The following is a 144,179-nucleotide window of genomic DNA, read 5'->3' on the forward strand; positions in this document are numbered from 1 at the left end:
TTTAGTTAACAAATCAACATCTGAAAAAAGATTGATTACCAACATAAGTGGATATCTTAATGTGAATCGTAAGACTTTAGAAAGAGAAGGGTTAACTTTGAATGTGATCCACCAAATATTTTATGGACTTCTAGTGGTAGACTCTCAAGATGTGATATGAAACTTACTAGTGAAATCAAAAGTATGATTAAAATTTTTTGGCATGATAATACAAGAGTATCACCTAATTCAAGAGATGTTCTTAAATTGAGAATTGGGTCAAAAATATGTGATCCACATCCTAAACACCTTTTGGACATGACTCAAACTAAATTGTTTAAAAAAATTGTAGATGGTAAGGTATTAAATATTACCATTAGTCAAAGATCTTTTGAAAAGTGTAAACCATGGTATGTAAGGATTAACAAGGAAAGAATCACATGTTGTTGTAAAACTCATATTCAATTTCATTACCATTATGATGTATTTCAATCTATACGTGGTACCGTGCATAGTAAAGAAATGTTGTAAGAATGTGGTATAAAAATACCACCTCAAACTATAAAAGATTTCATATCAGGTTTGTTTTGTAAGCCACCTAATGATCAATACTTTCTTTTCAATGCATTTCTTTCTAGTACATGTGATATGTCTGGCAATCTTTCTTTGTTAGATGAATGTTTGCATGAAAATTCTTTGACTACTTTTGGACAACAATTAGTTGAGGTAAAAAGATTCAAAACTATTGAATATCAATTAAAGGATGAGAATTTTGGAAGAAGGTGTGATCTAGTTACAGATAAAGTTAGTTGTCATGCATTTATGGATGAGTTTAAGAGTTTGATCATACCAAAATATGTTAAACACTCTCAATATTCTAGATGGCTTGATGGACAATTTCGCATATGTAAGAATACATTTCCAATTGGTACTATACTTTTAGTTGTTGACTTTGCAAAGAACTACATGCTTGCACTGTAATAAGAGGTACAACCTCAATATTACAATTTAGTGCAAGTAACAATTTATGTTCATATAGTTTATAGGCATGCACCTGATAGTACAAAGGAGGATCAAAAAATATTGAGAGAGTACCATTTTTATTTAAGTGATAATAAACTCCATTCATCTGAGTTTGTCCAATATTGTTTCAAGGTCTTTTATGATAATTTAAAAGAGAGACAAATTCAAATGCCACAACATTGGATATGGTCAGATAATTGTACAGGACAATTCAAGAATGCTAGAATGTTCTATTGGTTGAGTAAGACACATAAGCAAACTAGCATCCAACATGTGTGGAGTTTTTTTGAGGCTGGACATGGTAAAGGAGAACATGATGGTGCTGGTGCATGTGTGAAAAGAGCCCTTAGTAAAGAACAATTAAAATTTGAGGAAAGAGCTAAATTCAAAAATGCACATGAGATTGTCGAATGGTGTAACAAATATTTATACACAAGATCAAGTCAAAACTCTACAATAAAACATTTCTTCTACCTAGTTGAAGAAAAAAATATCCCTTCAAGATATGATTGTGATACAATTAGTGGTTTAGCTAAATGGCATTCATTTAGGAGTTCAGATTCTAACAGTTGGACTATATGGATTAGGGAGCTTGCTTGTTTTTGTCAATTTTCTCTTGTAGGTGAATGGGAAGAATGTGAGAATACAGAATAGGTTGAAGATTGGCAATAAAGATCATTAGCACCTACTGACACGCATTTTGAAGATGATATAGTAAATGAAGGCTAGAATGTTACTTTTGCATCAGAAGACTATGATCGTATTTCAAACCTCATAGAACCTGGTATGCACAATTTAATTAGATTTTTTTGTGATCTCATGCTTCAATTTATATAATTTGCATATGTACATGAGTGATTAAAGTGTTTCTATACTTTATCTTATCTTGTAGGACATGTTTATGTTTTTATTGCACCTAGTGATAATGATGAATAGACTGAGTATTGGCTAGCTAGATGTGTGGAACCTAAGAAAAAAATGACATGTCATCAAGTAGACGATGATGGTTTTGAGTATCCAATCGGATCTGTTGTTGTAGCTGGCACCTGGCTACATAGATACCTAACAAGAAGAAATGGTTTGCCTACATTTGAAGACTACCAAACTGAAAAGAAGATTTTGCACTATTCTCATTTGGTTGTGGCAACAAATATCAAATTAGAAAGATATAGAGGGAGACTTGCCAATAAGGTATTATGGAAAATTTCAATGGACGAGCATGAGACAATCATAGATGAATTGCAAAAGAGAGAGGATGTAGATGGTACAGTGGGATGACTACATTTAAATCAAAAACATGTAAGTTTTTTCATTATTGTATTATTTTTATATATGTACTTATATAATTTAATTACATGTATGTTTGTGTTATCAATACCAATTTAGAGAACTTATTTACCTCTTGTTTAGGTCTCAATTACAATTTATGCAAATTTAAATGTTAAAGTGGATCGAACATCAACATCTTGTGCAATTTCACATAGTAAGTACATACAAATTACACATATATATTTACATAGTTCAGATGCCTTGAATATTAATTTATGTGTTTATTAACATGCGTGTTTTTGTTTTACATTTTTATTTTGCAGGACCTCATTTGAAGAGATGTGTTCAACCAATTTTATGTTTCAAATGAGTTCAATGAACTATAAATATATCATTGACATTGTCTTACATATATTGTGAAATATGTTGTACAAACTAATTCAAAAATGAGAGTTTACTTGTATTTGAAAGTTAAAGGTATGTGCACTTGATAAATTATTATAAATTAATTTTCAATTTAAGTAATGACCTCCTATTTTGTTCTATTACGTTTACATTCAAGCATGTTTAAATTAATGTTTTTTTGAAATTTCAAATTACTATTGATTGTAATATTAAAAACAAGTCACTTGCACATGATAATTTAAAGATCATTACTCATTTTATTGATTATATGTTAGATCATTACTCATTGTATTCATTGTATTGATTATATCTTTCATTACCAAACAACACATTAAGATCACTTATGATGTACATTGTTAGGTACGTTATCCATACATGTGTGTCTTAAGGGGACATGGGAGTCCTAATAAGTCATTATGTTTGTTATATGTTATGATAGGTATTCATATGTTTACTACCACATAATAGGTTTTATTAGGTGATAATGAGTCTTACATTACGAAACAACACATTAAGATCACTTATGATACATTGTTAGGTACGTTATCAATACATTTTTTAATCGAGTAGGTCAATTTTATTTGTATGAATTATCTCAATGCATAAATTTGATGTGATATTTATCCAATAATGCTCTATAGATAGTTAAAATTATTGTTCATCTTTCATATATACTTACAAAATGTGTCATATGTTCATGAATAAAATATGTCAGAATAAAGAAAATGGTTTGAATATACTTAAAACATGGTGAAACATAGTAATACATGTACTACATATGCAAGCATGATAAAAAATTGTTAAAAAATAGTACATGGTCTAACATACATCATAACATGATCTATGAAGTGAAAAAATACATGGTCTAACATACAGTTTTAACTATCCTAACACAAAGTGTACATACATCATAAATAATATATATATACATCATAAAAACACAATCTATAGGTGCCAACAAGACCTAATCTATCTGATCAAATGTCCTCTTTTCTCCACATGAAGAGGACTCAGATGGATCATCATGTGTAATATGAGTCGTCTTGTCATGTCGGACACCCTGTGAGGTAGATGTATCACCCTGTGTAACAGGAGGCACGTCTCTTCATATACTTGCTTAATTGAAATGGATCTCAAAATCTAGCTTGCAAATAAATTAAATATTCACTACATAATAAAATAAATTATACCACATGAAATGGGTGTCCCTCAGTAACGGGAGGAGGCGCACTATCAAAACTACCAAATGCAGCAGTAGTGAGGTCCTGTAATTTTCAATACATACATTTTTTTAATTTGATTTTAGAGCATAATGAACTATACATTATGTACATAAATCACAATACTAACCTCAAATGATGATGTAGGTACCTCCATCTGGCTAAGTCCTGTGCTCTCAGCAACACTCGTGGTGACGTAGTCCTAAAATTATGGATACATAAATGTTTAGTCAAAATTAAATATACATGAATATAATTACAAAGTACATAATTTGTACACTACATTTTTTATACACTATAAATTAAACATTTATATATAATGCATATATCATACCTGAGTGGTAGCCAATGTCACAGATGTGTCTACAGGTATGCTAGCACGATAATCATAAGATGGAGTCAAAAATAGACTATACTGAGGCCTGTATGGATGAGTATGATATCCATGCTCCTGTTCGTAAAATCAAAACACATAAAATATATATACATGTGAGTCAAAATTGTTCAGATTATAAGTTAATAATAATGTACATACATAAAAATAATACAAATTATTTGTCTTCAGTCAAAAGTTCATACCGCACGTATTTGAGGCTGTGCCTCAGTGGTAACTAGAGTAGGACTTGTAATGAACTAATTTACATGTGAACCCCATCCCTAACCATATAATAATCCTAATTCTAGTCATAATCCATAATTCATTACCTTATGAAGCTTTGGCTATCCATTTTATTGCCAAAGTAATCCCTTGGCTATCCACAAAATGCTCCTAATAGATTTATATAGAAGACCAAATTGATTTAAATAAAATGAGCAGGAAGAAGAAAAACTTACACCTAATATTATAGGAGAGAATATTTTAACATACTTGAATTCTACCAACCAAAGTGAGATAATTAGAGTTCCAGTTGTTGAGTTTTCCAAAGATTTTCTTGTTGATATAAAGACACATTTCATTTATATGTTAGGGTTTACTATAGATGGAATCCCTAGGTACCTAACCACTTAATTATGAAATCTCCATCCAATACCATATTTACTACACAAGGTAGGGGACTCAATATTTAGCCCCAATAAGATAGATGTAGAGACATAAATCTTACTACCCAATACAAAGAAAAGAGGTCTAATTTGATCATTAAATGACTCGTGTTGCACTCTTCTAGCTTAAAAAGAATACAAATATATTATCAAAAAACTATGTACATTAGATACTTATTAATTATTTGGAGAGTAGATCCTCTAACTTTTAGAGACAACTTGTTATCTCTAAGGAGATAATGTAATTAGTCAATGTTCAACAATAAAAAATAAAGAGGATGCAAGAGGACACCCTTTCATAATTGATCTAGAGAGTCCTAAAAATTATGATCTAACCCCATTAATTTCTTTACTAAAACCTTGACACCAATCATAAGAGAGGACGCCATTTGACATTTAATATTGGATGGAGGGCTTGCAACATCATCATAGTGAAACTCCATTCCACGCTTTTGTAGACATTTTCATAATCAATTACTTGAGCATGCCTACAATCTATCCTAGAAATGTTTCTCAATCCAAAGTCTTCCAATAGGTTATCAAGTTCTCCAATATGCATAAATATCCTTAACAAAACACTTTTGTGTAGGGTTAATGATCTTGGGTAGGATATCTTCTAGTCTAGAGGCTAAGACCTTGGCAATAATTATTTTGTATGATACGCATTTAGGAGTGTCCCGTCTCTAATTTTTAATGAGATTCGTATCTCCCCTTGGGGATCAATTGATTAATTGACCTAGGGATTTTATGAGCCCTCTGTTGATCACTTGATCAATTTTATGAGCCCTCCATTTATTACTTGACGTAGGGATTTCTCATTACTAATTTTTTGGATGGAGGAGTTGATTTATGATAGAAATGGGCTTATCACTTGGAATAATGCATCTTCATTCTAGGAATGATGGTTCTCATTTTATCCCTATCTTCTAAATCATTTTGAACTATCATCGTCTTCTAACCAAAAAAATTGATAGTAAAATTAGGAAAAAGATCTTACTATATATATCAGTAGGGGGTGGGTATTTCTTTATATAGAATAAGGCAATATTTTGTTATGTGGCATTCCATTCTGCAAAGGTAATAAACATTTAGGCTACCCATCCAAGGGTCTAGTCCAGGCTCCTACTCGCACTAATGTGGAAACCTCCACCTCTTGATGGTCAGGGAGGGTTACTTAATTAGATGCCTGATTTGTTCAAGTCTCTTCTAATTTTTTTATGATGTATCATTTTGAGACCTTGATATCAATGTTTAATTAGTTTTAGGATTAGGGTTCAATTTGGTTTGTACTGTCTAATTAGGTTTACATGCTTAGGTTTCAATTAGGACAAGAGTTAATAAATTGAATTAAGTTTTAAAGTGCTAAATTTGGTTTTAGATTAAAAACCAACATTAATTCAAAAAAGTTAGGTTTGAATTTTGTTTTAAAGTGTTCAATATATTATTGAGTTCTAGTTTAGGGTGATTTGGTTTAGTCTTAAGGTCAACGTTTAACTTGGTTCAATCTTCTAGGGTAATGGTTCAATTTGGTTAATGGTTGGGGAAAGGATTTTTAAGGTTAAATTCAAGGTTTCTACTCTTAAGTTGAGATATATAATTAGGTTTATGATCATGGTTTAATTCAATTTGGTTTATAAGTATAATATTAATTAGTTAAGGGCCAGGGTTACCTTTCAATCTTAGGGTTTGACATTTATAAAATTAGTACTCAAGGTAAGATTGGAAAGTTATTTAATTATTTATATATTACCTGGTGTAGGTTTTAGAAAATTAAGATTACTTAGGTTAAGATGATAGTAAGGGTTATGATTAGAATTAAATTCAATACAAATTGACATTATAGAACTAATCCTAAATGACGCCCAGCCAAGGGATCCAAAGAACTAATCAAAAGTTTTACTAAGAAAGCAATAACATACATACAATAATTTACATTTATAAAAAACATAAGAGATTGCATTCCTTAATGAGCACATTTACATTTCATTTTTAAATAATTATAAACTACTAGAAGTAAAATAAATAACACATCCACATGAAAGTTCATATTAACTACTTCAATTCAATCCATTTAAATAATTTATATACATTTGTTCTGAATGCCACTTGGCAAATTAATTTGGAATGCATAATCATCCACTGTACATGTCACAGGCTATGAAAGGCTGAAAGAATATACATTTATAAAATAGTTTACATCATCCATTTTCGATCCATGAAACAAAGTACAATACAATTTAAGTAAAATCATTTTAAATACTATAAGTTTTTTGTTTGGATCCCTTGGCCGGCTGTTATGTGATTAAGTATTTTATATATGTTTAGGGTTTTATGTATATGATTAGGTTGAGATTATAGTTTAAACAATGAATTTAGGTCGAGGTTATATGGTTTTAGGTCGAGGTTATAGTTAAAACAAGGTCAAGGTTATATGGTTTTAGGTCAAGGTTATATTTATTTGTAAAATTACATGTTTAAACAATAAATTTACATCTAATCTAATCATTCAACATTGTAATAAATACATAAATTAAATACATTTCAAAACATCTAAAATAATAATTTTTTAAATAAACATTTACGAAATTATATTTTAATTAACAAATACAAAAATTTAAACATTTAAGTTCATTAACAATGTAAATTTACAATTTTACGTACATATTAAAAGTGAAAAAATAATAAATTAACATACATATTAAATTGAAAATTGAAAAAATAAAGTAAAATAGTATAAAACATATTAAAATACCTCAAAAATGCCAAAAAAGCGCTTATATAAACTTTTACAAATCGGGTACCCGATTTGTAAAACATCGAGTACCCGACTTTTAAGCAATTGGGTACCCGATTTTTTAAAACTCGGGTACCCGATTCTTAAAAAGGTGGGCACCCGATAGTTAAGTGGCTTGGGCACCTGATCCGTTTTAAATATCAGGTACCCAATTTTTAAAATTTGGCTAAGGTGCTCGAAGTGTAATTTTAGAAATGGGTACCCGATTTTTAAAAAATTGAGTACCCGTTTCTGAGAAGTACAATTTCGCGGATCTGACTTCCACGAAATTGCAACCCAACTTCTTGCGGTCACCCGGATATGGGTCTACTAAGCATTGAAAAAATTTATGTGTACATCTAGACCTTCGATAACTGATTCACTCCCCTTCCCCTAGTTATTCTAAAGAATTCTAACAATTTCTAGAGAAAAGAAAAGGGAAAAATGAAAACTAGAAATGCAGGCTCAAGATTTTAGGTTTTAGATAGAAAAAAAATTAAGAAAGCTACATCTAGAGTATGATATTGCTTTGAATTCTATTACTCCATTGCAACTATAAATCTACTTTAACAAACCAAACCAATGGAGAGATTATCTAATTCACAATCTGGAATTATTTTGCAAATTCTTTTTTATCAAGCATCACTTTATGTGGACTTTCTTAATATATACAAAAGGTAAACAAGCAAACGTAATTTCTAAGGCATATGTTCATTTCACAATAGAAATTTTTAGAATACTACAAGAGGTAGGACAATGATATTTCAAAACAACTCTCATTAACAATAATTACATGTGATAAAAATAGAGCTTTCAAAACAAATTTATTGTCAATCAAGTAATAAAGATTGTAACAATACATTACTAAATAAGATAATGCTCTAATAAAAATCTCTCACAATTCAACTCTTTAATGATATGTAAATTCAAATGAGTAGAGTCCAAGAGGCACATGTTCAAACCAAAAATAATTAATCCCCATATCTACTCTTTGAAGACTGATAGTATTTTTAGGGCAGTGGTCCAAATAATAGGTAAATATTGCATCGTTGATCTATTAAAAAGCACTTAATATTTGAAGGGAAATTGTTTCTTGAGGTGAAATAGCTTACTAATTCATACTTTCAAATGAATAATTATGCTTAAGCCTTATAGACTAACCTTGGCCCACCAGGAATTCACACATAAGTTGTCATGAATTTTATTGTGGAAACATATTTCAAGATTTTAAAATTTATGTCTTAATTGAATAGTGAAATACAAGACCCATCTACTAATAAGAGATTTTTGTTGCTAGCCACAGAGTTTCAACTCATTTAATCTACCAATAGATTAGTTGTATTTATTAATGTTAAAAGATATTAATATTTGGGTGCTCAAATTTAAAGTGATGACTAGCTTCCCTACCCATTTACTTTCCCTTCACACCATGGATACAATTAAAGAAGGGGCTAGTTTTAATTGTTTTGCATCCTTAATGAGTCTTGTCACATAGTAATCGATAGGAAGAGAAGGATTTCACAGATCACCTGTCAACTCTACCCCACATTTGTTGGGTAAAAGTACAAAGTCGTGTCACCTTTTAGGCTGACTTTTCAAAACGACTGAATTTGAGTGTTTCTATCTAAAAATCAATTTTGTTCAAACATATAATCTAGATAAATTTATTCTAGCTAAGTTGTATATGGGCTCACACTTTTCCAATTGGAAATGTATATTAAATGCATATTTTATACTAGTTTGTATCCAATTACTAAAGAAATGAAATTATTTCAAAAAAGTGGCATTTCAATAACTCTAAGTATTTTTTATGATATTTTTTTAGTAACATATAAACATCATTTTATAGAGCTCGGAGTCAAGAATATTCTCATATAAAGTTTATAGTGTTTTAATTAGATATAGTATATTGTAATTAAAAAAATCTACATGTTGGAATATTCAAAATGGGAAGAGTACTTCTGAGAGGGGGGGGTGAATTAGAAGTACCACATCTTTTTAACCTTTTTCAATCCTTTAAACATATAACTAAAAAATAATTTGCATGCATGTAAACATATAAACAAACATGAAATGAAAACATGCATCAACACATAACACCAGAATTGATAACCCAGAAACCCTCCAAGAATAAGAAAGTAAAACCGGGGTGGGGATGACACCCACAAAAATCACTACAGCAATCAATGTTCAACCACTTATGATGTCTGCCCTATTAAAGGCTTTACACTGTATCAATAGTAACCTAGTTAGATGATTTTACAAACAGTTACATGAAGAGTCACCCTATTAAAGGATTTACAATAGGTTGTTAAACCCACCTAATACATAGAATTTTCAATCACCTTCTCCAAAGGTTCCCCTACCTAGCTGTTAAGATAACCTGTCAACATAGGATTTCAATCTCTAATAGAATTGTGACATAGTATTAGAAAATTTGACCTGATTGAATGCAATCTCAAATTTTTGGATTCAAGTACTAGATCTACTCTTCTCATTTTGATCCTTTCTTGATCTGATCTTTGTATGTCCTCCTTGTCCCTTGTACTATTTTGATCAACTTGATATGAAATTGTTGCTCTATTCCTCTAAGTCTTTCTTTCTTCTCACTAAAATTTTTCTATAATCTCCCTTACACTATTCTCTTCCACATTTGCAATGGTGCATTTGACCTCCTTATAAAGAATGTGAAGACTTAGGGTTAGGTATGGATCTACGACCCACATTGAATCTCAAATTCCCACTCAAATCCTTGGATTTTCTTCATTGGTTGCATGCCTTCTCCATTTTTTTGATTGGTTGCATGCAGATTGCATAGGGAATGTAAATGATTCATCCTTTTTTCTTTCTTTCGAAATCTCTCTAAGTCAACTCCAAAAATGGTTTACATTTTAGTTTGTGAAAGCACAAACTCTTATGTTGATCCTGAGTTACTCAGCACTTATTACATTACTGATGCTCAGCATGAACTAATTCCTAGATTGCTCGGCATCTATTACTTTCCTTGTTTGCTCGGCACCTATTAAACATGGTATTGCTTGACACATGTATGTTTTGTATTACTCAACATCTAAACATTTCTAGATTACTCAGCACATGAACATTTCTTGGATCACTCGGCACATAAGACATCCTGACTTGCTTGGTACCAAATATAGATCGGTACCTATTGAAATTATGGCTTGACATACATTGTGTACTCAACATATATAGTGAAAATGGTTAAGTGCGTTGACACTCAATTGTCAAGACTATTCTTTTTTACCAACAATCTCCCCCTTTGACATAAGTGTCAAAAACACTTAACTAAACATTTATGAACTTAACCTTATTGAGTACATTCTTTATTTGCTTGGTATTCATGCAAATTTTCAAAAAATATTGTGAGTAACAATATACCTTATGACTCCCCTTGAGTTGATTATGCCTTGTCCAATCTTGAGACTGAAATTATGTGCTAATGTGCCTAATCCTCTCTATCATTTATCTTGTTTTTGCATTATGAGCCTGTATGTTGTATCTAATCTATGTAAAGTTCAAAATTTTGCATCTCCCCCTTTCTCCTTATTACTTGACTTCCCCTTTTTGGCTATTTACAAACTTTCCACTCAATTTTCAAAATGAAATAATGTAATAAAAAATGATTCAAAATTTGGTATTCTCTTCAAAATTTTCATATATACATATCTCCCCTTATTTCTTTCCTTATACATATATCTCCTCCTTACTTTATCTCCCCCTTTTTGACACTGATGCCAAAGGGTTCTATGGATTAATACCATGCTTAGCCAAAAATGTGCTATTTACCTCTAGGAGTATCTTCAGAGTTGCATCCCAATTTGCTAGTGCAATGTCTAATGACTTATGTTAGATGGCAACCTCTGTTGCAAGATGTACAAGTCCATCTGAGGTAGAAAGATTTGAATCTTTCTTGAGGACTTTTTCTACATACATTTTATCCTAATGGAGTACCTCCAAGTGCAGGGTTATAGAGGATTGGATTTGCATCAACTTAGCTTTTGTATTAGCCTCCTCTGTTGTTAATACAGCTAATTCTATTTGAGTGTGAAGCGTTTGAGAAAAATGCTTCTCACTCTAAGTTGGATTAGTTGGGAGTTACATGCTATAAATATTTAGATTTCTTTCTAAGCTCATTATTATTTGGCTAGTCTCCTCTATGAAGTTGGAAAAATAACACAACTTGTTGTACAGGGAGAATATATTTCCTGGTACAATTTTTACTCTATCCAGTTTCTTAGCTAGGTCAACTTGAGATAGTGTTATATCACCAGATATTTTCTCATTTACCTTTTCTTGGAACTTCCTTTCTACCCATTCCATTAATTTGGCATTTGTATCATGGTCTTTATTTGTCACCTAGTCAACTATGTTAGATAGTTGCTCTACTAATGACCTTGACTCATTTGGGGTCTACAAGCTAAAGGCATCCATAAAGATATATTTTATCTCATTCAGTGCTTGTCTATATTTATATTCTTTTCTCAATACCTCTTGTCTTCTTCTTCTATCCAATGCACTTTGTATTTCATTAATCTTCTCTTCAGTGAGAGTGTTGGATTCATAGTAAGGTATTATGATTTCCTCATCAAGCTCAAGAATTCCATACAGAAGTTTCCTGGCTACTTTTGTTGAGCTCGAGCTTGGTGTTCTAATTTCCAATGCTAGCATTTTAGTGCTCATCTTCTGAAGAGTTTGATTAGTAGTAACTATTTTTGGTAATTCAACCAAAGTTTGTATTGTAGATTCCTCCTCATCTCTTGTCTCTTCCTTCTCTTCAGCTTGTTTCTCCTTTTCACTAACAATGTCTAGGGGTGTGCTTGCTGGCTATTCTATTTTTCTTGTTTCTACCTCTGTTGTTGCACTCAGCACTTGAAGTGCATTTGCTATTCCTTTTGGTGGAGATGGTGGAGGAAGGAATAGGATTCTAGTAGTTTGAGTGGTTGAAGTGGTTCTTGTGTTTTCACCTTCACTTCCTTTGATTTTACTATTGCCTTTTGCAATTCATCAACATTGACCAATATTGGGCTTGAACATAATCTAGTTGCTTGTGTTGATTGGTCAAGGATCTTTGCTAGATCCTTTGCATGTTTTGACTAGAAGTGTCAATAACATCCTTAATCTTGATAATCTCTACAGGTGGTAGTGGCATGAGGAGAGCTAGGAGGTGATAGTTGTGTGTCTTGCACACTTTGTACTTGTTGCTCATCTGTACCCTTTTCTTCCTCTTTCTCCTCTTTATTCTCCTCTTCATCTTTCTTTTCTTCTTCCACTTTCTTCTCTTCCTCAACCTTTTTCTCTATCATTTTTATTTCCTTTATTTTGGCACTTTCTTCTTCCTTGTATTCCTCATCAAAAACATCATCAATTTTCTTATAAGTTATTTTCCACAACTGTGTGGATTTTCTCACAACATGTTCAATTTTATTCTACAAAATACTAGATGCCCTATGCTTTGGAGTAAATTTACTAGTGTGCCTCTTGAATGCATTAGTTATTTGACCCTTAGTCAAATTAGGCAACAAACTAGCTAAAATGGATTGCCTTATTTCCTTTTCCATTTGCAAGAAAAAATGTCATTTGTCTTCTACTAGTTTATACAACTCCTTGGGCATTGAGCCATCTAGCTCTAGAGGTGTGTGCTTGTACTCAACCATCATAGCATACAAAAATTCCTCTATTTTATTTTTCTCTTCGTTAGTGAGCTTATTAAAATCTAAATTATTTAAATCTTTCAAGTCATCATTTCTATTCTTTGTACACAATTTATCAATTGAAGACTTAGGTGGATGATTTACCACTTTGAACTGACTGTTATCATCTGTCTCTGTCTTTTCTTCATCTAAGTCAAGTTGAGCTACATATTTTCTTCTCTTTCTTGGCTCCTCATCAGTCTTCTTGGTAGTTTTCTTCTTCTTTTCTACCTCTTCTTTGGCCTTTTATGTTGTAGCTCTAGTGGTGGCTCTACTAGTAGGCTTCTTTGGTGCAGGTTTTTCCACTTTCTTTGCTTTGGGTTGAGGAGAAGGTGGAGTTTTAGCATACCTCTTGGTGACTTTAGTTCTAATAGGTGTTTCCTCAACTTCTTCTTCCTCTGCACCTTCTTCTTTATCCTCACCTAGACCTTTTGTTAGTTGTAGAGGCTCATCTTCTTCATTTTGATTGTCATCCTCTTCTTCATCTACTTCCTCTTCCTCTGTTGTACCTACTTCTTCAACACCAAATCTCTTCTTGATCTTCTTGATCAATTTATCCTTCCTTTTCACTAGTATGGTTGTCTTAAGGTCTGTCACCACCGTTGATTTGACAATGTCATAAGTTTCAAAATGTTTTGCAACCTTGTCAATGTCTTCTACAAGTAGAGCTATTATTTTTGTTGAGGCTTGATCAACATCAATTTCATAACCTAGTGGCCTAATCCATCTCACTCTAGGTATGATAGCTTGTATATACATGTAATCAATATCCACAAGAAAGAAAATTTCCTCTTCATGCTGCTCAACTATTGAGACTAGTATCCTCATCCTCTATTTCATGAACTTCTTGAAGTCCTCAAAATAGCTAGTTATTTGGGCATCAAAATTTTCACCCATCTGCTTAATGAATCCATTTATTTTCTCAACAATGGTCTTATTCTGATCCCATTTCACCTTGCCTAATGAAGGGAATTCTTTCATAATATTCATAATTGCTAACAAGTTGAATTTCAAGGCCTTCCTTTCCTTTGGTAAATTTTGACCCAGATGCCATTGTTTACTGAACTAGGGTTTAAAATTAAATAACATTCCCAACTTTTTGTAGCTTGGTACTTGAATGAAATACTTGTGAATTGATGAAATTGAGTTGAATCATTGTTGGAATTTCTGCAAATCATTGTTTGATCACTATAGAATCGCCTCTTCACTCTGCTCAACTTTGATTTGTGTTCAAATGATTCAAAAATGAATGATTTTCAGCTTTATTAGGTTCAAAAACCTAGCATTTATTGCATTTGTGATTACAACTGTACACTCAGTTTCCAAAGATTTTATCAACTCAGCTTCCACTAAAGTTCATCTACTTGACAGCTAGTATCTTATTTCACTCATCATCAACTAAAATTTTCAATCACGTGGTAGTCACTAACATGTCTTACTTGGCATCCACTAGTTTGTTCAACTTGGCATATACTAGAGTTTCACTCGGCAACCAAAGGTAGCTCCGCATCATCTTCTAACTTTTAACTTGACATCTTTTTTCATGCATATTTCTTCTTTGCAGTGCTTCTATGTTTTCTTTGGCTGATGTATGATACATCTTTTATAAATATTAGCCTCATGTATCTGTCTTGTGCTTAATTGGATAAGGTGTGATCACTTGACCTCTTGGGTGAAGTGATCTCTCCATTTGATGTGCTACATTCACCTTTCTTCTTCCATCTCTTGTTTATTTTTTCTCTTATTTGTTCAAAATCAATCTTCTTGTTTCCTTTGTTGACTTCAATTTTTAGTGCTTTTGACTTTGTAGGACAATTTTTGCTGATATGACCAATCTTCAAGCAACTAAAACATGTAGTTTGGTTTAGCCATCTACTCCAACTTTCCTTGAAATGTGTCCTTATGCAATTTTTAGGGATGTGTCCATACTCTTGACAATAGTGACAACTATACCTAGTATTATAATCCCAATTGTAGTGATGTGCATGATTGATTCCTTTTGTAGGCTAATTAGGTGTCTACATAGGCTTTGATCTACATTCAAATGCTCTATGTCCATACCTTTTGCAATTTTAGTAGTGACCTTCAAATCTTGGTGTCCTCATGGTCTTGGCTCTGCAGTTTTGTGTTGAATGTCCTTGCTTCTTGCACTTGTGACAAAATTTTGCATTTGTAGGCTTATCATGTTGATGACTATTCTTTCTTTTGCACACATTAGAGGTATGTCCCTTTTTACCACAGAAATGACAAGTAGGTTTAGTGTTCTTACCTTTACATTTATTCTTTCTTCTACAGCCTTGGATGATTCTCCTTGTTTAGTGCTGATGTAGCCAAGTACTGAAGTATCATTACTAGCCCTTGGTGATTTCTGCAATTACTCAAAGTACTTGATGGCCTCATTGGGTTTTTTGTAACTTTCGTCTATTTCCTTTTCTCTCTTCAATTCATTCTACAATTTTTCATTTTGTATCTTCAAGGTGGAGATCTCAATGTCCTTCATGTTTAGCTCATGATGAACATTCATCATTTGCCTTAAGGTATTCAACTGCATGTTTGAGATCTTTTCAAATTCAATTTTCTTCTCTTTCAGCCTATTGATGAGATTTCTATTGTCATCTTCTATCATGGCCTTGTCTTCAATAGCTCTTTTCTTTTGTTCAGTCACTTCACAAAGCATTATGGCTTGTGATTCTTGTTCAAGCTTGAGTAATCTGATTTTTTCAGATTGTGCTCTATTTTTCTCCATTAATTCTATTATTGTTGCATCAAATTCCTTAGAATCTCCATTGGAAAACACATGTGTGATGTCAATCTCCTTGTAGTATATGTCATTTTCAGCTATGGCTATCTCCTTTCTTCTTTTCAAGGATTTTCTCAGTTCCTCCTTGGCTTCCTCTACTTTGTGTAGAGCTAGTTGCACATCAATCACCTGATTGTCAATGATCTTCCCAAGTTTGAAAACTTCCATATTCTGACCTTTTTCTCCAAGCTATTAGGCTTCCCCTTGTGAGAACTAGAGCTCTTATACCAATTTTTGGAATATTCAAAATGGGAAGAGTACTTCTGAGTGGGGGGGGGTTGAATTAGAAGTACCACATCTTTTTAACCTTTTTCAATCTGTAAAACATATAACTAAAAAATAATTTGTATGCATGTAAACATATAAACAAACATGAAATGAAAACATGCATCAACACATAACACCAGAATTGATAACCTAGAAACCCTCCAAGAATAAGAAGGTAAAACTAGGGTGGGGATGACACCCACAAAAATCACTGCAGTAATCAATGTTCAACCATTTCCAATGGTCTGCCCTATGAAAGGCCTATCTTGTTAAAGGATTTACACTGTATCAATAGTGAACTGGTTAGAGGATTTACAAACACTTACATGAAGTGTCACCCTATTAAAGGATTTACAATAGGTTGTTAAACCCACCTAATACATAGGATTTCCAATCACCTTCTCCAAAGGTTCTCCTATCTAGCTATTAAGCTAACCTATGAACATAGGATTTCAACCTCTAATACAATTGTGAGAGAGTATTAGAGCATTTGACCTGATTGAATGCAATCTCAAATTGTTGGATTCAGGTACTAATCTACTCTTCTCATTCTAATCCTTGCTTGCTCTGATCTCTGTATGTCCTCCTTGTCCCTTGTACTATTCGGATCAACTTGATATGAAATTGTTGCTCTATTCCTCTAAGTCTTTCTTTATTCTCACTAAAATTTTGCTATAATTTCCCTTACACTATTTCCTTCCACATTTGCAATGGTGCATTCAACCTCCTTATAAAGAATGTGAAGACTTAGGGTTAGGTATGGATCTACGATCCACATTGAATCTCAAATTCCTACTCAAATTATTGGATTTTCTTCATTGGTTGCATGCATATTTAATAAGGAATGTAAATAATTCATCCTTTTTATTTTTTTTTCTTTTGAAATCTCTCTAAGTTGGCTCCAAAAATGGTTTACATCTTAGTTTGTGAAAGCAAAAACTCTTATGTTGATCCTAAGTTACTCAGCACTTATTACATTACTATTGCTTGGAATGAATTGATTCCTAGATTGCTCAACATCTATTACTTTCCTAGTTTGGTTGGCACTTGTTAAACACTGTATTGGTTGGCATCTAAACATTTCTGGATTACTCAGCTCATGAACATTTCCTAGATCACTCAACACATACTACATTCTGACTTGCTTGGCACCAACTATGGCTCAGCACCTATTGAAATTTTGGCTCGGCATACATTGTGTATTTGGCATATATAGTGAAAATAGTTGTGTGTTGACACTCAATTGTCAAGACTATTCTTTTTTACCAACACTACAATCATACATTTTAACACTTGAAAAGATGTCAATTTTGAGAAAGAAAAAATATTAAATCATTTCAAAAAAATTAAAAATTATATGACATTGTAGAGACGAGAATAATCTTCAAGAATGAATAATTTTTCTCCTAGATAGAATATATTTATTTTGAAAAATGTGGTGGGAGATTAAAACTATCAATTTCAGGTGAGCTAAAATTTGAATTATTATAAAAGAGAAAATATAGGTGTAAAGCCAATTTTTATTTTTGATTGTTCTAGCTATATATGTTATCTATAACATAGTCTGAGATCAAATGAAAAGAAGTTTATTTTCATATAGTTTTCTAGTGGGAACTAGACCCCTAATTTTCAGCATTTTTCATTAGCTAAAAATTATCTTTAAAATTTATGAAAATATATCAATTCTTATTTCAAATAATTATTAAAAATTATAATCTTAGATTTCATCCATTTTTACACATTTCATTAGTTTACTTCATTTTCAAATTCCAAATAATAATACCAATTTTATGTCATTGAAGGTGAACAATTACACTTTTGTTAGCCTTTGCCTTTACAAAATGGTGACATAGGTTTGTGCTTTTACCTTGAACTATATTAATTATTTGACATGCTAGCACTTATTGTATGTCATGGATGATCTCAAGCTCACTCAACTTCCATACCATAATATTGTTAAACAATTGCTCGTCATTAACAATGTGCACACGAGGACTAACTCCTATCATTCAAGGTTTTGAATCCATAAGTGGACCTACTAATAATGTGATGAGACAATTATCATGGTGAAAATTTGATTTGGATGTAAAATTGAACCCAAATATTTAAATATGATTCATGGGTGGCATCAATGGAAACTTTAATTCAGTCTCATGTTATTAATGTTGTTCTTAGGTAGAACTTGACATTGTAAGCATGAATCTATAGAAGAGGGTCAACTACTAAATATAAAAAACACAAATAAATTAACCAAAACTAACCAAACTCATTTTTGTCCACTTTTCTTAACTCCTTTTAGTTGATACCAATACATGAAATACATTAGAATTAGTTAGTGATGCAGATTGATGTGATAACTTTTGAGCATTGAGGAGAATGGAGCTTTGAACCTAGAGAAGAGATAACAATGGAGATGTCAACTCCTACCACTAACTAAAATTTGACAAGGACTCACCCTCCTGAGTAGATAATTGGAAATAAAGACAAAGGTGTAATGACAAGGAACAGAGTAAATGAGGAGATATGTTTGATATCTCAAGTTGAAACCAAGTGCACAGATGAAGCAATCAAAGATAATCATTAGATCCAATAAATGAAGGAAGAGTTGGATCAAATAGTAAAGAATGATACATTGGAGTTAGTTCCTAGACCAAAAGACAAGAATGTGATAGGAACAAAATGGGTTTTCAAGAATAAGATGAATGAGCAAGGAGAAGTTGTGAGAAACAAGGCTAGACTTGTTTGTAAAGGTTATACACAGCAAGAAGGCATTGATTATGAGGAAATATATGCACTTGTAGCAATAATGGAAGTAGTAAAGATGTTCATGGCTTATGCAGCAAATAAGAAATTTAAGGTTTATCAAATGGATGTTAAATTTATCTATCTAAATGGAGAACTAAAAGAAGAGGTTTATATTGAGAAACCTAAAGGTTTTCCTTCATTAGAAGATAAAGACATGGTATAAATATTAAAAAATTCCCTTTGTGGTCTAAAACAAGCACCAAGAACCTAGTATGCAAGGTTGGATAGTTATTTGAAAAAGCTTGGATTTTCTAAAGGTACAATAGATAGTAACTTGTATCTGAAAGAAATTGAAGATGGATTCTTGATTATTGATGTTAATGACATCATTTTTGGAAGTAATGATGAAGCCAGTGATTAATTTTCTAAGGAGATGAAGAATGAATTTGAAATGAGCATGATAGGAGAAATGAAGTTTTTCTTAGGTTTGAAAATTGTGCAAAATAATAATGATATGTTCATTTGCAAGCTAAGTACATAAAATATTTGTTGAAAATTTTTGGTTTGGAAAGTTGTAAACCTATTGGCACACCTATGATAATTGATCACAAGCTATCTAGTAAAGATGAGACACCTACAGTGGAGCAAAAGAAGTATAGATCAATGATTAAAGGTTTGTAGTATTTGACTCACACCAAACCAAATATAGAAAATGAAATTGGAAATTTAGCTACATTTCATGTTGATCCTAAGGAATATCATTTTGTAGTAGTGAAAAGAAGATTCAAATATCTGAAAGGGACATCTAATTGTGAAATTTGGTATGAAAAATCAAGCTATTTCACACTTTGTGCATATATTGATGTTGATTTGGTAGGTACTATGGATGATAGAAAGAGAACTAGTGGTGGAGCATTCTTTATTGGAGGAAGATTGGTTTCTTGATTAAGTAAGAAGAAAGATTTTATTTCACAAAATACTTTTGAGGCAAAGTATGTTGTAGTAGCAAATAACTATAATCAAGTCATGTGGATGAAGCAGATGCTAAAGGAGATTAGAATTGAGATTAAGGAACTTGCTATCATTTACTGTGATAATAAAATTATAATGAGTATGTCTAAGAATCATGTATTACATTCTAAGGCAAAGCATATATCTATTAAGTATCATGTGTAGAGAGAGAAGGTAGTAGAAAAGGAGATCAGATTGTAGAATGTAAGTACTAAGGATTAGACTGCAAATATCTTTATGAAGCCTTTACCTAAATATACAATTGAGTTCTTGAGAGGTATGCTTGCGGTTATGCCCTTGCCTACTTCTAAATAGTTGATGCACAGAGTGCATTAGTCTAGTGGTACATAGCACTATTATTTTATTGGGTTGAATGATGATGTTCATGTATGGAGGAGTATCTAGTATGTATTGAGTGATTGAGGACTCTTGGTATTTGCTATTTGGTATTGAATAGTGTCTTTGGAAACTCAACCTGGTTGATGACTTGGAGCAGTTGACTAACAATTGGTATTTAAATATTGGTACATTGAGTTTAAGGACTTTAACATTAATGTCAATGGGGGAGAATATGCATGAAAAATATTTCCTAAAAGCATGGGGGAGAGTATGCATGATATCAAAAGAAGCAATAGCAGAGTACTACTTGGTATTCTTGGAACCTAGATGTTTTTCATGTATGTAGCAATTAATGCTAATGAGGGAGATTGTTAGCATGAATGTTGATGATACTACATTGGGAGCGTATCCTGAGCATTGGAGAGTATTGATATGTTGCATCCATGACTATGTTTGTCATTGATTTCAACATGGCATTGTTTTAGTAAAGACCGATAGAGTAGCAGATAGAGATCTTGATGGTATGAATAATGGTTTGATTGTATGGTCATGCACAGTTATGGACATGCTCAACTTAGTGTTGTGATGATGTGCTTAAGTGCCCAGAGTCTAAGCTGATGATGTATGGAAGTTGTACTTGATTTATAGAGAGTAATTTAGAGATAGAGTATTGGGAAAGGAGTTTCTGATGATTTTTGGCTATCTTACATCTAGGATGTAATGAAGAGATGTGCAGTCAAACAATGATAAAGGACAACCAGATGATGACATTAGTGAGTGCACAAGCCTTAGTATTGCACATGTGAAGTTTTTCATAGACTATGAGCTGACAGTGCTATTGTAATTATAATTAATTAATTATCTTATTTTAATTAATTGGGAAAGCCTCAAGGTTGACTCAAGGCATTATTATGAAAACATGGTATAAAGAAAAGATTTTTTCCTTGATTGTAAAATGTATGATAATATTGAGATTTTTATTTAAGTGCAAAGTGTGAAAAGAAGAAGAATGCTTACTGAATATGTGTAACTGATCCAAGGGATTATTAGATGTGAGAATTGAGATCTAGTTACAAGATTTGAAAGAGCAGAGGTCTAATTGATAGGATAGAATAGAGAAAGGAAGTACATTTTAGTTCTATTATTCTACAAGGAATAATTCAGAGACTATTTGGATAGTGGGTTCGTTTATCTTGCCCTTAAAGTTGTTTAGGCAATGGGTCCAGCTATCTTCCACAACTCCTACCAAAGTTGGCACAACTCCTAACAAGGTTGGAATCTCTTAACAAGGATTCAAAGTCTCCTATTAGGTACTCATATGTATCAAGTGTTGTAACAGACTCCTAACAAGGTTTATCCCCTAAAAAGGAATATTTATATTAGTACATCATCTTATGGGTACCATCCCCACTGGAGTTTTCCCTATGATCAAAGGTTTACCTAGTTAACATATCTAGTGTTATTGTGTATTAGTATCTTGTTGTAGTTTTAGTTTATATTAATCATATGGTTAAGATTGTTTAAGATTGTTGATTGTGATATTAGTTGGATAACTGATTCAACCCCCCCCCCCCCCCCCTCTCTCTCAATTATATCAGTGGACTATATTCTAACATAACATGTATTAACATATAAGTTTCATTAGAACATTCACATTAACATTAAAACATAAGATTCATTAGAACATTCACATGAACATTCAATAGAACATAAATAAAACATCTAGACATAAACATCAATTATTATCAAATAAGTTATAATTTCACATGAATCATTTCTTTTCTTCTTCTTTTGTTTTTAGGTCCTCCCTATACTATTGCAAAGGTATATACATGTTGTCACTGATATTTCTTCTCACTATCTCATTGTCTTTTGCAAAGGTGGCTCATCGGCAATAACAAATAAAAAGGTTAGATTTTAAAAAATTGTGACTTTAAAGATTTTAAAGAAAATTGTAGTGCTCTTCACCTTGTCCACCCACATCATCTTCCTCATTGGCTTGGACCTCAATATGCTCATCAAGAACAACCTCTACATCCCCTACAACAATAATACAAGATGTGTTCTTAATTGCAACACATATTATAGTTAATTTTTTATTACTACACCAAATTCAATTTAAAATGTTTACTTGTATTAATAATTCAAAAATAAAATATTGAATAGAAAATATATACCTTTAGTACTATGATCCGCATTCAAATCAAAACCTCCATGGTGCCCAGCTATTGTATCAAGATTGGTAGGCTACAATCCAATGTAAATAATTAGTGCATTTATCAATAATATATACATATAAATACAAGATAAATACTAAGAAATATCAATCATTCATTTTAACACATAAATATATTCACCTTAAAATTTTAAACAAATATATAATCATTGTTTCCTTACTTCAAATAAATATAACTTATATTTTTGGAATTTAATATCAAATACAGTAATTGCTAAAGTATTCAATTTGAAATAAAAATCAATTGACTTATTTACCTCATAGATCCAGTAGAAGAGCCATGCACACTAATTGCTTAGAGTCATTCAACCATGGTTGTATAGCCTCATCTGTAGGCTAATTTCTTGTCCTCTTTAGAATTTATTTTTTTAAACTCCATGGCCTACATTTTTGTTTGGTACCATGAATTTTTTTTTAATAAATTTCATAAAGACCAAATTGTTTACAATTTATAAATATTTGTATATAATTTTTCATTAACTTATACTTACAATTCATGCAACAAGTTTTGAATATCCACTCGAGTCGAGTTTGTGTTGCATGTGCTTCTCTTTTCTTACTTCAGTTGCCTTTGATGTGTTAGGCAACCTATGTGAAGTTTGAAATATGTTAGAGCATGTAAGTATTAAGATTAGTTATTACATAGTTTCATTCTTAATATTATGACATACCTTCTTTCCTCAGGTGGTACCATTTCTCCATCATCTCTTGATTTTTTCTCAATGACATCCCTTTTAAAATTCTCCCACTCAATAATAGGAATATGGGAGGCCACTCATAACAAGGGTTGTTTTTCATTTGGATCTTGTATTTCTACCTAATATACTTCAAATCTTGGCCCACTTTCTCAAGGAGTCTAAATCTTTGAAAGATGTTGGGTCCAAAAAGTGTTGTCATGGCATCAATGAGTTTATCCTTTAAAACTTTTTAGCTTGAAAATTCCACCTTTTTAAGAACGGGAAAAAAATGTTAGATTCATAAATGAATTGAAGATACCCTTTAATTTACTTGAAGAAATTGATCAAAGGAAACATGAACTAGAAATGATATCAAAATATGATATCCTATGTGTATGGTCGGCCCAAATATATGCAAACATTCATCATTAAGTTTTTCATAAAAGAAATTATTCCTTGCAAAATAATAATGGGATTAGTAGTTGTTACAAAGGATTGCATGGGAGGTTAGTGTGTTTTATTATGAGTATAAGATTGTATATTAAAAGAAATGATCAATCTTTAAAGTACCTAAAGTTGGACTACTCTCAAGGGAAGACCATCATCATTTCTCATGAGCACTTGATCACAATTATTTAATGTTCCCATATATCTAGCACAGGTACACCCAAGAATGTCCTCATCACCTCCTACATAAAATGAATCCAATATTACAAAATGCCCTCTAAGAAATTATAGTTCAAGTAAAATAAACACATGAAAAATGGGAGAGAAAAAAAGGAATCTACTTACCAATAGAAGCTACCACCACATCTATAGCTATGCTACATGGGTAAAAGCATAGATCTGTGTCACCGTTTGTGATACAAAAACCTGTTTTGGTCAAATCTCATTTCTCTATCAAAACTCAATTTTAAAAAAAAACTAAAAATACCCTTTTATAGATTTTAGATTCAATATCATCATTATATAAATTTTTGAGTGTTTTGATTAGTTATAATATGTTATAATCTAAAAATATTATAAGTTGATATTTCAACATTTCAGAAGATGCTCTCTCAAAAAATGAAAAAAAATAGTAAATCATATCAAAAAAATAAAAAATATATATTTATCACTAGAGGAGAGAATCCTCTTCATGAATATGTAATTTTTTTTCAAGAAGGTATAGATTTGATAAGGAAGTTTTGACAGGAGGAAAAAACTGTTGGATTCTGACAAGGTCAAACTTGAGTACTTATAACAAAGAGAATATACATCAAAAATAATTATTTCTTTTTTTGTGCACTAGCTATACATGTCATCTATAAAATATTTTCAAATCATAACAAAAAAAGATGATTTGCACATACTTGTTTGACGGGAACTACATCCTATATTTTTTACAGTTAAAAAAGGGACTTCAAAATAAAATAAAATGAATAAATTCTTAGTCAAAAAAATAATAAAAATTATAGGCATAAAATTCATACAATTCTACACATTTCATCAGTTTACATCATTTTCATATTTTAAATGCAAATACCATTTTTTTGGTCATTAATGTTGAACTGTCACATTATGATATCACTTTTCTTTATAAAAGGTGACACTGGTTTGTGCTTTTACCCACATGTTGCCGAATTTGCAGTCAGCATTACCTCTTTGGTTTCACTCCTTGTAGTAGGTGATGTAGTGAATATAGGATCAATTTTAGGAGCTGGAAAATGAGATTGTTAGAGCACGATAAAACAAGATTGTTAGAGCTATTAAAAAATATATTATTTGAGAAAAACTCAAGTGCAGGATAGAACATGTGATGTACTTGAACCACCTGAAGTATCCTCCTCTGGGGCATCACCCTTGTACCTCATCAGCATTCTCTATAAAAATAACACATATGAATTTTATTTAATGACATAAATAAAAGACTATACTATAAATATCCTTATTGAACTTTTGTTATAATTAAAAATTACATTAATACTCACTGTATATGTCTGAACTAGGTGCATCAACTTATCCTCTATCTATTGTATTTCAAGAGTCTGAGGTCAAGTTGATGTCAATTTATTTTGTTGGAAATATGGTTAGTTATATATATAGAGTGTTTTCATTTATGGAAACATGTATTCAGTATTTTATTTATGTATTTAGAGTTAGAAAATTGTCTAAGCATTAGACAGTTTGCAGCAATACATAGATAGATGTAATGTGTGTAGACTACACAATCAAGTTAGCTCATGCGCAGTTGATGATATCTATATAAAAATTTCATGATGATGTAGGTTATTGCATAGATGTGTATGGATAGTATAGTCCAAGTTATAGTTGATTTACTAGTTCAGGTATTTAATAGAACAGGATAGAACATGTCAAAAATATGAGTTGTACGACTTAAGAAATTATTTTGGTGACAAAAAAATTTATAAGTCATGATGGGCCAACATTATAGATATTAATCCATAAGTAATTTTATATCAAGTCAACCATGTGAAGGCATGAAGTACGACTGAGCAAAGATTTGTTAATTTGCAAGATATAAGTAAAGATCTTATCTTGCACAAATAATGTGTAAGTTGTATGACATGCAAACTATTATGAAGATAGATTGAAAGATATGTAAGCCTCATGCAATATGAAATTTGATGTATGATCAAATCTAGTGTGAGTTTTAACAGTGAGAAAGTATTGTATGTATACCTATACTTGTGAAGAACTTTATTTCTTATTGCATGTTATGGCAGTGGACTCTTCTTGCATACATTTTATTTGATCTACCAACTCTTAATAGAGTTGAGGATTTTAACAAGGAATTGAGACACTATATGTACTTCATAGACTCCTAAAAGGGTCAATATCCTTAACAAGAGTCTTTTGTTTAGTCAATCATCTAGTGGGTATCATCTCAACTAGGGGTTTCCCTTGGCCAGGGTTTCCCTAGTTAACAAATAATGGTGTTATGAGTTCTCTTTGTGTATGGTTATATTTATTGTTCAACATTGTAGGTTTACTTTCATATGTAAGCTATAAATTATGTCATGCCCAAAATTTACTGTAAAAACACAACAAATTTTTTTTTTTGAATAGCTATGTGTTACCTTAATGCATCTACTCAAGATACTTGCTTAAAATTTATGTCCACTTGATCTTTGCATGTTTTTAATCATTTGATAGATTATGATCCTTATTTTCATTGATAGGAAATTACAATCCTAGCCAGTGTCGTGTTCAAATGATTTAGGTTAAACAATACCTCATGCTTCCACAACATCGTTGCATTGTCAACACAAGTTGTCTAATAGTTTCATGATCCTAGTATAAATGTTCATGACATTAACATGATATAAGTGATTCTTTAGTGAATTTCTTCCCCAAAATACTTGTACATACATACTACGTTTTATTTTATCTTATTATTGATTATTGCAATTACCATTATGCTCCAAAAAGGTGGATGATATTGAGCAAACTCAATCCTAGGTCAAGTTTATGGACAACCATGTATAATGATGAGGCTAAAATAATGACACCTATATCAACCTCGCCTTCATACTTGAGGCATGCTGATATTAAAATTCTAGTAGTGTCCACATCTTTTTAATTATGCGATATAAGGATTGCTTAGATTTCACTTAGTGTCAAATGTCTACCCTAAATAAATGCCATGACGATCGAGTACTAATCCACACTTATCTCCACTTCCATTATATACTAGTTCAAGAGTACATCTATGTGCACACATTTGGGATGTTCCTCCACCCATAGTAATTTATATTCCACTGTAACACTAGGTATTTATTTTTTTATACATTTTGTTAGTGTTCGTTAATAGCTAAGAAAATTTATGTGTAGTACTATTCTATTACACCTTAATTATATGATTATATTAATCTTGTTCAAATGTATTATTGTAAACAACTAGTTTCTTTTATCCTTACGAGTTCATTATGCATCCTATTAACACAAGGAAAAAGAATTTACTCTAATTGAATTAGTCATATCTATAATATAAATCTACTATTATTAATTATTACCACTTTCTTTATTTATTATTTATTTATTTATTAAATTAGTAAATGAAACCTATTAATAAATGGTTTATCACTAATACTAGAGTACCCCACTAACTTAATCCTATCTACTTGCTAATACCCAACCACAATTAACCTCCCACTAATTTCCCACTAACACCATTATCAAGACCCCATTACAACCCCTAACATGGCTTTAAACTTTATCACCCTCACCCTAGACGTCTACCTATCATGTCCCATCCAAGGACCCTTGTTTCAAATGCCTAATTTACACAAAACAAATTTGTTCCATGCCTAAATTGCTAATTCCTAAGCAAGGACACATGATGCGTCTGTTACTCCAAGAAAAAAAAAAGTGGGGAACAAGGTACTTAGGAAATCTGACATATGTCAGCCTTGCCCCAATTCCCATGCCATCTTAAATGCCTATGAAGGTGGGGCGGTCTATTTTCAAGTTGATGTATTAAAAAAAAACTAAACTTTTGGACTTGACTTGAAGTCCTTCCCATTTTGGCGCCCAGTGAAGACACACTGCCCAAGTCTGCCTGTGACATGTGCTCACGTGATCCAAGGGAGGGAAAGGCTTATCTCGTGGGTCCCACGGATTTACTCTTGCAAGTCCCCTTGGGCTGATCTAACCATACTGAGGGTGACGCCTTGGTAGGATTGGCCACCAATAGGATTTGTCATGATTTTTATTTATTTATTATTTTGTTTGCATTCTATGTTTAATGATTATTTAATTGTTTTATTTTCTATCATTTTTGAAAGTGTTATGAGTGGGTTTAGTACAACTCTTAGCATGTTGTAAGGGAGTCACATGTTTTTTTTTAATCCATATGGTAATCCCCTTAACTCATAGGTTCCTACTAGGGATACTAAAGCTTATTCCTATATTATTATATTGGCCTGTATTAGCTAAGAGTCACACTTCTTAATTCCCATACAAATTCCAGAAACTAAGAATGCATGTACAGGCATGCTTTCTTATGGAGACTCATCTATTGTTCCTTCCTTTAGATTAATGAGTTTATTGGTTTGGAAATGGGTGATTTATTATTATTATTATTTCTCTTCTTCAAAATTGCAATGTAGATGTATAATAAGCAATTCCATTCAAAATCACCTTTGACATGAATATTAATCCATGAAATGTATCTAGAAAAAGATAAAACACAAACTAGTTAATTAATTCTACTCTTCCATTGATAAAATTGACTGACATTCCATATTTCCCAAAGAATAACTATGAGAAATCTATTTTAAATACCATCTCTTAAATCAATTGATAAATTCCAAAAAGCAAGATACCAACAATGCATGGTTAATTTCTTGAGTATAAGTTATCCTTAAAGAGAGAGAAAGCTTCCTTTACATCCTTCCTAAAAATGTTATGATTCATAAAATTATTTCCAATGAAATCCAATCATATGCTTGTTATTGAAACTACAATACAATTATATATGTAAAACTTCTCATATTATTCCCTCTACATATCAGATGGTAACAATGGCACAATATCTTTACATTACATTGAGACAACACAATAGACTTTCAAAATGATATCCACTTAAGAAGACATGAACATTGAACTATCTTTACACACTTAGATCTTCTCCACTTGAACAAGTGAGAAACCCCAATACTTCATGGCATGCCCCTTCACATAACCTGCAAAACAACACAAAACTTGGAACCATGGAGGCTCACCTCCCAACCTAGGCTTCTATGAAGCCACCCACCGTGCAGGGGAAACAAGAACCAAACAGGTTACACACATACTTCACCAACCTCTACATAAAGACACATCACAAACACAATCAAAACCCTCCCATGGCTTGTACAATGATTCACCATTGGAATCATAAAACTTTGGGTGAAGGTGGGCTCTTCAAGGAGGGGAAATTATAACAACATATATATCATATTGCAAACGCATTTTGCCTCTCAAGGCCACCACAACATAAAGAACATATTGCCACTGCATTGCCTCTCAAGGCCTTCAAACCACCATCTTCTCCTCATCCACAAAACCTCCTTATACCTCCCAAACAGCAAGATTCATGGCCATGATGGAGCCCATGCTCCATGATAATAACAAACCTCATCATGAGGTAAAAGAAAAAGATTTCTTTTCTCACCTGCAATGTCAAGCCCAACTTGTGCCCTTCACCCAAGGCTTCTTTGCCCTCCCAAGGGTGAGTGAAGCCTTCACACCCATAATCACAATCAACACCCACATTCAACAAGAATGACAACAAAAAAAATGAAGAACAACAAAACAAAACCAAGAAATGATCTCCAAAAGCACAAAACACATTCACTTTCCATTCCAACAAAGACAAAACCAAGAAGGTGAACCAAGAATTTTACAAGAACATCACACATTCTCACATTGTCACAATACATAATCAATTCTCATAATGCAACAAGAACACCACACTTTCACACAATACCCAAAAAGCCATATCACAAGATTTACAATTGATGCAAATGCACACTCTATTAATGAACTCTCACACTTGCAGATTTGTTTAACCATGCTAAAAGCAAGAAATGAGAAAGAAACAAGTTTTGAGACACCAACCTTGGTCCAAGCTATGGTAAGGATAGTTTTAGTAGAGCTCCCTTAATCTCCCTCCAAAACCTAACAGTCTCTAAAATTAGAGAGTGGGTAGACACCCCACTAGTTTGGCCAAGACCCTCTAATAAAGCCTTCTCACTAACTTGTTTTAGCAAAAACACTAATCCACTACTTCTTACAAACTTGTCTCCTCTAACTTTTCTAGTTTTGACTAAGTGGGAACATGGGGAAAACACATATGACAACTCCAAATTCGAATTGATGGAAGAATACATGGGTAAAGGGGCCTCCTAGGATATCTAGGCACTCACATGATCAAAATTAGGTCCCTAACATGATGTACTATCACATGGATAACTTATTTTCACCTAAAAGACACTTTGGGATCACCTAATGACCCCTCAAAACCCTAGTCAAGTCCAAATTCGAATTTATTATGATTGAGACCCATCCTCCCCTTGTCAAGTGGGTTTAAATTACTTATTAATAGGGTAATTAGTTTTAGGGTAAATTGCCACCATGGTCCAACCCAAAATGACACATCAATCACATATAAAATTCACAAGTTTCAAGTGACACATAAAGCACATTCAACTTACCATGACACACTCCTAATTCACCTAACTTATGATTAAACATTTCCTCATGCAAACAAAGTTACATTAAAAACAACACATTTTCACAATGAGGCTTTTTTTTGAATCTTCCAAAGATTCGCCTTGGTTAAACTGTGTTCACAAAGGTTTGGAACTTGTTTCCCCCCAAAGTATCCATGGTTCCACTTCTTGCACATTCAACTCGAGCATCAGTAGTCCAAGAAGGTTACATGAATAAATATCATAAATATCTATAATTTCAATCGTTACATAATCTTATTAACATAATTCAAATAAATTTCCTTTCCTAATCATTTTAAGTAAATCATTCAAAATGTTAAAATATCAGGATCTACATATCAAAATCAAGTCAACATATGTCTATGTATCATAACTCATCATAATCGAATTAACATTTATCTGCATACCACATTAAATCTTAAATCATCATTATCAAATTACATTTATCTGCACTTACATCATAAGCCATTGTAGTAAAATTATCATTTATCTATGTATCATAGATCATCGTAATCATCATATTATAATCTAATTTTATCATGTCATTAAGTTGCATCCATATGTGTTCGATCATTCCATTCACAATATAAGTTTTGTTGTGCATATCGTAGAAGTAGAACACTACTGTAAGTGTCAAAATCAAGTGATAAAGTAAGCCATTGTCCTACTAGATCTTGAATAATGTCAAATATCCAAATACAAAATATAAATAATGAATTACAAGCATTTCTACAATTTAGCCTCTATCAAAGCAATAGAAAAGGTCTAGTTCATGAACAGAATCATTAATTATATAATTTAGGCCTTAATGTGCAAACATAAATGTGGATCATCAAAATGTAGATATTAAAATACCAAACTAAAAGTACCACAACGCAATTATGTCATCTATACTAGGGCGGATTGGGTGAGGTCTCACAAATTAATTAACAATATTTAGTTGTGGGAAAAATTTTATAGAATACTAATCACCACCACCCCCCCCCCCTCTAACTATTATATATTTCTAGCAATTGGTATCAAAGCATAGTTACTCTAAAGAGGCTTAATAGTTTGAGTAAGATCCCTATAGATATGGAATATTTTAAGAGAAATATTGAAGAAGCTCTTGAGTAGATTGATCTTACAAAAGAAAGAGATAACTTGAAACATAAATATGAAGATGCAAAAGTTTACATTGTCAAACTGAAAGATGATTGATGATCTAAATTTTGGTAAAGAATCAAATGTGTAGACTAGTGACAATGATGAAGTTAGAAATGTCAAGAATAAAATGTGATCTTGAAGCATAAATTGAAAATTATTGAACTTAAATTGAGCCTTAAGAAAAATGATAGTAAGAATGAACCTGATCTAAAATCTGAGAATGCAGACCTTAGATCCCAATTGAGTCAAGAAACATGTGAATTAGATTATATCAAGATAGAACATGCTAAGTTAGAAAAATACAACACTATTCTGAAAGGTGAATTGACATAGGATAAACAATAGTTAGAGAAACTTTATACTAGTAAGAAAATTGATGACCAAATTTTTTCAAAGACTCTTTTATGACAAAATAGGTCCTGAATATCTTATTGGAGAAAAGTCAACCAAGAAAGTCAAAATTAGGAAGGAATTCGATCAATGTGTAGAAACATCTAAAGAAGCTAATTTGAATAAGATCAAGTCATCTAAAGGACTTCAACTAGTTGATTTGTCTGAGAAATCTAATGAACCCAAGATAAAAGAGCAAGTTGAATCACCCAAGGAAGTTAGACATGAATTTAGAGGTAAATGTTTCATATGCAGTGAAGGTTGTCATATGAAAAGAGATTGCACAGGTAAGTCTTGTTGGAATTACAAGGGGAAAGAGTAAACTTCTAGGGGCGGGGTGGGTGAATTAGGAGTTTAAACTTGGACCCATAAAACTTTCACCATTCATTCAGCATATGCATTTAATATGTAAACTAAAGTAACATTTAAAGCATATGCATCTAAATCATGTAAACATGTAAGCAATCCCACACATAACATCATATATGATTACCCAAAAACCCTCCAAGTGAGAAGATAAAACTAGGGTGAGGATGACACCCAAAAATATTCAATACTATAGTAATAAAGTGTATCTAATGAAGGTTACAATGATTTGACCATGAATAATGGTCTACCCTGTGAAAGGTCTACCCTGGTAAAGGCCTACAAATACTATTAGGTCGCACCTTGTTAGAGGATTTCAACACCCTATCAGAAGTGTGCCTTGTTAGAGGACTTCAACTTACAATTAAGTAAGCACCTTGTTAAAGGATTTCAAATAGCCTATTAGGAATACCCTGTTAAGAGATTTAACTAAAATCACTTGTTAAAATGTCTCAGCATAGATCCTACGATTGGCACTTGCTTGCCAAATGATAGATCACCTCTACACAATGTCTAATTGATCCTTCACAATCAAATGTCTCAATGATATATCATTTTTTCTATGCTATGTTCTTCTCTAACTGATTCTACAATTCACTCTTTATTCTAAGTCACCTTGAATGCTCTACAAACTATCTTGTTCACTCCTTCAATTCCTTCCACAATCACTCTCCTCTATCATAAAGAGTTTAGGGTTTTGTCCCCCTTAAGAAGACTTAGGTGGCTTAGGGTTAGGTATGAATCTATGATTGAGATTCATCCATTTTTCTTCTTAAACCTTCCCATTTTCTTATTGGTTTCATGTAATTGCATAGGGAATCCAAATATATATTTTTCCTTATCTCCCAAAGATTGTAATGTATCACTAAGTCAGCTCAAAAATGGTTTACATAGTTGTTTGTGCCATTAAAAAAAAATAAGTCAAAATTATGTCACTCGACATATGAAGTCTCTGATGCTCAGTGTGCACTATTATGTATGCTATGACTCAACACCTGCATTACTTGACATCCACTATTTACTTGGCTCCTTATTCACTCAGCATGGTCTATCTTCTCGACACTTGAGTGAATCAACACTCATTGCAACTTAGCATGGTCTATCTTCTTGGCACCTGAGTGACTTAGCACATGAGTAACTTGACACTCATTGCAACTTGGCATGGTCTAATATTTATATGTTATGCTCAACATGTATTAATAGTTTGGCATGAACTAAGTAAATGGCTTAAGTGTGTTGATACTCACTTGTTAAAACCTATATTAGATCAAAAATCTCCCCCTTTGACATGAGTGTCAAAAACACTTGAATATTCATGATCAACCTTAATCCCTCAAGCATAACATATCCATGACTTGGCATATATACAAAACTTCAAAATTTCAAAATTTTGCACTAACTTGTATAACTCAAAATTGATAACTCCTCCTGAGTTAATGTGTCACCCTTGTATCTAGAATCTTTCATCCTCTCAAAGTAAATGTGTCTCTATTGATGCACTTTCACTTCAATGCATTATATCTAACACTCTTTCATCTGATATGCTCTGTCTTAGCTGATATCTGTATTTGTTTGCTACTTTCTCTCAAAAATGTATATTACCTCAATGATATAAATTTTTTACTATGCTCCCCCTTTTTTATTTCTCTCCCTTTTTTTCATGCTCCCCCAAATATTTTCAAAATATTACATCTCCCCCTTATATCTTTAAAATCCCCCCCTTGATTATATCTCCCCTTTTTTGACACTTATGTCAAATGGGTTATACACCTATAGTATATTTGTCCAAAAATGATTTGTGGACATCCATTATTATCCTTAGAGTTGCATCCTAGTTATCACATGTGACATCCAATGACTTAATTTGGATTGCAAGCTAGGTAGCAAGGTGCACTAGACTATCTAGAGTAGAAAGATTGGGGTCTTTCTTCAATAAAGTTGCAACATAGCCTAGCTCCTTGTGCATTATCTCCATATGAGGGGTAAGGGCAGCCTAAATACTTATTAGTTTGGCTCTAATATTAGCCTCATCTACTATTAAGAGAGCTAACTAAATTTGCATTTGAAGAAATGTTATGAAATGCTTCTCACTTTGAGTTGGATTTGATGGTAGTCTTGCACCTAATGTAGATATTTGACTTTCCAAACTCAAAATGTGACTTCGGGTCTCTTGGGTGAAGAGTGTAGGATTGAATAGTTTTGTGTACAATGAGAATATATTCTCAAGTATCTTCTTCACTTCCTCAACCTTTGTTGCCAATGCAACTTGTTGTAGTGCTATCTCACTAGATATTTTCTCATTTACCTTTCCTTGAAACTTCTTCTCAAACCATTGTAAAAGTTTTGCATTTGTATCAAGGTCTTCATTTCTAACCTTTTCCATTATATCAATTAGCTTTTCTATCAATGGTTTGGTCTCTTTAAGATTTGATAGGAAAAATAAATCTAAAAAGATGTCCTTTATATCTTGAAGTGCTTGCTTCTACTTGTGTTCTCCCATAAGCATGTCTTGATGCTTTTTCCTCTTTAAGGCTTGTTGTAAAATGCCTATTTACTCCAATACCATGGTATCATAGTCAAACTTTGGAATAACAATGCCTTCATCAAGGCTTATGTCTCCATAATGGATTACCTTTTCTACCATTGATGAGCTTAGGCTTGGCACTAAAATTTGTAATGGAATGACTTATGTGCCCGACCTCTGAAGAGTTTGTGTAGAAGGAGTGGCAGATGCTAGTAAGGCTACCAATGTTTGGATGGCCACTTGTTCCTTCCTTTTTGGTGTGACTTTACTCTCTTTAAGCTTTCCCTATTCTATCACTATGACCTGGCTAGCACCTTGTTCTTGTTCTATAGGCATTGACAAATTTATCTATCCTATTTCTTTCTTTTAACCTATAGTATCTTTCTCTTCTACTTGCTTCTTTGCAATAGTGTCTACTTTAACATTTGTATCAACCTTAGTGCATGTATCTACTATTGTTTGAACCAAAGTTTGTACATTAGTAACTAAAGATATGATAGAAGGTGGTTCTTGTGGGTTCACATTTTCCCTTGTGACTTCAGTCACTGCCTTTTGTAATTCTTCTACACTAACCGAAACTAGATTTTCATAGAGTTTAGCTTGGAATATAGATTGGTCTAGTAGTTTCTTCAAATCTTCTATAGTAAGTGGATTGATATTCTAAGTTGATGCATTAGGAACATCCTTTACAGTTATAGTCTTAGTACTTGTGTAGTGGGGAGGGTTGACACTCAGCACTTGTGTGTCCTACACACTATGTTCATTTTGCTACTGCTTAGCTATTGCCTTATCATCCTTTTGGTTTTCTGTCTCTTCCCCAATTGTATTATCTTTATCATTAGCTTCCTTATCATCATCTTCCTTGTCATTATCTTTATCATCATCCTTATCATCATGTTTACCTTCTAAAGGGTCAGCTTCTCGTTCCTTCATAATAGTCAACCCATAGATAAGTTTCCATATTTGAGTTGATTTCTTAACAACATCTTCAATATTATTTTGGAGAATGCTAAAGTCTCTATATTTAGCTGTTAACCTAAGTACATATTTCTTAATAGCCTTAGCATTTTTTCCCTTTGACAACTCTGGTATAACTTGGGCTAATGTTGTTTCCCTAATTTGTCTTTCCACATTCAGACAATGATGCCATTTTTGCTCAACAATATCATATAGGCCTCTTGGTACTGAGTTGGAAAATTCAAGTGAAGTGTTTTTAAACTTTGACATCATGGCATATAATGCCTCTTTCACTTGGTTTTTCTCTTCTTTTCCCAATTTATTAAAATCAATATGTTTCAAACCAGATAAATCAGCATTACTCTTGACATTTTTGCACAAGTTCTCAAGATCAGGGAGAGGATTGTGACTTACCACTTTAAATTGATTATTTTCATCTGATTATGTCCTTTCTTCATTAGAATCTAGTTAAACCACATATTTTCTTCTTTATCTTTTCTTCTCTTGGCCTCCTTGCTTAGGCTACTCAGTCTTTTATTTGTTCTTTTTAGTGGTTGCACATGTACTAGCTCTGGTGGTAGGTGTGGTGGACTTGGCTTGGCTAGGTTTGACAATCTTATTTTCCTTTGTTATAGGTTGTACCTTAGCCTTTCTCTTCTTTGACTTGGTAGTAGTTGGTGCTTCTTTAGCTTCTTCTCCCTCGACACCTATAATCTCATCTTCTTCCTTATCTTTTCCCATGCCTTGAGTTAGAGCTAGAGGTTCTTGTGCTTGTGTTTCTTCTTCCTCTTCATCATCTTCATCTTCTTCCTCTTCCTCGTCTACACCATATCTAAACTTTGCTTTTAGCTTCTTAATTAGCTTATCTTTCTTCTTGATTATGGAGGTAGTCTTTAATATTATGGAAATCTTTGATTTCACCATCTCATAGTTTCCAAAGACTTTAATAGTCTTATCTACTTCCTCTGCAAGTAAGGTAATGATGGTTATTGAGGCTTCATCAACATTAATTTCATACCCAAGTGGTTTTAGCCATCTTACCCTTGGTATGGCAGCTTGCACAAAAGTGTAATCAGCATCAACAAGAAAGCATATATCATTATAGTGTTGTTCAACCAAGGAAAGTGGTACCCTTATTTTTTCTTCATTTATTTTTTGAAATCTTTAAAGTAACTTGTCATTATAGATTCAAAAATTTTCTCCTAGGTGTTTAATGTATTCATTATTCTGCACTACAATTGATCTATTTGTCTTTCATCCTACTGTACCAAAAGAGGGAAATGTATTCTATACATAAAAGAATATACAAACCAATATGGAACCAAACTTGCACTGTGCACTCTTGGTCTTCATGATAGCTCCAAGATTCCCCATTAGTGTTGTAATTGTAGCTCTGCTAGATCATATGTATGATCTTTCTTTACAATCTTGTAACCAACATTCATAGCTATGTAGGGTACACTATTCAATCTACTAGATTGATAGAATTTTTGTAAGATTACCCTTATAGAAAAGTTTAACAATGAATCAGAAATATTATATATTGTCATGCCTCTCTTATTCCATTTTGCTCTAGTATTCTTCTTAATTTCTTCCTTGGAATCACTCCTGAGTGTCTTTGGCCGATCTAGGGTTGGGTAACTAGTAACCCTATGAATTATTCTCTTATTAATCTTGATTGGTCCTCCCTCTAGCCCTAAAGAACCATTGTGAATTTGGTTCAACACAATTCTCATCTACTTAGTCTTAAAAACATTAGGAAAATCTAGGGCTTGTCTTAAACTTTTTTTCTCAATTATTTTGTATTCTTCCTTCAAGACACTATTTTCACACAGTCTATTGTATGGATCCCTTATTTCTGTGTCTCCAATGCTACCAATTTTATATTTATAGCATTTCCTCACATCTTGCATCATAATTACATTTGGAAAGATCATGGATAATGCACCAGATGGGTCTTTTTTATAGGCTATGTCAGGAATGGCTTTAAATATGGGTTGCTTAACTTCATTACTAATAGGATGAATATTTAAAACCTCCTTCCCTTCAACATTTTTTGAACTAGAGGTTGTCTTGTCAAGCTAGAGTTTATGAAAATTGAATTTGCATAGCTTGGCTTGTGATAAATACCTTATGAAATATATCGAGTTGGCATGAAATCACTACTACAATCTCTAAAAATTCTTTGAACATGTTTCTAAATCACCTTCTTCTTTGCTCGCTCTTTCTCAAATTTGAAATGATGAAGAAATGGGAAAAAATTGATCATATACCCTTCAAAAACCTTACATTTAATGCTAAGTGCTTACACATCTGTAAGCTTGGCAATAAATATTTTTGAGTTCACTCAACATCTATTGATATTTCTATCGCTTAGTAGCTACTACAAGTTTAGCATCCACTAAATAATCTGGTAGCTTGGCATCAACTAACATTTCGCTTGACACATACAAGAAACTTTTCATACTTGACAACAACATGAAAAATTAAAAGATTTAACTTGAATTTTCAACATCTTGCATCTATATTCATGCTAATGTAGTCTTTTCAGCATTGTCTTCTTTGGAATTGATCTATGATATAATATTTGAATATTAGTCCCACATACCTCTTGATTGCCTAGTTTGATGAGTTGTGATCACTTGACCCATTAAGTAAAGTGATCCCTTCTCCATTTGATGTGCTGCAATCATCCTTCTTTTTCCATGTCTTGTTCATCTCATCTCTGATGTGTTCAACATTTTCCTTGCCTTTGCCTTTATCAAATTCACAACTTGGTGCCTTTGACCTAGTTTGACAATGCTTACTGATGTGACCAGTCTTCGAATAGCTAAAACATGTAGTTTGACTTAACCACATTTTTTAGTTACCATTGAAGTGTGTCCTAATATAATTCTCAAGAACATGCCCATATTCTTGACAATAATGATAGCTATATCTTTTATTATAATCCCAATGGTAGGAGTTCCCATTGCTTCTTACCTCTGTTGGCTTGTTTGATGACCACATCAATTTGGATCTACATTCAAAAGCTCTATGTCCATACTTCTGACAGTTGTAGCAATATCCTTCAAATCTTTGTTTATGCATGGTCCTAGTTTTGTATTCATGTGCTTGATGTCCTTGCTTGTTGCACTTATGACAATGAGTCAAGTTCTTAGGCTTGGCATTTTGATCTATATTCTTGCTTCTATACACATTAGCAGTATGTCCTTTCTTACCACAATTATGACAAGTAGGTTTGGGGTTCTTACCTTTAATGTTCCTTTCTTCAACAACTTTGGATGATTCTCCTTCTTTAGTGCTTGTGTAGCCCAGTCTTGATGTATCATTATTAGGTCTAGAAGATCTCAATAATTGCTCAAAGTATTTGATAGCTTCAATTGGCTTGTTGAAACTTTCATCAAATTTATTTTCTCTTTTAGGTCACTCTACAATTGTTTGTTGTGCAACTTCAATGTAGTTATCTCAATGTCCAAACATTCAATTCATAGTTGGCATTCATCATTTGACTTAGAGTATCCAATTACATGTTTAAAATCTTGATTAGCTCTGTTGACTTCTCTTCTAGTATGTTTGATAGAATTTTTTTGTCTTCTTCAACCATGGATTTGTCTTGTATAGATTTCTTCTTTTGTTCAGTCACCTCACATAGTAGTATAGCTTGTGATTCATGCTATAGCTTGAGATTTCTAATTTCCTCAGCTTGGACTCTATTCTTTTTTATTAGATCCACAACTATTGCATCAAATTTGTTGGAGTCACCATCTGTAAATAGCTTAGTAGTGTTTATCTCTTTGAATAGTGTGTCATTCTCTGCAATAGCTTTCTCTTTCCTTCTCTTCAAGGATTTCTTTAGTTCCTCTTTTTCCTCATTCAGTTGATGTAATATGAGATGTATTTCAATCTCTTCATTTTCAATAGTATTTTCCAACTTGTAGACTTCCATTTCAAGATCTTTCATCAAATTTTCAAAGCTTCTTTTTTAGAGAACAAGGCTCTGATACCAATTGTTGGAATTACAAGGGGAAAGAGTAAACTTCTAGGGGGTGGGAGGTGACTCAAGAGTTTAAACTTAGACCCATAAAACTTTCACCATTCATTCATCATATGCATTTAATATGTAAACTGAAGTAACATGTAAAGCATATGCATCTAAATCATGTAAACATGTAAGCAATCACACACATAACATTAGATATGGTTACCCAAAAACCCTCCAAGTGAGAAGGTACAATTAGGTTGGGGATAACACCCACAAATGTTTACTACTATAGTAATAAAGTGTATCCAATAAAATTTACAATGATTTGACCATGAATCATGGTCTACCCTATGAAAGGTCTACCCTGTTAAAGGCTTACAAAGACTGTTAGGTCTCACCTTGGTAGAGAATTTCAACACCCTGTTAGAAATGTGCCTTGTTAGAGGACTTCAACTTACAATTAAGTAAGCACCGTGTTAAAGGATTTCAAACAACCTTTTAGGACTACTCTGTTAAGAGATTAACTGAAATCACCTATTAAAATTTATCAGCACAGATCCTGCAACTAGCACTTGATTGCCTAATGACATGTCACCTCTACACAATTTCTAATTGATCCTTCACAATTAGATGTCTCAATGATGCATCCTTTTCTCTATCCTTTGTTCTTCTCTAACTAATTCTACAATTCACTCTTTATTCTAAGTCATCTTGAATTCTCTACAAACTATCTTGTTGGCTCCTTCAATTCCTTCCACAATCACTCTACTCTATCATAAAAAATTTATGGCTTCATCCCCCTTAAGAAGACTTAGGTGGTTAGGGTTAGGTGTGAATCTATGGCTGAGATTCATCTATTTTTCTACTTAAACCTTCCCATTTTCTGATTGGTTGCATGTAACTACATAGAGAATCCAAATATACATTCATCTTTATCTCCAAAAGATCGTAATCTATCATTAAGTCAGCTCAAAAATGGTTTACATAGTTGTTTATGCCATTACAAATAAATATGTCAAAACTGTGTCACTCAGCATATGAAGTTTCTAATGCTTAGTATTTGCATCAGTTGGCATCCACTATTTACTCAACTCTTGATTCACTCAACATGGTCTGTTTGCTCAGCACATGAGTGAATCAACACTCATTGCAACTTGGCATGGTCTATCTACTTGGTACCTAAGTGACTCGGCACTCATTACAACTTGGCATGGTCTAATATTTACATGTTGTGCTCAGCATGTATTACTAGTTTGGCATGAACTGAGTAAATGGCTTAAGTGTGTTGACACTCACTTGTCAAAACCAATCTAAGATCAACAAGTCTTTCAAACCTATTACTAATTTATATTGTTAAAATTGTCATGGTTATGGACATAAAGTGGTAGATTGTGAGAAACCTAAGTTTGATAATAATAATAATGCAAATAGTAGAATGTTTAGGAATACTACCCCTATAGATAATAAAAGAGTAATATCACATAGCAGATCAAATGGTGGTGAAAATATAATGGTGGAAGAAAAATACTATATGTTATAAATTTAATAATCCTAAATACATTGCAAGGAATTGCAAAGCACTTGATAGTTAGAATGGAACCAATCAAAGAAGGAATGCACTTGTATGTCAATTATGCAATAACTTTGGACATAGGGAAAGATTTTACAAAATGGACATAAGGAACTTCAATAAGAATCCTAATCATAGAAGGAACAATAACATAAATGATAGAAGAAATGATAATGGCAGTAACAATAGTTAGAAGGAAGCAATCCAAGAACATGTTGATGAATTCAAAGAAGCATATGTAAAAACCTGTAATCTAGAGAGTTTTGATGCACCTGAAGGGAAATTGAAGTCAGAAGTTGTTTATGACTTATCATATCTGAATTAAGAAGTTGTAGGAGAGATAGAGCATGAATTAATTAGAAATAATGTTGAAGATTGAATTAGAAGTTGCACAGTTAATAGCAAGTAGAAGACATAGAGAGGAAGCTATGGTCAAGTGCACAAGCTTAGATATAATCACATCAAGTCATAAGATAGAAAACAAGTTTACTAGTGATCAATAATAGTTTTTAAATTTCTAGTAGATGTGTATTTGATGTGGAGTCTGGTTTGAAATGATTTAAATATTGCAAACAAATATTGTGAGTATCAATTGATCATGCGAATAGTTTAGAGCAATTTAAGAGTGATTTGAGAGCAATTTCAAGTGCAAAGAAAGGTGTTTGAAGTGTGAAGTTACAAAATCCCTAAATGTGATATTTCAAGGTATTTTACAAAGCTTTAATTAAATTTCTAGTGAATAAAGCTAAGAATCATGGCAAGTTGGACAGTATATGATGTAAGTGATAGGGTCGAGGTGTAAGTTCAAGAAACACCCATTTGTTTCTTTAGTGGATGATCCATTAGGAGCATTTTCACAAATCCTGTTGAATGTGCTTCATGTAGAGGATTTTTAAAGTTAGATTCATTTCAAGTTTGAAAGCATTGGAGATGATGATATACATAAATATTTAGTAGTCATGTATAATAATGATCTAACCCTTAAATTTGAGTGCGCGCACCTAAGTGAGTTGAATTTGATCAAGTATATAATCTACATGGAGTTTAACAATCATGAGTGGACCAGAATAATTTTAAGTAGAGTCCATAATGAGATTTTTTGGATAGGTGATGTACCAACCACAATTGATAATGACCTAATTCGAAAGGTCACATGTCTAAAAAATGAAGGATGCAACCTAGTGAATGATAAAAATGTGAGAAATATAGTTGAGACAAACTGATACACTAGATTTGATGGAAGAAACATGAAATTTGACATGATTTAGGATAAAGGAGTTAAATTATTGAGAAAAAATCTTGGCTATAAATTGAATCATGGTTCTAGAGTGAGCTCAATGCTAGCAGGATTTATGTATATAGCATATGTGATGGTTATAGAGAAAAGAAAGGTAAACATGTGTGAGATTGTCAAAACACAATTGTTGGATAGCATTGAAAAGATAAAGAAGACCAAGAATACATTCTTTAGATTTGGGTATTTTTTGACACATCTATTTTTCTATCCAATCAAGTGATTCCCTGGAATGACAGATTGGGATAATGATGAATGTACTATCAAGATGGTAACATAATGTTGCAGAGCAAGATTGGAAAATGTCAAAGAAAGGTATATTGATAGAATATGAAGAAATTTCAATCTAAGATGAAACAAAAATATAAAATCCCTCCCTCCATGGTGGAAAAGTATAAAGATTAGATGTTCTTCACAGTGGAGACTGCTAATACTTGTACGGAAGCAATAGAACCAGTGGTAAAATTCATTGAACCTATGGGATATGAGATGAGTGAATAACTCATAGAAGGATATGTGCAAATCATACTATAGTCAAAGAAGGACACTGAATGCCCTAGATGGGGTACTTGTGAGGAGAAGGTAAGGGAAGTTCACTCTAAACTTCACAACAAAGAAATTAAGAAGAAGTGGAGAAGAAGATAGATTCCATCCTCAAGGAATTTGGTATCACTCAAGAGGAGTTTAATGAGATCAAATTTATTGTGATGGAAACAAAGACCAGTAGATAGAATGAGGTGATAGCAGAAACACCAATTGATATTGTAGCACCATCTGAAGTGAAAACAATTGTAAAATCCAATACCCAGACACTTGCACCCTATGCAGTAGTTGTACAAGTGAAACCAGTCAGAGTTCAATGTGATCAACCAAGGAGAAAATCAAAGGATGACACACCTATTATTCAGAGAAAATATAAGAGATTGGTGAAGAGAGAGAAGGAATCTACATTGTCCTCCAAGAAAAGGGTCAAGAAAACCACAAGTGGACATAGGAAAGAAGAAAGACACTGCAAATTAGTGATTTTAAAGAATCTAATGATAAAATTGAGGAGAAACCAATTAAGCAAGTAGTAGAGGAAGGAAGAACTCTAGAAAGAAAGAAGGCATGGAAACCAAAGGTAGAAAATTTGAACATGCAGATTATTAATGATGATAATTTTGTACAGTTAAATAACTATTATAGCTCATATAATAATATGGATAGAAGGAAATTAGAGAATTCCATAGTAAGGAGTATGATCTTGAGGAACAAAATATTTGATAGTATAGAAGGAAAGATTCCAAAATATCTCTATCAAAGGTTGCTAAATTAAAAAGGGGAGTAGTAGAAGAAGACACAAAGCTAAGAGAGAGTATGGTTAATAAATTGTGTGAAATTCACCAATGAAGACTTGGAAAGAATCTTGAAATGCATTAAACCCCTACTAAGGAATAAAATAAGAGTTGTTCTTCTTATGGGAGGAAAGTATGAGGAAGTAATGAAAGAAACATAGGAATCCATTATGAAACACATAACTTCAATACCTCCAATCATGAAGGAGAGTGTGCAGCCACGATCAAATAGTCTAGTCTATGTGGAATCTAGTACTCCCACTAATAGTGAAGAAGATGTTGAAGAGACAAGGCAAGCACCATCACCTCCTCACATGGTTATGGGTATTGAATCCATGCAAGTGGATAGTATGTACAAAACAATAGATGTAAAATAAAACACTTTTGTAGGCTATAGAACATCAATTGTTGGAAATATTATTGCCTATACTAGTTTCAATGAAGAAGATGAAGAAGAATAAAGAAAGAGGAATACAAAGAGAAAAATATTAGAAGAACAAGAAAGAAAGAAAATTGTAGAGAAGAAAACTATGAAAGGCATACAAGATTGTTAGGTCTTACCTTGTTAAAGGATTTCAACACCCTATTAGAAGTGTGTTTGATTAAAGGACTTTAACTTAAAATGAAGTAAGCACCATGTTAAAGGATTTACAAAAACCTATTAGGACTACTCTATTAAGAGATTTAATTGATTCACCTGATAGAATGTCTCAGAAATGATCCTTTGGTTAGCGCTCTACTGCTAGATAACAAATCACCTCTTTCTTAATGTGTACTTGATCCTCTCTAATTAGATGTATCACTTGTGTCCTCTAACTCCTTTCCTTTGTTCTCCTCTAACTAATTCTGCAATATATCTCAATTCAAAACTCCTTAGCCACCATGAATTCTCTATTTGTGCATGCAAACTTCTCTCTTCCCACATTCCACTCTTACATCTTTTAGGGTTTTCCCTCCTTAAGAAGACTTAGGTGACTTAGGCTTAGGTATGAATCAATGATAGGGATTCACCCACTCTACTACTTAAAACATCCCTTCAACTGATTGGTTGCATGTACTGCATAGGGATCCTCAATAAATATTTGTCCTTATCATTGTAGAATCAAAAAAAATCCTTAAGTTGGCTCAAAAATGATTTATATAGAAGTTTGTGTCGTTACAAACAACTATCTCAAAAACTTTTTACTCGGCACTTGAAGTGTCTGATGCCAAGCATCTACTATATTTTTAATGATGTAACTTAGCCTCTAAATGACCCAACATCCATTGATCACTCAGCATCTACTATCCTCTTGGAACTTGAGTGACTCAACACATACTATATATCTGATAACTTATGCTCGGCATACACTACTTGTTCGGCATGAACTAAGAAAATGACTTAAGTGTGTTGTCACTCATATGTTAAAACCAATCTGAGATTAACAATCTCCCCCTTTGAAATGAGTGGAAAAACACTTGGTCATGCATGAATAAAATTAGCCCTTGAGCATAACTTAAATAATATACCTATAGTACTTAGATTTCATACAAAATTTCAAAATGTTTCAAAACACTTATGACTTAATAGTCATACCTCAAAATTCTATAACTCCCTTTGAGTTGATTGTTCTATTCTGATTTTGAAACTAAATAATCCTTATGAGTAGATCATTATGTTTCTAGTTTTGTATTATAGTCTCCATGTCATGTCTGATCTCCCCAAAACTTATTATTTTCATGCATTCTCCCCCTTTCTTCATTCTCATTCTCGCCCTTTTGACACTTATGTCATGGGCTATACATGAATTGTGTGTTTGTCCAAGAAATATTTACAGACCTCCATCATTACTTTAGTTATGCATGCCAGTTGCCACATGATACCTCTAGAGATTTTATCTATATGTCTAACTTGGTAGCAAGGGTGACTAAGCCTTCATGTGTAGAAAGATGGGGATCTTTCTTCAACAATGTCTCTAGTTAGTTCCTTGTATAAAACTTCCATATGAGGGGTTAATATGGATTGGATGTTGATCAATGTAGCCCTAATATTTGCATCTTGAGCATGTAAAGCTGCTAACTAACCCTATGCTAATAATAAATTCCTGAAATGAGACTGAATTTGACCAAGAGATTGTTGTATAATGTTACATATTTTCTTCAAATCTCCCTCTAGATGGTCAATATGTCTCTGCACTTCTTGTGTGAATAGGGGAACATCACATAGCTTGATGTAAAGAGAGAAAATATTCTCCAACATGTTCTTTACACCCTCAACCTTGGTTGCTAACTCAACCTAGTGTAGTGTAATGGCACTAGATGTTTGTTCACTCACCTTGGTTTGAAATTTCTTCTTAGACCATTCCAGTAATTTGACATTGGAATCTAGGTCTTCATCATTAATCTTTTCCAAAATATTTTCCAACTATTCAATGATTAGCTTGACTTCATTGGGTGTAGGGAGGCTAAATGCATCAAGAAATATGTCCTTGATGTCATGAAGTGTTTGTTTCATCCTATGCTCCCTTCTAAGAAGTTCTTGGTGTTTCTTCATTGCCAGAGCATCCTACAATATTCTCATTTTCTCTATTATGATTTTTGTAAGATCATACTTTGGCAACTCAATCACCTCATCTAAGTTGATGTCACCATAGGAGGTAACCTCATCAACCTTAGATGTGTTAGGACTTTTCCTTGATGCTTGTAATGGGATAGCTTAAGTACTTGGCTTGTGAAGTGCTTGACTAGGAGTAGGAGTAGAAATGTTTGGTAAGGTAGCTAGTGTTTGTATTGCTATCACTTCCTCTAGCTTCATAGTAAAGATTGAATCTTCAGTCCTATCCTTGTCCTCTTCTTTGATTCCTCCTTCACATTATTTTTGTGGTGTAGGTGTAGGACTGGCTTCCTGACCTATTTGGACTAATGTCCTTTCTTTCTCATTTATTGTAACTATTGGTACTAAAATACTTTGTACCTTAGCATTGACATGTGAGGATATTGTGTCCTTTCTTTGATATACTACAATAGACATTGTTGCTTGCACCTCTATAGATTGAGAGGGTAAAATGGATAATGATTTTTTTTTTTTTCCCTACATATTCCAATTCTTCCTTCTCAATCTCATCCACACTCACCAACATAGGATGACTACATAGTTGTGCCTTGATAGTGGGATCAGTTAGTATCTTTTGCATGTCCTCCTCTATTAGTGGATTTATGTTCTAAACATTATTTTCAGATACATCCTTAATCTTTATTGTATATAATTGTGGATTGGCACTCAACATGTGTACTTTTGGTATACTATGGTGTTGATGTTTCTCATCCTTAGCTATTGTCCTTATAGTACCTTCCCCATGTACTTCTATTATAGATTCTTCATTTGTTACTTCAACTACCTTTTCATCATCTTTTTCTTCACCTACTTCCTTAGGTGCTTGCTTAATAGCCTTTTGTGTTGTCAACCCATAGATCACCTTCCATATTTATGTATTTTTTTGAACAATAGCTTCAATCACATTCTGTAAAATGTTAAAAGCTTGGCACTTTGGAGCAAATCTTCCCTTATACTTGTTAATTTCCTTTGTCATTTCAGATTTGTCCAAATATGGCATCACTCTTGCAAGTGTAGTCTCTATAATGTTTGTCTTTGTTGTGAGACTATATTTCCACCTTTGCTCAACTCTATCATATAGGCTCTTTGGTAAAGAGTTGTAAATCTCAATTGGAATCTTCTTAAAATTTGTCAACATGGCATGTATAGACTCTTCTACTTTATCCATATCTAACTTCCCAAGTTTATCAAATCAACATGTTTAAATCCACTTAAATCAGCATTATTCTTGATATTTTTACACAAGTTGTCTAGATAAGAAGAGGGACTATGACTTACCACTTTTAATTAGTTGTAATAATCTTACTCAGTCCTAGCCTCATCTAATTCAACTAAGGAAACATACTTCCTTCTTTGCTTCTGCTTAGGTTCATCTTCTTTTGTAGCTGTGCTAGCTCTTTTTCCTTTAGGCTTTTGAACTTCCTGAGTCTTTTTGGCAGTAGCTCTTGTGCTAGCCCTAGTAATAGGAATTGTAGGCTTTTATTGTGAAAGTTGCACAACCTTTTTAGGTTTTCTTGTTGCTAGCTCCTTTTCTTTCTTCTTCTTCTCTTTTGTGGTAATAGGTACTTCATTGGCTTCTTCTCCCTCGGCACCTTCATCAATTTTTTCTTCTTCTTCTCCTTGGTCCTCATCTTGACCCTGTGTGAGAGAAAGTGGTGCTTAGGCAGGTGCATCTTTATCATCTTTGTTATCTTCTTCCTCTTCATCTCCTTCTGCCCCTTCACCAAATTGTTCCTTGAGTGTCTTCACAAGCTGATTCTTCTTCCTCATCACAAAAGTTGTCTAAATCCACTATTATCTTTGACTTTGATATAGCATAGTTTTCAAAGGTAGTAACATCCATATCTACTTCCTCTACTAGTAAAGTAGTGATGGTTTTAGATGCCTCATCAACATTAATCTCATAAGGCAATGGTCTGAGCAATCTCACCCTTGGATCAATAACTTGTACATATGTGAAATCAACATCAACTAGGAAACAAACATCATTGAAATGCTTCCCTACTAGTGATACTCAAATTCTTTTTCTTTGTTTCATTTATTTCTTAAATTATTCAAAGTAGCTAATCATTACAGAATCAAAATTATCTCCCAGATGCTCTACAAATTCACCAATCTTTACTACAATTGACCCATTAGTCTTCCAAGCTATTTTCCCAAATGTGGGAAACATTTTCTGTACATAGAAAAATATGCAAACAAATATTGAACCGAATTTGCATTGTGCACTTTTTATTTTCCTTATGGCTCCCAAGTTTTTAGATAACTATTGGATTTGTAACTCGGCAAGGTCATAAGAATGGTCTTTCTTCACTATCTTGTAACCCAAATCCACAACCATATATGGTACATTTTTTAACCTACTAGATTGAAAGAACTTATGTGCAATAATTATCACTATAAATGCAATTAGGGGATCAGTAATTGTATCTGTGGTCATCCCTCTCTTATTCCATAGTGCCTCTATATTATTTTCAATTGCCTCTTTTGTGTCACTCCTCATTGTCTTAGGTCCATCTAGTGTTGGATACTCAATCACTCTATGAATGATCATCTTTGTGATTTTAATAGGACCATCCTCCAACCATATAGAATTTTTATGAATTCTACTAAGAACAATCTTAATCCATTCTATCTTGAACATGTTTGGAAAATCTAGAGCACGGGTTAACCCTTTTCTCTCTATAACCTTGTATTCTTCTTTCAATAATTTGTTCTCACATAATTTTCCACATAATTCTCTTATTTCCATGTCTTGAATGCTTCCAACCTTACAAGTGTAGTGGCACCTTACATATGGTATCATTAAAACTTGTGGAGGTATCATAAATAATGCACTAGATGGGTTTTGTTTATATGTAATGTCAGGAATCACCCAAAAATGTGGTTGTTTGATTTCATTACTTATCAATTGAACATTCAAAATTTTCTTTCTTTCATTATCTGCAATAGTCAAAGAGCTAGATGCCATAACAACTAACTAGAGTTTGCATAAATTCAAATAGCATAGCTCAACAAATGATAAATGCCTTTGAAAAATCTAATTTCTGGTGTCAAGTAGTAGTTCAATTCAATTTTCAAATGTTTGAATCAATTTCTCCAATTCACCTTCAGCTCTTTGTGTTCTCTTCAATCTCGAATAATGGAAAATGCATCAAAAATTGACCATATAGCCCTTAAAATTTTACAATTAATGCTTAGTGCTTACACAACATAAGCTCAGCTCCAATAGCAATTTTGACTCACTTGGCTTCCATATAATTCGTATTACACTCAACAACCATAGAGAGCTCAACCAACACTATCACCTTTGATATCTCATCAACAACTAACTTTCACTTGGCAACCACATTGAAAATTTTCATGCTTGGTAGCAACATGAAAACTTGTAGATTTCTTCTAATTTCTAACCAATACTTTGCATCTTACATCATGCATATATGATCTTTTTAGAACTCAATCCTTGGAACTAATGTACAATTGACGTTTGAAATATCAATCACACACATACCTCTTAATTGCCTAGTTGGGGATGGTGTGATCACTTGATCTATTAGATGAAGTGATCTCATATGAACTTGATGTACTACAATCTTTCTTTTTCTCCCATGTCTTTTTCATCTACACTTTGACTTCTTCAACATAAACCTTTCCTTTACCTTTATTGAATTCACTGCTATGTGCTTTTGACCTTGTGGGACAATCTATGCTAATGTGACTAGTCTTCAAATAGCTAAAACATGTAGTTTGACTCAACCATCTCTTGTAGTCACTTCTAAAATATGTTTTAATGCAATTTTCAACAACATTTACGTACTCTTGACAATAGTGACAACTATACCTTATATTGTAATCCCAATTGTAGGATCTTCTAGTATGGTTTACCTTGGCTTGCTTGTTTAATGACCAATTAGGTTTTGATCTGCACTCATATGCTCTATGTCCATACTTCTTATAGTTGTAGCAATAACCTTCAAATATTTGTGTGTTTGATGTCTTTCTCTTTCACTCATGTGCTAGATGTCCTTAATTGTTGCATTTATGACAGTTACCTATGAATTTCTTCTTAGGGTTCTAATTTTCATTATTTCTCCTACAAACATTTGTTGTATGACCTATCTTACCATAGTTATGACAAGTAGGTTTGTAGTTCTTACCATTGTTTCTCATTTATTCACAACTTTTAGATGATTATCATTCTTCAATACTGGTATAACCTGATCTAGAAGTATCATTGTTGGATCTAGTAGATCTCAACAATTGCTCAAAATATTTGATGGCTTCACTAGGTCTATTGAAAATTTTAGCAAATTATTTTTCTCTTTTCAAATCATTTCTTAGTTATTCATTATAAAACTTTATTTTTGTGATTTCAATATCTTTTCCATTCAATTCATGATTGGAAATCATCATTTGATTCAATGTCTCTAGTTGTATGTGAGTAATCCTATTCACCTCCGGTTTCTTCTCTTCCAATCTATTGGTCAATATCCTTTTGTGATCTTCAATCATGACTTTTTCCTCTTCAACTTTCTTTTTCTGTTTAGTCACCTCACATAGAAATATCGATTGGACTTCTTGTTCTATCTTAAGATTTATAACCTCTTTAGTTAGGACATCATTTGTTTCCATCAGATATGCACTTGTTGCATCAAATTCACTTATGTTTCCATATGTAAACAATTCAGTAGTGTCAATCTCTTGATAATGTGTGTTATTCTCTTCAATAGCTATCTCTTTCCTTGTCTTCAATGAACACTTCAACTCATATATTGCTTCATTCAACTGATATAGAGAAAGCTGGTTTTCAATCTTTTGATTATCAATAACCTTTCCCAACTTATAGAATTCCATCTTCAAGATCTTTCCTCAAAGCTACAAAGCTTTCCTTTCTAGAGAACAAATTCTCTTATACCAATTTTTGGAAATATAATAGGGAAAGTAAACTCTAAGATGGAGGGTGAATCAATCCTTCCAAACTTTAACCACAAATTCATTCACCACACATCCATCTCACAATTTGCATATAAACTGAATAGCTAGCTAAACATATTCATCCATAGTATGAAAGAAAATAACATTAACACATGTATGACACCAGATACTTGGTTACCCAGAAACCCTCCAATGACAAGGTAAAAATAGGGTGGGGATGATAACCACAAATATCTACTACTACAATAATAAAGTGTATCTAATAAAGGCTACAATGCTTGATCATAAACTATGATCTACCCTATGAAAGGCCTACCTTGTTAAAGGCTTACAAGATTGTTAGATCTTACCTTGTTAAAGGATTTTAACACCCTATTAGAAGTGTTCCTAATTAAAGGACTTCAACTTACAATAAAGTAAGTACCTAGTTAAAGGATTTACAATAGCCTGCTAGGACTACTTTGTTAAGAGATTTAACTGAGTCACCTACTAGAATATCTTAGCAATGATCCTTCAGTTAGCACTCTGCTGCTAGATAATAGATCACAGATCACCTCTTTCCTAATGTGTACTTGATCCTCTCTAGTTAGATGTATCACTTATGTCCTCTAACTCCTTTCCTCTATTCTCCTCTAACTAATTCTATAATATATCTTAATTCACAACTCCTTAGCCACCATGAATGCTATGTTTGTACATGGAAACTTCTCTCTTCTCATATTCCACTCTTACATCTTTTAGGGTTTGTCCTCCTTAAGAAGACTTGGGTGACTTAGGGTTAGGTATGAATCAACAATTTTGATTCAACCATTTTGCCACTTAAAACATCCCTTCAACTAATTGGTTTCATGTACTACATAGGTATCCTCAATAAATATTTGTCCTTATCATCTTAGAATTGCAAAACAATCATTTAAGTCAGCTCAAAAATGGTTTACATAGAAGTTTGTACCATTACAAACAACTATGTCCGAAACCATTTACTTAGAACTTGAAGTGTTTGATGCTCAACATCCATTGTATCTTCAATGTTGTAACTCATCCTCTAAATTACTCAGCATCCATTGATCACTTGATATCTAAATGACTCGACATCTACTATATACTCGGCACTTGAGTGACTTAGCATATACTATATATCAAACAATACACTACTTGTTTGACATTCACTAAGAAAATGACTTAAGTGCATCATCACTCATATGTAAAAACAAATCTAATATTAACATATATGTGTATGGACATTATGACACCTGTTACAATTGATTTACTAGTTTGGGTATTTAATAGGATAGAATAGAGCATATCAAAAATATGAGTTGTACAATTTAAGGAATTATTTTGGTGACAAAATAATTAGTAAGTCATGATGGGTTGACATTATAGATATTAATCCCTAAGTAATCTTATATCAAGTCAAGTGTGTGAAGATATGAAAGTCGACCGAGTAGAGATTTGTTAATTTGCAAGATATAAGTAAAGATATTATCTAGTAAAAATAATGTGTAAGATGTATGATGTATGATGTATAATGTACAAACTATTGTGAAGATATCTTGAAAGATATGTGAGTCTTATGTGATATGAAATATGATGTATGATCAAATCAAGTGCGTGTTTTAGCAGTGAGAAAGTATTTTATGTATACCTATACTTGTGAAGAACTTTATTTCTTATTGCATGTTAGGGCAATGGTCTTTTCTTGCATATATTATATTTGATGTACCAACTCCTAACAAGGTTGAAGAAACTCCTAACATAGTTGAGGATTTTAATAGGTCCTAGTCCTCTAACAAGGACTTGAGACACTATATGTACTTCACAAACTCCTAATAGGGTCAATATCCTTAACATGATTCTTTTTTTTAGTGAATCATCTAGCAGGTATCATCTCCATCAGGGTTTTCCCTTGGCTAGGGTTTCCCTAATTAACAAATAATGGTGTTATGAGTTCTATTTGTGTATGGTTATATTTATTGTTCAGCATTGTTAGTTTACTTTCATATGTAGGTTATAAAGTAATTAATATATTCAATTCTGGGAAAATGTTTTAAAAATACTGATTCACCCTCGCCCCCATCTTATTATTATCTATTTCTAACAACTTTAACCTTCTTGCTAAATCATGAAGCGCCTTATGCACTACAGCCATAAGATCAGTGGCTGACACAAAATCAATGATGAATTCATCCTACTCATCATGCAGCTCCTCATGGACTACTTTTTCCTTTCCCTTTTCCTGATCAACACTCATTTGCGAGAACAATATTATTAGTGCTATATTCAAAATCAATCTAAAATAGTATTGAAGAATAAAACTAAATAAAAAACATACATTAACATATTTCTTGTATCTAATTTATACAACAATAATGAGTTTTACCTATTGGGAATAAGAAGTCCCATGAGAATAATCATCATCATGTGTATCATGTGGTTGTTGATCCATACTATAGCCCTATATTTCAAAAAAAAATTATTGAGGCATGTTAAAACACTTGTGTCACTATTCTAAGTTAGTAAAAAAAAAAAATGTAATGGTGTGTTGGATTCATTGATTGGAGTTGATTTTAAATATGCATAGTAAATACCACCTTGCCCATGATAGTGGTTTTGTTTGTATCTATTTGATTCAAATTGTAATTAATAATAAGCTCTTCACCTCCATGTATTGATTTCATCACACATACAAATACGTAATTTCTCGCGTGAGTTGCAAATATGCAATTGGGTTGCTTCTTAGCTGACATAGGTCATACACTATTTATAAAACATGCAATATTCCTTGATTCTTTTGGCCTTCTATATATGAATATATATCTATTATTTTACTTTTTTCACTAACTTTTTGTTGTATATAATTTTTCATGAGTGCACACCTACACATACTTATTTTTTGTATCTAACAATCTACATCCAACTACTGCAACCATAGCAAGGTTTGACATGCTCCATCAATTCAACAACCTTGTTGTAAGACACATTAGTAAAATCCACAAAAAATAGGCCCTAACCATGTAATGAGGATGGTGATATGTGATGTATTCTCTCTCCAACATAAAAATTAGTGTTTATTGGAGGAATTTCATCGGGGACCCATTGTTTCTATAGATGTTTGTACCTAAATGGCACACTAGAGTCACTTTCACTCTCATCATCATAAGAACATGACCCCCTTGAGAAATGAAAAAATTCATGTGCTTATTGAATTTCATTCTGATATCTTAGCCTCGAGTCAATCTCCTTGATTTAGACATACTAAATGTCTCACTTTCTTCTTCCATTCCTACATTTTCCTCACTCAAAGAAGAAAAATCTAACAAATAGATATTCACTAGTACCTACACTCTATGAAATAAGAGAGATAGGTGGTAATGAGAGAGATATTTTACAAATGATAAAATATATTAATCTCTATGGGGTGTACTAACTTATATCCAACGATCCATGAGACTTTGTGGGATGCTTGTGAAAGGGCTTCAAGTTTCTATGTATGTAAATCAATTGTCTTATGTTTTTAGAGGATGATCAAGAAGATAAATAAATACATTGAATCAAGTTGGATCTGATCATAAACCCTAAGATCTATGGTGGATATAGAAAATGTTAAAGCATGATTTACCTATTTAAAGACATATAGAAATGATCATTTGGTGTGATGTCCAGCAATATCTAGTCAAGCCAAGTCAAGACCAACTTGTGTGTGTATGAATGAGTTTGTATGTGAAGAGAGACATACAGAGAAAGGTTGACTAGAAACACATAAGTGTGTGAATGTGAAGCTAAAGGAGAGATCTTGTAGATATGATGATTTTGTTGATAAGAATATTAGAGAAGAAGGCTTAAGTGTTGATGAGAAGAGTGGACTAGTTTCTTGAAGGGTGACCAAGTAGATCAAGATCAAAGATGGCAATGAAAGGCTTGCCAGTGAAACACCATAAGGACCAAAAAGATATCTAAATTAGAAAAAGTGAGTTTTAATCTCACAAATCAAACCTATTTTTTTCTTTCTCATCATTGTAAATAGTTTGTATTAAAATCCTTGAAACAAAAGTTGACCTAACAGTCATTTGAAGACTTCAGATTCTATGTAAATCCTTTAACTAGGTGACATTATAAATGGAATAATCAAAGTCCTCTTACAAGGCCACTCCTAATAGGGTTATTAGATCCTCTAACTAGTTCACATTTAATAGCATGTACTGTAACCTTTAACAGGGTTGGCTCTTAACAGATGTCACTTCAAAAGAGTGAAAAAGAGTGACATGCTACTGGTGGTTTTTCCCAAATTGGGTTTCCATATAAAATCCTAGTGTCAAATTGTGATGAATGTTTTATGAATTTTAACATTCAATAATGTTTTCATTATGCAATGCAAGTTATGTTTATGATAGTTTTATACTAGTGACCAAGTAATAGTAGGATAAGTAGAACAATGAAGTGATTAATGTTTAATTATTTAAGTGGTACATATAGACCTTGAGTAATTGATTCACACCCCCCCCCCCCCAAAGTTATTGTAAACATTTATAACAATTGGTATCAAATATTAGTGCTTGCAAAGAAAATTTTGAAGGTACTTAAATCCAAAGGTCATGGCAAACAAGAGAGATGTACCCAAGTTGAACAAGGAGAAATTTCATGTGTAGTAGAACCTAATGAAGTTGCACATATCTAGTATTAGTGATGTTGCTATAAAGTTTCTAGAAAATGAATATGTGGACATAATAACTACTCCTCTGACTACTGATGAACTAAGATAGAAGTTAGATCACAACCAAGAAATGTTGCAGATGTTTTCATCCCTAAGCTATGTTGATTTGATGACCTAAAAGATTGCAATATTGTAAAGAATATGTGGAACATATTGAAGACCATATATGAAGGTGATGACAATGTTTTAAGAGCCAAATCAAAAATTCTGACAGTAAAATTTGACAACATGAGAATGTTGGAAGGTGAAAACATAGTACAATACTACACAAGATTTAAAAAGGTTGTTAATGTTATTCGAGGTGCAAATGGAGAAATAAAAAATGAAATAGTGATAATTAAGGTATTGAGGACTCTACTCCATATCTATGCCATTAGAGTCTCTTCAATGCAATAATTCAAATGTACACCAAATAACAACTTGACCTTAGAAGGTGTAATTCGTATACTTACTACTTTTGGGATGTCTAATTTTGATAACTATACACTTGCTACCATTGAATCTACTTTCAAGTCACAACTTGTTCTTAGCAAGAAGAAAGGAAAACATGTGAAGAGTGAAAGCGATAGTTCTAATGATGATGTTAATGAACTTGAAGCCCTCATTGTAAAAAGGTTTGGAAGAGGAAAAGATACAAGTTCCCATCAAATGGGAAATGATGGAATGCAAATGCAAATTGCCGATCAGTAGATAGTGGGTGTCAAGCAATAGGATGAAGATGTTGAGTCATAGACAAGAATTTTTGACTATCAAATAGTGCATGTCAAGCATTTAGAACCTGAACTTGAACAAGGAAGAGGAAATGAGCCTAACATTAATTTTCTAGATGAACCTAAAGAAGAACCAAAAAGGAAACTACCCCTTTTAGCAAAATATGTGAGAAGACATCATAAACCTAATCAAATCATTGGAGATGTTGAATCAAGTACACAATAACAAGAAGAAGACTCAAATGTGATACATGTGTATTATGTGATTTTGAGCCCAAGTCAATAAAGGATGCTTTAGAAAATGAATATTGGATACAAGCAATGAACAAAAAAATTGACCAAATTGAGAAGAACAATACTTGGAATTTTGTTCCAAGACCTAATGACAAAAATCTCATTGGGAAAAAGTGATTTTTTAGGAACAAGCTCAATGAAAATGGTGAAGTAACAAGGAACAAGGAAAGATGGGTATGCAAGGGTTATGTGCAAGAAGAAGGAGTTGATTATGGAAAAACATTTTCTCCTTTGGCTAGACTTAAAGGAGTTAGAACTCTTCTTACATACTCAACTTACAATAATTTCAAGTTATATCAAATGGATGTCAAATCTATAATTTTTAATCATATACTAGAGGAAGAAGTATACATTGAATAACCTAAAGGATTTGTAGACCCAAACAAAAGGAATATGGTATGTAAACTAAAAAAAGCTCTTTATGTATTGAAGCAAGCCCCAAGAGCATGGTAAGAAAGACTACATAACTACTTAGTGAAAATTGGTTTTGAAAGGACAAAAGATAACAACAACTTATATTTAAAGAATGGTAAGAACAATGAAGTACTATTATCAAAGATTTTTTTTGATGATATCATATTTGGAGGAAGGGAAGCATTATGTAAATCATTTACTGATGAAATGAAAAAGGAATTTGAAATATATGTATTTGGTGAAATCAAATTCTTTGTTGGATTACAATGTGTCAAATGAAGTTTAGTATTTTCACTTCACAATCCAAATACATAAAAGAAATATTAAAGACTTTTGGTTGGAAGTGTATGCACCCTAAAATGGTCACCTAGACTATGGGCCCCCATTATTCAATTTATAAATTTATCAGTTTCCTGAATCAATGGTTTGCAATATTTTATCAAATCAATTCAAATCAATTTCCTTGATCAAATTCAATTATTTAAATATTTTTTAAGGTTGATCATTATCCTAAATCTTATTTAATTAAAAGAAAATCTCCCTTTTAATTAAATAAAATAAGTCCCCATTTATTTGAAATAAAGTCTCTCTTTTAATTAAATAATTCATCCACATTTAATTAATCAAGAGAAAAATCTCTCTTTTAATTTAATTAAATATTTCATATTTAATTAAAAGAAGTTGCTCTATTTTAATTAAATAAATCCCCACTTAAAGAGGAAATAAAATAATTAAAAATTAAAAATTCCTCTACACTTAAATGCACATATTTCTAAGTGTGATTCCATTTAATTCTTTTCATATTTTCTCATTGGTGGATATTTACTTCACACAAATTATTCTTTCTCCACCCTTGATTAAATAATTTTGCCTCTTAATCTTGATCATCCAATCTTCTTTATAAGGGACAGCCCTCTCCTCATTTTATAGACACACACTCTATGTTATTGTTATGTTGTAGGTTTGGAGAGCAATTTTTGAAGGAGTTTGAATACTAAAACTTTTTGTGGAGAATTTTTATCTTTTAGTCTTCTTCTCTCATGCATCCATGGCTTTCATTATCATATCCCATTGATGCATTTTCATATGATCTTAGATCTTTCATAGATTAGATCTTGCACTGATGGATTAGATCTTGCATTATTTTTCATTATTATCATATAGATTAGCTTTCATCTCCATTTGCATGCATATTGGATCTTTGAATCTCTCATTTTATGGTGTACTTGCATGGGCATAAACTAGGTCAAAATTGAGGGCCTTCATTACAAACCCTTGCACTCCATGAATAGAGAGCTATAAGTCATCATTCGAGACCTCATTCTTGAGCAATTTTTGATATAATGACTCATAGAAGTGTGCTCACATTTTAGCACACATTTTTGGTGCCCACCATGGGGTAACCCACCTTTACTTGTTTGTTTGGAGATGAAAAACCCTATATCTTAAAGATTTGATCATATCTCCCAAACGGCTTGTTGTTTTGGTCTAAATTGTATTTTGCCAATTGGTGACACATCAGAGAAGCATTAATATAAAAAAATAGATTTTTTTGAGATATTTTTTATTTTGTATAATTTTTTCTTTATTTTTCATGAAAATTTATTTTTTGGTGCAAATTAGCATATTTTTTGAAAAAAAAAAATTATTTTTGGAAATGTCTCTAAATTCTAAATAGAGTTGGTTCTTTGTGTTTTGATTTTAGAGATCATATTAAGGCTCAATAATTTGATTTGTAAAAAATGGTCTATTTTGACAAAATGGTTCCCTAGGGAACAAATGAAAAGATATTTTTAAAATTCTAACATTTTTAGAAAGATCTCTAATTTTTGAGGAGGGTCTCTTTTCTGTATTTAGGGTTTTGGATATGAATTCATATCATATAGGTCCAATCTTGATGACTAGGTCAAAAATCAATATTTAAAAAGAGCATTTAATGAATAGCTTGTATTTAATTTTCACAATGGTTCAATGCATGATGTGAGCTTTCATTTAGGTTATTTGCTAATTATTGTCACTCTTAAAAATTATATTTTCAGATCTAACCCTAGTTTTGCATAAGTTGGATATATATTGCATATCTTGTGTTTGCTTGTTTTTCTTGTTGCTTTGTTTGTTGTGAGTGACAGTTCAATCATAAAAAAAAGGTAAAATAGAGAAATGATGTGTTGCAAGGATTATTAGTATTTTGTTAGATCTCTATCATATTTGGATTTTGAACTAAAATGAATATCTCATGTGTTTGGCTTGAGTACTTTTACATGCTTTCATAGATTCACACTTCATTTAGTGTTCTAAAATTGGATCTAGATTTTCTTTCATGCATCTGTGTTTCACATAGTAATTAGGCCCTATGAACACTATTTGGAAGATCTTGAGAAACTGGGTTTCATTCACTTTCTTTACGTGCGAAGCTCCTCTTGATGACAGACCCCCTAGTAGGTAGAGAAGGATATTTGTTATTATCTCACTATTCCACTTGGATTTGCCCTCAACATCTATTAGTACTTTCTCTTTTGAGATTGGTGGTGTTTGTTGTTAGATTTTTCAAAAATTTGTTGAGGTGATTTCAAATTAGCATGTCAAAGAATCTTATTTTCTATGTTTGGGTAAGGTGAAGAGGCTAGAGCAGTATGCTTTGTTCCCTTTTGGGCACATCAAAAACTTAGAACCCTTGAATCCAAAACAAGTCCCCATGTGGTACAACTTTCTAAGTCTTCCTTGATTAGAGAGGGTTAACCACAGTGGATATTCCTTTTATTGGGTCAACCATGTGGATGGAACCTCAAGTGGTAATAGTCATTTTTGACATGATAGTAGCAACCACTATATAAATGTCCTTGTGGAGAAATCCTCATGGGTGTAATCTTTTTTTAGGCTATTAGATCTCCTTAGTATCTCTGATTGATTAAATTTTCAAAATTTGTCAAAATCTTGGCACGCCAAGATTGGATTTTGCCCACTCTAAATTACAAAAGTTGTAGAGTTGAACATTACTAAGAACAATATTACTTCCAAATTTTCTTTTCTAGGACTATGTGCGTGATTGGAAAATATTTTGAGAATATATACAGTAGTGGTTCTAGGGATGAGATTGATACTATGACACTATCCTTATTCATGTGCAAGGTTGCTTTGTCCCTTGCTCATTATTTGAAGACATTTGCTTGAAATCTCTGATTGTTGTCTTGCATGCCTAATTCATGGTTAAAAATATATTGATACACCTCATTGGACATTTAAAATGAACAAAATCTAAGTTCTTGATTCAAGACTTTACAATCAAACTATTTTGTTGTCCTATTATTTTCAGTCTCCCTACGTTGATACAGTTCAGATTAGGCTACTTACCCCATTTTTAAAAGCTTGTTTGCACCTTGGGTTATTATTCTTTGACCTCTTGAATTAGTAATCATTGATTTCACAAGTGTCCTCATTTGGAGTTGGTAAGTTAGAGACCGTCTTTGTTGAGAAAAATATGCCTTAGATTCTTTGATATTATTCTTAGAGAGTCTTAGTAATCTCTTATCCATCCACTTTTATCAAAATTCAATTTCAATTAATTAAAATTGGGGTAAATCATCCTCCTAGTCCATATGTGCTAAGGTATTCACCCTAAGTTGTGGGAACCTCTTTGGTAGTGTTGGTTTATGCCTATTGCAAAATTTTATCTTATCACCTCTTTCTTGGACAAGTGAGTTCTTTTACTATCCTAATTTGGTATCAATGTTTCTTAGGATTATCCTATAAACTAATACCTTTTCTTTCATGTTGGTTACAAGTGCTATTACATGTTGCTCAACATTCAAATAAACTCAAATGATATCAAATTTCACAAAATGACTCTTGATCTTCTTTCTTCTTCATCTTACATGTCCTTCTAGTCTCCCATTTCCATTCTTCCTCTTCTTCATGTCTTCTTGATTCTTTTTCTTCTATTATCATATAGTCTACCTTCTTCTATTCATCTTTTCTCTTCTTCCATGTTTGATTCTTCTTCTAGTACCATGAATCTTGAATATCTTATTAGGGACCCTCGTTTGAGCACAGGTGAACTCAACCTCCTTATTGAATTTGAAAAGTGTTTTTACTCTAATAGATATATGGATGCTAACCTTGTGACAAAAATGATAGAAAAAGAGAAGAAATTAGACCTTCTTGCTAGGATCATATGCAAGATTATATCACGATATCCTTCTTCCAAATATTTCTTATCTTCCATGTCTCATCATGATTCTTCTAGATATCATTCACATTTCTCATCTTCTAATTCTTATCATGATTCTTCTAAATATCATTCACATTCTTCATCTTCCAAGTCTTATCACAATTCATCTAAATATCATTCACATTCTTCATATTCCAAGTCTTACCATGATTATTCTAAATATCATTCATGTAGGTCTTCACCTAACTCTTCCTCATGATATCATTATTCTTCTACTTCTACCAAGAGCCTTATTCCTCATATTGAGACATACCATAATGAACAACATGAAAAGTCTTGTGATATGCCTATCTATAATGCCTATAGTGACAATGATTATGATGAAGATGACTATTATATTCCTACAAGTCCTAAAATTCCTCCTAGTCCTATGTTTGTGCTTAAAGGGGATGAGTCATGGATAGATATTGATGGTAATCCATATGACTCAAATTTTGAACAAAACATTGATAAATTTTGTCAACAATACCTAAATGACAAATTTGCATTTTTTGAGGAAGAGAAAGCATTTTTTTCATTGAAATAAAACATCAATGCCATAAGAGTTCGTCTTCTAAGAACCCTCATGCTGAAAATAAATATTACACTCTTGAGAAAGATCATGTTAATGTTGAACCTTTGTCTTCTGATGTTCCCCTTACATCTTCTACTTCCTCCACTATCCATACATCCCTTAAAGATTCTAAGTTTCTCAAATCTTCTATCAATCCTTCATCCAACAAAGATCCTAATGTTTTTCATGTGGTTCCCTATAGTTATCCTCAAAGACTACCTCTTAAAGAAATTAAAGCTAACCTTCACTTGGTTGCAAATGCTTTTGATAATGCTAAACCTAAAGAGCCTAAGCCTTCATGCGCTATAATGCATACTTTAACTAGTCCTTCATCATTTATTCCAAATTCTTTCATACAATTCTAACATGCTTCCTTATCCTTAGGAGTGGCTTCATGTCAAGAGGACTCTAAAAATGATAAAAAAAAGAATATAAAGAAAGATCAAGATCAAGAACCCTCCATGTCATCCAATTATTTTCACGATGTCTCTAATCCATTTCATGGTCCTTTTGATCCTTTGTTCCCTTTCTCATTCATTCCACCATGTCTTAAGTCTTCTCCTAAGCAAGATCAAGCTACTACTTACACCACTAAGCTTATTGACAGTCAAAATGACCTTAATACAATTGCACCTTCCAAAGATGATACTTCCATTAAGGTTATTAAAAATAGTGTTGTTACTTCCAATGTTGAGCCTATTGAAAATCAAGTGAAAAATTGTACACTTATGCTATCCAAAGATCCTTGTCAAGATCAAAGTCTTCCATCTTCTTGTTCTAGCACTCCATGTTCCCTTCCACTTTCTACTCTTCCTAAGTCTTCTCAAGCTTCGAATACTCCTATCAAAAAAATTTCTCCTATTCAAGATGTTCATGATCCTATTGAAAATCCTAATACTCACTCTAAAGATGCTGATGTCCTTGATTGTTATATAGATGTTGATGAACTTATTGATTATCCTTTTGCATCTTCCACATCCATCCTTGGACCTCCCCCACCAATACTAAATGTTTCATGTCTTCCTTCCATCTTGGTTCCTTATGTCCCTTCACTTTTCCCTTCCAACTCTTCTAATTCATCATCCATCTTGGGTCTTTATGTCCCTCCCTCTCCTATCTTTCCTCAAGATCAACATAGATGCATATCCTTGAATCCTTTTCATTCACCCACTCGCCTAAACCAATCATATCATCCTTCTTCTTCCACAATTTCCAAGTCTTTTGGAAGTAACATGAATGTTCAATACAATAAAAAGAAGCAATTCAAGAATCCATATTAAAAATAAGACCACCATGTCTCCTCTAATTGACATAGTGGCATAATGTCAAAATAGATATCTAAAAAAAAATTATAAGAGAAGTATGGGTTCCAAAATCCATCATTGAAGATATTATCTCTAAATCATCAAAAAGAAATGAAAAGATACCTATGGCTATATGGATTCCAAAGTCTCTCTTGAGAGAGTCTAATGTTGAACAATAATTAAAGTTGACATTCAAACTTCCAAAGAATTCCACTTCATCTTCTTCCAAAAGCATTCTTCCATTCCATGTGCCAAAACCACAAACTCTTCTATCCACTCACCATATTCCTTCACGTATTCCTTCATTCACATTTTTTCCATCCTCTCACCACCCTTCAAGGTGTGTGTTGACATTGATCTTGTCTTCATTTCCATCTTCCAATCTCACTTGCTTTGCATAAAGCCATATCCTCCATTTTTGTCTTCCATCTTCCTTTCCCTATCAGCATCTTTGAGCATATTATTTTAAATCATTTGCATGTCATGGTTTAAACTTTTAAGGAGTGTTATCTAAAAAGCTTTAAAAAAATTCAAAAATTTTGAAAAAGTCCCTTTTTGAAAACCTGGTAATTAGGCACCTTGGTAGCAAAAGTAAAAAGAAATAAATTCATCCTATGGTAAAAACCACTCTCTTGTGGCACCTTGGATAAGTACTATGATAAAAAAAACTTGATAGTCAGGCATCATGCATACTTCTTCTACATCTTTCATCCATTCTATCTTCTCTCTTTGATCTTGACAATGTTGACCTATTCACAAACATTTGGCTATCTTGTGAGCTATCTTATGATGATCATGTTTTCATTCTTTTCATTTTTAGCCTTCATATTTATTTTCCTCCATTCATTCTAGTCTTTCACTATCCTTTTCCCATTTATCCCTTTGGCCTTGATCTAATAAAAAAGAGTAAAATGTGATGCTATGAATCCTCTTCACATGTCTACTCCTTTGGATTGTATCTTTCCCACTTTTACATTATACTTTTGTGAATTATGTTATGTTGGCCTTTCATTTCTAGTCCAAATTAGATTTTCATGAAAATTTTTCCCTAGCTTGGGTACTATTGAGGACTTTTCCCTTGAGGATTTCTTCCCTTTATTCTCCTTCATTCTCTTGCCTTTCATTTCTTCCACCAGCTTGCTAATCACTCTTGTCCTCCACCTTGCTAGACAGTGGGACTTCACAATGTGATCTTGTTTGAGAGTTTGGTCCTTGTTTTTGTTTGAGGGCATTGTATATCTTGGTACATATTTATTAATCTTAAAAAATATTTTAAAAATCATATATTTCAAAAACCCAAAAAAAGGATATATTGTGAAAATTCTAAAAATTGGAAAATGTCCTTAAAAAATGATCATTTTACTGAAAACTTAGCAATAGGCACTTTGATGTATCTCCAAAAAATATATATATTCCAAAAATACAAAAAAAAAAATCAAAAAATTCAAAAATTCAAAAAAAATAGAAAAAGTGCCTTGGTGAAAACCTGGAAACAGGCGCCTTGGTAGCAAAAATACAAAAAAAAATTATAAAGCATCCTAAAAATAAATAAAAAATCCAAGTGGTGAAAACCTAGAAACAAGCATTGCTTGAGGCCTTTGCACCCCTGTTTCTTAGCATGCATCCTTGACATTTAGCCTTTCTCCATTATGCTTTGTCCTTGTTGTCTTGGTTTGGAATCGATATTTGTCCAGGGGGCATAACTCTGTTAGCTTCGGTCTCTTGGATGTGTTAGTCTTTAGGAAACCTTGCAAATAGTTTTTTTCAACACCACCCCAATTGTATTTTTCAATACAACCCTTGACATCGAGTGTTTTTTAACACTTATTGGTTTGGTCTTACCCAGTTTTGTCATGTAATCTTACTTGTTTGCAAGCATTTGGTCCTTATCCTCAAAACTCAATATCAGTTTACACACTTAAATTTTTAAAAATAAACACTTAATGTTTGAAATATTTCATGATCTTTTGTTTGTGTGCTGACTTTTATTGATTTTCGTTGAGTGTCATTGTTCCTAAGTCTCTTCAGGATGCATAGCTAGAGGACTTGGGGCATGAAGCATATATTTTATTTGATACATTAAATTGAGTAAGATAACATTGAATTCATCTTGACCTTTATTTCTTTGATGCTTATGTTAGAATATTTCCACATTCCAATCCGATATAAATTGCATTCATATCTTTATAGTTGTGCTTGTGACTAGTGATGATTGTGTGATTTTTTGATGTCTATTAATAATGGCCCAATGATGAAAATAAGTTCCTTCACATTCTCTAATGAATGATGAACACAAAATCCTATGTTACAATTGTTCTATTGCAAGTACACCTTTGTATTTTCATGTTGCTTGCATTGTTAAGCTTCATATTGGTTTGCATTTTGTAGTGCCTGCCCCTAGTTTACATTTTCGAGCTACATTTCCGATATCATTGCCAAACTCTTTTAGGCCAATTTATGTTTGATGATTAGTATTATTATTTTAGAGATTATCAGATGATGTTTACACTCAGTTTATTATATGATGAGATTACTTGGTACTCTATATTTCATGCATGTATGATGATTATTCAATGGTTTCAGATATCGATGATGATTAGTTAGATGGTTTATTATTCCATGTGCTTCTTATGGATACTTACCCCATACTGCATGTGTATGGTGTGCCTGTTGTTTTATTTATGTATGGTGTTTCTAATATGGTTAAGGAAGGGAGTCGTACTCACCTGCTAGTCGGGATCTACACGATGCACCACTTCCTGCCATTGTTTGTTTAGCTTAGAATATTGTGTTTGTACATGCGTGAATTTTATGTAGGTTGCAGGTACCAGGTATCGACTTCCCTGAATTGTCAGGATGAGCATACCCTATCGCATTATCTCAATGGTAAGAGAGGGGAGATAAACTCTTAAGTCCAAATCCTAAACCCTTTAGCCAATTGTCCTAATTGATAATTAGGACAAGTATCTGAGTTAAGTACCCTCCGAATGCATCAAATGATGTAATTTCGTGATTATAACCCTTTTGTTTGTTTTGGTATGTATTTTTCTATGATGGGTTTTCATATGTTGCTTTATGAGTCCTTGGTGTATTTTCTATTAATTAAGTCTAATTACAAAGATTAATTAATGATTTAATTTAATAGAGAATTATTATGATATCTTTATATTTAATTAATTAATTAATTAATTAAAAGAATTAAATTTGGATATTGAAGTTCAAAGATAAATTTAGAACAGGATAATATTTATTTAATTTAATAATAATATATTTGGAGTTCATTTTTAAATAAATGCTAAATATTATTGTTATTTAAATTAATTAAATATGTTATCAATTAAGTTCTAAAATAAATTAAAAGTTGAAAGATATTAAATTATTAAGAATTTTAGATCGCATGATCTAAACATGAGTTTAAATATGAGAATTAAATTAAAAGATTAAATTATAGAAATTAATAATGTTATTTTAATTTCTTAAAAGTGCACATAAGATTAAAGTAATAAATTAATTAAGAATAGAAGTCAAGTGGAATATTAAATAAAGTTATTTAATAATTCAACTTAATGTGCATGAAAGTTGAATGCAAAAAGATAAGAAAAGACAATAAAGGTTAATTTGGAGTTAACTGAGTTGTGCAAAGAGTCTTCTCGGGTAAACGCACAATTAGTGCCCCGATTTGAGGAAAAATTTGCTTATCACAACTTTGGGGGTTCATTTTTGAGATATACGAAGTTGGACGGGAATTTTTGGGGGAGACAATTTTTGGAAGCGAATTTCAGAAAGCTGAAACCAAGAAAGTTTTCCAGAGGAAGGTTATTGAGAGGAGCGGATTCTTTTACAGTTCCTGGAGATTGCATAATAGCATCAGGATCAGGTAGGGTCTTGTGTTTTCGATTATCGATTTATTATGCAATTATCCTTTCCTATCTTCTTCGTGTCTGGGGTTTGTAAATCTGAAATTCTCTGTGAAGAATACTTAAACATTACGATATTGGTATTTATCAAATGCTTGTTTATAAACTTCTGTATACATGAGATTTAAATGGGAAGGGTTGAATCTAATACCGAGATTCTAGATTAAACGTTTGGATGATTGACTATATTTTTCTATATCAAGATAGAGAAGGAAACAATCTTTCAATGCATATATTTATATATATATTAAAAGAAATTATTTTAATATATATATAGTTAAAAAAATGTATATATATATTATATCCAAACAAATTCAAATTTTATTTTAAAATATATATATATTGATAAACACAAATTGTACTCCATTTATAAAAATAAAAAAAAATTATATAAAGTTTGTGGGGGGGGAGGAAATTACCCCATGCCCACCCCCCCACGGTCGACATAGCCGACAGACCTGCGTCGCAGGTACTATGTCGTAGGTACTGCGATCGCAGGTACAATGTACCTGCTGCCGCAGGCCCTGCATCCGCAGGACTGCGGTAGGCCGTCGGCTTATATAAGCCGACGGTTATATTAAATATGTTTTATTTTATTTTTATATTTTTTTTAATAAAAAAAAACGTAGTTTGTTAATTCGTTTTTCTTTTAATATATTATTTACAAAACGATTTTATTATTAATTAAAATTTTTAATTAATAAAATTATAATATATTTTATTTAATAAAAGTTTTATTTTTATTAATACTTAATAAATAAATATTAAATGTATTTCACATAATTGGTAAATATTAATTTATTGATAATTTTGGTTAAATATTAATACATTAACAATTAATGGATAGATTAAAATAAGTAATTAGATCAAATGATTATTGATTAATTTAATTAAAATTAGTTTAATTAAAGTTAATTAATAATGAATATTATCTGATTAAATAGTAGATTTGGAAGATTGACTTAATGGAAGTTATTATAGAAATGGGTTAATCGTAAAGGGGGTAGATATGAAAACTTTGTTACTTGAAATTCGACATTAAACTGAAACATAAACTTTACCTTAACTCAAATAATATACTTTCAGATCCAATCTCTGAGACTTTGATGTTGTCTTTGTACTTTGAATGTTTTGGGGTTGGTTTAGCGTTGACCAGTTTAGGTTGTTACTAGAGGCTCGGGGGTTGTGAATGTGATGTCATGATGAATTGGTCTCGATCTTTCTTAACCCGACCATGGTAATGTGATGAAGTGCTCTATGACATGATTGTGTTTACTGTTTGTTATTGCTTTCCAGTTTCCTTGTGTGAAGCTGAGGTGTATGTATTTGAGAATACCTAACTTAACCATTTTTGAGTCTCGATCAGTTATATTTGATAACCATTTTTGAGTCTCGATCAGTTATACTTGTATTACTTTCTAGTTGCTCATTGGAGAACCATTGGATTTTGTGACTTATCATTGATGCCTTCAATTGCTGATAGAGAACTATCGTGATTACATGATTACTATTTGATATTATCTGTTGCTCATGAAGAACTGATGTGATTTTGTGGATTATCCTTTTATGATGTTTTTCAGTTGCTTGTATAGGACTGAGGTGGTTTTATTATGATTCTTTGATTTATGAGTTCATGAGCTAGGGTAGGTTATCTATGTGTAGAGTCAAGAAGTGGCTTGCAATGGGGGTCGGAGCCCTAAGAGGCTGCCTTGAGAAACCCATTGTAAGTCATTTTTAATAAGTGAAAACATTTACACTAAATGAGAGAAAATGAACCTAACAAGATAATTGTATGTTCTCTCCCATGCCTTGAGTGCTAGTACAGGCTAGGATGGGGTAGAAAGGATGCTTGGTTATGACCTTGCATTCCATAGTAGGCCTCGTCAGTACGAGAGGATACTAGTGGCCGCAGGATCAGTAGGGACCCGAGATTCCTAAGGGATTGCTCGGGTAACTTCTACATGACTTTTGTGATGACACTTTCCCGCTTGCATATTAGGTTTTCTACGTGTCTTGTGGTACCTCTAGGAGTTAGATGTTGATCTTTTTAGGAACCCTTGAGTTAGCATACTTATAGGATTTCCTGGACTTAGAGAGTATTTATGATTATAGGTTTTGTTATCCTATTTGGGACTTGAGACTATCTCCTCAACACGGTGGGAGTGGACCATTTAGGTTCCACGCGATCGAGTGGCAGTGCTTTTACTCTTAACATTGAGATTTGTTCCGTGGTCATCGTGGCTGGAGTTTTCGTGATTGGCATTTACCTTCACTATGTTCTTGGATTATTATGATGGATGGTTAGATTTTATGATAGATGTTTTATCATTATGGATGTATGGATGTATCATGTATGGGAATAGTTTCATATATTTTTACTGTACTTTGTATCTTGGATTTGAGGATGTTGTATCTTGATCTTTACATATGTATATTCTTTTAAGCCTTTCATACCCTGTGACTTGTACAGTGGATGATTGAGCATTTCGAATTAATTTGCCAAGGAGCATTCGGAACAAATGTATATTATGGACATTGGAGTTTCTGATTATTCTTTCATATGTATGTGATAGTTGTTAGACTTAGAATTAATTAAATTTAAATGTGACTCAACGTCTTGGGATCTTTAAGAAATGTAACTTACAATGTATGTTTGTCGATGATTACATGTTATTGCTTCCGCTACTATGTGTTTGATGTGTATGTCATACTTTCTTACTTTTAAAAAAAAAAAAAAAAATGTTTAGCAAACTTAGTGAAACTTTAGGTTAATTCTTTTGGATCTCTTGGCGGGGCGTTACACATTTTTAGGCTACATTATGAGTTTGAGAGGGTTTTCATTTCATCTTCCTTGTGGACTTTTAATCAATTGTGGTCACATTTTGATCTTCATTTCCTTATCTTCTTTTGTGATATTAATCAAAATTTTCTATCTTAAATAGTTGATTGATTTTGGAGCATTCTCTTTCTTAGGAAAATTCTCTTTCTTCTTTTCATTTCTTTCCATCTCTTCCAAATTTCTATATTCCATTTACTTTCACCCCACATCTTTTCTTCTGATTCAACTTTAGCAAATAATATTTCATGCTTGATGATCTACCTTCATTTCGTGATCCTTATATATTTCATCTTACATCGAGAACCTTATCTTTAGTTTGATTTAATCAATTTTATCAATTTGTTGTTTCTCCTCTATCTCATTTTGATTTCAATCATGAGGGGGCAGTACTTATCAAACTTCAATCCTTGATTCAATTTTATCAATTTTATCCTCAAATTTTTCAAGTCAAAATTTATTTGTATTCTTGGTCCTGATGTGTTCTCGAATCGACCACACATCTGGGTTGTTGTGTAATCCTAAATCAACCTCACACTTCAATTTCTTTCTTTGACTACATGTGTTCTTGAGTTGACCACACATTAGTCAGAGAGAGGCAAATGTATGCACCCTAAAATGGTCACCTAGACTATGGGCCCCATTATTCAATTTATCAATTTCCTGAATCAATAGTTTGCAATATTTTATTAAATCAATTCAAATCAATTTCCTTGATCAAATTTGATTATTTCAATATTTTCTAAGGTTGATCATTTTATCCTAAGTCTTATTTAATTAAAAATATATATCTCTTTTAATTAAATAAATTAAGTCCCCATTTAATTAAAAGAAAACCTCTCTTTTAATTAAATAATTCATCCACATTTAATTAATTAAGAGAAAAAACCCTCTTTTAATTTAATTAAATATTTTATATTTAATTAAAAGAACTTGCTCACTTTTAATTAAATAAATCCACACTTAAAGAGGAAATAAAATAATTAAAAATTAAAAATTTCTCTACACTTCAATGCACATATTTCTAAGTGGGATTCTATTTAATTTTTTTCCTATTTTCTCATTGGTGGATCTTTATTGCACACGGATCATTCTTTCTCCACCCTTGATTAAATATTTTTTCCTCTTAATCTTGGTCATCCAATCTTCTTAAAAAGGGAGAGCCCTCTCCTCATTTTATAGACACACACTCTATGTTATTGTTATGCTAAAGGTTTGGAGAGTGATTTTTGAAGGAGTTTGAATACTAAAGCTTTTTGTGGATAAATTTTATCTTCTAGTCTTATTCTCTTATGCATCCATGGATTCCATTATCATATCTCATCCATGCATTTTTATATTAGCTTAGATCTTGCTTTCATAGATTAGATCTTGCATTGATGGATTAGATCTTGCATTATTTTGCATTGTTATCATATAGATTAGCTTTCATCTCCATTTGCATACATATTGGATCTTTGAATATCTCATGTTATGGTGTACTTGCATGGGCACAAACTAAATCGAAATAGAGGGTGTTCATTACAAATCCTTGCATTCCATGAATAGAGAGCTATGGGCTGTCATTTGAGACCTCATTTTTGAGCAATCTTGGATATAATGACTCATAGCAATGTGTTCACATTTTAGCACATAGGAAGATTCAAGGCTAGTGAGTAAACCTATGTATTTAGGACATAATCTATCTAAGAGTGATGATTTTACTAATGTGAACCAGACCGTATATAGATCCATTACAGGAAAATTGCAATATGTTGTTCACAATAGACTAGATATTGCTTTGGAAATTGGGATAGTTACTATATTTTCAATAAGTCCTAAAGAGAATCATATGATGGTTGTGAAAAGGATATTGAGATATCTGAAAGATATAGAAGATGATGAAATATATTATATGAAAAGTGATTTATTTGAGCTAAAGATTTTCACTGACTTGGATTATGCTAGAAATATTGATGACAGAAAAAGCACTAGTGGAAGTGCATTTTTTCTAGGAAAAAAATTGGTGTCATGGACAAGCAAGAAGCAGAATTGTATTTCCCAATCAATAGTTGAAGTTGATTATATGGAAACTACAATAAATTGTTCAAATATAATGTGGATTAAGCAAGTATTGAAAGGTGTGAAAGAAGAGATTAAAAATTTAGTAGTTATCTATTATGATAACACAAGTGCTATCAACATTTCAAAGAATCAAATGATGCACACTAAGATAAAGCACATTGCTAAGAGAATTAGTTCAAGAGAGAGGAATAAAATGCTGAAATTTTCATAAAACCATTACACAAAGATGCTCATGAATACCTTAGAGGTGGATTGGGGGTGATTCCCCTAACCAAAGCTACTTATGCAGACAAGGTGCATTGTATCACATGTGTTAATCAGAATATTCTACACAGTGGTACAATACAACTCTACTTTGGTACATGTCTAAGATAGAATACTTTAGTAGAAAATAAATAGATTAGTCATAGATAGATGACAAGTATCAACCAGACATGCAAAATCTATATAATTAAGATGTATGAAGAGTTTTGAAGCTAAGAGAGTTACACATCTTTGGCATTTTTGTCAAAGAGGGAGAGATTACTAAAAGATTATTGAAAGAGGGAGATATTTCTAAGAGAAGTCAAATGGAGAGATTACTAAGAAAGGAGGTAAGACCTCAGAGGGAGAAAATCATGTAAGAGCAATTGGATAAGAATTGTAATGAAACTAAGGATATTGGTCACCCATGGCAGATAAGTCCTTTGGATTGTATGGTAACCTAGTTACTACTTGTATTTAGATGTTTGAGATGTTTCCATCAATGCCAAAGAGGGAGATTGTTGGAAACTTACAATTGGGACAATTTTTGTTTTGTCATTGATGTCAAATCTATGGATGAGACATATTGCTACCTAATCTAAATGTCATATCTATTTGATTGATGAAGGGCATTTGTGAAAGAAAGGTTAAAGTTATGAAAAGGAACTTGCAATGGACATTTGATTAGATAGACTTTGATAAAGCAAAGTAATTGTTTATGTTAAGAAAGCTAGGCTAAGTCAAGAAAAAGAGAAAAATAATAAGGAGTGTCGAGTAATGCTTGTGTCAACTGAGCTACACTTAGTACTAAGAAAATCTATTGTTGATTGAGCATTAGCATCGATAGAAATTTAGTTGATCCCAAACAAGAATATTTATAAAGATCAAGTATTTCAATGTTGACCGAGTATTAGAGTTTAGAGATTACCAAGTGATAGTAAGAGAACAAAATTCAAAAAAATTGTATGTTGAAGATAAGATTGATGAGTTGGATCATTAAATTTAACGAGGTGATTAAGTAAAGACCTAATAGAAAGATTCTAGAGGACAATCAAGAAGATGAATAGATACATTGAATCGAGTTGAATCTGATCATAAACCCTAAAATCTATGGTGGATGTAGAAAATGGTAAATATTGAATTGCCTATTTAAAGACATACAAAAATGATCATTTGGTGTGATTTCTAGTTGTATCTATTTAAGCCAAGCCAAGCCCAACCAATGTGTGTATGAGCAAGTTCTTATGTAAAGAGACATGTACAGAGAAAGCTTAATCAGAAGCACACAAGTTTGTGAATGTGAAGCTAAAGGAGAAAGAATTTAGATATGATGTTGTTGCTGATAAGAAAATTAGAGCGGAAGGCTTAAGTTTTGATGAGAAGAGTCAACTGATTACTCAAAGGTTGACCAAGGAAATCAAGATCAAAGATGACAGTGAAAGGCTTATCAGTGAACCATCATAAGGACTGAATAGAGATCTAAATCAAGAAAAATTGAGTTGTAATGACACATTTTAAACCTACTATTTTCTTTATTATCATTGTAAATAGTTTGTATTGAAATCCTTTTAATAGAGGTTGACCTAATAGTCATTTGAAGACTTAATAATCTGTATAAATCCTTTGACTGGGTGACATTTTAAATGGAATAATCAAATCCCTCTTATAAGGCCACTTCTAATAGGGTGATTAAATCCTCTAACCAAGTCACATTTAATAGTATTTATTATAACCTTTAATAGGGTTGGCTCTTAACAGAGCTCACTTCGAAAGAGTGAAAAAGAGTAACATATTGCTGGTAGTTTTTCCCAAATTGGGTTTTCATGTAAAATCCTAGTATCAAACTATGATGAATTTTTTATGAATTTTTTCATTATGCAATGCAAGTTATTTTTATGTCAGTTTTACATTAGTGACCAAGCAACAACAAGATAAGCAAAACAGTGAAGTGATTAATGTTTAATTGTTCAAGTGGTACATATAGACCTTGAGTAATTGATTCACACCCCCCCTAGTTATTCTAAACATTTCTAACAAGTTTCTTTCAAATAAATTCTCCCTCTTACATTTATCATCACTTTTTTTTGTACTTTTTTCATTATTCTCCCTCTTTGTTGTAAATTCCATCATCTATATACTTTCCTTCTAAGATACTAAAACTCTCCCTCCTTTACATCAAATGCCAAAGGATACATAATTACATCAAATGCCAAAGGATACATACTTTGAAGTTACTATGTACCTTTTGTATTAAGTCATATGTAATATGTTATGTATTTCACACCTAAAATGTGACAATCTATATCAACTTGATATATCTTCAATGAAATTGGGTTGATGCATCACTATCTTGTGCTTTAGTGAGCATCAGATAGGAAAATAACTCCTAGTTTACCTCTTAGATACATAAATGCATCCTTAGGTAATGCTTTAGTAAATATTTCTATTATCTTCTCCTTGGTGTTCACATATTCCAATCTCACCTCTTTTTCTTGAACCAATTCCCTTAGGTAATGATAATTGATTGCAATGTGTTTTGTATGTGTGTGCATCACAAGGTTTTTGGATATATTGATTGCGCTTTTGTTATCACAATAGATGATCATTGGTTCCTTGATTTCCTCCTTCATTCTTGAAAATAATTGCTTGATCTATATTATATTAGAATAATTAACTACTACAACAACATACTCTGCCTTTTTTGTTGATTGAGAAATACAATTTTGCTTCTTGCTTGTCCATGATACTAATCTCATTCCAAGAAAGAATTATCCTCCATTGTTTTTTTTTTCTCTCATCAATGGTTCCCACTGAATCTAAATTAGTAAAGGTTCTTAACTCAAGATTTCCTCCTTTCTTATACCATAGACCATATTCTTTAGTTCCTTTTAGGTACCTAAAAATTATTTTTACTTCTATCATGTGAAATTCTTTAGCATTAGCAGAAAACCTTGCAATTATACCAACTTCTAAAGCAATATTAGGTCTAGTGTGTACCACATACTAAAGTTTCCTAATCATTGATCTATAAGTAGTGTAATATACATCCCTTGAGTCATCACTCTTTGAAAGTTTATGTCTAGTAGACATAAGTGTTCTAACTAGTTTGGAATCTTCCATTCCAAATGCTTTCAATGTTTCCTTGATGTACTTTGGTTGAGTGATGTATATTCCATCCTTCATTTGATTAATTAGTAGGCCAAAAAAGAAATTTATCTTTCCAAACATAGACATTTTAAATTCCTTCATCATTTCTTCAGCAAATGGTATGTATAACATCTCATGTCTTCCAAATATGATATCATCCACAAATATTTTTGCAATGAATATCTTGTCCTATGGTCCTTCCTTTATATACAAATTATTATTATCATTTATCTTTTCAAAACCAATTCTTACCAGATATCCATGTAGTCTTTCATATGATGCTCCATGACCTTGCTTTAGTCCATATAGAGCCTTGTGTAGTTTGCATAACATGTCTCTTTTGTTTGGATCAGTGAAACCTTTGAGTTGTTCAATGTAGACTTCTTCTTCTTCTAGGATTCCATTTAAGAAATTTGATTCTACATCCATCTAATATACTTTGAATCCCTTTTGTGCAACATATGCTAATAGTATTCTAACTCCTTCAAGTCTTGCAATAGGGGAAAATGTTTCTCCATAGTCTATACCTTCTTCTTGTCCATAACCTTTGCATACTAGGCCTTGTTTCGTTTTACTTCTCCTTTCTCATTTAACTTATTTCTAAAATATTCATTTTGTACCAATCATATTCTTATGCTTAGGTCTAGTACAAGAGACTGGGTATTATTCTTTTTTCTATTTTCTCAATTTCTTAATTCATTGTCTCTATCCAACCTTCATTTTCTAAAGCATATTTTATACGTCTAGGTTCAAATTCACTAAGAATTTTCTAAAGCATATTTTATACATCTAGGTTCAAATGCACTAACAAAGGATTACCTTTTAATTTTTTCCTTGTTAGTATGCCACCTGTCTCTCCTTCATGATGTCTTCTGACGTATTTTGTAAGTTTTGGTTATTTTCCTTCTTAATTTTGAACTTGGTTCTCCATGTTTGTGATCTTCTATATATTGTTTGGGATCCTTTTTTTTTGACTTGAGTTCCTTAGTTTTCTCTAACTATAACTTGAGATGTACTTCTTGTGACTCATTTTTCTCTTCCTATCACTTAGGTTGCACTATCTAAACTGACTACAACTTTGGTTGTATTGCCTATGACTCAAGTTGCATTGTCTATGACTTGCTAGGTTCACTTTTTTTTTTTCTTGGCTTCAACTATTTGTGGTAAAGTCTCGAGTTCCTCCTCATAATAAACAAACTTTATGTAGCCTTCACGTTCCTTGTTGCTCTATTCTTCACTTCTTTTTGCAAACTCATCAATCTTCACATGTGCACTTTCTATAACTTTGTGAGTAGCAAGACTCAAACTTTTGTATACCTTACTTTTATTGGAGTAACCTAGGAATATACCTTCATCAATTTTTGCATCAAGTTTTCCTTTATTTTTATCTTTCAAGATATAGCATTTTCTTCTAAATAATTTGAGATAACAAACATTAGGCTTATACCCATGCCATAATTCATAAGGTGTTTTGTTTTTAGCTTTCTTCAGTTGAACTCAGTTTAGTGTATAAACTATTTTTTTTATTGGTTCTCTCCATTATTTTGGTGCAACATTTTTCTCAATTATTATTTTTCTTGCACACTAGTTCTTGATGGATCTATTCCTTCTTTATGCTATAACATTTTTCTATAGTGTTCTAGGTGTTGATACCTATCTTTTAATTCCTCTTTCATTGAAGAATTCATTGAATTCATTTGATATGAATTCACCTCCTCTATCTGATCTCAAGCATTTTAGATTCTTTCTTGTTTCCTTCTCAACTCTAGCCAAGTACCATTTAAACCTTTGAAAAGCATCTCATCTATCTTTTAAGAACATTATAGTCATCATCCTAGAATAGTCATCAACAAATAGAATGAATTATATGTCTCCACAATAGCTTTATATACCTATTGGGCCAAAAATATATATATGAACTAGTTCCAAAACTTCTTCAGAATTGAAAGATTTACTTCTAAAATTTCTTTTACTCATCTTTCCAATTTGACATTGTTTACACATGACCATCACGGATTTCTTAAGTTTTGGTATGTCTCTTGCTCCTTTGATATTTCTTATGGTAATCAAGTTATCAAAGTTAACATGACACATAATTTTATTCCATAGCCAACTTTCCCCTATTTGTGCCAATAAACATGTATTTTTAGTGGGGTCTAGGTAAAACAAGTTACCTTTTGTCTAATTGAAAATTCCAAATAGGTTTCCTTTACCATCCTATAGTTTAGCTTTACCATTCATGAATTCTACCTTATATCTTATATTGTTTAGTTGTTCCACACTAAGTAGATTTTGTATTAATCCTTCAACCCAGTAGGCATTGTCACATTTGATTCCTTCAATTAATGTTATGAATCCTTTTCCTCTTACATAACATGGTTCAATGTTTCCAAACCTAACACTTCCACCATTATAGTGTCCTAAATGTTCAAACTTAGTTTTTTCACCAATTATGTGATGAGAACAACCATTATCTATGATCCATGTATCATTTTTACTAACATGAGAAATAAGTGCCATCTGTTCACTTTCATCATTATCAAATTCATCCTTAATAGCAATATAGATTACTTCTTAATTATCATCACTATCATAATATTTAGCAATGTAATAATATTTCTTACCATTGTCTTTGCAATCCTTGTAGTTCTTGAAGTATTTCTTTCCTTGGAACCTATTATTTATCCTCTCTTCTTTGTTTTTTTTTTCGAATATCTTACAGCAATATGACCAACCTATTTGCATGAGAAACAAATCAATGGAACTTTGCCTTTGAATTTTTCTTTCCCTTTTGATACTCTTTTTGTAAGCAGGGCTCCAATGACTTCAAGATCTTCATTTGTATCATCTACTTCCTCACCATCAATATATTTTTCTTTGATTTTACTCCTTTTCAACCAAGAGTTAGATTGGTTTTGAATGTAGATTAAAGTTTGCTAGGATTATGAGAATAGTTATCAAAGTTATTGAATTCAAAAGTAGTCAATCTTCCCACAACTGCATCCAAGGTTATATCATTTTTTTGGATTGAATCTCATCTCTTGAATTACTAACTCTAATTGCATAAATAGGAAGAAAAGTTCTTAATACCTTGTTGACCACTATTTCATAAGTTATTTTTCCTCCTACAGCTCTAATTGCACTCACACTTTCTTTGATTCTTTCATTGTATTGGACTATGCTTTCACCTTCTTTCATTTCCATTTGATCAAACTTGTCTCTTGAAATTTCTAACTTGGCTCTTTGCACATTTTTATCACCTTTGTAGAATTTTTGCATTTATTACCACATTTCAAATGTAGTAGGACAAACTTTAACCTCATCAAATTTGGAATAGTTGAGAGAGGAAGCTATATCAATTGTCATTATATTGTGATCTTTTTTCTTCTTTCATTTGTTCCATAGTCATAGGTTTATATGGTGGCACATATCTATTTTCTAAGTAGAAGAGAACAATATCTCCAATGCTTGATAGGTGTAGCTTCATCAATTCCTACCATGCTAAAAAGTTTTCTCTATTACACTTGGGAATCTCCTATTGGAATTAAAAATGAGATAGTAAGTTCTAAAAGGGGGGGTGAATCACCACTTAAAACTTTAAATACAAAATCATTTCACCATACATCCATCTCATAACTTAACATGTAAATTGAAATAAGTAACCATTCATCACATACAAAGCATGAAATAAATCAACACATAACACATAAGATTTTGGTTACCCAAAAATCCTCCAAGGAGAAGGTAAAACTGGGGTGGGGATGACACCCACAAATCTTCATTATTGAAGCTGTAAAATGTGGCCAATTATGGCTACAAAGTTTTGATCATAAACTATGATCTACCCTATTAAAGGTCTACCATGTTAAAGGCTTACAAATATTATTAGGTCTCACCTTGATAAAGGATTAAACTCACAATGAAGTAAACACTCAATTAAGAGATTTACAAAGTCTTGTAAAGACTACACTGTTAAGAGATTTACTCTATATCACATGTTAGAATAATTCAGCAGTTGATCCTTCGGTTAGCACCTTACTGCTTGATGTCAGATATCCTCTTTACTAGTTATCTCTTGATCCTCCAAATCAAATCTATCTTCTCTAACCTTTCACTACTTTTCTTTGTTCTCCTCATACTAATTCTTCATTGCAAAACTTTATCTTATCCATCTTCTCCATGTTTCTTTCAAACTAGATACTTTCCTTAATATCCTCCTTTACAATATATGTTATACATAGGTTTTACTTCTTTTATAAACATCATGGAGACAAAATTAGGTTAGAATCAATGGATGTGGTTGATCCATATTATCCGCTAATGCTTCCCTAAATCTGATTGGTTACATTCATAGCATAGGGATTCATAATATGACTCCCTCCTTATTTCTTATAATTGAAAATTCATGTTCATGTCAGCCAAAAATGGTTTACATAGAATTTTGTGCCATTCAAAACATCTATGATAGACTATTCACTTAGCATCAATAGGCTCTAATGCTTGGCCTTCACTATGCTCTATATATTGATACTCAACTTCTAAATTGCTTGGCACTTACACTTACTTGGCACCTGAACCACTCAGCACACTTTGTTTTCTCGGCTCCTTCTATTTTCTCAACACCTAAGTGACTCGACACACATTAAATGCTCAGCACATACTAGTGCTTGACACTAACTATCATATTACTTGGCATGTATTGCCTGAAAACTTATGCTCGACATGCTCTATTTGCTTACACACTGATCACTCAGTTTGCTCTGTTCACTTGGCATGCACTACGCATTCATCTTAAACTATTCTTTGGTAGATAATGACTAAGTTTTTTGTCACTACAATGTCAAAACCAAAATGAGATTAACAATCTCTCCCTTTGACATGAGTGGCAAAAACACTTTGTCATGGCATATACATTAATTCATGCATAAGTTAGATAATGTATCTTCTTTGCTCGGCTTGTGTTCAGAATCTTCAAAATTTCAAAATATGTAAAAAATGTTTAAGTTACCTTGTTAATTTTACTCTCCCTAAGTAAATGTTTGACTTGTGTTCTATAATTCCCTCTAATTAGATATTTGCCTTGACAAAATATTCAAAATTTTCAAAAATCTATATAATCCCCCTTTTTTTACACTTATGTCATTTAGGTGGTACACTTAAAGTGTATTTTTCCAAAAATGGCTTATGTAGCTCTATAATGATTTTCAATGTTGAATCCCAATTATCAGTAATTGCATCTAGAGATTGAATCTAAATTTCCAGTTGTCTCGCCAAATCAACTAAGACTTCATGAGGAGAAATATGGGAATCTTTCTTCATCAATGTCTTAGCATAGGCTAGTTCTTTCTACAAAAATTCCATGTGAGGGGTTAGCATGGACTATATACTAATCAATATCAATCTTATGTTTGCATCTTTGGCTTGCAACTTGGCAAGTCTACTCAATATCATCAATAACCTCTGAAAATGTACTTGACTAGTACCAGGATATTGTTTCAATGTAGTACCTATCAATTGTTAATATCCTTGTAGTTGGTCAATAGATTGTTAATTTTCTTTAGTAAATATATCAATGTTGCATAGCTTAGTATATAGAGAGAAAATCTTCTCTATAACTATTTTCACACTGTCCATTTTGGTTGACAAGTCAACCTATCTCAATGCAATGACACTAGATATCTTATCCAGGACCTTTGTGTGAAATTTTTCTCAAACCATTCCAATAATTTAACATTAGTCTTGAGGTCCTCATCCTTTATCTTGTCAAATGTGGACAAGTCACTCTATAATAGGCTTATTAGATAATGAATATAAGAGACTAAAAGCATCAATGAAAATGTATTTGATTTCATACAAAACTTGCATTTTCTTGTACTCTCTCCTTAAAGATTTTTTCCTTTTCTTCCTTTGTAGAGCCTCTTGAAGAACATTCATTTCTTCAAATGTGATTGTCATCAGATCAAATGTTGGTAATACAATCACCTCATCTAAGCTTACAAATGATGTAACTTCAGCACTCTTGAGTGTGATGGTACTCGACACTGATATCTATAAGGGTGTGGCCGAAATACTTGGTACATGAAGAGTCTAATTGTTGGGAGGAGGTAGTGACTGGTAAGTTAATTAGTTTTTGAATGGAAATTTTCTTCTTTGGCTTGATAGTCATTGTAACCTCTTCCTTTTTTTCATTCCTGTGTTGTTCTTCACTAGGTTTGAATGGGGCTATTGTTGGATTTTCTTCCTTATCATTTCTCTTTTCTTTTCCCTCTTCATCAACTTCCAAAATAGTGGTAATCTTGAACTTAGTAAACTTGGTAGTGATGTGACATGTGATACTACCTCCTTCTCTTTCATCCTAATGAAAATTATTTGCATTAAATATAGTACTTGATTGTGCTCTTCTTTTTGTTCAAGAGTTACACTTTGATCTATGGTCTTTTCTTGTGGCTCATTTTCTTTCACCTTATCAACACTTGATGGCATTGATGATGTATCTTTTTGTTACTTATTCTCAGTGGATGCAATCTCAGCCTTTTGAGATTGATCAATCTGTACCAATACAAGATTTATACATGGTAGAACAATATTGGTGGATTCCTATTATAGTGAATTTATGTCCTCCTCACTTAGTGGATTAACATTCTATGTAGAGTTATCAAGTATGTCATCATGTATGTCATCAATAGTTACAGACTCTTGCTCTACATGTGGGGGACTAGTGCTCAACACTTGAGCATCATATGCATCTTGTGCATCTTCCTTAGATGTGTCATCCTTTTCTTCTACTATATCCTTCTTCTCCCCTACTACTACTATGTTTTCCTTTTCTTGGTCTCCTTTTGCTTACATTGCTTTGGTGGATAACCCACTTATAGTTTTCCATAGTAACTTTCTCTAAGTTACCACTTCTTCTACTTTATTCCTCAATAATTTTAAATGCTTGGTACTTGGGATAAAATATCCCTTTGTGTTTCTCTAAAGCCTTTGTAATCATTCTTTTTTCAAGTTTAGGGCATAATTGTGGTAAAGTAGCCTCTTTGATTTGTTTTTTAGTGTCCAAACTAAACTTCCACTTTTGTTCAATTCTCTCATATAGACTTTTAGGAATAGAGTTAGAAATTTCTAATGGAGTTGTCTTAAAGGTGACCATCATATCATAAATAGACTCTTCAAGATTATGATTATCATCACTCCCTAACTTAACAAAATCAATATGTGAAAAACCAAATAAATTTGCATTGGTCTTTACATTTTCACATAAATTGTCAATATCGGATGAGAGATTGTAGCTTACCACTTTGAATTGAATAAAGTCATCAAATTTTGTCTTCTCATCATCTCAATCACCTTAAGGTTTGTACTTTCTCCTTGGATTTTTAACAAGTTGACTCGTCTCTATTGTAGCACTCTCTCTTTTTCCTTTTTCCTTTGTCTCTTTGGCTTTTTTAGTGGCATCCCTTGTGCTTGACCTTGTCAAAGCTGTAGCTAGATTCTTTACAATTTCCTTTGTTCTTTTCTTTGGTTTCTACACTTCCTTCTATTGTATTTTCCTCTTTATTCTAGTTTCTTTAGTTTCCTGCTCAACATCCTTTTCATCATCATATTTGTCCTCACCTAGTCCTTAAGTCATTTCCAATGGTGCTTGGCATTTTTCTTCTTCTTCTCCTTCACCAATTTTTTCTTTTAGCTTCTTCACCATCTTGTTCTTTTTCCTTATAACTATGGTATTTTTTAAGTTAATGGTGATCCTTGATTTTGCTTCCTCATAATTGTTGAGCTATCATTTTGCACGATGCTTAACAATAGGAATCATTTCAAACTCCACTCTTGAAAAGTTGATCTGGGATTAACTCCAAGGCTTTGGGCGATCTTGTGACCTATTGGAATCTTCTCAATTGAAGATAATATTTTTGTTCACAAATTTGAACCAATTTTAGATAAGATGATCAATCTACTTGCTGCTTCAAAATTAACCACACAAAAAAAAAGATAAAAATGAATACAATCTAACAATGCAACTATATGAATTCCTAATTTAGCCAAGGGTTAGAAAATCAAATAAAAAAGATATGGTAACAAGAGATGAAATCAAATAGCATGAAAATAAAATTCCTAATGGACATAAACCAAGGTAACAACATATTTGTGAGTTAAATTGTTGAAAAGATTGGGTAGGAAACTAATGAAATTAGGAGTAGTGCTTTCTCAAATCCACTAATGTAATCTATTGGTTGTTTTTTAGACTACTAGGTACTTTAAACCCAATATTAGAAAGTATAAGATGCCTAAGGATGAGCTAAATCCTATATTCAGTAGGGCTAAATCTTAGTTCTTGGCCAATATTAACACGGTCATAATGACTCACTTCACTTCAAGCTCTATAGGGAAAAGGTAGGAAAACTTTAGGGATTGATCTTATTAACTTGATATTCTTCTCTTCAAGACTATCCCTTATAGTAGATATTGGTCACAAATTCTTCATAGTTTTGCAAAAACATCCTTGACTACAATAGCTAGTTATAATCAATAGGGAAGATGTCATAAATAAGTATATGACCAGCAACATTAGTTCTTGATTACTAAAAATTGAAAATTGGTTATAATTGATGTATATAGCTTGCAATTGTATAAACTATCAACTTGGAACTAAAATTAAGTGATTAGTGCCTTATCCATTATTGCATAGAGTCAGTACTAGTAGTCTTGGACCTATCTAGCTGACTTGCAGTTAAATTTGTCAACAATGAACACTAAACTTCATTCTTATCATATCTCTCTTATATACACAAAACTCCACCTCTTATTGAAAGTGATTACTTAATTCCTTGAACTAAATTCAATCATCAGGAGATATACAATTTATCTAAACTATATTAAACTGAAAGAACATTGATCATTCTAATCTCAAAATCATAGATATGTAAGGAAGGAGACAAAATTTAGATACAAAGATGTGCAAAAATTCCCTTTTGTATGACTTTCCTTCAAAAATACTTATAGTACTAGATGTAGACTCACAATATCACTCAAAAATTGGTGTTTTGATCTTTCATATTCATTACTCTCTCAAATTCACAAGTTGGAACATATTTATACAATACACAAAAGATTAGACGGATTGTAAATAAAACATAAACTAAAAAATATACAAACTTCCAACCTCAACTCTTCATCTTGGAAATCCTTAGATAGGATTGCAACAAGCTACATATGGGAGGAGGACACATGTCATCACCTTAAGGGAAAAGAGAAAGGGAAGACATGAATAAAAAGATAATCAAAAAACATTCTCCTGTGCTTGATCCAAAATTTGGAGTGTAGTTGAAAAGTCAGCAGGTGGCACTTTACTGTAGCAACTTTATCTTTACTCTACTTTGTCTTCTTCTGCCATCCATTTCCTCAAAAGTTTCAAAATTTGATAGGCCTATTTATGAGAGTTTTATCCTTCTGATAAAGTGACCAATGTATCTGGTCTTACCTTTTAATCTCTTATTTTCCTTTAACCTCAATAATATTTTAGTTGCTTCCTGCTAGTAAGGACTTTATTTCTCCCACTGCTTCCCATGCATAGATTTGTTGCTTAGTGGGGCACTCTATAGTTCTAACCTCTTCTAGGTCCTTCATGGCTTGAGTCCATCCAAAATCTATAATTGCTTTAGACTCAACAAAAAACTTATTTAAGTCTATTTCAACTCTAAATAGAGAGTCAATCAATTTATTATATGGGGTATCAGAGCTATCTTCAAAAATTGTCATAGTGGCCTTCTGAGTCAAAATAGGACCAAAGGAATCATACCATTCCTACCAATCTCTCACTATATTGGTGGTATCCAAAATTGGTGGTATACAGGGTTATATTCCTTGAGATAAAACCTTCAATTTACCTTGTATATTTTGCAACTTACCAATGAAGAAGCTAATTAATTCTTTGACTACCTTTAAGCCCTCCTCCACTGTGATTATTTTATCAGGAAAATCTAGCTTTTTAGCCATCAATACAATAAGCCTCTCTAAAAACTATGTATATGGCCCCCATAGATTGAATGTGGGTGATAACCATGAAAGTGCCTCATTGTAAAATTTCTCAACACTTTGTAAAGCAACATAAAATTTGTGAGCTTGTTGTCATATATTCTTTAGAGTCTCAACCCTATGACTCATCAAACTTTTAAGGACCTTAGTTCTTACCTCATCTCCTTATTGAGTAGGTGGAGCATCAATGCTCATTCTTCTTGGTTCTAATGTATCCTTTGCCTCCAAACCATCTATTGTGTTGGGGCTTCAATTGTGTCCTTGGTTAGTTGCTCTTGATCTTCCTATTCTTGTCTCTATTCTATAGCAATCACCTACTCTACATGTAAAAGTTTCTCTCTAAGAGTTGCAACCACAACCTCTAGTTCTTCGACCTTAGCCTCAATCTCTATAATTTTCTCCTTATATTCATGGCTTTTTCTAAGTTCATCCTCATAGAGCTTCCTTACAACAATATGATTATGTATGGACTTGGAAAGTCTTGTCTCAATCTCCTCTACCTTAGCCTCATTCATGATTGAGAAATGTTTCATGGCCTTTGATATTTATGTACCAGAGGTGCCCTGTAGAGTCCACACAATCATGTTGCCTTGCTTTGTGCTTTGTATATCCATTAGCTTTGGTTTATTTTATGCAAGAGTCATGCTCCAAAATTCCATAGATTTTGTATCTATGTTGAATCTAGTTCCTCACTGTAGTCCATCAACACCAAATGCCTCATATGAGATGGCATTCTCCTATCTCCTTATTTGATCAAGCATAAATGCTTGCTCCAAATCCCATTCAGGTATCAACAACATGTCACTCCTCTACAAAAGGTCCCTTGCCTCCTCTAGAGTCATGATTTGACTCTTAGGATCATAGGCCTATAGCTTCTCAACTAGTTCCAACTTTTGCTCATCTAATTCTCCTAGTTTCATCTTCAACACCAACTCACTTTGTTTTACTTTGTACAAAAATCTCTTGAACTCAATCAATTTTATGAATTCATCATCCTCTATAATTTGTTGAGCCTGAATGATCCTATCATCCAACCTTGTTTCTACTAGTTCCAAGTCTATGAGTGTGCTCCTAGCTGCATTAATTCTATCTTGAAGATAGCCTTTCCTTAAGTCATTAAAATATTGACTATTTCCTAGTAAAATTTACAGGGTCCTCTATTTCACCTCTATAGGGATATGGATCACTTTTTGTCTTTTATTTCCTTTTGTGACCCATGATTCCTTAGGAGCATCATCTTCCTCTATTTCTAGAGTCACATTAGGTTCAAGGTTGTCTGGGCACACCCTCTCTTCTTCTCCCATAGGTCCCTCTAGAATTTTGGCCATGATCTCAACATGGTCAGTGACCATCTTCCTAATCCTATGAGGATAGGGGATATCCATATAGAATCCTATAAATTTAGGATCTACTCTCTTAAATTCCCTCTCCATCCTCAATACATCATCCAAATTTTCCAATTTATTAGTTGCCTCACCCTCTGCAACTATATTTGGAATAATATCCTTATGTGGTAGCTCCTTGGTGCCAGGTAGCACATAGTTCCTTATTTCCTTAAGGGTTCCCTTCATCCAATTCTCATGATCATATATCCTGTAGGGACCAGTTAACAGGTTGTAGTGGTCAAGGAAAGAATGGATTTGATCAAGAACCTCTTTTCCAATTGAAAAATCCCCCACCCTAAAACATCTAGATGAGAAAGTGCCTTTATGCACTTTAGGGCCTAGATACTCCCAATTGACCATAAAAAATTTCCATATGAATTCCATTATACCTAACCTAGGGTGAATAAACTTTGGTAATATGTGGGGTAGCTGGGGACAACCATAGACTCTCATCAAGGAAAAAGTTGGAAATAAAAAAATGTCCACCCAATTATGGTCTAATCTCTTACCCTCAAGAAGCAAATCTAGTCTCAAAAAAATTTTCAAAATCTTAGGTGCCCTAAAATAACTTGGTTCTAACATTCTCATTATTATAGTACCAAAATTATTAAAGAATGAAATAGAATTAGAAAAATGATAATTACTATCCCATTCTTGTGTCCACAACTGAACTAGCAGCTCTTCATTTTCATCAATGGTATGATCAATGAAATTAGAGCTCACATACCCCACATTTTTGCAGAGGATCAAGTGCATCAATAGTGAATAATGATGGAACCTGAAATCTTTTAACTCTCCACTCTGAGCCAGGGTAATGTTTTCCTTCATTACCTCTAAAATGTATTCAACATAATCATACTCCCCCCATGGTAGGATTCTTATACGTCTTTGGAAATGATGAATTTAGCACCATGCACCATGTCAGTTCTATCTTTTCTAATCACCTTGTGTACACCGTATACTATTTTTACAAAGTAATTCTTAAAATTGTCCAAATGCATCATTTTTTCCACCTTCTTAAGGTAATCACCCACACTCTTTAAATCCATGAGGATTTGTTGTAGCATACACTTCCCAGAGTAGGACTTGGTATATTTCTTGAACTTCTTCTACAAATCCTCCAAATCTACATGTTGGCTCATGACTCCATCCAATCCAAATTCAATGAAAGAAGCACGATCAAGTGTACTAAGGATAGTTCCATCTCTCCTATGGAATGATTTGGTGGCCAGAGTGTATGATTGAATTAGGGCCACCACCAAGTCTACATCCATTAAAACCTCTGGAAATATCAACTTTGATGAGCTCTTCTTCCATATATTACACACCAAGATCTTCTTCTCCCTATTGTGCTAAAAATATCTAAATAGCTTAGAACATGTGGCCCTAGGGCATGTAGCATCTCTGCATAGAGCATATGGGTTGATGAAAGCATGGTCATCTATAGCATTAGCATTTGGGGAACCAAGAAAAATCTTAATCCATTCTTCGACAAACCTATTAGGTTTTCTTTATCACGTTTTCCCTCCCTTAGAAGTTGGAGTTTCTACCACTTCCATGTCTGATGCTTGAATTTCTTCTATTTCCTTATCAGACATCTTGAGAGTATGTTGAAAAATACTATATGGATCTCTCTCTCTGATACTAAAAATAATTATTTGTATGCCTTGAAACTCCACAATTGCTCAAAATCCTTTTCTCAGCAAATAGTAAACTGTAACTAATTGATAGAATGTTTTTATAGCTTGATGTATATGATAAATATTCATTTTTTCCTTAATTCTTAGCCTACTTGAACCATAAAATCAGCTTATTCTATCACCTTAGGGGAGTGTTGTCATTATTATCAAATGTTGCACTTTTGATTTATTTCTTAAATCTCATTGGTAAAGAACTCCTTGTCATTTCTAGCTAAAAAAATGGAAAATAAAATTTTACTTAGGGTTTATGATCCTATGATCGATCCCATGGTCAAAAACCCTCATAATATCTCAAGTGAGGAAGAGATGTCATTCAATCTTATGATCTCCTAAAGTAAAAAAACATTATCACATTTTCCTAAGGCTTACAAAAAACTTTACAACCTCACGATATGCAGTTCATACTGCATAGCATAACATCTCATGTTACCCTCTAGACCCTTACGATACTATGAGACATTTTTACCTCTCTTACCATAACATTGTGGGCTTCCTCTTTTACTTTTATGATCTTACAGCAAAGACCTCTTTGTAACCTCATAGCAATTTATCCATTAGCTTGAGGTCTTATGATATACTATTTATCATAAGATCAAAGATTACACAATGTTGTGTATATAAAAAAATTCTAGCCCCACCAGTCTAACTAAGCCACCACATAGTGTACGTTTTACAATTAACAAATTAGGATCAAATACCTATCACTTGCATGACATTGTACTACCACTAAGCCTTTTCACTTGGAACCTTATGATCTTATGATCACAAGTACCCCAGAGCATCATAGCATCCTCGATCCCACTCTTTGATCTTATGATCAGGACTTCATCGTAACATTTTACAACTTTTCAAAAGACCTCCCAATGTCCAAATCACCTCCTTTTTGTAACATTGTATTCTGGACTTGGAAACTCTTTGACATGACATATGACCATATGACATGAAGGAATCATAATATTGGACATTTTTATAACTTTTTTATCTATGATACTATGATGTACTACATATCTTAAGATCAAGGAACTAAAACATTACACTACAATCCTCTGCTAACCCTTATGTCATAGCATCACAAGAGACAATGTAAAAAGACAAATAAGCTCCCACTTAGATTTAAAACCTAGGTAAGGGCTAGACACCTCTTTTTATGAAATCTCTTGTAGGATAAGATGAGATAATAACCTATCGAGCAAGGAAAAAATAACTGGATTAGAGTAAAATAGTCTATTAGGGTCATCCTTTAAAATTGGAAACTAATAAAATATAAACCCCAACACCCAAAAACTCTTTTTAAATCATTTTCAACACTTAAAATTTTACAAATATAAGCTCAATGAAAATAGGAGCTATCACAATCATTGGACAAAACTTAGTAAAATTGAATGATGTTTCACTTCTTATTAAATCGCAGGGCCACAGAAATTGCACTCATGCAAGACGAGAAGCTATATAGGAACAATAGGGTGATTTTTTCTCCAACTATGTACATCAATAAAATTCCTCAACATGTTACAAACACCAAAACAAAAATATTGCATGACCAAATCAACAAAACAAATGGTTGGCTCCATTATTATCATGAATAAGAATCCATAAAAATAACACACTATGACAAGAATAAATACACTTAGAATGAGAGCACAAAAAAAATTTATTGCATAAAAATAATGGCCTAGAATACATGTTACATTCCTCAATTTATAAGAAATCATCTCCTCAATTTTTGTTGAGAATGAGAGATCTCTTCATGAAAATATATGCATAAAACTAATAAAACAAATCTAATTATGTACAAACTGACTCTCTAAATGGTGCTAAAATAGGACTCCACCTTTTTTTTATCAATTAATGGGTACATGAGCCTTTACATGTCTTAAAATAAAGAAAGAAGAGGTAGATATGAAGATAGAAGCCATAAGAGGATCTGGGAGTCACTAGAAGCTCTAAAAATGGAAGCTTGGCCTTCTCTGAATGTTTCTATGAGTTAAATTGTCATCAAAATATGTTTTGAGTGCATGGAAAGCTCTAAATTTGGAACTGGTAGTTAACTATTGGTGCACCTTTGACTTCTTCAAAAAAATTGGCACACCTTTGACACAGTGCACCTTGGAAGTAATGCACCTGGGTAGGAGGTTCAAAAAATCCAAAATTTTCCCCCAAGTGTCAAAACTAAGTTTCTAGCTTTTGAATTTTCTTCCCTTTATACTAAAGTGATGTCTAGATGTTTTCTCTTGAATTTCTCTACAATATTCATTACTTTTAAAGCTTCTAGTAAATCTAATGCCTCATATTTATGCCTAACTATTTGTTAGTAGTTACTGATATCGGTCCAAGTTTCCACAAAATTGTCAAGTTTACTATCAAGTTACAACAATACCTCTTCAATCTTGAATGCTTGTATAATGTATTCATCAAATGAAGTATCCTTGAAAGTTCTTTGGAATTGTTCAACCATTGTTTGTACTAACTTGAGTTTTTTCTTTGACTCATCTTCAAAAATCTATAGAGAAATAGCATTGTAATACCTATTTGCATCAAAAGTTTACTCTTGAGACTAGCCTTTTAACTTCTAAATATCTTCATGAAGTTCTTCCATGACTTTATTTCCAATAGTCATCTTCTCGATCCAATCCTCAAGTTTATCAATCTCATCTATTGTTTACACTTTTGTGAGTGTATGATACCTTTGACCTTTTATTGTTTGGAGTTCTTGAAGGTCTTTTCACTATGTATGTATCTCTTCCATAAGCCCAAAATCCTAGTCTACTATAGATACTAATTTCTCTGCACTAGAATGAACATTATGCAATAGGTTCATATTAGCCTATATTATCTCTACACCTTTATGCTCAAAATTGTCAGGTCATTGCTAACATGCTCCCAAAAAGAATCAACTTTGATACTACCCTTACCTCTCCTTTCTAAAGCCACACTGAGAGTAACCTCTGGACAGTCTTGATCTAATGGACCTACAATTCCATGTAGATATCCTCTTACTAGCTTGTTTCCTTTGCTCATCTTTATCAATGCACTCTCATTATAATCAAAATATTTAAACACCTCCCTAATGCCCATAGTGATCATTACTTTCATTATATTTAATGTGGGCTTTCCTAATAGGACTTATGTAATATAATAGTCCTTAGGAGTCAAATCTTTGATCTCGGCATGTGGAGGAGAAATGGCTATGTGAGCAAGTAGGTCTTGATCTCTATTCTTCATTATGAAGGTCAATTGTTATGTGTCACCTATAGGTGGTGCAAGCCTCTTGATGGCTTCTACAAGCACATCCATACTCTCCTCTTCATTTAGGTTTAGCTATCACTTTTTGTCGGACCATAATTTCTCTCTTCAACCAGGCTAGTGAAGTTCCTATGGGAGATAAGTACTTGGTTTAAGAGGAGGTTTTCTTAGAAGGCCACTTTCCCTTATCACTCCTTTTTAGAGTCTTCTCCTTTTGTGAGACATCTAAATTTGGTGTCCCTAACCTATTATATCCAAAGTCCCAACCTCTATATCCTGAGAAATTTGTTGAGGTTCTTCAAGCATCTATCTTTCCTCATATACTTCATCAGTTGGTCTTTGTTCAAGATCTTCTTCATGCACCACTATTTCTTCTTCAATAATAGGAGGAAGAGGAGTGGCCGATCCTTTCTCCAAATATGAGAAATCCTAAAATGGTGGTAGTGAGGTATTTAGAGATCCTTGCTGTAGAGTGGCATTTGATTCCAATCCTCTCCCAAAGGTTGATTCATGGGTGTATCTCGTATTTTATCACCCACCATTTTAGTCCATACTAGCATAAAGTCAAAATCAAATGAAAATAATTATTCCTTTCCCTTCTTGTTCATCTATCCACTATTGTTGCTCATCCTATGATGTTGTAACCTTGATAGGTTGCTTGGGAATAGATGGCGGCATGATGGTGGATATCCTCCTCTTCTCTTCTTGGGAAGCCCTTGTGAAGTGTGTCCTTTGACTCAATGGGAGATTATCTTCTTCATCTTCTTCATCATCTTCATTCTCTTCAAGGATGGTTTATGGGACTAGAGAAATAGGTATAACCCTTCTTTGTATCTTATTCCTCCTAGCCCTTTTGACAGTAGGTCCAACTCTATCTTTCTTAACAGGTGAAGGAGAGGCTTGTTCCTCTTGTGTAGGTGGTTACTCCTCCTATGCTTCCTATTTTGGAACTTGTTCCTATTTTGGTTCTAGTAGAGGTAGTTGTGGAATATCCTAAGTTTGAGCATCCTCTACATTTTGAGGCTCTTGGTTATTAGGTGCTTGAGCTACCTCTTGGGCCTGAGTCACCTCTTCTTGTTGAGGTTCTTCAACTTTGTGCTCAGCATTCTTGGGAGAATCTCTTTGCATCTTATTCTTCCCTTTTTCTTCCCTGAAGTGACCAACTTCCTTGTCATGCTTATACACTATTTCTAGTCTAATAGGAGATTACGTAGGGAAAGTTGGCACTATTATTTTTGCACATTTACCCTTAATTGGGCATATTGTAGGCTAACAGATTACAATCTAAGGAATTGGGTCCATCTTCAAGGGCTTCTTGATCCAATCATTTGCTAATTGAATTATATGTCTCGCCCTATTATTGATATCTACATTCTCTTCCCTTTCAACCTCTACATTTATGATTGGCCTATCAAATATCTTATCATAGTTGTACAAGGGATCCAAGACTTCTTGAGTGTCTTGTTGGACAGCCTTAAGTGGGATCTTTATCTTCAAGGTGCTACCCACTAGATATAGAGTCATCCTACAATAATCCCTAATTCAGATTTCATAGTCATGTATTGTATTCATCCAATGATCTTCTATAGCATCCTCATGAACAAATTATTTCCTTGCCAAAACTTGAACTCTGCCAATATTGTTGAAAAATGGATGAGGGGAGTTGTAACCTTCCAAGGGATGTTGATCTCATTCCACATCAAAGGTCATAATATCCTATTTCCTTTCTACTTCAAATGGACCTATAGTGATGGGCCATATCTAGGTCTTCTTATGTTGTTTCCTCACTCTATCATATGAAAACGTGAGTTATCTTGCAATCTCTTGTAAAATGATCCTATATGACAGATATCTTGGGAGTTTCTTCGGAGTCATTGTTGTGCATGCTACCCTTAGGTAGGCAAATGTCTTGAACCGGATTTAATAGGAACCCATCTCCACAATAATTGATGTTGCCTCTACTAATATCCTCTTGGCATAATCACCCTCAATAATATGGATGATTACAAAAATGAAAGCACCATTGACTATTTTATATTCCTTGATCTAATTTGAGAGCTTCATATTTACCAATTGGGAATACACCACATAAGGCCAAGCATTAGCATTTTTCTTGCTTCCCTTCTTATACAACCCTGGATAGTTAGTTGTCCTTCTCACTAGTAAATACACCAAGTATGATGTCATGTAAAATTTAAGGTTGGCTTTGGCTCCTACCAACTACTTATCTAAGTTTTCACTTAGTATTGTGGCCCAATCAATTGGAATTTTAGTTGTTCTGATGGTCTCAATGAATCCAAATATTTAGGTGTCCAACTGTCGATAGACCCATAACCTTGCTTACAAGCACAATGGAGTATCTGATGTCATCCTTCATGTATCCTATAGTCATATCTACCTTGCTTGCTCTTCTTCCCACTAGTATTCTCCCAATCAAGAATGATGATTATATGATATCTTTAGTTTCCTTTTCATGTTCCCTACACCATCTTTTGGCTTGATGATAATTAATTTTCACATATTGATCCACTCTTAGAAGATGGAAGACTTTCTCAATGTTCCTTGGTCTTAAGTCCAGGACTATCTCCCCTATTATACTCTTCAAAAATCTTTCTTTTGATACATAATTCTCTACCAAGGCCATGAAAAGATCTTAATATTGCACTGATTTGGGATGTGAGGCTACATTAACCAAGCCTGTTTTGATAAGTGTTGAGACCACTAGAGACCTCTCCTTAGGCTTGTTGTAGAGTACTAGGAATGTGTTCCAATCTATGTGTCCCAACTCCATGACTCTAATCTTTGAATGTGCATACTAAAAGTGTGATTTCTTAGGTGCCCCTTGAAACTTGAAAACAACTAGTTTTGGAGCCATCTTCTCTACAAGTGAGGATGATGAGAAAGCTATTTTGTCTACACAAAATGTAAATACAATAGTACAGAGAGGTGAAAATTAAACCTTAACAAAACCCTAATTTTTAAAAAACCAAATCTAGAAACCCAAAACCCTCACAAAACTAGTTAAATCCTCCATTTAATTTTGTTTGTGCAATTTAGTGCACTTTCTCATCTTGATATTTGTGCTAGGTGTGTTAAATGACTCAAGAATAGTCATTAACTATAGTTGTGCACCTGTGTAGGTGTGCACCCAGATTGGGTCCACACATGTGCATGTGTGCTACTGCAAACATTTCATGTGCAATGGGACTAAAGGTTTTTGCAAGGTTAAGTGTGTGCACTTGTGCACCTTGATGAGGTGTGCATGTGTGCACTCTTACTTATGTTTAGGTTGAAGGGTTGGGAATGGTGCACATATGTGCAGCATTATAGGTTCATTAGTTAGGTTGTAATGAAAGATGTGTATCTGTGGACCTTGGATAGGTATGTAAGTGTGCACCTTTCTCTTAGGAGTTAGGTATATTTTTAGTTTTTTAAATGGAAAATAAAGGTGTGCACAATTGTACATCTTTCTTATGTTTTGATCATGCCTTGTGTTTAGGTGAGAAAATTTCAACATACCTCTATAGGTGCGAAGGTGCACTCAGGAATGGTCTATGGAGAAAAGTGAAGAAGGGGAGGGGTGGTCCTAGGTATTTATAGACCCAGGACCATGTGCACCTCTATGGATGTGTGCACCTATACGGGTGTGCAGATGTGCACCATGGACATGCACACTTGCACATCTAGTGCACCTATGCAACCATGATAGGTACGCATGTGCACTAGGTGCACTAATGTGCACCTTATCCTCTATTTCACCTTTTTGGTCCAAATCTCTCTAATCTGACAACTGGGTTTTTTAGGCAAGGTACCCGGCAAGACATAGACTCTAGGTAGAGCTCGAAAAAGACTCAAAGCTTAGACAAAGGGTCTAAAATGGAAAAATAAAATACTAGGGGGTCCCCATTTATGGAAGAAATGGAGTGTGTGTTGTGAAACCATAACAACAATTCCCAAAGGATATAGCATCCTTGTCGATCTCTACTGCCAATAATGCAGTAATAGCTATTGAAGCTTTGTCAACATTAATTTCAAATGGTAAAGATCTTAACCATATTACCCTTGGAATTGATGCATGTACATATGTGTAGTCAGCATTAACTAGAAAAAAGACATCATTATAATGTTGTTCAACTAATGACACAAGAATTATTGACCTCTGCTTCATAGACTTCTTAAAGTATTCAAATAACTAGTCATTACTGATTCAAAATTATCACCTAATAGCTCAATGAGCTCTCTTATTTTTTGAGTAACTATAACATTCTTTTTTGGAATTGGTAAAAATTTGGGCTTTAAACCAATAGGAATTTTATCAAACAGTTGTCAAGAAAACAAGTTCTTAAGCTATTACCACCAAGTTACTACTCTACTATCTCAACATACAGATGTGAACTAAAGATATAAATCAATTAAGACTTGACTCCAAATGAGTGTAATAACACTTGACATCTATGACAGTAAATCAAGATAGTATTCCATGTGCTAGAAATAAGAATGTTCTCCTTTTCAAATAACTATGCATCGACATACAGAAACTTAATTAGCAATTCTGGGTGAGTTTAGTGCAGACTCGATAAAGATGTGGTGATGCCCTTGAAGAAACCCAACTATGCTCTCTACAAGTCCTACATTACTCTCATAAATTATGTATAGTAAATCCATGACTAAATTCCTCTATAATTGTCTCTGTATGTACCACCCATGAATTTCCAATCTTCTGTCACCCACAAACTATACTAATTAATGAGCCAAAGATTTTGCTAAAATATTCTTACTACTAGTAACAACCTTTGACTCTTGTCAACACAATTTCACCCTACAACACTTCCAAATCCATGTACTTATTTTTTTCTAATATTTCATAGGTCCTATATCACTGTACTCACTCATAGTTCCTACTGAAAGGAGTAACCAACTGACCCAGTTCTATCATATTGTAGAACTTTTCTCTTGTGCTCAAGAAATATAGATGTAGGTAGTATAAATTAAAACTCAAAGGATGTTTCTCATGTGGTGTACTACCTCAACTTAGAATGGAGAACCTCCCTATTTGACATCTAACCTTGCTTGTATTCTTTGATTTCTATCACTCTACCCTTCTATCTTTCTCCAGTTTCCCTCAATACATACAATATCTTCAAATTGAATTTTTAGTTTTGTAAAAATGTGAGTTACTAGGATTTCATCTAGTCTCACCAATATCCCATGAGGGGTTTCATTATTTGGGGGAAATCTAGTCACATTGAAGCAACCTGATTGAAAATTTGAATCTTAGAATATATTCATTATGTCTTTCCCAAGACCGAGCCTCTTATTTATAACCTCAAAGTAAAGGAAAAGTGTTGGAATAAGGATGTGGAATAAAACCCCAATTTCATCTTCTAGTCACTTAAGTCACTTTATAAAATGAATCCCTTAATAAAACATAAAGTGACTTTATTAAAGTACTTTAATACATTAAATGATGAACTTAAGACAAATCTTCCCTTGTGACTTGCAGGAATCCTTACTAGTAATGTCATTAATCTATCCAGATGGGGAGATAGATTAACGAGGTGCCAAAAGAACTAGCATGAAAGAGAGGACATGACAATCCTCCCTTCCTAAGATTTCTTTCTCTCAAGAAATCTTAATGTTGGATGCTATGAAATAGAATCACCTTCCCAAGTGGTGTCTTCATACGGTAAATCCTTCCAATGGACTAGATATTCTCTGATAGATCTATTTCATAGCTTCTTTTTCCCTAGTTCCAATCACCTTTGTTGGCTCTAACCCAAGTCTTTCATCCTCGTCAAGTGGAAGCAAGCCCTCTAATGATACAACCTACTAACCAATTTCCTTCTTGAGGCATGAGACATGAAACACATTGTGGATTCAACTATCACCAAGTAAATCCAACTCATAAGCAACCTCACTAATCCTCTTGGTGATACAATAAGGTCTATAAAATCTGGGCTTAAGATTTTCTAACCCCCTTTTCTTTAATTAACTCTATCTATATGGTTGGAGATGAAGATAAACCATGTCATCTATCTCAAAGCTCCACTCAATACAATGTCAACCAGCATATAACTTTTGATGATTCTGTGTCTACTAAATATTATCCCTAAGAGATCTGAGAATATCCTATTGATACATAACCCAATCTTTGGCTAAGGGAGCCCTTCTATCTTGTAAAGCCAAATCAATGAAAGAGAGAGGCTCATAGTCATAGAGAGCATGGAAAGTATTCATCCAAATGGACATATGATATGTGGAGTTATAACAATACTCCCCCAAATACAACCATTTAACCCAAGCTCTTTGGTGACCTGCAATGTAGTTTCTCAAATACCCTTCCACCCAGTTACTCTCTATTTCAATATAATCATCTATCTATGGGTGATAGCTAGTACTAGGTGTCAACTTGGTACCTACCAATCTAAAAACTTCCTACCAAAAGGTGTTGAGAAACATGTTGTCTCTATCACTCACAATAGTCCTGGGTAATCCATGAAGATGAAAAAACTCTTGAAAGAATAGTTGTACCACCTGAGACGTTAACTAGTCTATTGCAATAAAAAAGAAGTGTGTGAACTTAGTCAATCTATATACTACCACAAAAATGCAATCCCTACCCTAGACCCTTGGCAACCCTGTAATAAAATCCATGAAGATACTCTCCTACCTCTGAGTTGGAATAGGAAGAGGCTGAAGCAAACCTGCTAGGAAGCCTTGTTCTAACTTGTTCTGTTGACAAGTTTGGAATTCTCTAAAATGCTACAATACATCATCTTTAAGTCCCCTCCATGAAAATCTCTCTCTAATCTACCTATAGGTTTTAAAGAAACCTAGTTGACCCACTGAAGGTTCATCATGCATAGTGTGCATAATATTTATTTTAAGTTTAGATTTTGGTACTAGGTAGATTCTATCCTTATAATATATAACATCATTCATTACCTTGTATCAATCATCTTGAAGTAAACCATACATAATCTAACAAGCATGAGTACTTTTAGAATACTCAACAAACAATTGGGACCTCCAATCTACTAAAATCGTGGAAATGGCGCAGCACTCCATCATCGGGGGTCTCCTAGAAAGTGCATCAATAACTATATTATTTTTCTTCATCTTGAATGTTAGAATCTTATGCTTGAACCTTGCTAACCCATTTTTGTTTTCTTTCATTCAACTCCTTCTATTCCAGAAAGTAACGCAAGTTGTTATGATCAATCTTAACTATGAACTTACTTCCTATCAAGTATTCTGATGCAGGAGCATCCAGAGGTATAAGGGCAATCCTGTGTCACCCAAAAAAATGTACTTAGACTTAGTTTCTATTTTATGTCTTTGCATTTTTGGATACCCATTTGGCTCAAATAAAGGTTCCAACTCTCATAGTTCAACTATCAGTGCATTTAAAAATCCCGAAAAAATAGGAGCATGCAATTTGACCATCATTTTGGTGACCTAGAAGGTGTGACTTGGCCAGATGAATGTAATCGAGATTTAGAGCATTCCAGAAAAAGAATCAGGTCAAAAGGCCCCACGGTTTGAAAGTTATTGCAGTTTTTCGGGTTTTGGAGACCCCCTAAGAATGCTTCAAAGTCAGGTTTGGGGCATTGAATGACCTCGAAAAGGGTCAAAAAATGGGGGATGAGCGAAGCTTGTCCATAGGGCTATAGAGCGCTTCGAGAGCTTTCTGAAAATGTAAACGGTTCGTCAATCGAAGTTACGGTTCAAAAGTTATGCCTCCCGGAAGTTCGACTACCGTTTCTGAATTCTTCTAGAATTGCACCGACTTCTAACGCAGCTTCCGGAACCTTCTATTTTGTCGGTGGATGCCTACTAGCACTTTCTAGAATGTACTCCTAGTCCTTAACCCTCCGGGGTCTATTTAAGGAGATTTCTGGCATTGTAAAAGGCAGTTCGGATTGGAGCTTGAGAGGAGGTGCTAAAAGGAGAAATATTCTCCAAATTTATGCTATTGTAAGCCCGCAGGGCATGTTTTGAGTTTATTTTCTCTGCACTGTTTGTACCAGCTTATTTTCTCAGTTAATATAATTTCCCCTTTCTATTGTGTCTATTCTGGTTGTTGGGTTGTGTTCCCATCAAGTGGTATCAGAGCGGGTTTTCCTGAGTGTGTAGACAGAGCGCCGACTGTGAGGCAGTTTGCACCAGGACTGTGTGGTTGTGGGTGCGAGTTAGAAGATGCCTCCACGAAGAGAGCGTGGTGGAAGGGCTAGAGCTGTTGATCCTGAGGAGGTTAGAGCCCTCCAGAGACAGGTACAAGCATTGCAAGAGGAGCTTCATAGAGGAGCAAATATTGCCGCAGATGACAATAGTGAGGATGACAATGAAGAGGAAGTAATGGAAGTTGACGGGGAAGTTCTAAATCCTGTAGAGGAAAGGCTTTTTAGGGCCATTTCTAGGTTTGGGAAAAGACCTACAATTGAAGTGGGTATATTTTCGGGAAATTTGAAACCAGATGAGTTGATCGATTGGATCAATGAACTGGACGAATACTTTGAGTATGAGGATATAAGGGACCCAGATAGGGTTAAGTTTGCAAAGGCCAAACTAAAAGGCCATGCCAAAATCTGGTGGCAAGAGGTTCAACTGGAAAGACTTAGAAGAGGAAAGGAGAAGATCACAAGATGGGATCGCATGGTGGACAAATTGAAGAAGCAGTTCATTCCTGTGGACTACGAGCTTGATCTGTTTAAGAAGATGCATGGATTAAAGCAAGCAGGAAGATCAGTCCAAGAATATACAGAGGAGTTTTACCGACTCCTGATTAGAGCAGGGCATGTAGAAGCAAATAAGGAGAAGGTTGCTCATTATATCAGTGGGTTACGACCTAGCATCCAGGAGGAACTAAGTCTGGTAAGAATGACCAGTGTTGAAGAAGCATACCAGTTTGCCCTACGAGTTGAAGAGAAGCTGAGTAAAAGGTTTGAAGGAAGACAAAGAGGGCACGGTCAAGGAGGAAGGGGAAGCGGTAGATCATCTGGAGGCCGCAATGAAACTCAAAAGAAAAATGAAGATGAGGGTACTAGCAGGAACCAGAGGAATGAGGGTTTCAACCGCTCCCGTGATCAAGACTTTGGAAATCAAAGAGGAAGAGGTAGAGGACGTGGACAAGGAAAAGAAGGCTTCCGTGGTACCTATTTCCATTGCAATGAAGAAGGTCATCGTGCCTTTGAATGCCCTCAATGACAAGGAAGGACAGATAGGAGAGCTGAGGGCCAAGCTAGGGTTGCTCATGTGGATGAGGATGCACAATCATCACATTCAGAGGATGCAGAAAGAGGAGAGACCTTGGTAAATGAAAGAGTCCTACTAAGTGGTGAAAATGAACCAGGACAACGGAGGAGTTTGTTCCGTACCAGATGCAAGTGTGAGGATAAATGTTGTGATGTGATCATTGATGGTGGTAGCACTGATAACTTGGTATCCGAAGAGATGGTCTCTAAGCTGAAGCTCAAGAGGGAGAAACATCCCCAGCCCTATCGGATTTCTTGGGTAAAAGATGATCATAAGGTCCTGGTAAGTGAACAATGTTTAGTAAAATTCAAAATTGGTAGTTACCATGATGAAGTCCTCTGTGATGTTATTTTGATGGATGTTTGCCATCTATTGTTGGGTAGACCATGGCAGTTTGATAGACATGCAATACATGATGGACATGCAAACACATACTCTCTGATAAAGGATGGAGTTTGCCACAAATTGAAGCCCATGAAAAAGGAAGGTGAAAAGGTATGTAGCAGTGCTAGGATTTGTCTTGTTGATGGAAGGAAGTTTTTAGATGGCATGAAACATCAGCGTATGTGCTATGCTTTGATTCCTAGGAAAGATAAAGAAGGTAGTAGTGAAATACCATTGGAAGTTTCAGATTTACTAGGAGAATTTGGAGATATTATCTCTGATAATGTTCCAGATGGATTGCCACCAGTAAGGCAAATCAATCATCAGATAGATCTTATTCCAGGAGCTAGTTTTCCTAACAAGGCTGCTCACCGGATGACTCCTACTGAAACAGAGGAGCTAAATAGACAGGTTCAGGAGTTGTTGAGGAAGGGCTTGATTCGAGAGAGCCTAAGTCCATGTGCAGTACCTGCAGTACTTGCACCAAAGAAGGATGGAGAGTGGAGGATGTGTACAGATTCTCGAGCTATAAATAGGATAACCATCAAGTACCGGTTTCCTTTACCAAGGATGGATGATCTTATGGACTGCTTGAGTGGAGCTCAGTACTTCACAAAGATAGATCTGAAGAGTGGCTATCATCAGATACGGATACGAGAAGGAGATGAGTGGAAAACAGCCTTCAAGACCAAGGAGGGTCTTTATGAGTGGTTAGTCATGCCCTTTGGATTGACGAACGCCCCAAGCACCTTCATGCGGCTCATGAATGAGGTACTTAAGAAGTTCTTGGGAAAATTTGTTATTGTCTATTTGGATGATATTTTAATTTTCAGCAAGACTTTGGAAGAAAATTTGCTGCATATTCGTAGTGTCTTTGAAAGGCTGAGGGAAGAGAAACTGTTAATTAATCTAAAGAAGTGTGTCTTTGCAAAAAGGGAGTTAGTCTATTTGGGATTTGTTATATCACCTGAAGGACTCAAAATGGATCCAGAGAAGGTTAAAGCTATCTTGGAATGGCCTACTCCAAGGTCTGCTACTGAGGTAAGATCATTTCATGGTCTGGTTAGTTTTTATAGGAAGTTTATTAAGAATTTCAGTGGCATATGTGCACCCCTAACTGATACAATAAGAGGGGATAGAAAAGAGTTCAAATGGACTACAGCAGCTGCGAGAAGTTTTGAATTGCTGAAGAAGAAGGTGACTGAACAGCCTGTGTTGGCACTTCCAAATTTCAGAAAAGTATTCCAGGTGGACTGTGATGCTAGTGGTAGCGCTTTTGGGGCTGTATTAAGCCAAGAAGGTAAGCCTATTGCATATTTTAGTGAAAAATTGAATGATGCAAAGAAGAAGTATTCTGTTTATGATCAAGAGTTCTATGCAATAGTTCAGGCCTTAAAGAAATGGAGGCATTATTTGTTGCCAAAGGAATTTGTTTTGTATACTGATCATCAGGCATTACAGTACCTAAATAGCCAAGGTAAATTGAATCAGAGGCATATGAAGTGGGTAGAATTCTTACAGAGTTATACATTTGTGTTAAAGCATAGAAGTGGAAAATCTAACAGGGTTGCAGATGCATTAAGTAGGAGACAGTTGTTGCTTACAACAATGCAGGTTGAAGTAGTTGGGTTTGATGAACTCAAGAATTTGTACCCCGAGGATCCTGATTTTGCTGAAGCATGGAAATCTTGTAAAGAACCTGTTGCTGTAGATAGAACCAAGTGGTTAGACTATTTGATTCAGGATGGCATGTTGTTCAAAGGTAGTCAATTGTGCATTCCAAGGAGTTCCATGAGGGAAAATTTGATTAAGGAGAAACACAGTGGAGGGATGGCAGGACATTTTGGTCGGGATAAGACCATTGCCATTCTTAGAGAACATTATTTTTGGCCTCAAATTACACAGGATGTGAAGAAGTTTGTACAGAGTTGCCAGGTTTGTCAAGTGGCCAAGGGGTTTAGTCAAAATATTGGCCTATATCAGCCATTGCCTGTTCCATCAAGGCCATGGGAGGACATAAGTATGGATTTTGTTCTTGGATTGCCAAGGACACAAAGGGGTAATGACTCAGTATTCGTGGTGGTTGATAGGTTCTCCAAAATGGCACATTTCATTCCATGCCACAAAACTCATGATGCTGTCCATATTGCAGACTTGTTTTTCAAAGAGGTGGTAAGACTACATGGTCTTCCAAGGAGTATAGTTTCTGACCGAGATACTAAATTTGTGGGGTATTTCTGGAGGACATTGTGGAAGAAGTTGAGAACAGACTTGAAATTCAGTTCCACGCATCACCCACAGACTGATGGCCAAACAGAAGTGGTAAATAGAAGTTTGGGCAATTTGCTGAGATGTTTAGTTGGGGATAAGCCCAAGGGATGGGATTTGATTCTACCACAGGCAGAGTTTTCTTATAATAACTCTGTAAATAGGAGTACTGGAAAATCACCATTTCAAATTGTATATGGGAATAGCCCAAGGACTGCACCAGAATTGAGGAAGATAGAACAAGGGGAGAGAATAAGTGGTGAAGCTGAGGAATTTGCTGAACACATCAAGCGTCTACATGAGGAGGTTCAAGCACACATTATCAAGATGAATCAAGAGTATAAAGCTAGGGTTGATGCAAGGAGAAGACGTAAGGAATTCCAAGTAGGGGATCTTGTCATGGTGCACTTACGAAAAGAAAGATTTCCAGTTGGTACCTACAACAAGCTGAAAATGAAGAAATTTGGCCCCTGCAAAATTTTGAAGAAACATAACTCAGGAAATGCATATGAGGTGGAGCTGCCAGATGGTATTCACATTTCTCCCATTTTCAACATTGCAGATTTGACAGAGTATCATGATGATGGTACTGATGAGGAGTTGGTTTTAGAGCCATGTCCAATTCCTGCTTCTAAGAAGGAGGAGATAGAAGACATTCTAGATCATCGTGTGGGTAGGAGTACCAGAAACAGGCAGTATGAAGAGTATTTGGTCAAATGGAAAGGACGACCGATTGAAGACTCAACTTGGATTTCAGCAGCTGAGGTTTCCCATTTGGGATTTCCTCTACCATCCATAAAGTGACAGGGTCACTTTTCAATCTACCCTGGGTGTCTGATGCAGGAGCATCCAGAGGTATAAGGGCAATCCTGTGTCACCCAAAAAAATGTACTTAGACTTAGTTTCTATTTTATGTCTTTGCATTTTTGGATACCCATTTGGCTCAAATAAAGGTTCCAACTCTCATAGTTCAACTATCAGTGCATTTAAAAATCCCGAAAAAATAGGAGCATGCAATTTGACCATCATTTTGGTGACCTAGAAGGTGTGACTTGGCCAGATGAATGTAATCGAGATTTAGAGCATTCCAGAAAAAGAATCAGGTCAAAAGGCCCCACGGTTTGAAAGTTATTGCAGTTTTTCGGGTTTTGGAGACCCCCTAAGAATGCTTCAAAGTCAGGTTTGGGGCATTAAATGACCTCGAAAAGGGTCAAAAAATGGGGGACGAGTGAAGCTTGTCCATAGGGCTATAGAGCGCTTCGAGAGCTTTCTGAAAATGTAAACGGTTCGTCAATCGAAGTTACGGTTCAAAAGTTATGCCTCCCGGAAGTTCGACTACCGTTTCTGGATTCTTCTAGAATTGCACCGACTTCTAACGCAGCTTCCGAAACCTTCTATTTTGTCGGTGGATGCCTACTAGCACTTTCTAGAATGTACTCCTAGTCCTTAACCCTCCGGGGTCTATTTAAGGAGATTTCTGGCATTGTAAAAGGCAGTTCGGATTGGAGCTTGAGAGGAGGTGCTAAAAGGAGAAATATTCTCCAGATTTATGCTATTGTAAGCCCGCAGGGCATGTTTTGAGTTTATTTTCTCTGCACTGTTTGTACCAGCTTATTTTCTCAGTTAATATAATTTCCCCTTTCTATTGTGTCTATTCTGGTTGTTGGGTTGTGTTCCCATCAAGTGGTATCAGAGCGGGTTTTCCTGAGTGTGTAGACAGAGCGCCGACTGTGAGGCAGTTTGCACCAGGACTGTGTGGTTGTGGGTGCGAGTTAGAAGATGCCTCCACGAAGAGAGCATGGTGGAAGGGCTAGAGCTATTGATCCTGAGGAGGTTAGAGCCCTCCAGAGACAGGTACAAGCATTGCAAGAGGAGCTTCGTAGAGGAGCAAATATTGCCGCAGATGACAATAGTGAGGATGACAATGAAGAGGAAGTAATGGAAGTTGACGGGGAAGTTCTAAATCCTGTAGAGGAAAGGCTTTTTAGGGCCATTTCTAGGTTTGGGAAAAGACCTACAATTGAAGTGGGTATATTTTCGGGAAATTTGAAACCAGATGAGTTGATCAATTGGATCAATGAACTGGACGAATACTTTGAGTATGAGGATATAAGGGACCCAGATAGGGTTAAGTTTGCAAAGGCCAAACTAAAAGGCCATGCCAAAATCTGGTGGCAAGAGGTTCAACTGGAAAGACTTAGAAGAGGAAAGGAGAAGATCACAAGATGGGATCGCATGGTGGACAAATTGAAGAAGCAGTTTATTCCTGTGGACTACGAGCTTGATCTGTTTAAGAAGATGCATGGATTAAAGCAAGCAAGAAGATCAGTCCAAGAATATACAGAGGAGTTTTACCGACTCCTGATTAGAGCAGGGCATGCAGAAGCAAATAAGGAGAAGGTTGCTCATTATATCGGTGGGTTACGACCTAGCATCCAGGAGGAACTAAGTCTGGTAAGAATGACCAGTGTTGAAGAAGCATACCAGTTTGCCCTACGAATTGAAGAGAAGCTGAGTAAAAGGTTTGAAGGAAGACAAAGAGGGCACGGTCAAGGAGGAAGGGGAAGCGGTAGATCATCTGGAGGCTGCAATGAAACTCAAAAGAAAAATGAAGATGAGGGTACTAGCAGGAACCAGAGGAATGAGGGTTTCAACCGCTCCCGTGATCAAGACTTTGGAAATCAAAGAGGAAGAGGTAGAGGACGTGGACAAGGAAAAGGAGGCTTCCGTGGTACCTGTTTCCATTGCAATGAAGAAGGTCATCGTGCCTTTGAATGCCCTCAACGACAAGGAAGGACAGATAGGAGAGCTGAGGGCCAAGCTAGGGTTGCTCATGTGGATGAGGATGCACAATCATCACATTCAGAGGATGCAGAAAGAGGAGAGACCTTGGTAAATGAAAGAGTCCTACTAAGTGGTGAAAATGAACCAGGACAACGGAGGAGTTTGTTCTGTACCAGATGCAAGTGTGAGGATAAATGTTGTGATGTGATCATTGATGGTGGTAGCACTGATAACTTGGTATCCGAAGAGATGGTCTCTAAGCTGAAGCTCAAGAGGGAGAAACATCCCCAGCCCTATCGGATTTCTTGGGTAAAAGATGATCATAAGGTCCTGGTAAGTGAACAATGTTTAGTAAAATTCAAAATTGGTAGTTACCATGATGAAGTCCTCTGTGATGTTATTTTGATGGATGTTTGCCATCTATTGTTGGGTAGACCATGGCAGTTTGATAGACATGCAATACATGATGGACATGCAAACACATACTCTCTGACAAAGGATGGAGTTTGCCACAAATTGAAGCCCATGAAAAAGGAAGGTGAAAAGGTATGTAGCAGTGCTAGGATTTGTCTTGTTGATGGAAGGAAGTTTTTAGATGGCATGAAACATCAGCGTATGTGCTATGCTTTGATTCCTAGGAAAGATAAAGAAGGTAGTAGTGAAATACCATTGGAAGTTTCAGATTTACTAGGAGAATTTGGAGATATTATCTCTGATAATGTTCCAGATGGATTGCCACCAGTAAGGCAAATCAATCATCAGATAGATCTTATTCCAGGAGCTAGTTTGCCTAACAAGGCTGCTCACCGGATGACTCCTACTAAAACAGAGGAGCTAAATAGATAGGTTCAGGAGCTGTTGAGGAAGGGCTTGATTCGAGAGAGCCTGAGTCCATGTGCAGTACCTGTAGTACTTGCACCAAAGAAGGATGGAGAGTGGAGGATGTGTACAGATTCTCGAGCTATAAATAGGATAACCATCAAGTACCGGTTTCCTTTACCAAGGATGGATGATCTTATGGACTGCTTGAGTGGAGCTCAGTACTTCACAAAGATAGATCTGAAGAGTGGCTATCATCAGATACGGATACGAGAAGGAGATGAGTGGAAAATAGCCTTCAAGACCAAGGAGGGTCTTTATGAGTGGTTAGTCATGCCCTTTGGATTGACGAACGCCCCAAGCACCTTCATGCGGCTCATGAATGAGGTACTTAAGAAGTTCTTGGGAAAATTTGTTATTGTCTATTTGGATGATATTTTAATTTTCAGCAAGACTTTGGAAGAACATTTGCTGCATATTCGTAGTGTCTTTAAAAGGCTGAGGGAAGAGAAACTGTTAATTAATCTAAAGAAGTGTGTCTTTGCAAAAAGGGAGTTAGTCTATTTGGGATTTGTTATATCACCTGAAGGACTCAAAATGGATCCAGAGAAGGTTAAAGCTATCTTGGAATGGCCTACTCCAAGGTCTGCTACTGAGGTAAGATCATTTCATGGTCTGGTTAGTTTTTATAGGAAGTTTATTAATAATTTCAGTGGCATATGTGCACCCCTAACTGATACAATAAGAAGGGATAGAAAAGAGTTCAAATGGACTACAGCAGCTGCGAGAAGTTTTGAATTGCTGAAGAAGAAGGTGACTGAACAGCCTGTGTTGGCACTTCCAGATTTCAAAAAAGTATTCCAGGTGGACTGTGATGCTAGTGGTAGGGCTATTGGGGCTGTATTAAGCCAAGAAGGTAAGCCTATTGCATATTTTAGTGAAAAATTGAATGATGCAAAGAAGAAGTATTCTGTTTATGATCAAGATTTCTATGCAATAGTTCAGGCCTTAAAGAAATGGAGGCATTATTTGTTGCCAAAGGAATTTGTTTTGTATACTGATCATCAGGCATTACAGTACCTAAATAGCCAAGGTAAATTGAATCAGAGGCATATGAAGTGGGTAGAATTCTTACAGAGTTATACATTTGTGTTAAAGCATAGAAGTGGAAAATCTAACAGGGTTGCAGATGCATTAAGTAGGAGACAGTTGTTGCTTACAACAATGCAGGTTGAAGTAGTTGGGTTTGATGAACTCAAGAATTTGTACCCCGAGGATCCTGATTTTGCTGAAGCATGGAAATCTTGTAAAGAACCTGTTGCTGTAGATAGAACCAAGTGGTTAGACTATTTGATTCAGGATGGCATGTTGTTCAAAGGTAGTCAATTGTGCATTCCAAGGAGTTCCATGAGGGAAAATCTGATTAAGGAGAAACACAGTGGAGGGATGGCAGGACATTTTGGTCGGGATAAGACCATTGCCATTCTTAGAGAACATTATTTTTGGCCTCAAATTACACAGGATGTGAAGAAGTTTGTACAGAGTTGCCAGGTTTGTCAAGTGGCCAAGGGGTTTAGTCAAAATACTGGCCTATATCAGCCATTGCCTGTTCCATCAAGGCCATGGGAGCACATAAGTATGGATTTTGTTCTTGGATTGCCAAGGACACAAAGGGGTAATGACTCAGTATTCGTGGTGGTTGATAGGTTCTCCAAAATGGCACATTTCATTCCATGCCACAAAACTCATGATGCTGTCCATATTGCAGACTTGTTTTTCAAAGAGGTGGTAAGACTACATGGTCTTCCAAGGAGTATAGTTTCTGACCGAGATACTAAATTTGTGGGGTATTTCTGGAGGACATTGTGGAAGAAGTTGAGAACAGACTTGAAATTCAGTTCCACGCATCACCCACAGACTGATGGCCAAACAGAAGTGGTAAATAGAAGTTTGGGCAATTTGTTGAGATGTTTAGTTGGGGATAAGCCCAAGGGATGGGATTTGATTCTACCACAGGCAGAGTTTGCTTATAATAACTCTGTAAATAGGAGTACTGGAAAATCACCATTTCAAATTGTATATGGGAATAGCCCAAGGACTGCACCAGAATTGAGGAAGATAGAACAAGGGGAGAGAATAAGTGGTGAAGCTGAGGAATTTGCTGAACACATCAAGCGTCTACATGAGGAGGTTCAAGCACACATTATCAAGATGAATCAAGAGTATAAAGCTAGGGTTGATGCAAGGAGAAGACGTAAGGAATTCCAAGTAGGGGATCTTGTCATGGTGCACTTACGAAAAGAAAGATTTCCAGTTGGTACCTACAACAAGCTGAAAATGAAGAAATTTGGCCCCTGCAAAATTTTGAAGAAACATAACTCAGGAAATGCATATGAGGTGGAGCTGCCAGATGGTATTCACATTTCTCCCATTTTCAACATTGCAGATTTGACAGAGTATCATGATGATGGTACTGATGAGGAGTTGGTTTTAGAGCCATGTCCAATTCCTGCTTCTAAGAAGGAGGAGATAGAAGACATTCTAGATCATCGTGTGGGTAGGAGTACCAGAAACAGGCAGTATGAAGAGTATTTGGTCAAATGGAAAGGACGACCGATTGAAGACTCAACTTGGATTTCAGCAGCTGAGGTTTCCCATTTGGGATTTCCTCTACCATCCATAAAGTGACAGGGTCACTTTTCAATCTACCATGGGTGTCTGATGCAGGAGCATCCAGAGGTATAAGGGCAATCCTGTGTCACCCAAAAAAATGTACTTAGACTTAGTTTCTATTTTATGTCTTTGCATTTTTGGATACCCATTTGGCTCAAATAAAGGTTCCAACTCTCATAGTTCAACTATCAGTGCATTTAAAAATCTCGAAAAAATAGGAGCATGCAATTTGACCATCATTTTGGTGACCTAGAAGGTGTGACTTGGCCAGATGAATGTAATCGAGATTTAGAGCATTCCAGAAAAAGAATCAGGTCAAAAGGCCCCACGGTTTGAAAGTTATTGCAGTTTTTCGGGTTTTGGAGACCCCCTAAGAATGCTTCAAAGTCAGGTTTGGGGCATTAAATGACCTCGAAAAGGGTCAAAAAATGGGGGACGAGCGAAGCTTGTCCATAGGGCTATAGAGCGCTTTGAGAGCTTTCTGAAAATGTAAACGGTTCGTCAATCGAAGTTACGGTTCAAAAGTTATGCCTCCCGGAAGTTCGACTACCGTTTATGGATTCTTCTAGAATTGCACCGACTTCTAACGCAGCTTCCGGAACCTTCTATTTTGTCGGTGGATGCCTACTAGCACTTTCTTGAATGTACTCCTAGTCCTTAACCCTCCGGGGTCTATTTAAGGAGATTTCTGGCATTGTAAAAGGCAGTTCGGATTGGAGCTTGAGAGGAGGTGCTAAAAGGAGAAATATTCTCCAGATTTATGCTATTGTAAGCCCGCAGGGCATGTTTTGAGTTTATTTTCTCTGCACTGTTTGTACCAGCTTATTTTCTCAGTTAATATAATTTCCCCTTTCTATTGTGTCTATTCTGGTTGTTGGGTTGTGTTCCCATCATATTCTCTAAACTTGGCTAAAGCATGCATAATGGCCAGCATTCCCTTATCATAAGTAGAATATAATAGCTTGTTGCCCCTAATTTTCCTTCTCTCAAAATCTATGGGATGTCATTTGTGCATCAAACTACCATGATGTCACTCCCTAAAGCGTCACACTCTAAAAAAAAGGATCTAGAAAAATAAGGAAGTACCAAAACTAGGCACATGCTCATCACCTATTTCAGTCTATCAAAGACTATCTCTGAAACCTTGATCCATCTAAATGCCCCTTTTCATGTTAGATCAGTAAGGGGGACTGCTACCTGGGAAAAACCTTTAGCAAATCACCTATAATAAGAACAAAGGCTAAGGCATCTCCATAGTTCAAATACATCCATTGGTGGTGGCCAATCAAGGATTACATGTATCTTTTCCTAATGTACCTTAACTCACTCTACACCAATCATGTGACCTAGATAGAGAATCTCATTTAGTCCAAATTCACACTTAGACTCCTTTTTAAATAAAGAGTGTTCTTCCATGAGGCTAAGGATCTCATCTAGGAGCTGGAAATGTTCCTCCCAAGTCCTGCTAAAGATCATGATGTCATCAAAGAAGATTAGCACACTTTTTCATGGTTACTTTTTAAAGATGTGGTTCATGCATGACTAGAAAGTAGTTGGTACACTAGTGAGCCCAAATGACATCATCAAAAACTAGTAGTGTCCATAGTGGCATTAGAAGGCTATCGTATGCACATCCTCCTCTCAAACTTGTATCTAATGGTATCTTAACTGAAGATCTATCTTTGAGAAATAAAAAACCCCATGTAGCTCATCTAGTAACTCATCAATACAAATAATTAGATACCTTTTTTTAATGGTCCTCTTATTAAGGATGTGGTAATTAATACACATCTGAAGAGTGTCATGCTTCTTTTTAAGAAACACCACTATAGAGGTAAAAGGGCTAGACTTAGGCCTAATATGTCCCATATCTAGTAGTTCCTTAATCTTCTTCTCTATCTCTTCTTTGTGTAAGAATTTTCCTTAGGGAAAAATGACACCAAGATCAAGAAGTTCAAGAACAAAGCACAATATTGACCAAATGATGTATGATCATAATAATAATATGAGAATGAAAATTGACGTATACACACTAGAAATTTCTATATATAAAGGCCTCTAGAATGACTAGGAGTTAGGAAATTGATAAGCCTCACAACTAACCACATGTCCACCAAGAGTGGATTATCCTCCATTGAGAACAGGAGTTTGTGTGATGATGAGAGGATAAGCTTACATAGGTGTATCACATAAAAAGATGTTGTAGATGCCATGTGCTTAATTAGAGTACAAACAACTATGTTGTCGACATGACAACTCAGATGAATATGCAAACTCGTGTTATAGACACCATATGCTAAAATGAGTTTCTAACTCTTGTGTTGTCAACAAGACAACCCATATAAGTATGCATACTCCTAGGTGTCTACATGACAACTAATATAATAATACATTTAACCTGAGTAAACTTAAGTAAAGTGTAAATAATAATTAATTATTTACACTAACACCTTGTAATTTTTGGGTGATGATAAGGAGTGGTAATGATGGGTTTGGTGCCCTCCTCTAGCTCAATGATATGCTAAAACCCTCTATCCGATGGAATACTTGGGGGTTAATTCTCAAATACCCTCCTATGTTTGTAAAGCATCATTTAGATGTCATAATGGTATTGTTCTTAAGTGCAACTTAGGGGAATTCTTTTAAGCTCACAAAAGCTATGATGAAAATGCATGATGGGTCCTAGCTACTAGGCCACATTATGTACCCATTTACAAATACAAAGCTCTACATACAATACTATGTAATGCAATGAAATCTCTCTAAAAATGGAGAAAGAGGGAAAATGTCATGGGAAAAACCCTCCCCCAAAAAGAGAGATAAATACAATAAAGAAGAGAAGAGTCATGTGACCCCCCTAGTGAAAAGTCTTGCACCCCCAAGAGATCTCGCAAATGAAGATACTTAACCTCAGTGAAGGGCTCGGTGAAGATGTCTACAATCTGCTACTCTATAGGAAAATACTACAATGCAACAACCTACTCATGAATCATCTCTCTAATTTAGTGCATATGAACCTCAATGTGTTTTGTCCATTGATGTTGCACTGGATGTTTTAAGATTTCAATGGCACTCTAATTATCACAATGTATGACTGTGGATCTAGGTATGTCAAAACCAAACTCTTTCAAAATTTTCTATAACCAAATAACTTATGTAGCTACATTGATATCTCCTCAATACTTAGCCTCAATTGATGAAAGAGAAATAGTGTTTTTCTTTTTACTCTACTAACAAATGGGGTTGGAACCAAGATGAAACATGTATCCTCAAGTAGACTTGTGAGAATCAAGATCCCTTGCATAGTCTGAGTCTATATAACCCACTAACTGTAGTCTTGTACCAACTGCATAGCATATCCCATATGTATATGTACCTTGGATATAGTGTAGGATGTGTTTGGATACCTTCCAATGAAGTTTGTGTGGCTCTTGCATGAAGCAAGAAACCATGCCAACTATAAAGGATATGTTAGGGCATGTATGTGTCAAGTAGATCAGACATCCAACCATCTATACAAAGTAGCATCAACAAGTAGAGTGGAACACTTTGCTTCTAACTTAACACCTGAAAGAAATGGAGTAGATTCAACCTTGTAGTTACTCATGTAAAACTAAACAAGTAGATCAAGAGAATACTTGGGTGTTGATAATGTGATCCCTGATGAAGACTAATCTTGATACCAAGGAAATAATGAAGTAGATAGAAGTCTGTCGTCAAAAATTTGTCCTACAAAGTAGCCTTGACACTACCAATGATGGATGTTGTACTCCCTATAGTGATCAAGTCATCAACATAAAGCACAAGAAGAAAGTGAGAATCATCCCTCTAAAGAATGTAGACATTCAAATCAAAATGAAATTTGGTGAACCCTACTAAGAGAAGCAAAGAAACTATCTTGGCATACCAAGCTCTTGGAGCTTTTTTTAGTCCATGGATAGACTTTTTCAACTTGTAAACCAAGGTAGAATCCTAAATGAACACCTGTTGCTGCTCTATATAAATCTCCTCATGAAGATCGTCATTTAAGAATGCACTCTTCACATTCATCTGATGAACAACCCATTTCTAAGTTACAGCTATAGCTAGTGTCAAATGAATGGAGTTCATTTTTACAACTGGTGCAAAGGTCTTAGTATAGTAAATGCCAAGCACCTGAGAGAAACCTTTTGCAACAATTATACCTTATGTTTCTCCACACTTCCATCCACTACAAACTTGGTCTAATAGATCCACTTACAACAAACCAATTTTCTTCCCTTAGGAAGAGAGACTAAGTCCCATGTGGCATTTCTCATAAGAGAATTATATTCTTCCTCCATTTCTCTATCCCATTTTAGAATACCTAAAGCTTCTTTGAATGATTGAGGATCAGAAGCAACTACAATATAAGCATGAGGGAGGGAGTTGTGTTGTGATCTTGTTCTCCTAGTATCTGAAGGATTCCCTATCAATGGTCTTGTTGCATCCAATTTTAGTTGAGCCCATTTAAGTCTTGTGGAAGAAGATGTAGAAGTAGAAGGAATTTCCTCAACTTCATTTGTATGATGTCTTTATTTGGGTTATGGATGAAAATCTTCCAAGTCACTATCATCACTGTCACTCTCTTCAATGAAGGAGGAAGAAGGAGGAGTTGAAAAAGTAAAGCTAGGAAAACTTTCTTCAAAGTGTACACTTCTCTCATAGAAAATTTCATGTGTCTCTAGATCCATCAACTTGTAGGCTTTATGAGAGTCTACATAACCAACAAATATGCAAGGTTTACTTTGAGGTTCCAATGCCTTGCATTTCTATGGAGGTATTTGTACCCATGTTGGACAACCAAAGACTCTAAAGTGCTTTATAGAAGGTTTCCTTTCAGTCCAAGCTTCAAAAGGAGTTACACTATCCAAATCTTTATGAGGACTTCTATTTTGGATGTAGTTAGCACAATTCATTGCTTTAGCCCAAAATACTTGATCTAGAGACTTATGTAGTAGCATACAAGTGGTCATCTCCTTGAGGATTCTATTTTTTCTTTTGGCAACACCATTTTGCTAAGGCGTGTATGGTACTGAATGTTGAAGATCAATTCCCTCTTGAGTACAAAATTCTATAAGTCTTGAGTTCACATACTCCCCTCCATTATCTATATGAAGAACTTTGATTGCTTTCTCTGATTGTTTTTCTAATTGAGCCTTGAAGCTGAGAAATTTTTCAAACATTCACTCTATGAGCCATGAAAAATACCCAAGTATATCGAGAGTAGTCATCAATGAAGGTGATTGCATAGTGAGACTTTCCAAATTATGGCACTAGAAATGGGCCCACCACATCACTATGAACTAGTTCAAGAACACATTGTGCTCTCCAAGACTTCCCCTTGTCAAACATTTTTTCTAGATGCCTCCTAAATGTGCAACTTGAACAAACACCATCTACAAACTAGACTTAAGGTAGATCATGAACCATGTTCTTGCTACTAAGCTATTGAAGATACTTGTAGTTGAGATGTCCAAACCTCTCGTGCCATAGTTTGCTTTCTATATTTGAATGCATTAGCAAGGCTTGTGCATTAGATTTAGTCACAAAGGAAGAGAAAGTGTAAAGCCTTGAATCATGATTAGCTTCACATATTGCAACCATAGAATCACCTTTGATTCTTTTCACTACCACTAAATCTGGAAGAAATTTAACCTTATTTCCATCACCATTGTGAGTGATTTGGTAAACTAAAAGAAGGTTGGAGGTAAGATTAGGAACATAGAGAACATCCTTGAATGCTCCATTTTCCATCTCAACTTCACCTTTTCCTTCAACTTCCACTTTAGTATCATCCCTACAAAAATATGAGGTACCTCAGAATGTGTCATGGAAGAAAGATCTCTCTTTGAAGCACCCATGTGATGTGTGGCACCTAAGTCAATAATCCATTCTCCCTAACTGATAGTGTTTGTGAGTAAAGCTTGCCCTTTGCTCTTAGAATTTGAATATGAAGACCCTTTCTCCTTATAAGCACTAGGCAATGGAACATTTTGTTTCTTCATGATGTTTTTCAATTCATCAATTTGCTTGTGATAACACTAATGTTCATCATGACCAATTCTTTTACAATAGGCACACTTCTTCTTTTCCTGATTATTGCCCCCCTCTTTGTTGGTATTAAGAGAAGACTTGCCTTGTTGTTCATTTGATTTAGATGTTGAGTTGCCTTGTTTTTGTTTGTTATCTTTCCACTTCTTCTTTTTGCCCTTTCCTTTATTTGAACTTTCACCAGCTGAATTTTTAGAGTTCTCATTGTTAGCCACCAATGCCTTTGACTTTAAAGACTTGAGAATCCCCATTATTATCAACTTAGCTTGTTCATCCTCTAACAACTGAGCATAGTCATCAAAAGTGATTTTCTAATAAGAAGACCCTAGGGTAGCCTTTGTGGTGTTGAAAGAAGAGAAAAATGTGGAGTATGTAGATGGTAGTTTATTATGAATGAGATAAATTGACTTGTCATCCTTAATGGGACTACCACAATCATTAAGTTTTGTTCTCAACTCATTCACCTTAATGATAAAATCCTGGATAAAATCAAAGCTCTTAGAATCTAGGGAGATAAGCTCATCTTCAATCTTGTAGACATTCTCCTCAGTCACTTTCTCATATAGGTTTTTAAGAGCATCCCAAGTTTTCTTGGATGTATTATATTTTATGATCTAATAGAGAATATTGTCATCAACCCCTTGTTGGACTAACTACCAGCCTTCCCCTTCGAGATTTGTGACATGGCTTAACTGCCTCCTGTGTTAAATAAGTCTAGTGGTTGTATCAGGCATTATTAGGTCGATCTTTTGGTGCAATGACAACTCTATCTTCTAACAAGTGGTACCAGAGCTTGGTCATAGGTTTGAATCTCCTTGGGTAACATTAAGGAGGGAATTTTTGGACTAACTGCCAACCTCCCCTTGAGGATTTGTGATATGGATTAACCACCTCCTATGTTATATAAGTCTATTAGTTGTATTGGGAATTAATAGGTCAATCTTTTGGTGCAACGGCAACTCTAGCTTGTAACACCCCTAACCTAAGGAGTCCTAGGGCTTTCCTATCTGCTATTTTCCAATCACAAATTTCACTTTTAGATACTTGATCATCTATTGGTTTAGGAAAAGATCCATCTGCATATTGAGAAACTTCTTCATTCATCAATTTACACAATTTTTTAACTGACCATGTCACATAGTTATGTGGTGTTAATTTTAGAATCTTAAGATTTCCCATAAAGTAAAGAAAGAAATATAATAGCAAGAAAAGAGGAACACAACACCAAGAGATACTCCTCCTTTTCACTCAATCAACCCCCCCCCCCCCCCAAATGAATGATTCTGGAACATTATACTTAGTGCATTTACAAAAGCCACTTGCCAATTTAGGCCTAAGTGGACTTCTAATTTTGTTTTCTACAATCTCCTCTTGGAGTTCAAATCTGGTACTTAGCATTTCTCATATATACAACAATTTTGAAGTTTGATCAAAGCAATACAATGCAAAGAAAGAAATGTCTCTAAAAGTGGTATTTTTTTCCACACAAGCCTATAATCTGATTGCAAATTTGGAAAGTAGACAAAAACTTATTCACTTTCAAAAAAAATAGAATCTAAAAATGTGTCCAAATGAGCCTATACAGAGCATTTGAAGTTGCAAAAAGCAGGATTGGATAGGTACAATCACCAAAAACTAAATTTTCTAAAAAATTAGTGTACCAAAACCAGAAAATAATAGCACCACAAAAAAAATTAGGAAATTCTAGCCAAAATCAAAAAAACTTACACCTAATTTTGAGTCCAAATGACTGAGATATGGCCTCTCAAAGTTGGACTATCAAATCAAAACTACATATGGTGAGTGGTCTACCCAACAAAATACTGTGTTAAAATTTATGTCCAAATGGCTATCACAATAGTATAATTGGGCCTGTTGGTGATGGTCAAATGATCATCAAATTTAAACTCATGAAATGATGACGTCAACAAAAAAATTAGCCCCCTGGCTTATGTGGCAATATGGATGATGATGTCAGATGCTAATGTGAAATTATGGACTATCAATGTAAGTTGTTGATGTGTCCTAGCTAATGTGGCAATTCACTTGGCAAGGGCTGAGTTGGCTCCATGTGGTCATGTTACATGGACAATTGGGGCGCTAGAAAGTTTTTGGCTAGCAAGAGAGTTGATGCCAATGGTGGGAGCAGATAGCATTGCTAGAGGAGTGGTCAATGTCAAGATTAGTTAGGGATGACTAGAGTTCACCAAAGTTTGGGTGGTGCCCATGTTTGGTTATTGGTGGTCGCAGCGGTAGAGTTGGGGTTGGCAAAAGCGACGACACCAGTGGAGAAAGTCTAACGGCCAATGAAGGAGAGTTGGAGTACCGACGGTGGGTGTGGGACTTTAGTCTCACATTTACCATGTGGTGACTACTATAGTAGATAAATGTTAAAGCCCGCATAGGTTAAAATGGCTTAAAGAGTCATCAGTTCTTTGATCCACTGATCATTGTGTGGAATCTATCAGTTATGTGGTTGTCGCAGTTTGATGTAACTATTGATTTAATGGAAGATGTTGATGGAATATTCTCTAAGTGCCAGATTTTGACTACCTAGATTGCCTAAAAAAAATGCTTCTCTATAGGCCTAATAGGCGAAAAAAATACAACAAATCTGAAAAAAATTGCAGAGATGTGAATATAAAAAATTCAGATCTGAAAATAAATTACACAGATCTAAAAGATCATACCAATTTTGTGAATCGGGCCTTCAAGTTCTAGTTTGCTAAAAAAAAATTGCCTCCAATTTAACTATAGCTTAGGGTAAGCAAATTTATATTCAAAATTCATCGAATTGGCATTTTGGATGTAATGGTGAGGTTCACTTTGGCTCTAGACGCTCCCAATAGGTCCAGATACTCTAGATCTGAATCATGATCCTCTGAGAGGTGAAGCAAAAATGGTCTCCAATGGCTATGAAATCAAGTTGCCTCAACTTTGATACCATGTAAGAATTTTTCTTAGGGAAAAATGACACCAAGATCAAGAAGCTCAAGAACAAAGCATGATATGGACCAAATGATGTATGATCATAATAACAATATGAGAATAAAAATTTATGTATACACACTAGAAGTGTTTGTATGTAAAGGCCTCTAGAATGATTAGGAGTTAGCAAAGTGATAAGCCTCATAACTAATCACATGTCCACTAAGAGTGGATTATATTAAATTGAGCATAGGAGTCTGTGCGATGATGAGCTTACATAGGTGTATCACATAAAAAGATGTTGTAGACACCATGTGCTTAATAAGAGTGCAAACAATTGTGTTGTCAAAATGACAACTCAGATAAATATGCAAACTCCTATGTTGTAGACACCATGTGCTAAAATAAGTTGTTAACTCTTGTGTTGTCAACAAGACAACTCATATGAATAAGCATACTCCTAGGTGTCTACATGACAACTAATATAATAATGCATTTAACCTAAGTAAACTTAAGTAAAGTGTAAATAATAATTAATTATTTACGCTAACACATTGTAATTTTTGAGGTGATGATAAGGAGTGGTAATGATGGGTTTGGCTCCCTCTAGATCAATTATATGCTCAAACCCTCTATCTGGTGGAATACCTAGGGGTAAATCCTCAAATACCCTCCTATGTTTGTTAAGCATCATCTGGATGTCACAATGGTACTATTGTCTTGTATCTTATGTTTCCTTAGAAGAGATGAAATACTATGTCACCCACTCAATATCATTGTGCCTCAAAATGGCTTCCATCCTGTGAGTTTTTATCAACCTGAGATCCCCTTCTGGCATAGCCTTGAGGACCCCCTATCGGCCATCCTATAAGAACTCCAACTGCATCTTCTCATGGTCAACCATATATCTTCCTATGGTTTGTAACCATTGTCTCCCTAATAGGGCATTACTGCCATCTAAATCCACCACATAAAAATCTACCTCAAGAAGGAAATCATCAAAATGAATTGGAAGTCCTGATACCTTCTCTGTGCTTCTCAATCTCTCACCTCCTACCACCCTAACCTCAAACTTAGGTATGTCATCAATCTTATGAAGTTATGCAAGGCACTTGTATCCAAGAGACATATAATATCTTGTCCCATAACAATTCCTTTCAAATGAAAGGGGTGTAGTATGGGATCACTAGAAAGTGATGATAGGAGACTGCCCCTAGGTACCTGCCTTCTTCTTCCCTCTAGGTAATTGATCCTCATTATCCTCCTCATCACTACCCTCGTATTTCTCATCCTCCTCCTCTAAAAGTATCTCTACATAATGTATATTTCCCTTGCCAAGGCTTCTATGATCTAGTGTCCATGGCTCTCTACAAGTGAAGCATAGCTTCTTCTTCTTGAGTTCATTTTGTGTCTCAAAGTCCATCCTAGGAGGTGTAGCCATATGCTGATTTTTGTTCCTTTGAAAAGAAGAGGTCCCCTTATACATCTTCTTAGGAGGTTATAATATCAAAGAGGGTGACTCTAGATCATGTATGATCTTAATAGCATCATCCAAAGTGTTTGGTTTAAGTACATTAACCAAACCTCTATATCTATCTTGCAAACCCTCAATGAACAGCATTACCTTACACTATTATGTCATGTCAGGAACCATCATCGAGGTCCACCCTATCATAGATGTGCCAAATCCCTATAATAGACCTCTATATCCTTCTTTTCAAAGAAAATAATTAGCTTAGAGCTGAAAGTCTTATATGATGTGATGAGATTGTGATCTTGGGTAACCAACCTGTGATGCCACCAATCATATGCCACTCCCTCTAAGTGCATCCTAGAAAACTTGATGGCTTTTTTCTCTGATATAGGTTTAAGATTTAGGTATGTGTCTAGCTTGTGAATCCAAGCTCTCGCAGATGTCTTATTGCTGCCATCAAAAGTACAGAGAGATAATTTGTTCATAGGATGGTTTAGGTCTCTACGTGATGCTCTAGGCCACCTATCCTACTACTATCTATCTGACTCTTTTTTCTTATTCAGATATTGAAAAAATGACATATTCTATTTAATAGGATCAAGAATCAAATCTCATTCATCATACATTGCCATAACATTTTTTGGTAGTAAATTTGGTGTTGTTAGTGGTGTTGCCTCTTCTTCTACATTAAACACTGACATTAAAGACCTGTCAATGTTACGTGTGGTAGCCCTAACATCTCAGGGTGATCCACCTACACTATTACCTCCACTGTGATGGCTCAGGGCTTTCCTATTAAAGGGGCTAATTATTGAATATTAAGTAAAAGTTGTTGAAGTGTATTAGCTATGTTATTCTACCCATCTCTAATAGCCTACAATGTTTCCCTTACTTCCCTATCCTATTCAGTTTCATTATGTGTCATTTGAATGTTGTTTACCTATTCTACCCATGTAAAATGATCAACCTATTTAGTTTGTTTAGTTTGTTCACCTATTCCAAAAATCAATTCCTCATCCACTATATAGCTATCTTCCATATCAATTTGTTCAGAAGACCTTACTTGTTTTGGTTGGAGCTGATTGAAATTATAAAGCTTTTTTTTCATACCCCATTGTCATTTTACTTCATGTTTAACCCACAAGATGGCAAGACATGTGGCTCTAATCTACCACTATAATATTATTTGTTAGATTTGGTAAAAATTTGGGCTTTGAACCAATAGGAATCGTATTGAATAGTTGTCAAGAAAACAAGTTCTTAAGCTATTACCACCAAGTTACTACTCTATTGTCTTAGCATACAGATGTGAACTAAAGATATAAATCAATAAAGACTTGACTCCAAATGAGTGTAATAACACTTGACATTTATGACAATAAATCAAGATAGTATTCCATGTGCTAGAAATAAGAATGTTCTCCTTTTCAAATAACTATGCATTGACATACAGAAAGTTAATAGTGATTATGGGTGAGTTTATTATAGACCCAATAAAGATATGATGATGCCCTTGAAGGAACCTAACTGTGTTGTCTACAAGTCATACATTACTCTCATTAATCATGTACAAAGAATATGTGGCCAACTTTCTCTATAGCTGGCTCTTTATGTACCACCCTTGACTTGCCAATCTTTTTTGACCCATAGACTATACTGAATGACGGGCCAAGGATTTTGCAGAAATATTCTTACTACTAGTAAAAGCATCTGACTCCTATCAACATGATGTCACCCTACAACACTTCCAACTCCACATTCTTATTGTTTTCTAATATTCCATGGGTCTCCTACTGAAAGGAGTAATCGACTAACCAATTTCTCTCATATTACATAACTTTTCTCTTGTGCTCAAGTGATATAGATGCGGGCAGTATAAATTCAAACTCAAAAGATGTTGCTCATGTGGTGTCCTACCTTGGCTTAATATGGAGAACCTCCCTATTTGACATCCAACCTTTTTGGTACACTTTGAGTTCTATCACTCTACCCTTCTATCTTTCTCTAGCTTCCCTTTATATGTACAATATCTCTAGATCAATTTTTTAGTTCTATAAAACTGTGTAGTTACTAGGATTTTGTCTAGTCTCACCAATCTCCCATGAAGGGTTTTGTCCTTTGGGGGAAATCTAGTCACATTGAAGCAACCTAATAATATTTGAATCTTAACATATATTTGTTATATCTTTCCCAGGACTAAGCTTCTTATTTATAACCTCTAAGTGAGGGAAAAGTGTTGGAATAAGAGATGTGGGATAAAACACCAATTTCATCTTCTAGTCACTTAAAACACCAATTGTGTCTTCTAGTCACTTTATAAAGTGGATGTCTTAATAAAACATAAAGTAACTATATTAAAGTACTTTAATACATTAAATGATGAACTAAAGACAAATCTTCCCTTGTGACTGGTAGGAATCCTTACTAGTAATATCATTAATCTATTTGAATGGGGATATAGATTAACTGGGCGCCAAAAGAACTAGTGCAAAAGAGGGGACATGACAGTAACAGATCTATTGTTCTTCCATGCAACCTTGCCAAATGTAGGAAATGCATTTGTACATAAAAGAATGTAAAAATAATAAGTGATCCAAACTTACATGAGGCACTCTTTGTTTCCTTGATAGCTTCCATATTTTATGATAGTTGTTGAAATTGTAGCTTGACTAAGTCATAGTTGTGATCTCTCTTCAAAATCTTATAGCCTAGGTCAATAACAATGCATGCCACACTTTTGATTTGACTCAACTCATAGAATATGTGTACAATCACTCTTACTAAAAATGCTATAATAGGGTCTATGATGGTGTTAATTGGCATTCCACGTTTGTTCCAAATGGCTCCAGTGTTTTTCTCATTAATCTCTTTTGCATCGCTCTACAATGTCTTTGGTCTATCTAGGGTAGGACACCCTATCTCTCTATGAATGATCATCTTTGATATTCTGATAGGTCTATCTTCTAACCATATCTGATTGTCATGAATTTGGCTCAATACAATCCCGATCCATTCAATCTTAGTAACTTGGAGAAAATCTAGGGCATGTGTTAACCCTTTTCTCTCTACAATATTTTTTGCTTTCCTCAACACACCTATCTCACACAACCTCTGATCGGTATCTCTAATTTCTAAATATCTAACCTCATCTATCTTGTAGGTATAACAACATCATACATTTTGGATCATTAAAACCTTTGGTGGTATCGTTGATAGTGCACCAAATAGATCTCCTCTATACACAATCTCATGAATGACATAGAATGGAGGTTGTCTCACATAATTTCTAATGAATTAGAAATTAAAAACTCCCTTCCCCTCTTTCCTAGGTGTTGCTAAATAACTTTCTACCATCTTGACTCTCTAGGGTTCATAAAACATGAAACAGTGTAACTCAACAAAAGTTAAATACCTTACAAATCTATTGTATGATGTCGATTGTAGTAGAATCTAGTTTTAAAATGCTTGAATCTCCTCTCACAAATCACCTTCATGCTCTTCAATCTCTGGTAACTACAAATGATTCAAAAAATTACGTATATAGCCTTCAAAACATTGCATTTAATGCTTCGTGCATATACAGTTGTTTACTCAGTTGCTATAGGTTTTTCTAGTATGCTTAGCTATCATAGTCAGCCCTACTATTACTACCATACCTTCATTACTTGGTAGTAACTATAAAACTTTTAATGCTTGATAGAAACAAAGAAAGTAACAAAATCATAGATTTTCTCTTTGTTCTAATCACTTTATTGCATCTTCATACATGTTGATAGGTCCTTTACATTTCTTAAATACTTAGAATTGATGCAAAATATATCATTTCAGATGCAAGTTCCACACATAACTTTGATTGCCTAGTTGGGGGTAATGTGATCACTTGATCCATTGGATAAAGTGACCTAATTTGGAATTGATGTATTACAATCTTCTTTCTTTTTCCATGTCTTGTTCATCTGCATCTTTACCTTCTCAGCATCTACCTTTTCTTTTCCTTTGTCGAATTCATTACTCAATGCAGGTGACCAAGTTGGAAAATTTATGCTCACATGACTATCTTAAGACAACTAAATCATAAAACCTCATTCAACCATATATTTTAATTACCTCTAAAAAAATTCCCAATGCAATTTACAACAACATGACCATACTCACTACAATTATGACAACTATACCTTGTATTGTAATCCCAATCATAAGTATTCCCATGATGATGTACCTTGGTTTTTTTTTTTGATGTCCACTTAGGTTTAGATTTACATTCATATCCATTTTGTATATACTTTTGATAGTTGTAATAGTATCCTTTAAATCTTTGAGTGTTGATGGTATTTGTCATGTATTCATGTGCCTGATGTATTTGATCTTCAGTGTCGCTTCTATAGATATTTGTTGTGTGACCCAATTTTCCACAATGATGACAAGTGGGCTTGTTGATCCTTTCCTTATAGTTCCTTTTTTCACCACTCCTAGATGATTCTCCTTTCTCACTAGTAGAATAGCCCAAACCAACAATGGCATTGTTTGACCTTGGTGCTTCCATCAGTTTCTCAAAATACTTTATGGTTTCACTAGGCTTGTTAAGCTTTTCTTTCTTAGTCTTCAATTCATTCTTTAATAGTGTATTCTATGTTTCAAAATTTTTAATCTTAACCTCTTTCCTATTTAGTTCTTGATTTATAATCACTAGTTGATTCATTAGATGAATGCTTGATAACTTTTGCTAGTATCTTTTCTCTTCTTTAATCATGACTCTATCTTCTTCAACATTATTTTTCAGTTCAATTTTCTCACATAAGAATACTGACTAAGTTTCTTGTTCCCTCTTTAAATTTTTGACTTCTTCATTTAGGGCAATGTTCTTTTCCATCAGATCTACAATAGTTGCATCAAATTCATATGAGCTTTTGTCCTCAAATAATCTAGCAGTGTCTTCTTCTTGAAATTGAGTGTCATTTTCTTGTATGGTCAATTTTTATTTTTTCTTCAATGATTGTTGTAGTTCATCTCTTTCCTTCTTGAGTTGATGTAGGGAAAGATGTATTTCAATCTTCTAGTTCTCAACAGTATTTCCCAATTTGTAGACTTCCATCTTCAAGATCTTACCTCCAAAGCTATCAAACTTTTTTTTCTAGAGAACAAAGCTCTGATACCAATTGTTAGAATTTACAATGGGAAAGTAAGTTCTAAGAGGGGGTGAATCAACACTTAAAAATTTTACCACTAAAATATTTTACCATATATCCATCTCATAACTTAACATGTAAACTGAAATGAGTAACCATTCATCACATCCAAAGAATGAAATAAATCAATAGATAACACATAAAATTTTGGTTACCCAAATAACCTGCAAGGAGAAGGTGAAACTAGGGTGGCACCCAGAAATCTTCACCATTGCAGTTCTAAAGTGTGGCCAATTAAGGCTACAAAATTTTAATTGTAAACTATGATCTATCCTCTTAAAGGCTTACAAAGACTATTAGGTCTCACCTTACTAAAGTATTTAAACTCAATATGAAGTAAGCACTCAAGTAAGAGATTTACAAAATACTATTAAGACTGCTCTGTTAAGATAATTTACTCAGTATCACTTATTAAAATGATTCAACACATGATCCTTCGGTTAGCACCTTACTGCTGATGTTAGATCTCCTCTTTACTGGTTATCTCTTGATCCCCCTTATCAGATCTATCTTCTCTAACCTTTCACTACTTGTCTCTCTTCTTCTTACACTAATTCTTTATTGCAAAACTTTGTCTTAGCCATCTTCTCCATGTTTCTTTCAAACCAGATACTTTCCTTAGTATCCTTCTTCACAATATATGTTACCCTTATAGTTTACTTCTTTTATAAACATCATGGAAACAAAATTAGGTTAGAATCATCAGTTGTAATTATTCCAATTTTTTTTTCTAACGCTTCCCTCAATCTGATTGGTTGCATGCATAACATGAGATGTGTAATATGACTCTCTCCTTATTTCTTATAATCAAAAATTCATGTTCATGTTGGCCAAAAATAGTTTACATAAAAGGTTGTGTCATTAGAAACATCTATGACATAGACTATTCACTTGGCATCAATAGGCTTTGATGATACTTGGCTTCTAAATTGCTTGGCACTTACTCTTTCTTGATACCTAAATCACTCGGCACATTGTTTACTTAGCTCCTTTTTTTTTTCTCAGCATGCACTAAATGCTCAGCACATACTAGTGCTTGGCACTAACTGTCATATTACTTGGCATGTATTGTCTAGAGACTTATTCTCGGCATGCTCTATTCATTTGGCTCACACTGATCACTTGACTCGCTCTATTCACTCGACATGCACTATGGATTCAACTTGAACTATTATTTTCTAGATAATGATTAAGTGTTTTATCATTACAATGTCAAAACCACATTGAGATTAACATCTCCCTCCTGTATGACATCTTGATCTTTAACTTAGGTCTTTGAAACCTTTTCTACAAGCACTAAATGCTTTGATACCAATTTTTGGAAATGAGGAGAGTAACTGAGAGGGGAGGGGTGAAATAGTTACCAAAAAATAATTCCCTGACCCTAGATGTCAAATCAAACTCTTCACTGATAATGAAATTCTTTATCAAGCTTGGTTAAAACTAAGTACTTGTCATAACTCGGTTTTAAAAAATAGTCTTATGAATATTAACCTATTTTAACCTTTAGTCACTTAGTTGCAAAAAAATAAAGCATAAACAAAATAACATGAACATAGATGACACTAAGATTTAACATGGAAATCCAATTTGTGAAAACCATTGTTTTGATGTGGAGCCTAATCAGACTCAAAGGTTCATTTGGCCCAGTTTCCCCCTAGATTATTTCTATAGGGGCAAGGTGAAGGGGCAGTGCCCATACAAGGTCCTGGGGCTATTTTTCTATTGGATGACTTATTCTAGCCCTAATTTTTTAAGTGATAAAAATCTTGTATAAAAAGGCTTGTTAGGGATTTCATAATGTAATGGTGATATTGTAGCTTCTTGCGGCAATATAGAGTTGTAAGGGATTGTGGATTATAATTACCAGATAATAATAATATTGGACTTGTTATTAGTGTATGTAGTCCAGGGATTGGGTGAACCACATTAAATCCTTATGTCTTGTGTTCTCATTTGTACACTTTATTATTTTTTGATATTGGTTATATTTGTATGTAACTATTCTTTCTGTATGGGCTTAATCCTAACAAGTAGTGTCAGAGCCAAACTATCATCATTTTTTTTTAGCCAGACCATCATCATTTTTTTATTTTTTTGCTATCCTCTATAAGAAAGTCTCATGGTTGAGTGGGAGCAATGGCACATGAGGGTAAGTTGAAGGATGAGAATTTTAATGGGTAGAACTTTTAGTTATAGAAAATGCAAATGGAGGACTTTCTTTATTAGAAGGATTTTTGGAAGCCATTGGAAAGAAAAACCAAGAAATGGGGAACTATGATAGATGAGGATTGGGAGATTTTAGACAGAAAGGCACTTGGAAGTATTTGAAGATGATGGAAGAGTTGATGCAAACCCTAGTGAAACTATATAAAAAGCCCTCCGCTTCAAATAAGAAATTTCTCATGAAGCATTTATTTAATATGAAGACGAAAAAAGGTGGATCTATTATAGATCATTTAAATGAGTTTAATATTGTTACTAGTCAATTATCTTCTTTGAATGTCAATTTTGATGAAGAAATTAGGGCTCTCTTGATTTTGTGTTCTTTTTCTGAAAGTTGGAATGTTTTGCTAATGGTTGTGAGTAATTTTGTTTCTAGATCTAATACCCTAAAATTTGATGATGTGATTGATGTTATTTTTCCTAAGAAAAATCATAGGAAAACCTCAGGTGGATCTACATCAGGAAGTGCTTTCAATGCACAAAGCAGAGGCACAATGACTAAGAGAGAAAATAATTTTAGAAATTGTGAGAAATCAAGAGGAAAGCCAAAGGGAAAGAGATCTCAATCCAAAGGACCAAGAGATTGTTGGTATTGTGTAAAACCAAGGCATAAGAAGAAAGATTTTTGGACTCGAAAGAACAATGAAGGAGATAAACTAGAAGGGAAAAAGGAGGAAAATGTGGTAAGTAAAAAATCCAAAGAGGATGCTTTACTTCTTTATTTAGAAAGAGTTCATGATTCATGGGTTTTAGATTTTCATGCTTCGTTTCATGCTACACCTCATAGAGGTTATTGTATTGATTATTTTCAAGGGGATTTTGGGTTTTTTTATTTTGGGATAATGAACCATGTCAAATTGTTTGAAAGGAAAAAGTTAAGATTAAGTTTCAGAATGGGAATCATTGGCTACTACATGAGGTTAAATATATTTCAAGGTTGAGTAGGAATTTAATCTCAATAGGGCAACTCTATGATGAGTTTGGCACCTTATATCTTTGTACAAGTCATAATGTTCCTTCTACTTTGATTGTTTCAAAGAAAAATGAATGTTCAGGAACAGTTGTTGCAGTTGAGTAGGGAGAACAAAAAGTTGTAGATTCTAATATAGTGCTATGGCACTATAGGCTTGGTGAGAAAGCTATGAAATTACTTCATTGAAAGAAAGTTTTATCAAGTCTAAAATGTGTTAATATGGATTTCTATGAAATTTATGTGTATGGAAAATAAAGGAGTGATTTTTGTGAAGAGTGGGAAGGAAAAGAAAAGTGAGAAATTAAAGCTTGTGCATGCAAATGTATGGGGACAAGCTCAAGTATCTTCACTTGGTGGCTCTCATTATTATGTTACAATTATTGATGATGTAGGTAGAAAAGTATGGGTTTTTTTCCTTAGAAAAAAATTTGATGTATTTCAAACTTATAAGAAATAGAAATGCTTGCTTGAGAATAAGACTAGTAAAAAGCTAAAATGTCTCAGATTTGATAATAGTGATGAGTATTGCAGTTATGAATTTCAAGGTTATTGCTCCACTAAAAATATTCGTAGACAAAAAACTATTCCAAGGACTCCATAGGAAAATGGAGTGGTTAAACACATAAACAAGACAATAATAGAGTGTGCAAGGAGCATGAGGTTGTATGTTGGGTTGTCCTTAAACATGTGGGTGGAGGCTGTCAATACTACTATATATTTGATTAATAGAGGTCCCCTTACTCCTTTGGGTTGTGTTATTCCATAGGAAGCATGAACTAGTAAGAAGGTGAGTTATTTTTTTCTTGAAACCTTTGGTTATGAAGCATTTACACATATAGATTCTAAAAAATAGAACCAAGTTGGAAGATAAGTCAAAGAAATGTGTATTTTTTGAATATGGAATTGATGAATTTGGTTATAGGCTTTGGGATTTTGAAAATTGTATATTTATAAGTAGGGATGTCATATTCAATGAGAAACTGTTGTATAAACATATGTTGCAACCACAGGAGAAGAAATAAAATGATTATGTAGTGTTGGATGATACTCCAAAAGATGATTTTATAGTACTTTCTCATGATCTACATCAACCACAACAACAAATAGCACACACCCCAGTGAATTCTAGATGGTCAACAAGGCTAAGTAGACCTCCAGAAAGATGTTATCTTTCTTTTTATTCTATTTTACTTACTAATGTTGGTGAACCTGAATGTTATGATGAAGTTGTGCAGGTGGATACAAAGATTCAGTGAGATTTTGCAATGAAAGAAGAAATGGACCCTTTGCTGAAATATCAGGCATGGGATTTATGCAAGTTGTTTGCAAGTAAAAGGCATTTACAGAATAAATGAGTTTACAAGTTGAAAGAAGAGAATGGAGGTAAGAAAAGATTTAAAGCCAGGTTAGTTGTAAAAGGATTTGCATAGAAAAAGGGCATTGATTTTGATGAGATATTCTCTCCTATTGTTAAAATGACTTCTATTAGTACTATTTTAAGTATTATGGCTACTAAATATTTGCATTTGGAGCAGCTACATATTGAAACAACCTTTCTTCATGGTGATGTGGATGAAGAGATATATATGGCATACTCACAAGGGTTTGATTTCCAAGGTAAGGAGAATCTAGTGTGTAGATTGAAGAAAAGTTTATATGGCTTGAAGCAAGCACCTCAGCAATGGTATCTGAAATTTGGCAGTTTTATGCATGAGCATGGATGCAGTATGTGTCATTTAGATCATTGTGTTTACTTTAACAAGTTCGATGATGAAAACTACATTATTTTATGTTTATATGTTGATGATATGCTTGTAGTTGGGTCTAACATGGATCACATTAGGGGGTTAAAGGCATAGTTAGCACATTCATTTTCTACGAAGGATTTGGGGGCAGCAAAAAAAATCCTTGGTATGAAAATTTGTAGAGATAGAAAGAACAAAAAATTTGGCATTATCTAAGGCTAATTATATCACAAAATTGATGCAACGTTTCTCTCTAGAGAAGGCTAATATTGTCAGCACACCTTTACCTAGTCATTTGAAATTGACTAAGGAGATGTATCCAAAGACACAAGAAGAGGAGAATAATATGTCCAAGGTACCTCATTCTTTAGCTATAGGAACTATGATGTATGATATGGTATGTACGAGGCCAAATATTGCACATGCAGTGGAAGTTGTTAGTAAGTATGTGAGTCATCCAATATTTGAGCATTAGAATGCAATCAAATGGATCCTCAAATATATAAGAGGAACATCCAATAAGTGTTTACACTTTTTGGGCTCTACTACTAATTTATAGGGCTATTTTGACTCATATTTGGTAGGGGATATTGATTCTAGGCAAAGTACTATAGGTTATGTATTTATTGTTGGTGGGGTAGTAGTGAGCTAGGTTTCTTGATTACAAAAAGTTAATGTTTTATCCACTACAAAGGCAGAGTATGTTTATGCTATAGAGGTAGCCAAGGAGATGATATGGATTCAGTTCTTCATGGAAGAATTGGGACACCCACAAAGTAATAATTATTTATTTACATATAGCCAGAGTTTCATTCATCTTGCAAAGAATTGTGTTCTACATTCAAAGACAAAACACATACAGTTGTGGTAGTATTTAACACGATAATTTTTGGATGATGGATAGTTAAAGATGGAGAAGATGCATATAGATGATAATCTAGAAGATATTTTTACCAAGGAAATAAAAAGAGAGAAGTTAAGGTCCTCTTCAGCTTTGATTGTTCTTCTAGATTGAATAGAATACAAGAATAGCATATTTCAAGGTGGTTTGATATTCCAAAGAGAGCTATAGGTTTATTGGTGCTATGATCATTCTCCAAGTGGGAGGATATTATTATGGAGTTTGATCAGTCTCCAAGTGAGAAATTATTGTGATGTGGAGCCTAATCAAACACAGAGGTTTAATCGACATGATTTCCCCCTGGATTATTTCTATAGGGGGCTTCCCCAAGAAGAGGTCAAGGGGCAGCACTCCAGGTGTGCTCCTTGTCGCAGTACAGGTTGGGTCAAGGGGTAATTCCCCCATGGGGATTTTTGGGGGCAGCACCCACAAAGCCAAAAATAATCTTATATTGTAAAAGGCATCGGCTGCTATTTTTCTATTGGATGACTTATTCTAGCCCTAGTTTTGTAAGCGGTAAAAATCTTGTACAAAAAGGCTTAGGGTTAGGGATTTCATATTGTAATGGCGATATTGTAGCTTCTTGCAGTGGTATTTAGTTGTAAGGGATTGTGGATTGTAATCACTGGATAATAAGAATATTGGACTTGTTGTTTGTGGATGTAGCCTACAAATTGGGTGAACCACATTAAATCCTTGTGTCTTGTCTTCTCATTTGTATGCTTTATTATTTTCTGGCATTGGTTATATTTTCATGTAACTATTATTTCTATCTATGGTTAATCCTAACAACCACCATGAAACTAGTTACAATAATTTGTACTCTTCTGAAGTCAACCCTGTTAGGAGCCAACTTTGTTAAAGGTTACAATACATCTTGTTAAGTATGACCTTGTTAGAGGATTTAGATCACCCTACTAGGAGCAGCTTGATTAGAGGTCCTCAAACACTTCAATCTTGAAATGTCATCTTGTTAGAGGATTTACAATTTGACTATTAAGTCAACTCTATTAAGAGATTTATTCATTACTAAAATTGTTAGAAGGTAACAATAATTTGACCTAATTTATGAAGCAACTTCTTTTGCAAATCTAGATCTCTTTTTTGACTTGACCTCTAGATCCTTACTGATCAGAATATTTTTTCCAGCTTATCTTCCACACTTTCCTACTCTTCCTTTTTTTATCATATATCCATCTTATTCCACATCTTACATATCTCACTCTACTTCTTGATCTCTCTTATATATCTTAAGCTTTGTCAATTCAGCTTGAATACCTTTTCAAATAATAATTAAACAACCGACTAGTCGGCCTCAATTATTTAAATAATTAAAATGTGTAATCTTTTTACACTTGGTTAATAATGGCATTGATCACTCATTTAACATTGAGATTCCTTGATGCTTGACTATTTGATTAATACTAGAAGATAGATATCATTTATTGCCCGACTGCTCAGTTAAAACTGAATGCCCTTCATTGCTTGACTGCTTGGTTGATACTAAATATGTTTGGTTAATATTGTAAGTTTTTCATTTCTTGACTACTTAGTCAATACTAACATTTGTGTAACATTAATGACAACATAAAATTTGAAGAATTATTTTCAACAATATACTTGTTGATTTTTAGCCTAGATCAATTAAAGATGCATTGAATGATGAGTGTTGGATTAGTGTTATGAATAAAAAGATTGACACATGGACACTTGTGTTGAGACATGTTGATAAGAATTTAATTGAAACAAAGTAGATTTTCATAAGCAAATTGAATGAGAATGGAAAAGTGGTAAGAAACAAGGCTAGATTGGTTTCCAATGGTTATGCCCAAGAAGAAGGAATTGACTATGGTGAGACTTTTGCACCTATTGTGATATTAGAATTACTAAGAACTCTATTGGCCTATGATACATACAAGAAATTCAAATTATATCAAATGGATGTTAAATCTTCATTTTTGAATGAAATTCTTGAAGAGGAAGTCTCCATTGAACAGCAAGAAGGATTTGTTAAACCTTGAAAGAAGGACATGGTTTGCAAGTTGAACAAAGGAATGGACTAAAACAAGCCCCAAGAACATCGTATGAAGGGTTACACTCTTATTTGATTAAGAAATTATTTTCTAGAACAAGTTAAAATAATAATCTGTATTTGAAGAATGAATCATGATATAATTTTTTGATTGTTGAAATATTTGTTAATGAAATAATATTTGGAGGAAATGATATGATGAGTAAGTCATTTGCTGATCAAATGAAAATTGAATTTGAAATGTCGATGCTTGGAGAAATTAAAAAAATCATTAGGTTGCAAGTCTGTCAAACACCTAAAGGCATCTATGTTACTCAATCCAAGTATGTGAAAGAAATATTGAAAACATTTGGGATGAATGAGTTTAAGCCAGTCGGTACACCCATGATGACTAGAGTAAAATTGTCAAAAGAAGACACTATTGATGAGGTTGATCAAAGACAATAAAAAATCTATGATTGGAAAGATGCAATATATTATACATAGTAGATCAGATATTGCCTTAGCTATTGTAATTTTTAGAAAGGTTTTCATATAATCCAAAGGAAACACACACGACTATAGTGAAAAGGATACTCAAATATCTCAAAGAAACTGAAGATTATGGCCTATGGTATAAACAAGAAGATTACTTTAATCTTAAAGTCTACACAGACGTTGATTGGGTTGGAAATATTGATGACAGAGAAAGAACAAGTGGTGGGAATTCTTTTTAGGAGAAAATTTGATCACATGGATAAGCAAGAAATAAAGTTATATTTCGCAATCTATTATTGAAGTTGAATATGTTGCTGCTACAATCAGTTGTTCAAATATTGTATGGATCAGACAACTATTGGAAAGAATGCAAGGAGAATTCCATGAGCTTGTCACTATTTATTGTGATAACACAAGTGCTATAAATATATCAAAAATATGGTGATGCATGCAAAGACAAAGCACATATCTATCAAGTATCATTATTTGAGGGAGAAAGGAAAAGAAAAATAACTGAGACTCAAGTATATAAAGTCTAAGGAGTGAATTGTTGATATAATCACCAAGCCACTACCTAAGGATACTTTTGAGTATCTAAGAGGTAAATTGGGGGTCCTTCCCCTATCCAAAATTTACCGACAAAAATTGCATGCTGCATCAATTCATGAATGAATTGACATATATTATGGATTTAATGCAAAAGTGTTCATACTTTAGGAGAATTTTTAAAGTTGTGAAGTTAACTATGATTAATCTAATATAATATATACATGAAAGGTACAAAGGTAATTACAAGGTTTTATAAGTTTCACATTTAAAATTTACACTAACCTTTGGCATTGTTGTCAAAGAGGGAGAAGAATTGAATATACCAAAGATGAATATCCTAGAAAAGGGGAGATAATTGAATAGTTGTACAAAGAGGGAGAACATATCAAACTTGAACAAGAAATCATAATCAAAGGGGGAGTAATGTTGAAGATGTTAAAGTTTTGTTGCTTCTCAAGAACAAAGCCAACTATCAATTTGAAGAATGTAAAGTAAATCTTATGTTATGTGTTTCCATCAATGTTAAAGAGGGAGATTGTTAGCCTCAATTGATATTGTAACTGATGATGTTATGAATGTATGTGAAAGAGTCATATCAGTTTTTATATTATCATTGATGTCAAAGTCTTAAATGACTAGACATTATCATAACTTAGGAAAGTACCATATCATTTGATTAATGAAGAGTATTTGATTGATGAAGAGGATCTGAAGAAATAATGATGAAAATAGAAGTGATATGTAAGGTATTCAATGGGTACTTGAATGAGTTGGACAATGATTATGTAATATTGGTTTAATTATTTTACAATCATATATTGTGACAATATGTTGTAGATCACAAGCTTAACCAAGTCACGGGATTAATGAAGGGAGATTGTATTCACCAAGTGACTACAGTGTTTCCCAAGAAAGTCAGCATAAACTGAGTTATATGTTGCCCAATCAAATGTAATGTTTACTAAGTAATAGCTAGATGAACAAGTTTAAGAAATTGGAATACGAGGCAAACTTTTGATAGAAATTTGGAAATTTTGAGAAGTTCTACAGAAAGAGTCCAATTTTGTTGCAAGATCAGTGATGGAGAAAAATTAAGAAGGATCTAACGACAGAATTTGAAGAAGGATAAGGATGGATACAAATTTCCATGTAAAGTTATATTTTTTATATGTCTAAATGTATTGTCTGAAGGACTTTATTTGTTAACCTAAGATCGATGATTCTAACTAAGAAGCAAAAGAAGAAAAAAATTGGAAGCATTGAAAAATTTATGTAAGGAGGAGAACATAATATTTTAGGTTGCTGGTGCAAAGTGGATGATGATTTCAGTGTGATTCTATTTGGGAGTTGATGAAATTAAAAAAGATAAGATTGACAATTTTTTAGAGATCGAATTTGTTGGAGTAGAGCTAAGTGATGAGAAAAGTAAATCAAGCCAAGTAGAGAGAAGAAAAAGAAGTTTTCGATTGAGTAGAAGACGAAATTAGAGAAATAACTAGATGTAATCAAGAATATGTAGTTAATATTCTTACATATCACTTTATACTATTTACAGTTTCACCATTGTAGTAGAAAATCTTGGTAGCACTAAGTGGACCTAACAAGTCTATGAAATCCTATATGGTGACATCCATTAGTGGTGTTTGTAAGTTCTTTAAAATGTGACCACTCTTTTTTTCCTAGATAGGGATTGATAAGGTCTAGATGATTTTTTGATGAAATCCTCTAATAAGGTCACTTTAACAAAGTGTATGTAACCTTTAACAAGGTATTTTCTTAACAAAGATTACTTTAGAAGAGTGAAATTTTTGGGTTTATAGTCCTAGGTGGTTTTTCCCTTAACAAGGTTTCCATGTTAAATATTGGTGTCAAAATTGTGTGGGTGTAATTTGTGTTTCTAGTTGATTTTCATGTTTTAATAGTTTCTAGGAACTCAGTAATAACTAAGTTATCAGTAGGTAGTAACTATAAAATTACTAACAATCAATAATGTAAGGAAAATTTTGATAATAGTTTGGAAGAATTTTATGTGTGAGTTAAGTTTTATGTTGGATATATCTATCAAATGATTAAATGTATTGAAGTTATTACTTTTTAATGTTCATATTTCTTTTATCATGATAAAATGTTGAATGGACAGTGAGATAACTAGACATAAAATATTTCACTTGAGGTATGCTTTCTTATTCCAAATGAAGAAATTGAGGGTTCTTGTAAAGGATTTATAATTTATAAAATATCGTCAGTCGGCATGGAAATTGAATTATGCCTCCTATCAGCCCCAATACAAGGGTTGAGAAGGGGACCCAACAAAAGGTCCCAAGCAAGGGATTATTGTTAGCCCCAGCTAATAATTATGAAGAAAGTAAGATAATGTATGTGAAAGAGTCATATAATTTATTATGTTGTCACTGATGTCGAGCATGAATTGGTATGACAATATGCTAATTCAATAAGGTGCCAAATCACCTAAAGGATGTAGTATTGATTAATGAAGAGGATTTGATTGATGAACATGATTTGGAAAGAATAGAATGGAAGAAAATATTGATAAGTATAAGGAACTTAAATGGGCACTTGATGAGTTGGACTTTGATAGTATATTGTTGATTTGATTATTTTAGATGATTTAAGTAAGTTTTGAGATCGTGTAGAAGCAAGCTATGTTGGTTGATAAAGAATGAAAGAATTCATGAAGTGGAAAGACAAAGGAACAATGTGTTACACTGAACTAGTTAGTTAGGTTGGTAAAATGAAGGAGTAGTCATTGAGCATATGTAAAGTGAATGAAGAAGGAACATTGCTAACTGAGCAAGACTAGTGTTAACCAAGCTTAGTATTGACCGAGCGAGTGTAACATTCATCAAGAAAGGGAAAAAAGTGAACAATTTCAAGAATATTCAATTGAAGGATGACATTTGATGAAAATGTGAAATTTTCAAGAAGTTTATAAGTGTTGAAAACATATTGATACAATTATGAGAATGTGTTTCAATCATTTTTTTGTCACTGATGTCAAACCTGCTACTTGTTGGTAAGACAACTCCTTAGATTATTTGAGTACTATCATTTGCTTGATTGATGAGGAGGTTTTGACAAAATGAGATAACAAGAGCACCTAGAGGAAAGGATGAGTTATGGTATGAAAAAGGAGTACAAAGATCAATTAAGACAATGATGTTACAGTGCATTGATTATCTACTTAAGGTTACAAGGGATGGATACACTGATAAAATATAGAAGAACAAGTAAGAAAAATTGAGTCTTCCAAGCTTGATCGAGTGGATAGTAGGTGCTGAGAAAACTTAGTGCAAGTCAAGTAGAAAACTAGTTGGTGCCGAAAAAAGTTAAATTTCAGTGTATGCCGAATGATACAGTGTATGTCAAGTGAGGTTTATTTGGTGTCGAGCATCAGTAAAGTTTAGTTTGTGCCGAGTGATTTGATAGTGGATGTCAAGCAACACAGTATGTGTCGAGCATTAGAAGCAAGTTAATGTTGAGTGACAACATTATAAGAAAGATTATGAATTCAATAAATCTAAGCCAACAAGTTTGATTTCTTGGATTCTGTGAACCCTATGGAAGATAAGCTAGATGAGCTAGTGACAGAGAATTCAAGATGAACTATTTGAGGTGAATTCAAAGAGGATTGAAGGAGAAGTTTCTAGAAGGGAATAAAATGAAAATATGGGTATATTCATTGAATCTTGCCTAATCCTACCTAACTGTAAAATGGATGATAGAGGTTCAATGGTAAATGATCTTAATTTTCTATTTATAGATATGGATGGTCAGAAGAAAATGTTGTCATGTGTGAGAACCTAAGGAAGACAAGGAATCCAAGGTATTTGCTTCATCATTGACCAAACAAAAGAGACTGCTATTGGCAAGAAAAGCAAGAAAGCTTAAGAGTATGGATGCTTTAAGGGTGAACAAGCTATCAAAGTTGAAGTGTGTGAAAGTCAAGTAGAATAGAGGACTGAAACAGGGATCTGTAATCTGCAAAGTGAGTTGTAAGTTGTTACCAAATCAACCCTTATTGTTACTTTCTAGTCATTGTATCAATCTAGGATAAATCCTTTGGATTAAGGTTGACCTAACAGTCATTTATAAATCCTTTAACTAGGTAACATTCCAAGTGAATTATTTAAAGTCCTCTAACAAGGCTCACTCCTAACAGGGTGATTGAAATCATCTAACTAGGTCACATTTAATAGTGTGACTTGTTAACTTTAATAGAGTTAGCCTTTCACAAGGCATCACTTCACAAGAGTGAGAATGAGTAGCATGTTACTGGTGGTTTTTTTCAAATTGGATTTCCATGTAAAATCATTGTGTCAAATGTGTTATTGAATTTTTTATGTTTCATGTTTACATTTCTGCAAAGTTGATTTGATAGTAACCTACAAGTTTAAGTGATTATATGATCTAATGGATGCATGCATGATGATTTTTTTTTTATGAAAATGGGTTCACTAAGCTATGAAAAGTTGTATTTATACATCTAAACCTTGGATAACTGATTCACCCCCCTCATAGTTATTCTAAAGAATTCCAACAATTAGTATCAAAGTCATATGCTTAAGAGGACTAATTTGAAGGTACTAGAAGCAAAAAGATCAAGATGTCAAAAAGAGAGGTACCCAAGCTTCATAGAGATAACTTTCATGCATAGCAAAGTCTGATGAAGCTACACCTAGGAGGTCTTGGAGATCATGCATAATCTACCATTGCTACTGAGCATGTTGATCCTACTGGAGCCCTAATTGTTGAAGATCTGAAAAAGAAGAAAGAACACAACTAGTCAATGTTGCAGATTTTCTTTGCCCTAATTTATGTCGACTTTGATGACATAAAGTGTTGTGATAGTGCAAAGAAAATGTCTTCACACCATTTATGGAGGTGATGCAAATATATTGAGAGCCAAATATGAAAGTCATAGAGGTAAATTTGATGATATGAGAATGCAAGAAGGTGAGAATGTTACTCAATATTGTTCTATGGTAAAAGATGTTAATTCCATAAGAGGATCTTCTGGTAAGATATATGATGCGACTATACTCAAAAAAAATTCAAGAACACTGCTACCCATCTATGTTATTAGAGTTTCTACAATATAAGAACTAAGATATATACCAGGTTCTAATCTGACTCTTGAAGTTCTGGTAGGTACACTCACTACTTTTGGGCTATCTGATTTTGATAACTTCAAATCTAACAATGTTGAATATGTTTTCAAAGCTAAGTTGTCATTGAAGGAACCTAATGAGAAGAAGAAGGTAAAATATGTTTACAATGAGAGTGATATAGATGAGGAGCATGTAGAACAACTTGAAGCACTATTGGCAAGGAGATTCTACAGAGGTAAAGGAAAATTCAAAGGTAAGCTACCTATCATGTGGTTTACTTGCAATGAGGTTGGTCATATTGATGCTAGATGTCCAGAGAAGAAGAACTACAGAGGTGGAGACAAGTATAAAAGTAGAAGAGATGAGGATAGAAAAGATTACAAAGACAAAAGGCAAGAAGTCTTGCTACATTGCTGAAGAGAAAACTAAAGATGGATCTGACAATCATGATGATGAAGTGGTGTATGTTGTAATGAAGGATTATTCTAATGAAGATGAGGAAACTGCACCGGTGTCTTGTGTGAACAAGAATGATACATGGATCATTGACAGTGGGTGTTTACATCACATGAATGGAGATAAAAATAAGTTCATTACCTTGAATTATTATGATGGAAATAGTGTAAGGTTTGGTAATGATGCACCCTATCTGATAAAAGGAAAATGTTCTATCAAACTCACATAAAAGATTTTATGTGACAATGTTTATTATGTTGAAGGACTTAACTATAATTTGTTGATTGTGTCACAATTGAATAGTTTAGGTTGTAAGATTGGGTTTGAGAATAAGATTGCTAAGATATATGATATTGATGGAAAACTAATGGGAAAAGGTGATCAAACTAGAGGTAATCTATTCTATCTTGATATGGATGATGATACATGTCTAATTGTAGAATTCGATGATGTGTGGTTATGGCACAAGAGTTTATGTTTATTTTGATAACTTGGTTAGTATTAGTAACATGAGAAGAGTAAGAGGTTTGCCTAAGTTGAAGAAATCTGACAATAAAATTTGCAAACAATGTCAATTAGGCAAGATGGCAAAGTCAAGTTTTAAGAGTAAGACTCGTACCTCTAAAGGAAGTTTGGAGATTGTTCATACTGAATTGTGTGGGCCAATTGATGTGCAAATCTACAAAGGTGATAAGTACATTATGTTATTTGTTGATGATTATTCCAGGATGATGACATTTATGTTTTTGAAACAGAAATCTGATGCTTTCCAAATGTTTAAGTGGTACTTAGCAAGAGTTGAGAAGGAAACATGTAAAAGTCTAAAATGTTTGAGATCTAACAGAGGAGGAGAATTTACATCAAATGAGTTTGAGGTGTTTTTTAATGATAGAGGAATCAAAAGATAGACATTTGCCCCTAGAACCCCTCCACAAAATGGAATTACTAAAAGGAAGAATTGATTTGTAACAGACTATGCTAGGACACTCATGATGGAGAAAAATGTTGCTTTGAAATACTAGAGAGAGGCTATAAGTACAGATGTCTATACCTTGAATCATGTGCAAGTCAAGAAAAGTACACATTCAACACCTTTTGAACTATGGTATGGATACTCATCCAATGTAAAATATTTTAAGGTATTTGGAAGCAAGTGTTATATTCTCAAAGATTTTAGGAATAGTAAACTAGATGCAAAAAGTGTAAAAGGTATGTTCCTTGGCTATTCCACAAGAAGTAAAGCTTAAATAAGTGTTTAAATACTAACACTAACAAAGTTGTAGAAAGTGCAAATGTGAAATTTGATGAATATACAAAAGTACATGAGGTTGAACCTATGAAGGAACTAAATGAATACAAATCATTGTATACTTCTATGAAGGTATGCATGTTGATCAAGATGTTGTAAATCAAGTTGCAAATCAATAGCAAGTTTCAGTGGTTGTCGAGTCACATACTATGAATGCCAAGTTGCATTCAAGAACTGAGCTATAATCAGGTGTCGAGTTACAGAATGAAGTTGAGGCACATTTTGATTTTGAGATTAGTGTACATGAAAGAGATATTGAACTACCTGATAGAGAAGTACATAGTGATGCAGAAGTTGAGAGACTAAATGAGGAAAATGGACCAGAACCAAGATTGTCAAAGTATGTCAAGAGACATCACCCTACTGCACAAATCATTGGAGATAAAGATGCAAGACCAATGACAAGGAACAAGTTGAGAAATGATACATGTTTGCTTAGTATGCATGAACCTAAAACAGTGAAAGATGTCTTAGAAGATGTGGACTGGACTAAAGTCATGAAAGAAGAGATTGAACAAATTGAGAAAAATAAGACATGGACTCTAGTTCCTAGACCAGAAGATAAAAATGTAATTGGCACCAACTGGGTGTACAGAAACAAGTTAGATTAAAATGGTGGAGTCATAAAGAATAAGGCAAGATTAGCTTGTGAGAAGTTTGCCTAGATTGTTTAAGCCTACTAATGCAATAGGTAAGGAATGTCATTTAGGTAAGCCAACAAAACCTACTTTCAAAATCAAGTCATATTCTTCAAGTGGGTTGTTAGATTTAGTGCATACAAATTTATGTAAGAACAAAGAGCTATTATGGAGATGAATATTTTATTATTTTCATTGATGATTATTATAGTATGTAGTAGGTTACATTTTTGGAAGAAATATTAGAAGATTTTGACAAATTCAAAAAAGTCTAAGATATGCTAGAGATTGAGCCAGAATTGAAGATGATATGTATGCGATATGATAGAGATGGAAATTTTACATCAAAAGAGTTTATTATTTACCATATGAGCATCATGGGATAAGTAGATGGATGTCAAACCCCTAGACCCCTCAATATAATGAGATTGTAGAGCGAAGGGACAAAACTATTCTTGACTCATCAACTGCTATGGTGTTGAAAGGGAGAGTACCTTTAACATACTAGAGTTTGAAGTAGTTAGTACTATAGTTTACACATTGAACAGACTTTAGATTAAGCATGAAACTAGTAAGATTCCATACGAGTTATGATATGGCCATATCCCTACTCTGAAACATTTTAAAATCTTTGGAAGTAAATTTTGTATTAAGAGAGATTAGAATTTTGGAAAGTTTGATCCTATTAAGTGGAGAAGGAATCTTTCTTGGATATTCAACCAAGAGAAAGGCTTACAAATGTTATGACAATAGATTGAGGAAAATTGTTAAAAGTTTAATGTAAAAGTGGATGAAAGCTATAAGATACAAAAGTGATCTTATGGTTATGAATAAAATGATGAAGAAGAAAATGTATTGTTTCCAGTCCCTTAGACCCTCGTTGGTCTCTTGTTGGACATTAATAAATTTATCTTATCTTATCTTATCATCTTGTGATTGCATATAGTCAAAATCAAAGTTAGAGTGGATCGGTTGAATAGGTTGATGAAGAGTATAATGACAATGAGGTTTATATACAAGATTCTACTAACAAAAAAGTTCACAAGACTCCAAGGTATATAAAGTAGACTCATGCAAAAAAACATATTATTGGTGATCTAGAAAAGGAAGTTTATATTAATAAACCAAATAGATTTTCTTTGACTTGTCAGAATGATATATTTTTACTAATTAGAGAAAGCCTTATAAAAATTGAAATAACCCCCAAGGTCCTATGCAAGGTTAGAAAAAACATTTGTTTATACTTGGTTTTAGTAAAGGAAATACATACAATAATTTGTACTTCAAGATTGAAACTTTGAGGCAAATAT

The sequence above is a fragment of the Cupressus sempervirens genome, chromosome 4 (genome assembly GCF_028749045.1).
Source record: "Cupressus sempervirens isolate cs-2001-9-10 chromosome 4, ASM2874904v1, whole genome shotgun sequence".
NCBI lineage: Eukaryota > Viridiplantae > Streptophyta > Pinopsida > Cupressales > Cupressaceae > Cupressus > Cupressus sempervirens.